The 120241-nt window shown below is 40.1% G+C and overlaps 1 protein-coding gene across 5 annotated transcripts; it reads left to right on the top strand.

Annotated features, from left to right (window-relative positions):
- Nucleotides 1-9249: 9249 nt before the first annotated feature.
- On the top strand, nucleotides 9250-108164 carry wdr64 (WD repeat domain 64). 5 transcript variants are annotated; one of them, XM_062975041.1, is made up of 28 exons: nucleotides 9250-9582; nucleotides 11674-11804; nucleotides 24725-24827; nucleotides 27170-27273; nucleotides 29293-29322; nucleotides 33098-33208; nucleotides 33644-33861; nucleotides 34477-34611; nucleotides 38048-38127; nucleotides 41330-41469; nucleotides 57162-57288; nucleotides 60738-60886; nucleotides 61183-61306; nucleotides 62695-62867; nucleotides 65528-65707; nucleotides 66725-66852; nucleotides 68912-69004; nucleotides 69938-70022; nucleotides 77055-77097; nucleotides 77749-77897; nucleotides 81020-81125; nucleotides 83033-83094; nucleotides 84984-85093; nucleotides 85782-85970; nucleotides 89149-89248; nucleotides 89533-89613; nucleotides 105611-105703; nucleotides 108032-108164. In XM_062975041.1, exons 1-28 carry the CDS (start codon nucleotides 9429-9431, stop codon nucleotides 108122-108124), a joined length of 3291 nt encoding a protein of 1096 aa, XP_062831111.1. In that variant the 5' UTR covers nucleotides 9250-9428; the 3' UTR covers nucleotides 108125-108164. The 5 variants fall into 5 exon arrangements, with proteins under 5 accessions (XP_062831111.1, XP_062831119.1, XP_062831112.1 ...); XM_062975045.1 differs by having other exon boundaries at nucleotides 9418-9556; XM_062975049.1 differs by lacking the exon at nucleotides 65528-65707.
- The last annotated feature ends 12077 nt before the right edge of the window (nucleotides 108165-120241 follow it).

The following is a 120241-nucleotide window of genomic DNA, read 5'->3' as shown; positions in this document are numbered from 1 at the left end:
CTCACTACATTAGTTTAGAAGTGTAAATGTCTCACATTTTGGCTAAACACAGACACCATAATTCTGAATTAAGTGTTTACTTTACTTTTAACTACTTATTTCCATGACCCATTTACTAGTGCATCTACACTACAAAATTAATGCAGTTTAATACCATTTTAACTGCCATGGAATCAAGGAGTTATAGTTGGGAGAGATACCAGAACTCTTTGTCAGCAAAGGCTAAAGACAGATGTTTTGGACTTCAATGCCCACAATTCCTAACAGCCAGTAGGTATTGTGGGAGTTGAAGTCCAAAGCACCTGGAGGGACAAAGTTTGAAACCACACTTGTATCAATATGGATTTATTCAATTTCATTTTCTTTATGTTGTTGTTTTGCATCCTGACACAGACAGCTGCACTTTTAGTTTCAGTTAGTATTCATACTACAGTAACATCCACAGGGCACAAAAATAGTCTAATAATGACCCATTCCAATATTCTGGAATGAATATACTGTATTTCCTTTCACTTCGACAAAAGGCTTCAAGCACAGTAGGGTGATATGTTTCATTTTCACTTCTGGTTGATCCTGCCTTTTAAAACTGTTGGAATGAGTTTCTCTGGTTACATTTGTAATCATGCATGCAGAACAGAAGAGTGAGTTTGGATACTAATGTTGTAGAAGTAATCTGTCATTGTATCATACTCTATTTATGAAGCTACCTGGCATCCTACTGGGAAGGCAGTGTAGCTTGACTTCTGCTATCCCCATCATGAGGCTATCTTTCCAGCAGAATATCAAATAGGCAGTTAAGTGTGTTCAACTGCTGGTTTCAGTGGGCTCAAGAATGCGGAACTCTTCCTTGAAATGTGGCCAGCGTTTATTTGTTCACAGAATCTAATTTTACAAGTGAGGACTTTTATGCAATTAGTTTTACTTCTATGAACCTTTCATATTCATTGTCTTTATGACTGATTTTTGGAGCAGAATCAGTGAGAAAGAAACATCTTTGTGTCTGATAGAAATAAATTGAGTGGATCCTTTGTTGCCTTGTTTAGAGAATGATATGAAGTGCACTCCTTGTTTCATAATTCATGTGAAATAACTTTGGCTGAATAATCAGAGCAGCACACCAAGGCAGAATTTGCTGAAAGAGGCTTACAGTTATGAATTTTCCTGAAAATATGATTTCTTAAGGGAGTAAACACATAAATATAAATTTGTATCAACTCATCATCACAGTGAAGCTTGCTTTAGGGCTTCTGCATTCAACCAATATTCAGAGGTCATTATCTCAAGGTTATCATCCCAGACCAAATTTTGAAGTACTGTAAGCTTGCTTATTATACCAGCGCATTGAAAGTAAACCCAAGCAACAATAAGGCCACACAGTTTACAGAAAACTTACACACACTGATAGGTACCTACATAAAAACTCCAACCATCACCCAAATCAAAATAGAAGCACAATTAAAGCCCTGGCAGACTGTGAAAAATAATCTGCAAACCCTATCTCCTCCAAGCAGGGCCGTAGCCAGAAAAAATGGGATTTTTTAAAAAAATTCAGGGGGAGGGGGTTTGAACCCCTAACACACACACACACACCCGCTACAGACCTGTCAATATCTGCTTGAGATAGTGCCTGGAGGGACTCTTAATTTTTTGCATCTCATAGACTCAGCATGGGGATTTGGTCAACCATTTAAAATTCATGAGTACACCAGGTTTTTTTTAACCTGAAAAATGGGGGGGGGGGGTTGAACCCCTAACACCACCACCCCACCCCCCTGGCTACAGGCCTGCCTCCAAGGGGAACTGAACCACCTCAACTGAACCCTATAGGCCAATGGATACTCCAACATGGACATCTGAAGAACTGCAAGGCCAAGAACAAGACAAGAGAGTAAAGACAAAGATCCACTCAGAGGAAAAGTGTTATAACCATACATCAAGGGAACCACTGACAGCATAGGGAAGCTGATGAAGAAACAAAACCTACAAACTATCTACAGACCCACTAAGAAAATCCAGCAAATGCTATGTTCAGCAAAGGACAAGAGGGATCCTCTCACCTCTGCAGGAGTCTACCGTATATACCATGCAGCTGTGGACAAGTCTACATAGGGACCACCAAAGGCAGCAGCATTGCACAAACACGAACCAAGGAACATGAAAGGCACTGCAGACTAACTCAACCAGAGAAGTCAGCCATAGTAGAGCATTTCATAAACCAACCTGGACACAGCATATTATTTGAAACACAGAAAAGCAGAACAACTCTAACAACTACCATGTCAGACTACACAGAAAAGCAATTGAAATTCACAAGCATGTGGATAATTTCAACAGAAAGGAGGAAACCATGAAAATGAACAAAATCCAGTTATGAGTATTAAAAAACTCTAACATCAGGACAGCAAATAAAGAGCAACACTCAGAAAACAGGGTAATTCTAGACAGGAAACAGGGCCAGCTAACACCTCTCAACAAAGGATTCCCCTAAGGAATCAGCCAAGCCTTGAAGCAGCAAGGCCATTAAATGCTAATCAAGTTAATTAATTGCAACATTCACACTTTCCTCCATCAGACAAGAGTTCTTTCTCCCACCCTGGACTTTCCACAGATATATAAACCTCACTAGCCTAGTTTCCAACAGAACTCACAACATCTGAGGATGCCTATCACAGATGTGGGCGAAACGTCAAAAGAGAATGCTTCTGGAACATGTCCACACAACCCAGAAAATTCACAGCAACTCATTGAAAGTTGTTTCAATTGAAGGTTAAGAGCTTTGAATGCCATAGAATTGCTCTAGAGGACCCAGAAAGGCAACTCTGTGCTCAATACCTGTCAGAAGCTGACCATAAAATCACACAACTCAGCATGTATAATAAAAAAGAATCCCTGATTTTTTTTTTAAATGTTGTCACGATTCCTCCAATATTGGAGTCCTTTAAACTTTTGCTTAAATTCTACTAAAATACAGAAGCATTTTTTTCCTGACGTTGCTACGTAAATTGTTTGATGTATTGTATTTTCAAGTCATTGCCAATTGATGGAAACCTTATGACAAACCTATTGTAGAGTTTTCTTGGCAAGATTTATTTATCTTTGCTGCCCCCTGAAGTGAAGCAAAAGTCACTTGCCCAAGGTTACCCAGTGAGTTTCCGTGGCTAAGTGAAGATTTGAACCATGGTCTCCCCAAGTCCTAGAATAACACTCAAACTACTATGTTACACTGACTAATCCAAAGTTCCCTTTTTACTGTGTTACTGTTAGTTTTGCTACTATCTTCACTAAGAACTATAATCAGGACCGGCCCGAGGAAATTTTCGGGGGTACGCAAAAAAAAATTGTGCCCCCCCCGCCGCGCCGTGGGAGGCGTGGTCAAATCTGGCCCCACCTCCCACGCTGCAGGTGGGCACCCTGACCCCGCCCCCCACAGCGGGGGGCGGCGCGGGGGGCGTGGCCAGACCTGGCCCCGCCTCCCACACTGTGCGCAGGTGCCCTGACCCCGCCCTCCATGGAGCTAGCCAGAGCTAGCCATGCCTCCCACCCTGCGCACCCTGTCCCAGGCAGGCTGCGGCAGGAATCCGATCCTTCCAGGCCGCAGTGAAAATCCAGCCACGGCCTGGAAGGACTGGACTCCCGCCACAGTCTGGCTGGGACAGGGTGCCCGCCGCGGGAAGCAGGGCTGGCCACGCCTCCCACTGCAGGCACCCTGTCCCAGCCAAGCTGCGGGAGGCAGGGCCAGGGTGCCAGAGGATGGGCCACACTTGGCCCCGCCTCCCAGGGGCTCGATAGCGCCCCTGGGAACATGGCGCCCAACGCAGGGGCGTGGCTAGCGTCCCGTGTTGGGCCAGGCCTGACTATAATCAATACTTCTATCCACTTATCCAGTTAAAAAAACTCTGTCTTCAGATACTGTTTGTCCCCCTCCCCCCTGAACTATTAATTTTATTCAAAACTCCATTTTAAAAACCATTTCATACTGCACAGCTTCTATCACATTCTACCATTTGTTCCATCAAAGGCTCAAGAAAGAAATTTAACTACAGATTGTTTTCACAGCTCTGATAGGAACCAAATCTAGAGAGTTGCCCCCTCTTTCAGTGGCATGATTTTTGCAAATTCATGATCTGTTGTGACCCTCATTCGAGATATCTATTTTGTAATGCATGAAATGCTCCTGAAAAGCTTACCTCTGGCTTTTACAATTAACAGTTTGCTTTTCTCTCTATTACTTTTTTCTTTCCTTGAGGGAAGATAGAGATCAGTGCTGATGCATTGACCCTATCTATCCAGGAAGGATACATGAAATATTTTGTGTGTTTTTTGTTTGGGAAATAGCAATCTTCCAAGCCTTTCACTATTTGTTTGTTAATGTATGTATATATTATTATATATAACCTGTATTCTATGTGCATGTTGATTTGCCAGTTTGACTTACCTCTTTGGTCTGGGAGGGATTGTAGACATGTGATTGTACTGAGCATGTTTAGACTCAGAACTCCATTTTGTATTCAGTATGTGCCTGGACCTCAGTGGAGGTGGATAAAAGTTGCTGTTTGAAATTCAATATAGAAGTATGCTTATGTACTTCAGTGAGTACAGGTATTCTTAAAGACTATGGACTATCGATTAAGAGTGATACCCTGTATATTCGACACAGAGAGAGAAGCTACATCCTATCTATAACTAAACTTCAGTAAGAAGTGTGCCTGTATGGTGAATTAATACAAAATGTTTGTGAGTAAACAAAATACGTTATTTTTCAAAGAAGACTTTGTTTTTTTATTTCTGAGTGCATATTTTAAACAAAGAGGTCTTAAGGGAGTGTATGTCTTTTGGGAAATTACAACTGAAAAGAAACAAACATCCTCTGCTAGCCAAATGTATTTTTGTAATGGCATGTCTTTGTCCTTGGCAGTTCAAAGACATGGTTCTTCAGTTTAACAGCTGAGTTACCTGTGTGCCATTACATGAATACTTGTGAATATCATTTGTCCAAAGAGTTGATTTCTAACAAGATCATGCTTTTCTTGACTAGTGGTTTTCAAAAGGCGGTCTCCACATGTTCATGGAGATTCCTATTTGCCAAAAGGATATGTGCCCAGGTACTGGGTGCAATTATTTTCCAATAGGTTATGGTATTTCCAGTATTTTGTAGCTCAGAACTACATCTTTGTTCCATAAATTGCTCCTGTTGTATATATACAGTATTTGAGAAAATAATTTTGCAGAAATATACAACTAGTTTCTAATACTGAACTCTACTGCTGAATGTGGGAGTTAAGAATAACAAATGGTACCAAGAATGCAGATACCACTTGAAATCAGATACTAGTGGACAATAGTTTTTGGTGGAACTAAGTCCCCTTCTACACTGCAATATAAAATCTAGATTATCTGCTTTGAACTGGATTATATGGCAGTGTAGAAGAAGCCTTAATATCTTTGGGGTACTTTTGAACCATCAATTGGCTTAGGAGTTGTGTTGTCGAAGGCTTTCATGGCCAGGATCACAGGGTTGTTGTGTGTCTTTCGGGCTGTGTGGCCATGTTCCAGAAGCATTCTCTCCTGACGTTTCGCCCACATCTATGGCAGGCATCCTCAGAGGTTGTGAGGTATGGAGAAAACTAAGCAAAGAGGTAAATATATATCTGTGGAAAGTCTAGGGTGAGAGAGGTCAGTGTGAATGTGTGTAGTTAATCACTTTAATTAGCATTGAAAAGCTTATCTGCTGTCTTCTTCCTGCCTCTGGGGCATCCTTTGTTTAGAGTCGTTAACTGCCCTAGGTTGATTCATGTCTGAAAATCCTCTGTTTTTAGAGTATTGCTTTTTATTTACTGTTCTGATTCTTGAGTTTTTTTAATACTGGTAGCCAGATTTTGTTCATTTTCATGGTTTCTTCCTTTCTGTTGAAGTTGTCCACATGCTTGTGGATTTCAATGGCTTCTCTGTGTAGTCTGACATGATAGTTGTTAGAATGGTCCAGCATTTTTGTGTTCTCAAATAGTATTCTGTGTCCAGGCTGGTTCATCAAATGCTCTGCTATGGCTGATTTCTCTGGTTGAATTAGTCTGCAGTGCCTTTCATGTTCTTTGACTCTTGTTTGGGCGCTGCGTTTGGTGGTCCCTATGTAGACTTGTCCACAGCTGCATGGTATCCGGTAGACTCCTGCAGAAGAGAGAGGATCCCTCTTGTCCTTCGCTGACCGTAGCATTTGTTGGATTTTCTTCGTGGGTCTGTAGATAGTTTGTAGGTTGTGCTTCTTCATCAGCTTCCCTATGCGGTCAGTAGTTCCCTTGATGTATGGTAAGAACACCTTTCCTCTGGGTGGATCTTTGTCTTGACTCTCATGGCTTGTTCTTGGCCTTGCAGCTCTTCTGATGTCTGTGGTGGAGTATCCATTGGCCTGTAGAGCCCAGTTTAGGTGATTGAGTTCACCTTGGAGGAGGTGAGGTTCGCAGATTCTTTGTGCACGGTCTGTCAGGGCTTTGATTGTGCTCCTTTTTTGACTTGGGTGATGGTTGGAGTTTTTATGAAGGTATCCTCTCTCTTCTGCAGGAGTCTACCGGATACCAACATAGGGACCACCAAACGCAGCGCCCAAACAAGAGTCAAAGAACATGAAAGGCACTGCAGACTAATTCAACCAGAGAAATCAGCCATAGCAGAGCATTTGATGAACCAGCCTGGACACAGAATACTATTTGAGAACACAAAAATGCTGGACCATTCTAACAACTATCATGTCAGACTACACAGAGAAGCCATTGAAATCCACAAGCATGTGGACAACTTCAACAGAAAGGAAGAAACCATGAAAATGAACAAAATCTGGCTACCAGTATTAAAAAAACTCAAGAATCAGAACAGTAAATAAAAAGCAATACTCTAAAAACAGAGGATTTTCAGACATGAATCAACCTAGGGCAGTTAACGACTCTAAACAAAGGATGCCCCAGAGGCAGGAAGAAGACAGCAGATAAGCTTTTCAATGCTAATTAAAGTGATTAACTACACACATTCACACTGACCTCTCTCACCCTAGACTTTCCACAGATATATATTTACCTCTTTGCTTAGTTTTCTCCATACCTCACAACCTCTGAGGATGCCTGCCATAGATGTGGGCGAAACGTCAGGAGAGAATGCTTCTGGAACATGGCCACACAGCCCGAAAGACACACAACAACCCGGCTTAGGAGTTGTTGGAATCTTGAGTCTCGTGTTACAATTTTGTGTCAAAGTCTGTTACAGATATTAAATTTATGTTAAACAGATATCTCATGCTGCATTATGAACTACATTAATTATTTTGCATTTGCAATCTAAATGTCGATACACTGAAGAACTGGAGCTGAATTTTTAAGGCTTTATCTGTCGGGTACTAACACAAAAGGAAACAATACGAGAGTTATTATTATTATTATTATTATTATTATTATTATTATTATTATTATTATCATTATCATTATCATTATTTACATCATTTCTATCCCGCTCTTCTCACCCCGTAGGGGACTCAGAGTGGTGTACAACATATATTTAGGAAAAAATTCAATGCCACATTATACAAAGCAAATAAAACATAACAAAAAAATCAATAGAAACAATCAACATATAAATACAATTTAAAACCATTAACATTAAGATATTAAGAGCCTCATCAATTCAGTGAAAAAGAAACAGAAGCTAGGAAGTGCCCCACACAACCCAGGGCCTTCTTCCCTTTAGCAGGTTAGCTCATCATGCGCTGCATTCAAGACCTTCACAGGAAGAAGTCAGCTGAGAACACTGGAACGAAATGCAGCTATGAAAGTGATTGTAGCCAGGAGTTTCAGCATTATGCAACTGTATAGGGATGCTGGCAATTTGTGTGAAACAACACATTCCTTAGCAGTTGCTATGTACATGAAGCAAGAATGGTGTTCCAACCCTATATCTTTAGACTGAGGGTTCTTTGCCACCTCATCTTTATCAGTTTGGAGATCCCTGTTGTCGTGATCCATTCTCCAACTTGTGAAATACAGTAAAGCCCAACAGGCAGAGTTTGCATCAACACTTCACAAGACTTCAAGAACAAGACTTCAGACCAAGAGTATTTCCCTTTCAATATCTTTCCATGTAGGCAAGCCTGCCTATATAGAGGTCCTTGCTTACTTACTTAGGCAATCCCTCGTAGGTCGAGGACGATGGTTCTCCATTTGTGGGGTCTTGGGAGTGGGTCCATAGATGGCTGAAGAGACCTATTCTTGATCCGCATGTTCTCCCGCAGTGAGGACATTGGTTTCCAGGTGGAAGGCAGTCCCGGTCAGGGTTGGATTGACGCTCCTTCCTCTTGGCACATTTCTCCCTTAAGCCCTCCATTCATGCCTCTTTGAACTCCGCAGCACTGCTGTTCACAGCTGACTTCCAGTTGGAGCGCTCAAGGGCCAGGGCTTCCCAGTTCTCAGTGTCTATACCACAGTTTTTAAGGTTGGCTTTCAGCCCATCTTTAAATCTCCTTTCCTGCTCACCAACATTATGTTTTCCATTCTTGAGTTGGGAGTAGAGTAACTGAGGTCCATGACACATGGGAAAGTACACTCTGATTGCTGTTATCCTGGGGATGATTGATCACTTCTTGCTTCATTCAGGATATTGTTCATATCATCATGGGCTCCACCTCTTAAGTGTTAAGAGCCATTCTTTCCTTTTCCTGGCTCTGTGTGGCATGTTATCTATATATATAAAAGGGTAATGAAATTTCAGCCTAGGGCAAAACAACAAAACTACACATCCCAGAAACACTAAACTTGGCAGCACAACCCCTCATCGATGCCTCTACATTCATACAACAAAAAGCTCCAGCTACTCCAGGCTTTGAGACTGCAAGGCTATTCACTGCTATTCCACCTGGCCAACAAAGGATTCCCATAAGCCACAGCAACGTGTGGCCGGGCAAAGCTAGTTAAACTATAATATTCTATGCAGTTTGCTTCTTTTCTTCACTTTTCCTTCACTTTGCAGTTGTTTGTAATTGCATCCCACTTCAAGGATGAAGGCAGGGATAGAATGAGGGAAGAATTTTATTCTTATGCACATTTAGTGGATTGAATTAAGAGAGTTGAAGGGCATTCTGTATGTTATGCATCTGAGACAAGTGCACATTTGAATCTCATTACAGCATTTTGTGATTGTTTTGTACTGAACTCAGTTTCAGCAGTTTGCTAGTTAAGATGGTTTGTGAGCTCAAATGACCTAATGACCAATGAGACTCAATGAGATGTTGTGACATCAGGGCATTGGCCTGCCCCAGTGATGCATATGAAACAGACCAACAGTCATTTCCCATTCACCCAACCAACACATAAGATCTTACAGCTGACATTTCCTCCAATGCTAACATCAAAGATAACACCTAAGGAAAACAAGCCCTGAACACACCAACTACAATGTCCAGAAGAAAAATTCATGAAGACGATCTTCCAGTTGAGCTTCCGGATGGAGTCCAATTTAAAAATGCCTTGAAGCAGTTTGAAAGATTAGTGGAAAGAACAGTGACTCAGAAGCGGGATGAAAGGTTAGGCTTGTATGTAAAAGATGCTGGTAAGGAACACCATGTGTCTTACATAAAACAGTAATTTTTGACAAATTTGTTTTGTATAATATATGCCTTTTGAAATCAAGTGCACTCAAAGCAGCAAAGAACATACAAATACAGATTGTGCATCTCTTATCTCGAATGCCAAATCTGAAATGTACCAAAACCCAAAATTATCCAAAATAATGTGGCCAAAATAATGGCATCTTTGTTTTTTGGTGATTCAATGCATACAGCATTGTTTTTAAGCCACAACATTATTTAAAATATTGTATATTACCACCTTCAGGCTATGTGCATAAGTTGTCTATGAAGGATAAATAAATGTTGTGATTCAACTTGAGTCCCATCACTAGAATATCTGATTACCCTTTATACACTCAAATTTAAGTTCATACGTTTTAGTTAAACATCAACCTGCAAAACCTGAGTCTACTTATCCATGGATCAAGTGTGATTACCTGACCACTTAACTCTTTTTTTAAAAGAGCTATTCCCCTCTCTGAGAAGAATTGTGAAAGGCAAGAGCTTTGTCCATTCCTGGGAAACCTAAAAGAAATAATAATAATAATAATAATAATAATAATAATAATAATAATAATAATAATAATACTTTATTTATAACCCGTCTTACCTCCCCCAAAAACTCTGACCCCTTCTATTTCTTCCACTACTTTGCTGCTTATGGCCTTCTTGAATGCCTGGATGGGGAATTTGTGGCAGTGGCCAGGGGCCACCCGCTCCCTGACTTGACATTGGTGCTTTCCCCTCGCTGCAAAATTACTCTAGACTTATCCACAGGTCATATTAAAATCTACTATTTTGGACTAAAAATCTGCCCTCAACATATACTTGAGATCAACATACATAAGCACGTGGTATGTATATATGTATGTACGACAACAGATATTCTATCATTTTAAAAAAAAATCTAAAACGCGTCTTGTATTTTGAAAAAGGGATACTAAACCTATATAAAAATACATTGTTATAATATTATAATTAAATGGCTAATACCTCATTTAAATATAGATCTGGCCAAATAAATGAGTTTTCAAAGCTTTTAATGGGATCAGTCCAAGCCCCTTGGGGAGGAATTTCCTGTAGATGGGTGAAAATACAGATAAGAGTCTATCTTTAGTGCCTGCCACTTTAACTTATTTTTATGGCAGGCTTGTGAAACTCATCTTAAAGCACAGGCACCAAGTGTTGGTAAGAAACAATATTTCTCATTGGATGAACAAAATAAATTTTGCATAGTAGTCTCCACTTCGGCTGCATTTACTTTGCTTTACAGAGCAACCCTATTTAGGCAGGCATGGGCAAGCTTCGGCTCTCCAGGTGTTTTGGACTTCAGCTCCCACAATTCCTAACAGCCTACCAGCTATTAGGAATTATGGGAGTTCAAGTCCAAAACACCTGGAGGGCTTAAGTTTGCCCATGCCTGTATTTAGGTCTACCCAGAGGTAAGTGCTGGTAAATTCATTGGGATTAGTGATCTCTTCACACGGGCTGCCAGAATGGCCACCCATGGTGGCGAATCTGGCAACTGCCATTGGCAGGATGGGGAACCTATTGCCCCATGCCCTGCATTGCTCAGCTTACCAGGAAGCTGATCCCATGGGGGAAAGTGTTGATTGCGTGGCTTTCCCCCATTGCTCCCATGTTGCTGCAGTGACGGCTTACACCAGTTCTGTGCTATTTGACCCATGGAGCCTCGCCAGAAGTTCCTCTGCATTGTGAGATGGGAACCAATAGGCTTTCTGGGTTAACTAGCACAGAACTGGTGTATGTAATGGAAGTAAGCCTCGTCTGATGAGGCCATCAACGCCAGTACTCAGGTATAGCATTGCAGCTGTAATCTTTTCAAAATATGTGGAGTTAGGAAGTGATTTTTTTCAGAAACAGCAAGATTTCTTATCACAGGAAATGCCAGCAAGCTTTCCAAATTAAAATGAGCTCAAAAATGGAATTTCAGGAACCAATGGTGCATTTCAGTATGAGTAAAATGAGGGGATGGAACAAGGTATTAAAAATGGCAACATCAATTTGTTAGTTTTTGTGTTGATCTTCTATGGGGGCTTTTTTCCCTGCAGAGGAAATTAATTATGAAAAATTCTATGCTGAAGTCCAGGAACTTTTTGGTACAGATGTAAAAGCTCAAGATGTTAAAACTTTCTATAGGAAGATTAATAACAACCCAGATGGGCGGACAGAATGGTGTGAGGTAGGTTTGTTTGTTTTTTAAAGAATAGAAACACAGATACATCAGAGTGACAGCTAATGTCAAACCAACTAATCTACATTCTGACATGGGGAGTATTAGGAACTATTTAAATTAAACATGATTTCAGTCTTACTATTATCTATCTGCCAATATTTCACCAATAAAAACTTGAGCACATATAATCTAGCAACATCAAAGTATGGTCAAGATGGTAAACTTTATCAACAAGGAAGAGTACAGAGCCTGGGTGAGACTTCAGCAGTTTGCTTTGCCAGAGACTACTGGGAAGGGGGCAAGATTCTGCTCTCCTCTCCTCTGCATTAACTACCTTAGCACCTTGAACTCAGTTTGCAGCAACTGAAGTAAGCTGAGAAGGATAAAGTGGGAGGAGAGAGAGAGAGAAACTAAAGCATTTTGAAAACAATTGAAAAATTGTTATTTCATTGTTGGGTTGTTTTTTTGTTTTTGTTTTTTTGCACTACAAATAAGACATGTGCAGTGTGCATAGGAATTCATTTGTATTTTTTTTTCAAATGATAATTCAGCCCCTCAACAGTTTGAAAGTTTGAGGACCCTGGCATGAGGAGTGTAATATGAAGTAAACTGATAACTTCATCACATGGGATATGTAAAGCATTTTGGGATAGTTGGTTTTCCCTTAAGTTTCATAAAGCCCCATTTGGAAATTAAATTGATGATTTACCCACCCCATCACACCCTTCTCCTTCACTTTCTTTAGGATCTAGCTGTTTGATTTGCCATCACACAGTAAAGGCTTGTTTTGTCCTCTACTGTCCCCGTTTTTTCTATTTTTTTTAAACCTTCTGTCTTTGTAATGTTGGGAGTTCAACTTACAGCCCAAAAAACTTACAACAACATATATTGAGGGATTATTCTTATGTCCTTCTCTGCTAGCCTTTTGACATGCAAAACAAAAATTTAACAGCACAGCAGGAGTTTCAGAGAGGCAATTGAGAAAATAGTAGGTAAGAGTTCAAAAGGTCTTTTATGAGAAGGGTGATAACAGAGAAAGGGGGGGAATGTTGAAGCAGGGAACTCAGAGACAAGCACAGGAATTGCATGCTTTGTTTTTTCTTCTTCTCCCGAATGTTTTTAATATCTTTGAATGTTTGCTATATCTCCTCAGTCCCAAAATGGTAATGGCAGAAGAAAAGAATCAACAATGCCCATATAGGCATTCTCATCAAAGGTGTAATTGGGCATTTTTACATATCTCTAAATGGGGAATTGAAGAATAAGTCGCTTTCCAACCAGATTAAGAATCATCAGGAAAACCCACACTTTAGAAATGGCAAGATACCTCTACTTCACTTTTGAAGCTTGTGTTGTGAAGGGGACCATCGGTTGCAGTTTCTTAAATGTGTAGAAATACTGATTTTATTGTATGTGATGAAGTTCTGACTCTCAATCTAATGAAGGGAAATGAAGAATGAACCCATCCTCATCAGAAAAGCTTTACTAAATGTGGGGGGAAGGATGAGAAGCGATTAGTTTGATGATTAGCATGCTAGAGATTGTCATAGTACAGTGAATTGCAAATGTTTGACCTTGCAATGCCTTTTCCTCACATTTTCCATACCTTGCCAAGAATGGAACATAAATGCTCCATATGAATGGAACTCCCTAATATAGGGATGCAAAGTAAGTTTTAAGTTGCATACAATTAATTAATTGAGCAATGTGCCCAAAGTAGATCTTGTCTGTGATAATCATAATGCCTAGATAAGTAAGCCATCATCTAATGACACAGATCAGGGTAAGGCTTTATCGAGATCAAGGAGAACAATATATTAGGACCAGAAATCCAGACTACAAAAGGGGGAAAGCATATCTTATTTCTCCATCATTCTTCTGGGGAGGCCTAAGCTTTCAATTATCTTCTGTATGCCTGTACTGTGTGATCATGGAAAGCTCATCACAGATGTTAATATTTGATTAAACAGAGTTTAGGATTATTCTGAGTGCAGTTGCATATGCCCATGCATGCAGAGAGGAGGAAGTAAATGCTCACCCATGCTCCAGCACTGTATCTCTTGCATCATTATGACTGGCATTTTTTTCCTCAGTGTTAGCAGACTGATCTGAGTTTCTTGAAAATGTTATCTAGGCTGCAATACAAGGCCTAATGCCAGATAGTTATTCGCATCAGCTGACCCAAGCAACCAAAGTTTGTGCATCTCCTCTTGTGGTATAATCTTTTTAGTCTCAAGCAGAGAAAGCTCATTGAGCCAGCTGGAACTTTGTAAGTCAATACTTAATCAGTTAATTAATTCAATGGGTCTACTGTAATTGGAACAAAGAAATGGATTTAGGCTTGTGTACTGGGTCAGCCTGTGCCTCAAGCCACTAGTGATGAGTCAGGGGGTGTGTTGCCTCTGGAGATTTTCCAGAGCCATGAGCAGGAGGAAATTCAAGACCTAAGTCTGGATATAGATTTAGCCCCAGAGGCACCAGAGGAGGATGGAAATGTGGCAATACCTCAGTCTGTAGAAGTAGAGAGGAACTGTCGAAGTGAAGTCAGGATCCAGCCCAAAGTTTGCTGGTTTACTATAAAGCAGCAGTAAAAGCTAGAAGCCAGTTGTGGGAGCAACTTGCATTTGTGATGTATCCATTGGTTGTATTCATTGAGATTTCTGGACCTTAACTCCTGCTTTGGATTATCATTGACCTGTTTGCTCTAGCTTTGACTTATGCATTTGAACTTTGGACTACTATTTCTCTGGATTATCCTTGGACTTGGCATAGTGATTTTGGTGAATATTATTCCCAGTTGTGTTCTTGTACATTGCTGTGGCTGTAATTTAACTATTGAGACATCTGGTATCTGGGGTTAGCCAGCACATCCTGTTACCTTTATAGATATTTTTCATTGCTAAGGACTCCATCACATGAAAGTGCGGAAAGGTGGAGGGAACTGTCTTATTTTTTCCCTACCATCAAAGTACTGTGCCTTTCTATCTTCAGGGATGGCAGCCATCTCATGTGCTTTTCCCACTTCTATCTGGCTTCTCTCTGCCTACTGTTGGTTGGATTCAGGTAGCTCCTGACTCCTGGAAACATAGTCCTCCCTCAAATATGTGTGACTTACTGGGCCAGTCTATGTGTCTCATTTTCCAACATTTAGAGACGTTGAATAAGAAATTAGACCTTTTGTTTACGGGACTATCTTTAATTGCGGCTGACCCAATGAATAAATTTTATACGTATAGGGAGAAGGAGGGAGAACCCTCATATCTCCCTACGGAAGATCAGTCACCTAATGGAGAGGAAAAGATCTTGGATTTGGGGGTACAACATGGGTGTGAGAAGGGAGGGGAAAATAATATTTTGGGAGAATGGGGTTTTGATAGGAAGGTAAGGATATGTTCTAGAACACACACACAAACCCTCTAGGGGAGCTAGCTGGCATCTAAATAGTCATCAAGAAATTGAAACACAACATAGAACTTTGCAACCCAATAAATTAGTATTTGATATTCTAGAAACCCACTTAAATTGGGATAGATGGAATACTTTTAAATCTGTTAAGCTATTCCTAGCCCAAATTCTCCGGAGGCATTTTACAGAAATTAAAATTGACTCAACCATATGGCTCCATAGATACTACAATTCCTTTGGTTATTAGTTGTCTTTGATGACATCACGACAACAAGAGAGGTATATTCGCTTAGAAAAAATTTATTGGGATAGGGAATCCAAGTAACAAGGGTTTTTAAAGACCTGGACATCCATCCATTATTGGATGGACTGAGGAGAGCTTCTCACCGAGTTGAGATCCCGGAGTTCAAGCAGAGATCTCCCAATGTGATACATCAGGTTCGCAACAGAGACTTAGAGGGTTATTTGGGGGGTTTCCACTCTTCCAAAGTTCAGTCAGGATCTGTGCCAATTACTGTCCCTTGACTGGCCCTCTTTGATACTAAAGGATCACCTTAGAGAGGATACAGCTCAAATGATCCCACCCCTTAAAAAGGAAACCCTCCCCCCGGAAATCGAGGAAAGTTGACTATTCACCCAACCCTTATCTCCCCTGCGGAGTCTTCCTACAACATCACTGGGGAGGAGATGTCCCAGGAGCCGGGAGTCCACCATTGGGGTCATGGTCGGGAGGCGGAGATGTGATTGCACATGCCATTTCAGGGAGAAGCGCAACAGAGTAATTTGACCCTTAGGCAAGATAGGCTGGAGAGCCATTATTACAGACCCCCTGGGCTCAAAGTCCTGCTGCTAAACGCCAGGTCTGTAAACGGTAAAACAACTGCCATCCAGGACTTGATCCTGGATGAACATGCAGACCTGGCTTGCATCACCGAGACTTAGTTGGATGAGTTTGGGGGGTAAACCTTACCATGCTGTGTCCACCGGGTTTCGGGGTGCATCAGCAGGCCAGACCTAGGGGGCAGGGAGGAGGGGTTGCAGTGGTCTATCGAGATTCCATCTCCCTGATCAGGTACCCCGTTCGTCAAATCTTTGGGTCCGAGAGTGTCCTGCTGATGGTGAGGAACCAGGACAGTTTGGGGATTCTGCTTGTGTACTGACCACCCCGCGACACAGCAGTCTCCCTACCTGAGCTAGCGGGGGTGATTTACGACCTGGCGTTTGAGTCCCAACGGCTAATAGTGCTGGGGGACTTCAACATCCACATAGAATCCACCCTTTCTGGAGCAGCTCGGGATTTCATGGCTGCCATGACAACCATGGGACTGTCCAAACTGATATCTGGGCCCACTCATGTAACAGGACACACGCTGGACTTAGTCTTTAATGTGGATGGGGGAGATGTTGGTGTAGAAGAGCACATTATTCTTCCATTGTCATGGACTGACCATTATCTGATTAGTTTTAGACTCATTGTAGCCTCTGACCTCCGCAGGGGTGGTGGACCCATTAAGATGGTCCACCCCAGGAGACTTATCCAGAAGGATTCCTGATGTCTCTTGGGGAATTTCCTGTCATGCTGGCTGATGATCCTGTCGATGTCCTGGTTGATCTCTATAATTTGGAGGTGGCCAGGGCAGTAGACACGATCACTCCTGAATGTCCCCTCACCGCACAGAACCAGTTCAGCTCCCTGGTTTACTGGGGAGCTGGTGGTGATGAAGCAGGTGAGAAGGAGACTAGAGCGCTACTGGAGGAAGACTCGAAGCACATCCGACCAAACATGGGCTAGAGTCTCTTATGGCCTACTCCACGACAATGAAGGCAGCCAGAAAGGTTTTCTCGACTGCTCGCATTGCGGCTGCAACTAATAGACTGGCTGAGTTGTTTCAAGTGGACACGGAACTCCCCCATCCCCATGAGGAGGAGGAGAATGCTGACCATCGGCAGCTCGATGTGGCGAATTCGCCCATCATTTTGCAGATAAAGTCACTTGGATACATTCTGATGCCAGTCTTAGCACAGTACCACAGGATGTAACCGAGGTAACTGTCTGTCCGACTTTGTTGGCTTCATTTTGACCTGTTATCCCTGATGACGTTGACAGGGCTCTTGGGGCTGTGACGTCGACCACTTGTGCTCTAGACCCTTGCCCATCCTGGCTAATTAAACTTGCCAGGGAGGGGATGGCCAAATGGTTTATGAGAATGATAAATGCTTCTCTATAACAAGGATATTTACCATCCTGTCTTTAAAACGCATTAGTAAGACCTAGCTTGAAGAAAGCGTCTTTAGATTCTTCAATATTAAACAACTTTTGGCCAATTTCTAACCTCCCCTTCTTGGGCAAGGTTCTAGAGCGGGTGGTGGCATCGCATCTTCAGGAGTTCCTGGATGAGACCGAGTATCTAGACCCAGCTCAATCTGGTTTTAGGCCTGGCCACAGAACGGAGACGGCTTTGGTTGCCTTGTTGGATGACCTCCGCAGAGAGCTAGGACCTTTGCACAGTTAAAACTAGTGTGCCAGCTGCGACCATACTTCAAGAAGCCTGATTTGGCCGTGGTAGTCCATGCCTTGGTTACATTTAGACTGGGTTACTGTAATGCACTCTACATGGGACTCCCCTTGAAGATGGCCCGGAAACTCCAGCTAGTTCAAAGAGCCAGACTCCTCACAGGAGATAGTTATAGGGACCGAACAAGTCCCTTGCTGAAACAGCTCCACTGCTTGCCAAGCAGCTGCCAGGCCCAATTCAAGATGCAGGTCATGACCTATAAAGCCCTAAATGGTTCGGGCCCCACCTATCTTTGCAATCGCATCTCCCCCTATGCCCCAGCGCGGACCTTTAGATCTTCTAGTGAGGCACTTGTCTCAATCCTGCCGCCATCCCAGATACGGCTGGTGGAGACGAGAGAGAGGGCATTTTTGGTAGTGGCCCCCCACCTCTAGAACACCCTACCCAAAGAACGAAGATTAGCACCATCAATAACATCTTTTCTTAGGGATTTGAAAACTTGGTGGTTCCAACAGGTTTTTGGAAATGGTTAACCTGAAGCCTTAGGTGCCATTTTAGCCATTAAATGAAAAATGGGATTGAAATTGACTTTTGGAAGTGCTTACTCTGCAATTCTAGACACCACACTTGATTATTGCATGACACTTGTCCTGTACTTTACCTGTTTTGATCTTGTTATGGTGTTTATTCTATTAGTCCTACCTGATAGCTATACAGTAGGCTGAAGTGTGGAATTTTGGCCTAGGTTCCTTGCTATCAGTCACACTTTGCCTTGGCTTTATGCTATTTTTACCATATGAGTCCTATTCCAGCCATACTGCCATCTTGCCTGTTTTATATATTTTATATATTACTCCCATTTGTTGTAGAACCACTCAATGGAGTGATCTGCAATTGCTTTTAGTAGGTATTATATTGTTTTAAAATGTTGGAATTTTAAACATTTTTGTTAATTGCTGCTATATTGGTTTCTTGTATTTTGTATTATGTATATGTATTGATTGTTTTTATGATGTGTAAACCGCTCTGAGTCCTTATTGGAGATAGAGCGATATATAAATAAAGTTTTGTTGTTGTTGTTCTTGTTGTTGTTGTCTTGTTTCCCTGTACTGCCACATGGGCAATCGCTGGAAGTGACCTTGCATGGTGTGATGGCCTTCACGGGACTCAGTTTTGGCAGTGCAAATAGATAGGGAGAAGACAGAGGAAAGACAGCGTGGGATGAAGTCCTTAGCATGCTTCAGCTGTGATGGAAAGCATACTGCCAATTCCTCCTTTGATTGCTTATTTGGGGATTTCATCATTGCCTTTTATGGCCCAACTATGTGATTTTGGTCCCTAGGAAACCATCCATGCTCTGCCTAAATTTAAGCCCCCTCTTCTGATAAAAATGAGCTTGTATATCCTGAAGTTTTCTATTCATCAGCTCTCATTTGAAATGTTACCTCTGAATTTCATGATTATACTACTGTAGTAGTGCACATCATGAGCACTTAGAAGTGGTAAGACTGGCATTTAAAGCCATATAGCTCTCTTCAAATGAATGTGCTACTGATTACAGAGTCCTTTCCACCAGCCAGCTCACTAGACCATAGCTAAGTGTTTCATATGTTACATCATTAACCTTTCGATAGCTGCATTTAAATCATTCTTCTCCTATCTCTAAATCATTCTTGTCATTAAAAGAACATTTTCTTTTGGCATCCTTGTAAATGGGAATCAAGTTTTTTCCGGAGGTGGTTGGGCTGCAAATATCATCAACTCTGGCCAGTAAAGCTAGAGGAAAGTGCTATCTAATATTTAGGACTTCATCACACCAGGCTACAGGATTCCCACCCACAATGTAAAGTTCTATAAGAATATGCAAAATATATAGGATTTGGAGATGTATATTTCTTTTTTCCTACTCTTTTTCTTCAGAGAGTGCAGATATTAGGTGTTCATCAAGAAAAGAAGGCTGTAACTGCTGGTATTGATCCCTCACATTCATTACTGATGTTACAACAGTTTAGGTTATACAGGTATTTTTCAGTTTACAGAGTAGATGGGTTCCCAAGCCTTACATTCTTAACAGAAAATTTGACACCAGAGGCAGAGATAATACAAAAAAAAGGGATAGATTTCTTAAACCACAGGGAAAAAATAGGGAAATGGGAAACAGAAGTAATTGTGGTCTTACCAACTGTTTATTTGCTTTTGCAGAATATCAAAGTATCAGAAGTGAAGGCCTGTAAATGCTGCTGGATGCGGTTGCCAGAACTCCTGGTCGTAGCTGTGTTGGCTAAAGCTAAAATGTTAATGGGAGGGGAAGGGAGTTGTGACAGTAAACAAAGCTTGGATTTAATTATACTTCATATGGGGAAATGGGAGAAGTGTTAACTAGAATTAAGTTTTAGGGGGCTAAGTGGGTTAAATTGTTAGGGGGATTTTGATAATATGTAATATAGATGGTTGTATTGGGCAAAAAGGAGGAGGTTGCAAAGAGACAGACGAAGCACAACTCTGAAGAGATATCTGGACAATGATGCTACTCAGCTGTTCCTCCCACAGGATGGGGGAGGGAAAAGGAAGCCAGATGGGGAGGGAACAGATATAAGAAGGAATAACGTAAAGAATATGATCAGGAAGAGTTTACTAAATAATTATATTTACACTGATGTTTGATTTAAATATTATTTCAGTCAACATTAATGGTTTATGCTCTTCAGTTAAGAGAAATATGCTGTGCAAATGTTAAAGGACAATCAGGTGGACATAGCAGACACAAGAAAAGAAGGATAAATCCAAATTACTGCGCATCAATAACTGGGAAAAATAGCTAGAATCTAGAGGCAGAAATAAATCCTGAGAGGTATCTATATTAATAAAGTATAGTCTGAGTTTAGAAATAGACAAAGTAATAAAGGATACTAAAGGGAGATTTGTAATGATAAGAGGGCAAATAATATCCAGGTATCAATAATTAGCATCTATGTCCCTAATCAGAATCAAGTAAGGTTTATCAACAAAACACTCAAAAGAATAGAAAAGCAGGCTGAGGGGGACATAATTATTGGGGAAGATATTAATTTAGAGCTATTTAAAAAATAAAAAGAAGAACAGGAATTTTGGATTGGAATGTAAAAATAAGTCTTAAAAATGGAACTTATCAGAAGTTAATAACAAGTTAGGAGAAAGGGTTGACCCCCTACACATTACTCTCCCAGATACAAAAATATTCCCTACAATAGATTATTTTTTGGTAGGGAACAATAATTTATTACCTATTAAAAACTTAATGGTTGGTAATCATTGGCCAGGGGATCATGCACCCTTATTTCTAAAACTGGGATATAACACTCCAAAAACTAAAAAAAGTGGAGATTTAACCCTTTGGTTTCTCTTAAATAAGAAAATAGACAAGAATTGAAGGAAGAAATCAATCAATACTTTAGACTAAACAGAACACCTGAAATAAGGGAAGATATAATATCAGGTGCCTTCAAGGCAGTCAGGGGCAAAATGTATATCAGTGAAAAAAGGGGAAAATGTATACTAATGGGAAAAGGTATCAAGAAAATAAAATAAAGGAAGATGGAGGGGGGTAAAAACACAATTAGAAGATTTAGAGAAAATCAAAGTTACAAAAAATACTTGTCAAAAACAACTTCTTGATTAACTCTATTAACAACATAAAGATACTGGCAAGCTACTTTTAAAAAAAGAGGCGCATTCCTGACGCTTCCAGCCCTCCAGTGTTCCAGAGCTATCATAAATCATCATGGACCAGGCTGGAAGAAACTCTGATGTTCCTAAGAAGGTAGTGCTGACCGACGACCCTAATGAGTGAAACAAATTCATTGATTAAAAGTGTAACATCCACATTTGTAGAGATTAAGACAACTTTCAGAAATTAAACAGCATGCAGATAATAATGAATCAAGAATTGAGCAGCTAGAAAAAGAGATGAAGATTTTGAGAACTAAATTAATTGATTCTGAGAACAGGCATTGCTGTAGAAATATTCAACTGAAAGGGGTGCCAGAACATATTAAGGACTTAAGCCAGTTTGTGATAGAACTGTGTACTAATTATGGCATAAGCATCTCAGAAAATGAAATTGAGAGAGCCCCTTCAAGAATTCTCAGGGATTCTTGAAGAGACACAATTGTGGATTTCTCCAGAGAGAAAATTAGAGACCTCATTTTCAAAAAACAGAGGAATATCTGGAACCTACAATACATGGATTACAAAATATTTATATACCCAGGTCTGGCAAAGGAAACACGGAAAGACTGGGAGGCTCTATGACAATAACTAGAGGTCTAAACGAGGCTGGGATCAGATTTATTTGGAGTTTCCCTGACACAATACTATTTTACAAAGATTAAAAAACACAGTTTAAACTTTGGGAGAAGGTATCGAATTGCTCAAACAGTTGGATCTTTAGAATCATAGAATCATAGAGTTGGAAGAGACTTCATGGGCCATCCAGTCCAACCCCCTTCCAAGAAGCAGCAAACCCACATTCAAAGAACCCCTGATAGATCGCTGTCTAGTTTCTGCTTAAAAGCCTCCAAAGAAGGAGTCTCCACCAAAGTCTGGAGCAGAGAGTTCCACTGCTGAACAGCTCTCACAGTTAAAAAGTTCTTCCAAATGTTCTAGTGGAATCTTATTTCCTGTAGTTTCCTGTAGTTTACCAAGACATGGCCAGAGATAAGACATTTGAGAGAGGGCCAGAAGATGGATGTCAGGGGTTGAAGGAGACCCCATGAGTGGGGAGAGGAGGAGAAGAGTCATGGAGTTAAAAAAAGACCAAAAAAATGGAAGGAAAGGTCATCAACCATGCATAATAGTAATAATAACAACACATGCCAACTAGAAGCATGGACACAGCTATAATTAACCTTTAAGTCTAAGGGGGCAGGAGAATTATGTGACCCAGTAATAATTGTTTAATATGAACAATGTGAATAATCATAAGTAATAATCTACAATTAGGGGAGACGTTTGGATCTTTGTATGCTTTATAAGTGTTTAAGGAAAGGTGACTGCCTCTTAGTCAAGGGGAGTTAAAAGATAGGAGGACATTGTCCTTGAGCTGGGATAAAGGATCAGAAGCGTTGTACTAAAACAATTAAGGCGGGAAGGGTAGGGAAGACACCGGTACTGAGTAATCTGGAAGATGGCAAGAAGTAGCTTCTTTGCCATTCCTCTCATGGGTAGCAGCGAGGAATCAAAATTCAGATGGGGAAGGGAGGGGGGGAAGGGAATGGAAGGGAAGGGAAGAGAACTATGATATAAAGTTAATCAGAACTATGATATAAAGTTAATCAATTAAAGGTTGATGGGTGATTTAAAGATTATGTCAGTGAATATTAACAGTCTGAAGTCAGTAGTTAAAGAAACATAAACTAAGTAAACTCTTAAATGAAAATCAGATAAGTGTGGCTTTTTTGCAAAAGACCCACCAAAAAAGGGAGATCAAAATGGTTAAACTTTACTAATTGGGATGCTCAATTTGAATGTAGGAGCACAAGCAAACCTCAGGAGAGGTAGCCATTATCATAAAAAAATTACCTACATTTTGAAACAGGGAAAACAATTACTCATGGGGACGAGAGGTTTGTAATCATATGTGGGAAAATAAATGATTACAAAATTTCATTAATAAGTGTTTATGGCCGCAACCAAAGGCAAATAAGATTGGGTTGTTGTGAGTTTTCTGGACTGTATGGCCATGTTCCAGAAGCATTCTCTCCTGACATTTTGCCCACATCTATGGCAGGCATCATCAGAGGTTGAGAGGTCGGTTGAAAACTAAGTAAGTGAGTGGGAGATAAATGTGGAATCGGCAATGTTAAGAACAACATACTGTATGTATTTTGAAATGGTGACTGATTTTAATATTATTCTACTTGTGTTTACAATAAAAACATTAATTTTTAAAAAGTCTCATGTTGTGCTTTTCACCTTATAATTAAGTAAATACAGTGGAGCATCCCAACTTAAGAGCGTTTTGAGTTAAGAGCTGTCACTTGGCCTGGGTTTCCCTTTGGCATGTCTCGTGCCTCGTGCTCTGTGCACTTTTGGAGATTTCTGTCCGTTTTGTTCTTGTCTGCTTTGAGGACCTTAGTTGATTTGGTGTGGTTTTTATTCCATGTATGTTTGGCTTCATGAAAAGAGGAAAGGAGGAAGGTAGAGGAATAGAGGGAGGGAGGCTGGAATTAGTACAGTATGAAGAAAATGATGCTTCTGTGTTTTCGCTTTGTGCTTCTACCATTGTGCCACAACTTTGTGCTTCTACCATGTTAAAGCTGATCTTTCTTTTTTATTGTTCCATTGTCAATGTGCATGTATGCATTATTTTTTATTTATAAAGTACTTTTTCTTATTTAAAAACATGTAACAAAAACAATGGGGGAAAGTTTTAGGAGGCCGGAATGGATTAATAGGATTTCAATGCATTTCAATGGGAAAATTAGTTTTAAGATAAGAGTGATTTGATTAGAGCTCAGTCACTGAATGAATTAAACTTTAACTCAAGGTATCAATGTATATAGATTCATGAGTACAGAGCCCTAAATTTGCATATAAGAAATGACCAAACATCATTAAATTACTTATCCTCTGATCCAAGCATAAGAGTTTCCACAAGGGATCAGAAATTCCAAAAGAGCTCTCTTTTCCAAGAATTTGCTGGATTCTCCAGAGTGACTTTAGGGTAACTTCCAGGTAAAAACATACTATAGAAACACCTGGAAGACCTAGAAAATTAATGGAAATTTTTTTTCCCTCTATGCAGTTAAGTGAAACCATGGATACAGGTTCCACGTTTATTGGGGCTATCCTGTATCTGATGTCAGAAACTGTTACATATTAGGTACAAAGAGATAGAGAAAGAAGGGAAGAGGGGAAAGGGGTTTGTATATATGACTATCTGTCTCTCCATATTTATGCTTATTTCCACATATCGTTCAGACATTGTATCCTTTTTTGCATTGCCTCTTCCATCTTTGACTTTAGATCTTTGGGTACTACATACTGGAGGGTGATGCTCTCGCTGCTCAACTTGATGAAGAAAATATGGTTTTCCTAGTATCCAAAAAGCAGCGAATTACAAAAGCAGGTGAGGTTTTTAGTTTTATTTATTAAGATTTATTTATGAAACAAAGAATCCCAGTAAAGGGAGCAATTCACAAATCATCAATATGGCCATAAGAAAATTTTCACACTGTTATGTGCTTCATAATTTGTATTTTCTTTATTCCTACCTTCTTATCACTATCCTTTTATTTTGAGTGGCATACTTCTTGGGCTTCCTTACCTGATACTTACCAAATCTCATATTGATTTATTTAACATTCTTACCGCCTTGAACATATATTTTACTTAAACAGTTTTGTTGTAAATTTTAATCAGTTATTAAATTATTCCAACTTGGAGTTATTTTTTTCTTCTGAAATCAGCTCTAGCTAAATTCCATTTCTAGGTATTACTATCCACTTTCTAATATATTACAAGATTTTAAAAACCCAAAGGGAACAAGAAAGAAGAAAAGGTAGGAAGAAAAGAACATTCTTGTTAAATAAGAAAAAATAAACTACATTTAACTTCCCATTTTCCTGATGATTATACATAATATATAAAGTAATCTCCAGTTATGATCACCACTCATATGCTGCTACTGCTTTACCAAATTTACTAATTATCAAAGCCAATAGTTAACATGTTATTCTTTTTTCTTTGCAAAAAGCAAATTAAATGTTTCCAATCTCTCAAATATGCTATCAATGACTTCCCTCTGACCAGAATGATTTTGTCCATATCAGTTAAGTCATTTTCAGCAGTCAGTCCTCGCTTATTGGTATTCATTTATTTTTTCACTGCTGGACATACATAATATTGCTCCAGTGGTTATGAGTCATAATAATTTTCCATATGTCTCCATCTGATCATCCACCAAATACAGAAAAACAGTCTCAGTAGCTCCATGTTGAATTTAATAGCCCATTCAAGAAATAATCTGAAATTTTCAAAGGCAGTATATGAAACTGAGCACCTGATAGGAAGGTCCAAATCCATGCAAAGCATGCTATCGAATGAGAATTCCAGTAGCTTGAAGTCAGCTGAGTGGATCAGGAAAAGGCAAAATGCACTTTGCCAGTTCAGTGCCAGAACTCATCTCTCCAAACCACTTTAACTGCATCATCAATTAAGAGGTATACCAAACAGAACACAGTTCAACCAGAATGGCATCATTCACCACCTCTCCTTTGGGGTAAGATAAGTGGTAAATAACCCTATATTCACTTTATGTTTTGGGGAAAACAACATCTAAAGGGGGAACCCTTAAATTGGGATCAGGAGGTGAGGGGCAAGGTCTGACCACCCTTCTCTCAGCAACCTCTTTCCCAATCTTTTCTTAAGCAATGTTTTTAAATTGCAGGAAAAAAAATTCCATCTAAACATTAGGAAGAACTTCCTGATGGTAAAAGCTGTTCATTGCTGGAGAAGGACACTCCATCATGCCTCGGAGCATGATGGAGTATCCTTCTCTGGAGGTTTTTAAGCAGAGAGTGGATGACTACTTGCCAGGAGTGCTTTGATTACAGTAGAGTCTCACTTATCCAACACTCGCTTATCCAACGTTCTGGATTATCCAACGCATTTTTGTAGTCAATGTTTTCAAAACATTGTGATATTTTGGTGCTAAATTCGTAAATACAGTAATTACTACATAGCATTACTGCGTATTGAACTACTTCTTCTGTCAAATTTGTTGTATAACATGATGTTTTGGTGCTTAATTTGTAAAATCATAACCTAATTTGATGTTTAATAGGCTTTTCCTTAATGCCTCCTTATTATCCAACATATTCGCTTATCCAACATTCTGCCGGCCCGTTTATGTTAGATAAGTGAGACTCTACTGTATGTATTCCTGCATGGCAGGAGGTGGGACTAGATGGCCCTTGTGGGCTCTTCCAACTCTAGGATTCTGTGATTCTAAATGTTCTTCATCAATTACAAACTACAAGTTCCAAGCTATAAATGAGTTGCAATTCCCTTGAAATGGGATCCTAAATTCACATTTGAAATCCTCTCTTAAACAATGCTATCTGAACTGGATGGAGGAGATCCATACTTGGAGCCGCTCCAGCTTAATTGGATCAGTAAAAAATAGATAATCAACTAGCAACTTTTTAAAGAGATGAACTCAACCACTACATGTTTTCCTTTGAATCCTATTGGTATTCACAACTAAAGTAGGCCCATTGAATCAATGGGAATTGCAGAGTGTTTACTCATAATCAACAATTAATTAAGGGGGCTATTTTAGTTGGGACTCTGGTAGGATTTAGAATTCAGTTTGTGTGCAAAACCCTAAATTAGACTCTTCCCACCTTGTTTTTTTGTTTTGTGCATTATCTAATTCCTTAAACCTGTAAATGTTTTTACCTTTGGCAGGAGTCAAGAGACGTGATGTAATAAAATGCATAGTAAAGATAACACAGCTGGATTTTATACTAACAGCATCTCAAAAAGGAATGTTGTCCATTTTTAATAGCCAGGTAAGCCTGATGTAAATCTTGTGTGGTCAAGATACAAGCGTCCTGTTAAAATGTGTGAAATGCTATTATCTTTCAAAGCAGCACTAACAATCTCCAGGGATCTAATTTAATTAGGCACAGTACATGATAAGGCACATATAATGGCTATGGCTGTGGCTATTGGAAACTATTGTGTAAAAGCCTATTCATCTGTCCTGCATAGTACGCATCTTATACGTCAAAGGTTGTCTGTGTTATATGAAGCACTGTTCCCCCTAAAAACCCTCACCTGAATGTAATTCATAGCTGCCTCAGACTTTTTCATTTTAGCAGTGTGACTCAAAATTCCCATGCAGCACTTTGAAAAATGTGAGCTGAAAAACATTTTGGGTTCTGATGTCGACTGTGACATCAGTACCCAAAATGTTTTTCAGCTCACTTTTTCAAAGTGCTGCATGGGAATTTTGAGTCACACTACTAAAATGCTATCTAGTGTTTTAAAAATGATTAGGGCAAGGTAGTACAGATTTTTTAGTAGCTCATTCTTATGCATGCAGATTAAAGATAAAACTTGATAATGCTACTTTTTGAATTAACGTATTCATATTGTCCTATTGGGAAATTCTGGGAATTATAGCCCAAAGATGTACTTTTCCAAGCTCATTGTGGTGGGAAAGGATTTCTGATGGAAATTTCTATTTTTGGTGGATGGAAAAGTGATATTTGCACTTCACTTGAAATGAAGTGAGATGCCCACATGTGCAAACTCTCTTATTTTTCTTCTAGAGAAGAAATCTCTTTTGATATGTTTTCACAAGGGTAAGTATGGTTTGAGGACAAGTTGTACAACAGGTGGAATATCATCTAATTCGCTATTTGCTCTTTGTTGGAGCCTTTGTGGGAATTCACTTTAGCCTAATTCAGTGGTGTCTCCCTAAGTTTTTAAATCAATACAAGGAAGGGGTTTAAGAAAATAATGTGGGTGTCTCAGTGTTGCATACCATCAGTGACCACTGGTGTCACATGAGATAATGCACTTTTAGTTTTTGTTGGAATTGAAAAAGACCACAGATCCATTGCTTAGCTAAGTTTTTGCCCATCATGAGGCAGGACCCAAGCCATCTGCCTGCCAAATGATAAAGGTCACTTTACTTAGCTCACCGGCTGGACTAACAAGGATTGCTGGCTTGCCAATGCATCCTACAATGGCACATCTGAGTGAAGCCAATCAGAAGCCATAACTGGGACAAGTTCAAGAGTAGGTGTTTTTTTCCTTGGGACTTTCTCAAGAGGCCGATTGTTGACAAGCCACTAGTTGAACTGCAATATTGAATGGAAGAAAGGCACAACTGTCAACTGACAAATGCCAAACCTCACGGAAGATGGAACAGTAGCTGGTTAGAAATAGAAGCCAGGTCCCATCTCCTTCATGATAAAAATGCCAGAGCAATAGCCAGATATGTTGTAGAAACCCATTCAGAAGGAAGTGTGTTCAATTGATTTGTAGTACAGTATCTGGTAGGTGCAGGCTAAGCTGAATTCCCATAAAGGCTCCATCAAGGAGCAAATATATGATACCCCGACAAGTCATTACTTGCTGAGTTTTCAGTGTCTGAGATATACTCTTATGTATATTTGGTTGATAATGTATATTGTAAAAGTCTTACTTTTACCCAATGAAAAATATTTTGTTGATTGTGAAAGTGACCTAGATTATCTATAACAATTGCCTTCAATAAAAAACAGATTTATTGAGCTGAAAAGGACTGAGAATCTTTTACAATCATTTTATAACTCCAATACAATCTCTATATCCACAGGGGTATATTCCAACACATGCAACTGGTGGATACTTGGTGGATAATAGCAAACTCTATATTTAGGTTATACTTGGGCTGGAAGAATTTGGAAAAACCCATAAACATTTCTGGGAGAGGGGGGCTATCTTTTGGAGTGTGGGTAAGTGAAACCATTGATATTGAATCTATGAACAAGGAGCTCATACCGTATTTACTTCCATTTTTGTTCTTCCTTTTCCAGATGAGGATGCTGGCAAGCACAAGTATTCCAGTAAGTTTACTTTTTTGTCCAACCAATACAATTAAAAAGTAAGTTACTGAAGAACAAAATGCAGGCAGTCCCCAAGTTACAAACATCCAACTTATAAATGTCTCATAGTTACAAATGGGTGAGACAACAGAAAGTGAGAGAAATCTACCCCTAGGGAGGGAAATTCACTCTTGAAAAAGTCATCATGTGGAAAAAGTGTCTCCACTGAAGCTTTCTTGCCAATCCCTGTTTCCACAACAAGCCATTTTTTTTCAAAAACCAATTATCACAGGGACAGGCAGTGAGGTGAAATCTTCTGAACACAGGCACAGACAGCAAAACAAACACCACAGGGGTGTTAACCCTTTCTTATGCTATCTAAAGCTAAGAACAATATATATTTGGCTGGAATTAAACGTAAAATGTACCTGTTCTGACTTACATACAAATTCAACTTAAGAATAAAGCTACAGAACATATCTTGTTTGTAACTTGGGGACTGCCTGTAATGCAGAAGCTCCTCTTTGAACTTCCTGTATAATTTTGTGAAGTGTGTTGTGTAGTGCAGTTATATGACACATTCTTAAGTCTGAAGATATGCTGTATATGAAAGATGAAATATTATTTGAGTTTTGATAAGTGGCATTTTAAATGACTTCAGTAGTTTTTGGGGGGCCCTGGTGGCACAGTGTGTTAAAGTGCTGAGCTGCTGAACTTGCAGACCAAAAGGTACCAGGTTCAAATCTCGTGAGCGGAATGAGCACCTGCTGTTAGCCCCAGCTCTGGCCAATCTAGCAGTTTGAAAACATGCAAATGTGAGTAGATCAATAGGTACCGCTCTGGCGGGAAGGTAACGGCGATCCATGCAGTCATGCTGGCCACATGACCTTGGAGGTGTCTACGGACAATGCCAGCTCTTCGGCTTAGAAATGGAGATGAGCACCAAACCCCAGAGTCGGTCACGACTGGACTTAACATCAGGGGAAAATCTTTACCTTTTTACCTAGTTCTTTTTAAAATGTTAAATATGTTTATAGAGTCAACTATATCAGAAAAAAACCCAGATGAGACGATCTAAAATGAAGTACCATCACAAAAGGCATGGTCCCTACCAACCTTCTGAGGATGAGGGCAACATCATCAGGGTCTAGAAGAAGTTTAACAAGTGGGAAACAAACTTGATACACTAAAAATACCTCTAAGGATCTAGGTACTAAAATATACCTAGGTTGAGAGGTGAACCAAAGCTTCTGGTGGCCAAGCTATCTCTTTGGGATTCCTCAAGGGCAAGACCCTTGACTGGTGATTTCCTGATTTGTGTATGTTTTCTCACATGTTAAAAGACTGAAAGTTTTCTCATGTGATGTAATCACTGGCAATAAGAGCTTGAAGATAAAGTATTGTAGTGCTTGAAGAAGATAATGATGATGGGGAAATTGGAAGGAAAAAGGAAGAGAGCCCAACCAAGGGCAAGATGGATGGATGTTATCCTTGAAGTGACTGGTTTGACCTTGAAGGAGCTGGGGATGGCGAAGGCCGACAGGGAGCTCTGGCGTGGGCTGGTCCATGAGGTCACAAAGAGTCGGAAGTGACTGAATTACTAAACAACAAAAGTGCTTTTCATCCCAACCTTTTGCATTTGAACCTGCCAACCAGTGGAATGCCATTTCAAAAGAAACTTCTCTGACTGATTTTTAGATAGTGAGGTGAACCTGTGTTCACAGATGCCTTTAAGCCCATACTAACAATGCTACTTTGAATCTAATTGTTTACAGCTGATACGCCTTCTTTCTCCTTTTTTCTTGGTTCTAACATGGTCAGATATAACTGAGAAATTCACTATAATCCTTGATGTCTGCCATATGCTATCAAGACCACATTTCTGTTGAAAGCTTGTGTCGCTATTAATTAGCCATAGCTACAGTATTCTTTCCCATGGCTAAAATGAAGTTCATCATACCACAGATCACAAAAGATCCTGGCTTGGGGGAAAATGTCAAAACCATCAGAAATTATCAGTGCTATGCTCCTAATCCTTTTAGAGATTATTGGTTATGTGTGAGGAAAGGTTCTTGTTGAGATGCCGCTATAGATTTTAAAATAATCTTCCTGGGGACTGAATCTATTTTGAGCAGGTCTTCCTTTCTAGTTAAAGGTTATTTTATTTAATGCCTAACAGCGGCTGCTGGTATACCAGTGGGTAATGAATCCATTAATTAGTATAGCTTCCCTGTCCGACTCTTGAAATCTGAAAGCACCATCTTTTCTTTACATTATATTTTCCTGTGATCAAATTACTTGCACTTTCTTCTTATTAAGAACATTTTCCCATTACATGCTTGCATGTTCCTCACTACATTCATTTGCTTGAGTTAGATAATGTCATTGCAAATATTTCCTTTTTAACATGGTTAGACCTTGTTACTGTCATAACTTTGCAAACAGAATTTCTGATTCATGACAGAAATGCAGCCTGCTATTGTTTTAGCCTCCAAAATTTGATTTACAAATGTATTAACTTTTCTCCGCACAAATCACAAAGCACTGTGTAGTTTTCTATTTATATAGTACAAAACCCATGGTTGTGAAATTATTTTTTGAATTTATTGAAACAGGAACATTGATGTAAGGTTCAGTTCTGAAACAGAGTCATGAATAATGACAATCCCCATAACTGTCTGCAAAAGGAGTTAAAAAATGGAAGCAGGAATGTTGATCTATATCACCAAACCAGTTCTTGCAAGTTTATCTCATCAGAAATATAAGACTTCCTGTTAAGCCAATGAGTCTTATTTCCCATTCTAAAGTAAGCCACCCCCATACTGTGTATAATAATAGAGAACCCAAAACAGTATATTTTTGGCTTGAAAAATCTCAATTTCAAGCCCGAATTACTATAAAAATTGTTACTTCTAACCATAATTTCCCACAAATTGATAATGTAAGTGCTTCCCAAGCTTTTAATTTTCTTCAACCCAGAAAATTATTGAACTTCATTGACTCTAAATATTTTTTTCAGGATGAACAGATTAATAATGTTTAAGATTAAGAGAATGTTTCACAGCTGATTGCTTTGTATTGATTTTGTTCTTGATTTCACCAGCAAACAAACACCACCTTGCCCTGATATCTAGAAGTCAATGTACTGTGGCAATTATTGTTTTTTGGAACTATCCATGTTATTGAAACTCCAATAAAGCAAGGAGGGAGGAAGAAGAGAAAAGTGTGAGGGACATGAATTGTTCTCCTATCCTTTGCCTATCTTTTCCCACCAGTCAAACTCATTTTTAGTACTGTAGGTCAACTGAGGAACCTGCATGTATACTGGGTGGGAGGAAAGAAGACCTTGGAGTTTGTTTTGAGAAAATTTTTGTACCTTCCAAAATTGTCCCGACACCTGTTTTATGCATGGTTGTGTTAGCATTAGATTTAAGAAATAGTTGTGTCTGGTTTGACTCTAAAACCATCTTGACGAACATGCTGAAATGCTAAGCAATTTACTCTGAATTTTTGGGAGGAAATCAGGGTACACACAGAATAAATTATAATTAAAATACCTTCACATATATATGCCTAAAACATATTATTTCCAATCCTCTAAACATGAGCTTACCGCAAAAATCAAAAAATAAATTCAAGCAAGATTTTATAGCAAATGTTGAAACTTTGTTCACAATAATTTCTCCAGTTCTTCATAGTAATCAACCTCATAAGAAAACAGACATCAGTTATAGATAATGGTTGTTTCCTGCAAATAATAGTGTGGTTGATTCTGTTGACAATAATCTTTCCTTAGGACAGTTCCTGGATCTCTGGATGTGATTTCCTGAGTCAGCTCAAGCGTGTGGTTGCGATAACGGAAAGAAGCCTCATCATATGGGATTATAAAACACAAGGAACAGCCATGGTATGGTACTGTCATAGTCATGATATTTTTTCCAAACAAAGCAAAACTTACAATCAATATGTTCTGGTATTTTATGCTGCAGTTTCATATTCTCATATTAAATTGCATTTTTATTATTAAAAATTCAGCAGGAAAAGAAGTAATGATGCTTTATTCATCTGAAAGCACCATAGGTTTTTCCAAATTAGACTTTAAATGTATCTTAGTGCCTTGCTTCATTCATATAGGGGCTCCTAGAAACTGGAATCTTCCATTCGTAATCTCCCCTGAGTTTTCCCAATGTCTTTTTTTCCCTATCCCTGAAAAGCCATACTTATGTTTACGGGCACTTGAAAGTCCCTGCCTTGACATTCTTCATGCATGTGTATTTTATTACATTTTCTTTGGAAGACTAAATATCAATGCACCTAACAACCTCTTTCTTTTATTTGCTAGGATAACTGTTTTATTATCAAACCTATGGAGCATTGTCTCCTCTCTGTCTGTTCCGTTCAACGACCAGCAGAATTGCTTGTGAAGGATGACATCTTAATGGGAGATGATGCAGGATTCGTCAACTTGTTTTCTATGACCAGTGATGATTTTGGTCTAAAACAATCCAAATCCAAAAAGAAATCACAAATAATGGTGATAGATTCTAAGAAATTCAAAAAGTAAGTAGAGCCTCATTGAGTATTCGCATTAATCAGACTTAAAATTTAGTGTTTAAATGGATCTTATGATGGAAAGCAAACAAAGTAAGACCATGGTTAAGAAAAAATTGTTGTTTCAAATATGTTTGTTAAAATACAGTGAACACTGTTTGATAAATGGATCCTGTAATAAAAGTTTAAATTGCTGTTTTTCTCTTGAAGGTTCCAGCCAGACAAAATTTTTAGGATGGATGAAACTCCATTCCATCTCTTTCATCATTTTCTCTAAAATATCAGCCAGCTTGTTAGGCTTCACTAAACTATTTTAGGAAGTTCCCTTCAAAGGCTTTTCCCCCCTGAACATTTTTTATTCCTACAAAATGTGCCAATTCCCAAGTCTCTATCTTCTGCACAGATTATGTTGGTTTGGCAACACTTAGGGTATTTAATATGCAATTCATATGCATGGTGCATCCTCCACCCAATCTAATATTTCATTTTTTTTTTGCATGAGTTTAGGCATGCTCAACCTGTAATGATTTTACCAAAGATCATTTTCCAATTGTAAAAATCCTGCCAGGACGTCAAGGAAATTTAACATTTTTTAACATCTGCAAATATGCTTTTTCTCTTTAGTATTAAACGCAAGCTGCATAATGACTGGGTGGTGAAAGTAAAATACATTCCAAGCTTGAATTGTTTTGGATCATGCTCTTTGGACAGCGTTCATTCTTTGGTACTGGATGACCTCAGAAGGCTAGAAGATAACATGTAAGTCACTATGGAAAATGTGTCTATCATACAAATAATCATGGGATTTACTTCTCATCTTTAAAATAGAGGTTAGCTTAATCTCTCAAAATGAATTAACTGAAGGTCTGCCTGCCAAAATGATTCTTCATGCAACTGATCCAACTCACAAAGCACCTTTTAAAGGAAGCTCTATAACCAACATTGCCAAGTTCTTTTGTGTAAGTTTTTAATAAACAAATCTAAATATGTGCTATATAATTACCCCACAATTTCATGTGTTCAATCTCATTTGAAAATTAAACATCATCTCTATTAGCTTTGGTAGCTGACTGACATTATAATAACCTAACCAATTTTATGGTGGATTAGGTCATTTGCTGATCTTGATAATGTAACAATAACACTATGTAACGCGACTTTTGTTCCTGGGTTATAAATGTCATTTCCCAATTGGTTCTATCAGAAAAACATGGGAAAAGTGTATTAAACTGCAAAAAACCTTTATTTTTGTGGGACATCCTGCAGCACATTTTACTAGAGTTTTTCAATTAATATCTCATAGAGTCTCAACCAATTCAGTATAGTTTGTAGCCACAAAAACAAAGTTTCTGGTGTATAACAACTACTTTTAAAGTAAATACCACACAATTAAAGAGGAAATAACACTTTCAAATCAGGAACAGATAATGTTTCAAATTTTGTTATATAATGTAATCAATATGGTGTTGTGGATAAAGTGCTAGATCTGGAATTGAAGACCCAGGTTCATGCTTAAAACTTACTCAATGATCTTGGCAACTTCACATATCTCACATGGTTGTTGTTAGAATACAAATTGAGGATTCCTGTATAATTCTCTGAAATACTAGAAGAAAGGGTGTATAGTGTCATTCTCAATGACAATAAAAGCAATGGAAAGTTTGCAAACCTATCTGCAGTAACTACTTGAACTTTAAATAATATCTGATCTCTGAAATCCAGTCACTGACAAGAGACAACAGTAGAAATGCAAGCGTAGATAGTGAACCTCACAAAACCAAGGTTCTCCATCCCTGTTGAAGATCACGAGGGCTCAGCATTCTTCCACTTCTTTTTAGAAGGGAAAATAGGTGAAATTTCCCAGTTGTACAGACTACTCTCTTAGGAAGAGCAGGACCAGTCTGCTAATATCTTGAGAATTAAAACAGATGGGGAGACTACCTTTAGAAAACAAGTAGGACTATGGGTCTTTCTATCAACTAAAATAGAATGCAAATTGTATAGATTTAACTGTTTATATCAGGCATATTAGTTCTTTGGTGAGGATAGGTGGGACACAGATGTATGACTGGGCACATTTTGCTTCCCCATTATTGTAACTGGAAGACAGAATAGTCAATGGAGTAAAGTTCTTCCAACTCTACAGACAGCTTTAGTGCACAATGATAGGATATCATTGTAGGATATCAGAAACCCTAAAGCAAAAGAAAACTCACCCATTTACTCTTTTTTCTATCTACTGGCATATCTACATGGAGCAAGTTATTCTGGGGCATTTGTATCCCAGAATGTTTCTGATCTAGCACATATACCTCCTGAATCTGGGGCCATGTGTTCATATTGTCCACCCCATTTCCTTGCTGACCTGTCCTTACGTTATCATCACCAACACTCCTTGCCAGACAATAAGTTCCCTGCAAGAGCCTAGTCATCATGGTCATTTCTGGATGTGGACAATGAATCAGGCTGAATAGAAGCCAACTAGAGTCTGCTCACACAGTTGCAAACTCTGAGTACACTCTAGAGCAGAATTTCCCAAACTGTGCTCCTCCAGAAGTTTTGGACTTAAGCTCCCACAACTCCTAACAGCTGGTAAGATGGCTGGGATTTCTGGGAGCTGAAGTCCAAAACACCTGGTGGAGTAGAGTTTAAGAAACGTTGCTCTAGAGTCTCCGATCTTGCATACTGTGGAAGAAGGTTGGGTCAAGAGCTAAAAGTTCTGGATTCTTGCCATAAGTCATAGTACATTATGAAGACTGCCAACACTGATTTTGGGGTGAACACAGGTGGGGGTTTTTTTCTTTCTGTTTGTTCCTCACATTATTTTTGTGTCAAAGAAGGCTAATGTTCAAGTACTGAACTATATGCCTCGTGCACATTGTTGCTCCAGATAGACCTGTCTTCCTTAATCTGGGTGATATAAGAATACATGACTTTTATCATTACCACTAACACTATGTGGGCATGATGAAGGGTGACTAGGAACCTCATCTTATGAGGTCTGGGGTCTGTTCAGGACGGAGCCCGACAGAGCCCATCACATGATGCAGGGTGTTAGGGATTCCTCTTCTTTAGAAGAGGAAGGGGAGAAGGAAAGTGTTCATGGATCAGAGGGGAGTTGGAATCTGAGGAGATTTTGTAAGTACCTACATTTCAGAAAAGGCAAAAGGAAACAGAGCAGAGACGTCACTCAGCTAGAATAGCTGCCAGAAATGCAGCTGAGTAATTGGAAACCGCCATAGCAGCTGTGGGGGAACTCAGGGCTATAAATCAAAAGCAGGTGCAGTCATCTTTTGCTGGTAACAAATTGACTCTAATGCCTAAGCCTTCGCTCCCCTTGTGTCTGCTTCGAGTCTGCATCTGGGAAACTGCTCCTAAGGATTCATTGCTGTTTCTTTGTCTGAAGTAAGACTGCTAGTTGATTTGGGAATTTATCAGAGACTTAAGAACTGTGTTTGCCCTAAGACTTCTTTGCTTTCTTTTGCATTATACCACTGAGTGTGCTGTTCTTTATGTTTTGTTGAAGTAAAGCAGTTTTCATTTACTTACCACATTGTTTTAGGGCTGTTCTTGAAAGACAAAACAGGACACAGGGTTTATTTATTTATTTACAGTATTTATATTCTGCTCTTCTTACTTTAAAGGGGACTCAAGGCGGATCACATTATATACATATAGGGCAAACATTTGATGCCCATATACACATAGATCCAGGTTCCTAGGGTGGAGCCCTGAAAACACAGGAGGCTTCTTGTGTTCTCATTAGGTAAACCGGGAAAAGTGTGGGGAGAAACTGGGCAGCAACAATTTTCCCTGTAGGATGGGAGAGTGGTCAATGCAGGGTAATGTGAGGTGTGGGGCATTGGTTTTCCCTACTGCCCACCAAATATGCCCCACTGCCCCATGGATGCCCTCACTTTTCCCCACTTGAGGACCTCAATGTAATGAGATCCTCATCTGCAAAGCAACAACAAGAAGAGAGGAATGCAAGTTTGAATTTTCTATGACATAAAGCTCTAACATTTTGATTAAAACACCTTTGAAATAATCTGAAGCTCTAGTTCAAAGCTTTCCACTGCAGACCTATGGCCTTAAAAAGTTTGCTATGTTTCTTGACATAAAATGATGAATAAAAATGAATAATTAAAATTTCTTTTTATTCTCTACTTGATCAAATATACTATTGTGATTCCAGAGCTGTCAGGGAATTTTCTATACCAAGGGGAGTGAATGCCTTCACATATTGTACAAAAGCCAATATTGTCGTTACTGGAGGTAAGCGAAATGAATTCAATTTAACATATTTAAATCTTTATAATCACTTTCAAAATGGCTTGGCTACAGAAATTTTATCCTTACTGTTTGTAATCATGCCTGTGTGCAAAAGTATAAAAATTAATGTATTGTAATATACATGAAACCAAATATAATTGGAAGGTGGAGCACCAAAGCTTTGCTATAATATGAAGTTTTGTGAATTTCTGGTTTGTACAATGTGTACTACTGCTTTCCTTGAACAGCAGCAAGCACATAACATAATTCACAATGACTTATTGGAAGGTTAAGGTGTAACACTTCCACAACTCAAGTTCTACTGTAGTACAGGTGTGAATGTTATGTGTTTAAGGTACTAATCTGGTTTTAATTTTTGAGTTGTTTATTTTTTTTAATGTACAGTACCTTGTAAATTCCAATGATGTGCTTTTTAATTTGTTGTAAGCCTGAATTGGGAAAAAGGCAGGGGATAAACAAATATAACAACAAACAACTCTAGTTCAGTTTGCAAGGAAAAAATTAAAATGCCTATTATTAAAAGATTAGGGATAAAAATTCCTCAGGAAAAAATTAACCCATTAGTTTTAATTTAAAATCAAAGCATGTAAATCTTCTGAACGCATTGATCAAGAAAAACTCAATACTCATTTAAAAATGGAATTGTTACAATTAACTATTTGTTGAAATGATGCATTTCTCCCAAAATATTGTCAGATTCTGTTGGCTATAGAAATGCATTCTACAATGGGCTTTTGTCATTAAAAATATCTTTTTGAAAGCCATGTCTTTTCCACTTCAACAAATATTTTGTTTACTGAAGAAAACATGCTTAAAATGTCATTTAATTCCATTGCCTGGGAGAGGGAGGGAAACAGGGATTGTGTCTTTTCTTGCTCATCAGCCTGTTGACAGAATTCATCAAGTGAATGTTTCAGAGATCCTGACCTACTGTGAAGCCTTTCTGTTCTCAGACATCAATAACCAGCCCAAGTTCTGACTACCACTTTGACTTCTCTGAACTAGTTCCACAACAAACACTGTTTCTTGACACATGCCAGGAACTATGCAGTCACTTCTAAACTTATCTACCCACATGCCAGATCTTTTTTGTATTTGATGGGCAACTGTTTCTATGTGTCATCAGAAAAAAAGCACTGGAGTTGACATAGATGGAAAATGCATCTTTACTTTTAGAGTGCAGAGATAACATTTTAAAGGGAAATATTTGTGCTTGCACCCTGAGTATAATTGTATATCTGGAACTAATGGCACACATTGAGCAGATTGTTCTTTAAAAACTGTTCCTTTGTAGCAAGGCGAGAGACACTACGATTATCAGGAGGAGCTAGTACTGTGCTCAGACCATCTCTTTTTTTTCTCCTCTAAATTTATTTATTTATTTATTTATTTATTTAAAAAGCAAACGTCTAGGATTGGGAAGAAGAAAAGATTAACAGCAGAAAGCTGCACCGCATGTCTTTACTTTTCAACCCTGTGTGCTGTAATTGACTTTGCAAACAAATGACCACACAATGCAACATACTCGCCTCATCTAGTCCTCCCTGAATGATTGACAGAGGCAAATTGCTCAAGCCAGTCTTTGAAGTGCCAAAAAAAAAAAAAAACAACCAGCCTCAGAAATTGTTATCCTGAAAAGGTCATCTACCCTTCCATCTTCCTTCGTAACTAAAAATCACAAAATATTACTCTGAGCAAGCTGTTATTTGTTGCTAGGTGTTTTGTCCATTTGTTCAGCACAAGATCAATAGATTCTGGTGGAAAAAGCTGACATTGATTTAGGAGTAAAAAAAACAGAGCAGAGTTACTCAAGATATTTAGTTGCTGTAGTTACAACACGCAGATGTAATACAGGAAAACAAGACTCACTCCTTATCAAGAAAGGCAGGCCCATTGAAGAAATATAACATGTGAAGATCTCCTTGAGTTATAAGATGACTTGTCATATGGCCGCATCAGATGGCCAATTCCCCCTCCCCCCATTTCACTGTCAGCTACCATAAAATAATGGGGATTAATGGCTGCCACAGAAAGAAATCGTGAAATTAGCCCAAAAAAAAATAGCATGAAGGACTCTGTTTTGTCTCAAAATGGCATGGGATGGGATCTGTGACAGTTTCCATCCTGTTTCAGTGCTTGGCATGGTGAAAAGGCACATTCCAAAGGGCTGTCATTAGAACAGCAAGCTGTTGTCTCTCATTATTGAAATGCATTGTTACTTCTTCCCATGCAAATTGATTTTAAACTGGAGTACTGCCACCTGCATCATATGGGGTTTAGGACCAAACAATGTTATCCCATGGAAAGAAATAGTTTAAAACTGAAACACTGTCTCTTGTATCATATGAGGTTTGGGGCAGAACAATTTTATCCTGTCTGGATATTATAGAAATTTTAAGATGTGGCTCATTAGCAAAAAAATAATAAAATACTTTTCTAAAAACAAAACAAAAAAAACACATAGGGGGGGCAGAAACTTCTTGGTTTTGTATGATGGGGAAGATATCTGGTGCCTATGGGGAAGCACTCCAAAGTTTGATACGTTTGCGTTGCTGTGAGTCTTCCAGTCTGTAGATATGTCTACAGCCCAATACGTCTCATGACAGAAAAAGTCACAAAAGGGGGCGACTGAATTATACTATCTGTTCACAATAACTAACTTACAAAACAAGCCCCCCCACCCCACCCCACTGCCATCTGATAACATTCTTTATAACCACACCAGTTATATGGCTATACTGTTTCAAGCAGTTGCGTCTATAATGAAGATGTATAATACAGTATATAGCTATCAGAGCAGAATAAGAAGATGTTATCAAAAGTCTCTCAGTTTCACTATTTGGTTAGAAATTCCCAAATGCCACTATGGATATCAATACAACAAATGGATATACATCCAACATACTCACTTCTTGCAGACAGTCTTTCCTGGCTCTAAGATGGAGACATTAATATGAGAACACTTTGCTTCTATAAGAAAATACTAATTCTCATACAAGTTTAAGTTTTCTTTCATCACATACAAATTAATAGGAGAGCAGATAGTAGTAAAAATAGTAGCACTGGATGACTAGGCAGTCCAAATATTACTTTCTAAAATGTCATTTCTCCCAGAATTATCCAGTTGCTAACTTTCTACAAACATGATGCAGAAATTAACCCAGGAGTTAATTTCTTTCCATAGGAGATGATAAAATTCTTCGCTTGTGGCATCCTAACATCAACACAAAGCCAGTGGGGAAGCTGATGGGGCATTTATTTAGCGTTATGGAGATTGTCACCAATGAAAAAGATCAGCACATCATTAGCCTTTCTACTGCAAAGGTAAACTCATTTTTTTCTTTAGTTAAATTGTGTAAGATGTCACTATACATGCTATATATTTTGTTATTAATTTTATAGAAAAAACTTAACTTTTATTCATTGATTACAAAGATTACAAAGATGAAAGAAATAGAAAAGAACATGTAATTTTTTTCCCATCCACTTAAAAGCATGTGTAAGATTACTCTCTACCATACTATTTGTTATTGTGAGATTAGAGATGCACTTATACTATAGAATAATACAGTTTTGCACCTGCAGTAATAGGGTAAAAACTGATTTAAAAGGGTGGGTTTTTTAAAAGTAAACTATGTGCATCATTTTTAGGATAAATTAATGAGACGCAAAGGCTTCTATAAAAACAAATTTTGACTTGGCATCGATATGTCATGAGTGTTGGCACCAGTTGGGTCTCCAGGGGAGAGCATTCCACAACTGGGGTGCCATAGATGAGAAGGCACTGTCTCATGTCCCAACATGGAGTATTGATCTCAATGGTGGGACATCCCTCTTAATCTTCAGGCAGGCATATATGGAGAGAGATTTGCCTTCAAGTAATAAAGTACCAAGCCAATTTAGTGTTCTGTTGATTTCATTATGTTTATTAGTTATGAGCTTCTTAAACTCATTATTTTGTCTGTATTTGCATTTAAATTCAATTGAATTGATATTTACTGTTCACTGCCTTGAGTCCCTATGTCTGGAGAAAGGCAGGATAAAAATAAAGTAAGTAAATAAAATAGACCTATGAAATTAATGGAACAGGTAAGTATTAACTTAACAAAGATTCTATTGATTCAGTGGATCTATTCCAGTTGGGTCTTTGGCCATGGTTCATTGAGATGTTGTGTCAGTGGGATTTATTTATATTCTTTATATATTCAGTATAGTATCCATGTATAGCTAAGGGAGATCCAGTATTATGTTTCTTTAGCAATCTTCCTCACTGCTAGCACATTCCAGGAATGTTGGACTACAGCTATGAGCATCACCGGGCAGCTGGACTGCTAGCTAGGAATAATAAGAATAGGATTCTAATGCAATTGAAGCAAGTAATGTCTGGAAAGGTGTTAGCATTGGCATTTCTATTTTCCTATCTGACTCATTACCTGTATTAGTACTTTAGAAGCATATCGTTCATCAGTTCTATTGTTTTTACGAAGAACAAGGTAAAAATCCTCTATAAACTGTTACAGGGGCTTAAGGAGATGAGTCAGTTTGTGATTATGCAGGCACAGTCTTGAAGTGGGAATAGTGTTCCAAAATATGCTTCCTTAGTAACATTTCATTCATTCTTCACTATGACTCTCATCTCCTGTAGTGGAAAAACAGCATCACTCCTCATCAGATTATTGCTGTGAATATTTGGCAGTAATAAAGCTGATAGAAATGTAATGAATTACTTTAATTAATTACAAATTTTATACAGAACAAACCAGAAAAAACGTGAAGCTGGCCATGATTCAAAGGTCTAGCTTGCGATGAGAGCAAAGACAGATCTGATGGAATTTTTGTTCTTGTATGCCATGAGCAACACATTCTCTTTCTCTTAAAAAGAAGTTTGCTGTGTGGTATGGAGGTACTATGGCTCTATTAAAATCAACCGAACCCTTCTTGGCTGTGCAAAAATATATGTTTGGTTCCTTGGTTACTAGCCATAATTTCAAAATACATGTTAGAGAAATATACTTTGCTCTTAACGTTAGATTTCTTATGATTTCAATGCCCAATTGATTGTTCTCCACCATTATTTTTAAGGACTACATTTGAGTAAACTGACTGTGGACTGTGCTGCAAATCCAAATAAATGGAACAGTGTTTGGCTTGATCTGTTGATTTCAGCAGACTAGCAAAAGACTGTTCTTTTCCTTTTCAGAATAGGGAATGGGAAAAGATAGGGGTTATACCACGTCCAGATTTTAGTGGGTTGATCTAGAGACAGTAGTGGCAGCTAGAGCTGTGCGAAATGGCTGATATCCGATTAGTAATTTGTAGAGGAGATTCTGATGGCCCTTACTTCAATTCATGAAGATTTGAGGGGTCCCATTCCAATTTGTAATCCGAATCTCCAAAGCTTTGTAATTCCTTTATTAAGATTTGTTCCATTAGTGACACTGGGGAAAAATTTGAAGCTTGCTTCTCCATCAGGGTGAAACTTGACATACTTGTAAGCAACATTTACAACTTTAAGCTTCCAAGTTTCAGAATGTTTTGGGCTTCCATTGATTTTAAGGAAATTTGTAATGTTTTACAAATATATATTTTTTAAAATTACAAGTGATATTTAGGAATTTTAAATGGTTTTTTCAATTAATTTTTTAAAAAACTACAAGAGACATCCCCTTAAATTGTGGCACAGTGAGACAACATGAGCAGAGTGGCAAGCCTGCCAAGTTTCAGCACAATCAGTCTACTCACTGATTTTAAAGATTTTTTTCAATGTAAGCACATGTGATTAACCTACAGTGGGGCTTTAATGTGGGCAGCCCTGTTCTGCTGACATGAGCAAATTTCTGGGAAATGTAGTTTACAATGGAGCCATTTGAATACTCTGCTACAGAAGTCCTTGCCTTTCCAAATTACATTTCCCAGAATTCTGCTTACGCCAGAAGAATGGGGCTGCATTCTAGGATTGGATAGTTTCAAAAGATGAAGGTTATAGATTGGATATGAAGTGATAGAAACAAACAGAATTATCAAAAACGCTACTATAAATTTAAGTTTTGAGAAACACACAGAAACAGAACAGACCTCTAAACACACATCTTTATCTCTCTCTTTTTTATAATTTTTATTAAGTTTTCAAAAAGTGTACATAATTAAAAGAGAAAAAAGGGGAGGGTCATTTAGGGACATAAGAGTAAGTGAGGAAAGATAGGGAAAAGATAGAGAAAGAGAATAGTAAAGAGGGATTGGGGCGAGGAAAGAAGGGGGAAGGGAAAAGAGAAAAAGATAGGAAAGGTGTTACACCCCAAGGCAGTGTGAGCACTGGAAACCAGACAGAGACCAATAATCATATAATATCTTTATTAAAACAATTATAAATTCAGGAATGAATAGGTGGAAAGGTTGAGCATATAATAGTCCTTTAAGAGAAGGTATGAATTAGTCCAAAGATTTGAAGGGAAATGTCCAATATTATTATCCAAAGTCCAGAAACCGAAACACACTCAAAACTGTTGGAAAGTTCTTGAGCGGGGGAAAACAAGGAAGCAAGACTGAAATAACAAGGTCCAAAGTCACTAGGAAGTCTTTGATATCCAGGCAGGAACGTGATGAAACTGAAGCAAAACTTGGTTCAGGAACAAGGTAAGGAAGTAGACTTAATCCGGGTCTACTCAGGAGCTGCGGCTTGGCTTGGCCGCCAGGATCTGGGAAAACTTGGCTTGGAAGAAGCAGGAGCTAGAGTCGGTGAACCTTTCTCAGGAAATTGCAACATTGACACCGCAAAGCGTCCATGGTGTAAAACACTTTTATGGAACCCAAATTGATCTCAAACAAGGGAAGCCAAACTCCCTAAAGGTTCTCAAGGGAAAACCTATCCATTATCCCCTCGAGATGCCAAGCGGTTACTCCTGCAGAGTCCTGGTTTTTCAGATCTCTGGTGATGCAAAAACTCCCTTCTGTTGAAGGACACATTCTCTGGGGAACTAAGAACATATGTAATCTTGCAGTTAATATAGAGCTGTCTTTATCTTAGAAGAGATACAAAGGTTCCTTATCAGTAGTCAACAGCAATTAGACCATCTTTATAATGGTAAGGCTGGAGATAAATGGTAGATGTTAGATAGTGGATCATTTTCTTTTTAAAATTAGAGTTATTGAAATAAAGACATTGCAGGTTTCACCCATTTGCATTACAATGCCTTTATTAAAATATAACTGAGAGGACTGAGGTTTTTTTGTACTTCCCTATTATTGCGTTGCGTCTTGATCCAGAGAGAAAAGCGGAGTAATCCTCCTCCTCTTCTGACAAAAGCAAAGCATTGCAGTCCCTCTTAGCATGTATTCTTTCTCAGTAGTAGCTTTGGCCATCTTGTCCATAATCTGGTATTGCTTGGGTACCCTGGTCTTGGGTTTTAGCTGCAAAGTGTTAGAGAGTATGCCCACAAGTGGCACCCAAGAAGTTGCCAAAAAAAAAAGACCCTTAGATTGTAATGTTTTTAAAACATACTGTTATTATCTCCAGGTCTGTTAAAAGTAAGTCTAAGAAGAAACATTTTTCTACCTTCTGTCTCCAGGATTTTGCATGTAACCTAGCAGTCTCTTAGCAAGCATGCTGAATTCTACATCGTGGCATCATGAGTCAGTCTCTTCTTTACCAGAACTTGAATAGTGCTCTTGATATTACTAGGCTTTGAAACTAAAATAGCACTTTTGATATTAATAGGCATCCCAGTTTGAAACTAGTCATTTCCAAATGCTCCAAGGAAAGATTTCTCAGCTGTTGTTTGTCCCTAAAGTTCATGTAAGAATGTGTGCTGGCATTGTTAAGATACATAGTGGTGTCACCAAGCTTTTCAGAAGCAGTACTTTCAGCAAACTGTGTCCAAATTATTCATATTTGAAACCGTTGTATGAATAATCAATGTAGCCCTTGGCCAAAGAGTGAGGAAGGAAACCATGGTGAAAGATAGACCTGTTTATTTACATTGTTTAGAGACTGTCACCTACACAATGCACATGCTGCTCTGGGTGACATAGGAACTGTATGGGCAGCATAAATCAAAAAGCCATCACGAAGTCTTTACTTCACATCCACTTTCAATAATGTGGTAAGAATGAAAAACATGCCTTTAATGGAATATTATATAAGATATTTTTTTGTTATGTTAGCATTTCCAGTAATTTCATGAAAAGACTTGGATTTAAAAATCTATTCCTATAGGATATTTTTGTATAGTTCTGCTGATAGGATACATATAAAATGTTATTGAATTCTGTTTTAGAAAGGCTAAAGTGAAATCTTTAGACTTGTTATATGAGATGCAATACTGATTTTTTTTTTTTAGAAAAAGCAAAACCACCACGAGAAAAAGGTGTTATTTTATAATTCCACAGCATTGAGCCACATGAAAGTAGTATCAAATTGCATTAATTTTACTATGTATATGCACCCTTAGTGTCTGATTTAGGGTTGTGCATGGATTTTGTTTTCCCCGTTTCATCTGTTTCCTTCGGTATCTTCAGTACTTCAGGAGCATGTAACAGGAAGGGCCCTCCCGGTACATAAACCTGCCTGACACGAAAGCAAGCGGGAGCTGATCGCGGCTCCTACTCCCCTGTTCAGCATCACAGTTGAATCTTTTAGATTTTCCTTTATTTTCCTGATTCTTTTTATTTAGTGGGACTGAATGGGAGTTAGGGACATGAGGGAGGGTGTGTGGGGTGCACGCACCTGCATTTGGGGACTTGGAGATGGAGAGTCACCCTTTTACCTTCTTTTTCTCCTTCTCTTCCTTTCCTTCAGAAAATACTCCTAAAAGATCATAATAATTATTAATAATAGTTATCCCATCAAAAAAAAGAGAAGCCTACCTCTCCTCTAGAGTAGAAATAGAAATAGCTTTAAGGAAGCAAAACTGGCACGCAGAAAAGAGATGGCAGGCACTGAAAACAGGGAATTTTTAAGGTAGTCCAGGGAGAATAGCTCTACTGAGCTACAGACTATAGCTCTTCCTTCCCTGGGCCTCCTTAAAATGCCTCTTGGAAAGCTGCTAGGTGTGCTAGTGCTCTTGAGAGAAAGCATGCAGGCCTGCCTCCTGCAGCTGAGCACCTCTCCTCTAGAGTAGAAAAACAGCTTTAAGAACAAGAAGCCCTATTAAAGCACCTCTCCTCTGGAGTAGAAACGGGTAAGAAGCCTCCTTAAAGCACACGCGCCTGCCTGCGGCAGAGAGTCTCTCCTTTAGGGTAGAAACAAACAGCTTAAATGCCTGAAACAACAAGAAGGGTAGCCTGGGGAGCCCACCCCATAATGGGCTAATAGAAAAAAAATCTTTTGGCACTCCCAGAGCAAAAACAGATACCTGCCCTCCCATAGTCGGGAGGCTCCCAAAAAACGGATCGGGGCCCCCACTGAAAGTCGGGACATGAAACGGCTCATGGTTTACCCAGATTGCACAACTCTAGTCTGAATTACACCTGACTAGGCATTTCTGGGAATAGTATACTGTATCTCATTAAAATCTGTAAGTCTAATTTCCAAATAAACTTTCAAGGGAGAAACTATATGGAGAAACTTCATGGCATTTTCAAAACTGATACAAATAAATCTTTTTACTCTGATATTATTTACAAGCATTACTACAATAATTTCAAGCAAAGTAGAAAAATAAATAATGTTCTATCCCATTTATCTTCAAATTTCAGATTTAAAAAGAAGTATCTAACCATTGCTGTTGTTGCTTTGGGAGCCTTCAGACTTTTCCATTTTATAGCAACCATAAGATGAATATATCATGGAGTTTTCTTGGCAAAATTTCTTTAGAGAGGATTTGCCTTTGATGTCCTCTGAATGATATAATGACATGCCCAAGATCATCCAGTGGGCTGCCATGACTAAGTGGAGATTTGAACTCCGGTCTTGTCCAATATCCAAACACCATACTAGTTCACAGCAGTCTATATTAACAGATCCACAGGACACTATGAACCTCATCACATTTATGAGGTCTCGTGGGATGATTTGCCAGCCTCCACAGTAAATCATTGGGGCAGAGGAGCAGTCCCAGCACCCGGTGCCCTGCCTCACCCACAGAGACACTTCCCCATCACATGTGGGGAGACATCAGCACATGGCTTCCCCCCACACTAGCCCAGTTGTTTGGGTCTCCTAAAAGCCTTCAGAAGTGGTGATTTATTTAGAAAAAATAAGTTGCAGAGGCCTCCTTGCACATTAAAAAGGCCAGGTTTTCAAAACTTAGGGTGAACTTCTGGTCTAGGCTATTGTCAGTCTGCAGTGTTTCAGGAGTCACAAGGAGTGCAGATAGGCCCCAGACCCTCTGCACTTGTCCATCCCCATATTAATGGCTTGATAAAGGCAAAGTAATATATCACCCTTCAGACAGAAGTAGTCTTTCATTGTCTGATGGGGCTAGTAGACTCTTGCCTGTGTTCATTTCCAATTAATACATTTCATGTGATTCCTATTTAAAACTATTTTCAAGCATTAGATGCAGAATAAAAATGACTGGTAGTTTTCCTTTCCTAAACTTCTCCCTCCATTCCCACTTTTTTGCACAGTCAAAATTTAATGTTGATTGCATGTTGATTTTTATGACTGTTTTTACTGATGATGATGTTTTTATTGGGTTAATTGTGTTATTGCTCTGTTATTGTTATTGACTGTTGTATCGGGCAAGGCCCCATGTAAGCCGCCTCGAGTCCCTTCGGGGAGATAGGGCGGGGTATAAAAATAAAATTATTATGATGATGATGATGATGATGATGATGATTATTATTATTATTATTATTATTATTGCTAGTTTTCCCCTTATGAAATTAGCAGATTCCCCCCCTTTCTGGTTTACCTATTGGTGCTGGAGGAAGATTTTAAAAAGCAATTGCATTTACAAGTCACTGCCTTTAATCAAAGTTTAATCTGCACTCTCCTGACAAATTGTAGGAGTTTCTAGGTCAATTGCATCCTGAAGGTGATTTGCTTGAATTGCACATAAAAGAATGTTTTAGGGCACAGCTGATGTAATACAAGTATTTAGTTTTTCATTGCCCAGTTTATTATCAGTCTTGATTGGATAAGCTAACATGAAATTATATAGCTACACCGGAAGAACCAAGAAATCAATTAACTTTCTGGTTGAACTCATAAAATGTACTTGTTGCAAATATGCCAATTCCTAGACACTAAAACAATGAATGAAAAATATGATTTGAACTTAATTATATATATGTATGTGTGTGTGTGTGTGTGTGTGTATATATATATATATATACATATATTATACATAGAAGCTATGATCCAATTTGAGATAATGGAGGAAATACTTATGGAATGTAGGAATGAGTGAGCAATATAGCAAACAGCAGCATTCCTCTTGAGCACATGGATCCATGCCTATTCAACATCCCAGGATAACTGGCAAGGCAGGCTTATCTGTTTTCACCTTTTCATTCTGTTTTGCTGTTCTTGCATATTCAATAACAGATTCTGTAGACAGCTGCTGTTTAGCTTCCCCAATCTTGAACTTCATTACACTGTTTACTGCTGGCAAGTTGCTGCAACCCCTATCCCCAAAGTCTTTTTCTCTAGTTCACTTTCACATCCTACTAATGCTCACCAATGTTAAGAAAACAAACAAAACAAAACTTCAACTGTAGAAGCATTTTTATTCTGCTCCATCAGTTGGAAATAATTTCACTGTTTATCCCACCCCTAAGTTCTCCCATTAGATGCAGCACTTTACCCACCTATCTCACCCATTAGGTTTACAATATACACTCCTCACACTTTGGCCCAGTTCACTCTCATTTAATCTATGTTCGTTTTTAAAATTATGTTCTACTATGCCTTTTTTTAACTATTTAACTTTTTTTTTACTATGCCATTCTGTATAAATGTGTTTTTATTCTGTTTTGATTTTTACTTGTCGATAATGTGTGTTGTTTATGTATTTTATTTTGTTTTACTGTGATTGCCTGGGCTTGGCCCTATGTTAGCCACCCCGAGTCACTTCGGGGAGATGGAGGCAGGGTATAAACATAAAGTTATTATTATTATTATTATTATTATTATTATTATTATTATTATTATTATTATTATTGTCATCATCATCATCATCAAAATGGGAGGGATAGCTAACACTCCAGAAGACAGGAGCAGAATTCAAAACGATCTTGACAGACTAGAGAGATGGGCCGAAACTAACAAAATGAAGTTCAACAGGGACAAATGCAAGATACTTCACTTCGGCAGAAAAAATGGAATGCAAAGATACAGAATGGGGGATGCCTGGCTTGACAGCAGTATGTGTGAAAAAGACATTGGAGTCCTCATGGACAACAAGTTAAACATGAGCCAACAATGTGATGCGGCAGCTAAAAAAGCCAACGGGATTCTGGCCTGCATAAATAGGAGTATAGCATCTAGATCCAGGGAAGTCATGCTCCCCCTCTACTCTGCCTTGGTCAGACCACACCTGGAATACTGTGTCCAATTTTGGGCACCGCAGTTGAAGGGAGGTGTTGACAAGCTGGAAAGCGTCCAGAGGACGGCGACTAAAATGATTAAGGGTCTGGAGAACAAGCCCTATGAGGAGAGGCTTAAAGAACTGGGCATGTTTAGCCTGCAAAAGAGAAGGCTGAGAGGAGACATGATATCCATGTATAAATATGTGAGGGGAAGTCATAGGGAGGAGGGAGCCAGCTTGTTTTCTGCTGCCTTGCAGTCTAGGACGCGGAACAATGGCTTCAGGAAACTACAGGAAAGGAGATTCCACCTGAACATCAGGAAGAACTTCCTCACTGTGAGGGCTGTTCGGCAGTGGAACTCTCTCCCCCGGACTGTGGTGGAGGCTCCTTCTTTGGAGGATTGGACTAGATGGTCCATGAGGTCTCTTCCAACTCTACTATTCTATGATTCTGTGAGCTGGCAGTAAAAAGCTGCTGTTACATAGAAACAGCCCAGATGGAAATACATGCAATGAGTGACTTGGACATTTTTTTAAAAGACCACAACTTTATTAATGTTACAGCTGTATAGATTTCGATTAAGCAGCTCACAAGATATTTGGCCCCCAACTATATCTACCAGGAGTTCCTACACTTTATCCCTGTCCTTTCTCCTACAGGTTTAGCGTTTTAAACTGACATTGCTCTTTTACTGCTAATTTATTATTGACCCTTGCATTTTTGTCCACCAGCCTGGTTCTGAAATTCTATTGCATAATTCCCTTCCCCCCGAATTTCAATTCTCATTACTGCTCAGACTATTGGCTATTGATGATGCTTTTTTATGTTATTGTCTTCTTGTAATGTTGTTAATTTTATTGAGATATGTTCTATGTTTGGTTTTAATCTTTGTTGGATCAGGCTTGTACCCATGTTAGCCGCCTCGAGTCCCTTCTGTGGAGGCGGGATATAAAAATAAAGTTGTTGTTGTTGTTAGATTGGATTGGCATGAGGTGTAGACACAGTGAAACAGATTGATTAGCTGAATTATCCAATTGCAATGCAGTTGAGCCATGTCTACTCACCCAAATCGCTAGGAAACCACCATGGCATGGCAGCTGAGGAAGTCCCTGGCACACTGCCATGTTGTTGTTTTTTGTTACCTAGATTACACAGACCCAGACCCCAAAGCTGCTCCTACAAACTCAAAGTTCCTTAAGGGGACACATAATCAGCATGCCAATGTAGATGATACCACTGGCAACGCCCTGACAATGACTAGAAAAAGCCATTGAAACAAGTAGGACTTCCTCCCCAAAATAGCCTTTTGTCACTAATTTTGGTGACATGATTTGCTGTTGATTAATATTAAGTAGTGGGTTGGGGAGGAGTGCCATAAAAATGTGGTCATTGCGGGAATGTTGTTTCATACCACTAAAATTACCTTTAAGTATATGAAGAGCCAGAGCATATGTTGCACACTTCTATATAAGAGAGAGATCCAAATCCAAAGTTTCAAAAAGCAACTGTGCCATATGCATTTGTAGATGTCCAAATCTTTAATCCTATCCATAGTTCAAGCATCCTGTGGATACCAATGTGATTGACATACATGAAAGCATGTTCAGGAAAGCAGCTCTAGCCAAAACCATTTAATTTCATATTACTTCCTCACGTCCTCTTTTGCAATGTCTGGTCTAGCCATCAATGTTTTAAGTCTATAACCAATCCGTCATATTTGTCAACTGGCCAATATAGCCTGGAACTAACTAATAGAGTTTCATTCAAAAATGTTGATGACTCTCCTATATTAGTGGAGGTATCTGTGTGTTGCCAAGTTGACTCTGATTTAAGGTGACTCTAATATAGGACTTTCTTGATAAGATTGATTTTGTGGAAGTTTGCCTTGCTTCTGGTCTGAAAGACTGTGATTTCCTCACCCTGGAGACTTGAGCATTTCCATGGACGAGCAGGAGTTTGCACCCTTTTCCGTCCCGTAAGACTCCCGTATACTGCCCCTATATCAGAGAACAAAATGTATTATCAAACTATTGAGTTTCTCACTGCCTGCAAATAGTACCTCAGGCAGGGTCAAAACGGATCAGAGAAATTAGAGGAGTGATGATATCATACCAAGCATTTTATATCATTGATCATTACTGAAGAGAAAGGAAGGAACAAACTGTTGCTCTTTTGGATTACAACTGTGCGTCATCTCTAATGTCTAGCTTTGACTTCATAAATATAATCTATATACTCACGTATAAGTCTAAAACTTTTTTTAACCAAAAAACCAAATCAACTTATCTGTGGATCAGCAGAAGAACTGTACCTTAACTCTTATTAAAAAGGAGCCATCCCTTGTCTGAGTCAAGTGGCAAAAAGCAACTGTTTAGTCCATCCTGGGAGAACCTAAAATCAGCACTAATACCCTCTCCTCTCTTCACTATGACTCTGCTTCTGGCCTTTTTGAATCCCTAGGCAGGGAAATGGTGGGTCAGCAATGGTGCTTTCCACTCTCTGCAGAATGACTCTTGACATATCAATGGGTCATATGAAAATCCATAGTTTTGCCCCCACACCTCTCCTTGACTTATACATGAGGTTGACTTATACATGACTACATATGGTAGCTTGCAATTTGCCTTATCGGAACTATCCTCTTGTGACTGCAAAGTCTTACTAAGGACCCCAATGCATAGTGAACACACATCAGAAATAAAACAGGTAGTTTGTGACAGATGTGTTAATATAAAGATATTAGGCAGCCATCTGGCTCTCAGGATGAGCCCAAACGTTAATCGGATTAACTCTATTTCTGGCAAACAGAATATGTAATTTAATAAATTGCATATTAAACAAATGTTCTTTGCTTTGAAATGTCTCTTGAAACACCACATAGAATTTTAAAACAATGGGTAGTTTGATGCCATGAATTGCTGTGATGTTATGCCCAAAAACTGAAAAATAGGACTTTGAAGAATTGCAGTTTTCAGAATTTTCCAAGCAGCCTGGCCAATGGCCACACTGGCCAGGGGGTTCTTTGACTTACATTCCCAAAAGTAAAGTTTTTCAAGTACTGATAGAAAATTTGTGGAGTATTTATCTACAACACAAATATTTAAGAAACCACAGAACTTGAGGTTGCTTCACTTACCTTGCAATAATATGATCCTTGCAACTCTTTATTACCTAGGAACATGCTTATGTTTCAACTTAGATATTAATTTTAATTCCATTAATTAGTTGCATATTATTAATTAATTTGTAGCTGGTGAGCATAGTATCCAGCTGTCAATCAAACCTTGAACTGAATAGTGCTAACAGTGTAATTAGGCCAACATAACTCTTATGATGGTACAATTCTTTTGACGCAGTCATTATAACCTTTGTTTCCCCCCCTTTTCTTGAAGTCAAATTGCAAAATACGTATCATTGAAATACATGATTAGAGCTGAACTGGTTTTCTGTTAGTCCTCTGTCAAACAAAAGGAATCAACATTGCTGGGCAAATTATTGTGGTGCCAAGTGATGTTAGTTGTTTTAAAGTCAAAATGCCTACACTGCCATTTATGAAATGATTGAAAGTAATATTGATTTTAACCCAGTTATTGCTGCTTTGTTTGTTTGTTTAATTAGGATGTCGCCTTTCCCCCAGAGTGAGATAGAAGACAGTTCCAAATCACAACAAATTTACAGTAACATTTTAAACCAATTAAATCGGTTCATTTAAAAATCTATTTTAAAATATATAAAAGTTTTGAAAGATAAATAAAACATCTCAATAAAATAAATCTCCTCATACATTAAAAGGCTACTTGAACAGGAAAGTCTGTCTGCTAGAAAAAGGAGAACATCCTAACCTCCAAAGGAAGGGAAATCCAGAGAATGGGAGCAGCTACTGAGAAGTTGTCTCATATCCTCACCAATCATGGCAGGACTGAGAGAAAGCCCTCCTCTGATGATCATAGAGTTCTGGCAGGTTCATGTCAGAAGATATAGTCTTTCATCAAATCTACTGGAATTGATAAAACTGAAAGCATTATTTTACATTCATTTAGTTTATTCTGACACCTGGTGAAAGGGGGTCTGGCTTCAGTCAAACACACTGCAGTCTTATCCACATGATGGTACTGTAGTGCTCCTTGTGCAGAGTAGCCTTTAATAACAGTGCTGAAACATAGCCATTAGGAACCTTGAGGTGGCTAAGTATATGCATTACGCTATACCAATATGGTGTTAGTTGCATTGGCTATCTACTGATTTCCAAGCTTGATTTAAAATGCTGTTAAAGACCTCCGTGGTTTGAACCCAGGTCACCTGAAGGACCATCTACATCTGTGACCTAGGGCTACATGAAGCTCTCCTGTTTGTGTCTCACACTAACCCTCTCATCACATTTCTCCCTGACAGTTTCATTGAAAGCATCTTTCCCTGGTGCCACTAACAGTGCAGAAAGTCAAGAACGGTGTGGGTAGGTGGGCAGAGAAGGGTTTTTATTGCATTTTAGAACACTTCCTCTGTGAATCTTTGTTGGAATAGGGTCCCATAGATGTGGGAGTATCCCTGAAAAAGTTCCTTCTCCTCATGCCGACCAACCAAAATAATTGCCTGGATAACCACTTGAGAAAAGACTGCAAAGATGATTTCAAAGCATGTGCAGATTGGTACACATGGAGGTCCTTCAAGTAATCTGCTTCCTTTTATTTAGAACCTTCAAGTTCAAAACAAAACGTGCACTTTGAATTAAGTCCAGATATGTCCTAGCAACCAGTGTGGCCAGTGCTTGGCTAGCCCTGGTCTATGATTTGTGCAGTACCACACCTCTGTCAAAAATAGGGTCTGGTGGCTAAATAGCTTCCATGTAGCCAAGAGTAGCTACAGGAGAAGCAGTATTAAAATTAAGAATGGTTAAATCATGCTGACAATACAGGACCTACCAGCAACATCTGCCTGGAGTAGTACTGATTTCACATGTTCTGACCCTCCTGGCTCTCTGAATATGTGAGGGGCTGCATTTTGTGAAGTTTCTGAACCATCTGCAAAGAAAACCCACGTTACAAAAATCTAATTGGATGCCATTAGGACATGGGTAGCAGCGACAAGTATTTTCTTTCTAAATATGGATGCAGTTCATATTCTAGATTGAGATATAAAATGTACAGCTGTTATATGATCCAAGATAGCTACCTGTGCTTTATTGGTAATACCAAGTCTAGGAGAATGCAAAACTGTGGTTTAGTCTCTTCAATAAAGCTCAATCTCATCCACAACCAGCTACACACTTCAAAGTAGACTACCCGGTTTTCCTCCACAGTTCCTCCACTTTTTTGATATTATGTTATGTATTGGCATAAAAGTTCAGGCCTGTCTTCATTAAACTAGCAGTGAAAATGTTTTAAACATAGCATCAGTGTAGTCTACTGAGTTACATATATAGTGAGCCCTTGTTATCCAGTGAGGTTTGCTTCCAGGAAACACACACACACACACACACACACACCCTGGCGCCACCGCCACCCCATAAACACCAAATGCCATCTCAGCCAATCACAGGCTAGTTTTTCCCTCCACCAAATAATAAAATTAACATTTACTTTTGAGAATTTTTCCCATCTGTATTTTCGCACATTTTATTTGCTTGCAATATAATGTGACATGGTCTAAACAGCTTCTGTTTTTTCTTTGAAACTAAGAAAAGGAAACATTTACACAAAAGGCATTGCTATCTCCAGTTAAATGGTATCGTATATACATGTATAAATTGACCTCATGTATAAGTCAAGGACTGCTTTCACTACCATTTTTCCTCCCAGCCATTCAAAAAAGCCAGAAAGAGTGCTGCTGCAGCATCCACACCTGCCTCCAAAAGACAAGAGTTCTTTCTCCCACCCTGGACCTTACACAGATATATAAACCTCCCTTGCCTAGTTTCCAACAGACCTCACAATGTTTGATGTGGGTGAAACGTCAGGAGAGAAAGCTTCTGAAACATGGCCATATAGCCCGAAAGACAATAACCAAATGGTTCCTTTTTCGATAGTTACAGTACTGACATTAACTCATGGAACTCTGATGGGTTTTTCTGAGTTGATATTTTGACTAAAATTTCTAGACTTATATGTGTGTATGTAGAGCAGTTGTATTTTATTTTTTGTATTACTGGTGCTACATAAGATGTCTGAACCATGTAAATAGATTGTGCAATAGATTCGCTCACATAAAGTCAATCCCTGCCTCTTTTGGTCATGGTGCACTTTACACAAAAAGGCTGCAACCCCCCCCCCCCCCCCCCGGAACACTAAGGGACAGACTAGCATCACAGTATCATGTGACTTTTCACAGTGGAATAAGGTTGTAAGAAATAAAGTGCAACACAGATGTATCTTCCATCACATCTCTGATGTATAGCAGAAGAAGCAGTGTAATGGAAAAGTATCTTATCAATCCATTTCATTTTGTACGTAATTGTCAAAGCTTTGTAGAATGGAAGGCAATTTACATACATTTCCTGTCTGCCCACTGAATTTTTGTGTATCAAGATGACGTATCTCCCTTTTTTTCAGATTTTTAGAGTATGGGATATCCAGACCCTTTCACTAATGCAGGTCTTCCATGACAGTCAAGCAGGGCCCAGAGAGGCGCAGATCTTTGCCATGCTATTTGACAATAACCACGGTACACTGATTACAGGTATATTTTACTGATTGCTTTGTGAATGCTAGATAAACCGGTATGCTTGTACCTGATGAAAAAAACATATTAGTATCTTCGAGTGATATTGTTTGTGGATGGCAAGATGTCACAACTGTTTTTTCTCAAACTGCAATTGAGGACAGTAAATTTAAGAGCTATATATACTAAAATGTGGGTGTTGAACTGCAACTCCCATCAGCCATAGCAAGTATAGTCAATTATCAGGAATGTTGGGAAATACAATCCAACATCAGCTAAAGGACAGCATTTTGTCATCCTCTGCACCAATGGTTTGAACATATATCTGCTTGGTCTCCATAAGGTATTGGGTAGATGCACCTATATTTAGTGCATGCGAACAATGGTCAGGTGTTATCACAGCTCCCTGCAGCATGTTTTTATCTTGGCATAAATGCATTTTGCACATATTAAGGAAAGTGGACATTCACAGATAATATCTAACGTTTGTCCCCTTTTGTTGCAAAATTGATGGACTTTGATTCAGCATAAGGCAAATGTCATTTGTTGTATCCTCTCTGTTTTTATGGAAGGGGAATATTTAGAATCTATTTCTCAGCAGTGATTCATCAGCAGTAATGTTCACAGATTGCTACACAGCTATGATGTGTATTACCAAAATCTGGTTTATGATGCATATTGCTATTTCTGGTGGCCTTTTTTTCGTGTAAGGAGTGACTTGAGAAACTGCAAGTCGCTTCTGGTGTGAAAGAATTGGCGGTCTGCAAGGACATAGCCCAGGGGATGCCCAAATGTTTTGATGTTTTTATCATCCTTGTGGGAGGCTTCTCACATGTCCCCGCATGGAGCTGGAGCTGATAGAGGAAACTCATTCGTGTTCTAACTGGATTGGATTCAAACCGGCAACCTTCAGGTCAGCAACCCAACCTTCAAGTCATAAATCCTGCCAGCACAAGGGTTTGACCCACTGCACCACCAAGGGCTCCAGAAACCACAATCTGAATCCAGGGTTTATTGCTGGATTATGAACTCTTATTAAACTGTGGCTTGCCATAAATGTTCAAAGCTGGATCAATGGCTGGTACCTAGTTTGCTTTCCCCACTTCCCCCTGACTAAAAAAAAAAAAAAACCTTGATAAACAGGTCAAAAGAGAAACACATTTTAAAACACATTTGCAGATCTATCTCTTCTAGCAGGCCTACCCAGCCAGTTTAAATCACACATTTTAAACTTGCATCTTATGTTTAATTTTTGTTCTGTGTATTTTAACATATATTTTGTAGAAATATGTTTTAGTTTGTGTATTTTATAGAATGTTTTTAGATGATTATGTATTTTTAGCAATGTTGTAACCCGCTGTGAGCCACAAGGAGAGGTGAATAAGAAATAAAATTGTTGTTGTTAAACAAACCATAAATGGAGTAAATAAGCCATGATTTGGTTATCTGTCATGCAATCTATGGTTTAAGTGAAAATGCAACACAACCATTACAACTGTGACACGCAGATGTGCCCATAATATGTTATTTGAATTAACTACAACCCACAGCCTTACAATCTGGCAGAGATACATTGGTATATATTAATATTAATGTGCCAGCATTAAATGGCAGATTGTTGGCTAGTGTTACAGCAGTAGCTGCATGTTCCCATATTTTTATTTTATTTATTTGAATTGTGTCCTAAAGATATATGGATACATAAATGTATATGTGTGTGTGTGTGCATGCATACACATATAAGAGAAAGAATATATGCATGTAAAAGACAATATCAGTTGCAAGATTGTGTTAATCTTACTTGAAAATGTAAGAAAACAATATAAATGTTTACATCTCTCTTTTTAAACTTCCTGTATTTAATTTGATTTGTTAACATATTTAAAAAGAGATGAGTACTTCAGATAAGTGCATAAGACAAAGAAAACCAGTTACATTGGGCACAGTAGTGCTCCATAGTGTGCCAGTCACAACAATAGTGTTTATCCTGTGATCAGCTAGTTGTAATTGGAAACTGCAGCTACTACATCATGTATGAGTCCTAAATGGACTAACTCAGCCAGGTAACTCTGAAATGCTTTGATGGGAAGTCCCTTTGAATTGAATTAGCTTAGATGCTGGTTTGATCTTCAGCATTCCAAAGAAGCTCTGCTTATTTTAGATCAGCGCTTCTCAAACTGGGGGTTGGGACCCCTGGGGGGTTGCGAGGAGAGTGTCAGAGGGGTTGCCAAATACCATCAGAAAACACATATTTCTGATGGTCTTAGGAACCCCTTTGGCAGAAAAGGTTGAAGATTTCTCTGCCTGTCCTCTCCTTCCTTTTTGGAAACAGATGGCAAATGCTCCCACCAAAAGCTCCCCTCCTGCTGTGATTGACTGGCCTCTCAGCTAGCCTCTCCACCAAGGGGAGGGCTATTTCTAAGACTCCAAGCAGGGAGGGGAGAGCATGTGTGCTCAGTGCATGGCAGCGTGGCACACATGCGCGGGAGAGCATGCAAGGATGGAGGGAGGCTCGCACCAGCAAGTCCCTTCAAGACATTGGGGAAAGCACCCTCGCAATGTGGGACTGAGAGTGGTCCAGCAGCATCAGGAGGAGCAGCAGCAGCAGCAAAAGTACCTTAGGTAATTTGTAATGCTATTTATTAGAAAAAGTCAGTATTTCTTGTTTTTTATTAATGCTCCCATTAGAAAATGCATAAGGATATGGGTAAACTACAAATCCCAAAATTGTGGGTCAATCCTCCCTAAATCCCACCACTATTCACAGTTGGCCATGCTGGGTCTGTGTGCCAAGTTTGGTCCGAATCCATCATTGTTTGAGTCCACAGTGCTCTCTGGATATACAGCTCCAAAACTCAAGGTCAATGCCCAGCAAACCCTTCCAGTATTTTCTGTTGGTCATGGGAGTTCTGTGTGCCAAGATTGGTTCAATTCCATTGTTGGTGGAGTTCAGAATGATATTTGATTGTAGGTTAACTATAAATCCCAGCAACTATAACTCCCAAATGACAAAATCAGTCCCTCAACCCCACCAGTATTGAAATTTGGGCGTATCAGATATTTGTGCCAAATTTGGTCCAGTGAATGAAAATATATCCTGCATATCAGATATTTACATTAGGGTTCATAGCAGTAGCAAAATTACAGTGATGAAGTAGCAACTAAAATAATTTTATGGTTGGGAGTCACCACAACATGAAGAACTATATTAAGGGGTCGCAGCATTAGGAAGATTGAGAACCACTGTTTTAGAGGTAACAGTGGTACCTTATATCCGCATCACTAAAACAAATCTTATACTATTAATATAAATTGATGAAATATACAATGTTTTTTAGCACCTTTCAGTGTTGGTCTTAAAGCAATCTATACTTAATATTATGATTTGGTTTGCATGTTTTCCAGGATGGCTGATGGAGTGTATGTTGATAAACAATAAACAACTGTGTGTATTGTACAATTCACAGGGTCAGCTGTCATTGATATCTATCCTCTGACCCGGATGATACAAGACACCAAACAGGTCCCCCAGACACATGAGCGGAACATCAATGTACTAGTTTACAACAAAGCTTTTCACCAAGTCCTTACTATCTGTTCTGAGTCTGTAGTAAGGGTGAGTACATAACTAGTAGCCTTTCAAATCACAGTCAATTTATTTTGTATAACTATATATTTTATTTGTTAAAGCATATATATCCCTCCCTATATCCAAAGATCTCATGGCGGCTTACAATAAAATAACTTTAAAAGGGAGAGTGAAACCAAAACAAAAGGTTAAGAATTTGATTCTGGGGGGGGGGGGGGTTGATAGTCCCCCTTTTACTTCAGTATTTAGTTTGGGTACAGAAAGTGACAGATATAGATATAGAATTTAGGTTGATCTGAATATATAATGTGCTTTATTTTTAGGTATGGGAATTGGAAACAGGGCAATTAATATACCAGATTGAGAATGCTCATGGGTCTAATGTTGAAGTTACATGTGCAGCAGTTGATAACAATGGGTTTCACCTTGCCACAGGAGCATGCGATGGTAAATAATGAAATATAATTTGTATGTAACAATGTCTAGGTTTAAAAGAATTAATTTTTGTGACGAGAACTGTGATGTTACAAATAAATGCATGAATAAATAATTAAATTTACCTTCACAATTATGACTTTACAATTAAGGCTAGTTGATGCCTGTTTTGTATGTATAAGATTACTGGTTGCTCTCAAAAACTGGTTTTTATGAAACCAGATTAAACATTTTACATCCTTTATCCCATTGCTCAGTCATGGAAAGTACTTATGCCAAAACCGATAGCTCACAATATTGTCAGCACTGAATGAAGATGTTTCATACAAGAGGTGGTGGTGGATAATGATGGAGCCTGCTTTATGTAGGGCATAACTGTATCAGATACATTTCTCTAATAATGTCAAACAGTTGTGGTAGTGCTAGCAAACTTGAGCGCTATTGTCTCTTCTTATAGTGGGAAGTGGGTTTCTGAAATCAAGGGATATCAGTTAGGAGGATAGGTTGATCACATCCACTCTGATGTAATATCAGAATAATGTTTGTGTAACGGCTGATTTCCCACAAACGTATCCCATGTGAAACTCAGATTTGATCTTCACAGAAAAATAAACAAGTGGGTAAACTCTCTGGTTTCTTCCATTTTATTTCACACCATTAAACATTCATACTTCAACATCCTTGCACAGCAATAGTATCAGGGGAAAACTTTCAAAACTCTCTCGTTTCTGATGGACAGAATAAAGAAGATAGGAGTCCATGAGACCAAATCAAATCTCCAAGTATTTCATTGATGTCATTTTAAAATACTTCCAATTTGATTTATGGATTTACTATTATGCTAGGCTTACTTTGAAAGACATATTATGGAAAATACTTCTTATAGATACATTATAAATAAAACTCTCACAGGGTAAATCGAACTGGTAGTGAGTAAAGTGGCTCAATGCTTTTTCTCCTAGACTCCCAACCAAATCTAAACTGCTGCACAGATCAGCTATTGTGTTTGCCCTGCTGGAAAAAGCTTTTTTGAGACTTGCCTCCCCCATCTCAGCCTTTTTTTTTTTTTTTGTATCTTTTGGGGTACTGCTTGGATATTGGTACTTTTTTTTGCTCTGAAGTTGATTTCATTTAAAACATTTAATAGGATTTTATAGTAACAACAGCCTACAATTTTAAAAGACAAATAAATTTCAAAATAATTAACCTGTGCATCCATTCCAGGCATGATCCCAAGGCATTGATACATAATGCATTCCTAAAATTATCTCACCTGAGATATTTGAATGATTGTGGTTACCATGAAAATGACAGCCTTCTTTTTTCTTCCTTTTTTTCTTTCTCTCTTTCCTCCTCTTGTTCTTTCTCACTCTACTCCCCCTGCCTTTTGTTTGTTTTAGGGACTGTCAAAACATGGGATTTTGGAAGTGGACAGGAACTTAAAGTTTTGCCTCTAGGCAAGGAAATAAATGATAATGAACATTGGCTGTTGCAGTTGGTTTACCTGAATGCTAGTGAGAATAGACATGTAATCCTGGCCTTGGAGTACAGCGGGATTATCAAAATTATTCAGGTTTTGTTAATAGTTCTTTTAAAATATATGGTAGTTTATGTTAAATATGCCATTTTCAGTTCTGAAAACCAGTTTTATAAGAGGCTAGACTTGCCAGTGGTAAAGATATGGAAATATTTCTATTTATTTAGCTCTACAGCTGACTTCTCAGTATCATAAATGTACAGTACAATTTTATGCATGTTCATTTACAAATAAATACCATTGTATTCAATGAGATTTACTATGAAAGAAGTGTGCTTAATGCTTACAGTTAGGACCTTACTATATCAGCACTTGTAATGGCTAGTCAGCAACTGTATTGTCCGTTTGTCAAAGGTTTATAGCCTTTTCTGTTGCAACTAGAATTGAAACTAGAATATTCCCAATCTATGTACATAAAAATGTAATGTGCCGTTTTACTATGGAGTAAACAGCAAAACCACTGAACCAAATCACACCAAATTTGGCCACAAAAGACACAGTCACCCAGTCTATGTCTTTCAAACAAAAAAACCTAGAAAAATAAAGCCCAAATTAGAGGATGAGCAAGAGCTGTTTTCCCCCCTTTAGAAACAGCTCAGAAAGGTAGGCCCTGCCCCCTTTAGGCCCCACCCACTTCATATCCTAGCAATTCCCTCCGCCAAAATGGCATCCAGGGCACAGGCAGAGTGCACCTAGGCCTCATCTACACTGCCTATAAAAAACAGATTATCTGATTTGGATTATATGGCAGTGTAGACTCAGGTACCTCCCATACAGCAATATAACCCAGAATGCCAAGGTACATAATCCACAGTATCTGCTTTGAACTGGATTATCTTGAGTCCACACTGCCATATAACCCAGTTCAGTGTGGATTTTATACAGCTGTGTAGAAGGGGCCTCATATAATCCAGTTCTAAGCAGATAATATAAGATTATAAATATAATATATAATATTTACTGTGGTATAATAATACAGAACAATATCTCTAAAATCAGGACAGTAAATAAAGAACAACACTCTGAAAACAGGGAAATTTCAGACAGGAAACAATCAGGGACAGCTAACACCTCCCAACAAAGGATACCCCCAGGCAGGAAGTATTCAAGCTTTGAAGACTATTAATTGCTATTCAATCTGGGCAACCAATGGTTCTACAAGGTAGAAAGCAGCCAGGCTTTTAAGCTGCAAGACTGTTCAAGCTGACCCAACAATGATTCCCCTACAAAGGAAGCAGCCAGGCTTCAAAGTGGGTATTTGATTGAGGGTGCTACTCCAGCTCACCAAACAAGGATTCCCCTAGCTAAAACACAACCAGGCATTGAAGCTGCAAGGCTATTCAGTGCAATTCAACCAGACCAACAAAAGATTAACATTGGTAGAAGGCAGCCAGGCTTTGAAGCAGTGAGGCTATTCATTGCTATTCTAGCAGCCCAAAAAACCATTCCCCTAGAATGCAGGTACCCAGACTTCCAAGCAGCAAGCCTATTCCATTGTATTCCAGCTCACCAAACAAGGATTCCCATAAGAAGAAAATGGCCAGGCTTTGAGGCTGCAAGGCTATTCACTACTATTTCACCTGGCCAACAAATGATTCCTATAAGCTACAGCAACGCGTGGCCGGGCACAGCTAATATGTATACATCAATTCATAGGGCTGCTAAAGGTAGGGTGGGCAAGGTATAGGTCTCCTAGACACTTTAACCAGTGCTGGAAATGATGAGGAATGCAGAGAGCTGCAATACAACATCTGTACAAGAGATTCCCAAGTTTATTTAGCCTATTGCTCCCTTTTCAGAAAAAAAACTTACTTCTTTAAGTGAACAAACAGAAAGATGCAGCTGACAACCTTGCATGCTTTTATGTATCTATATTTCTACAACATTGTAAAGAAAGTTGTGATGGCACACCCAAGCCTTAGGGAAAACTGTGGTGTCTGGCTTTACTCAGGGGCTATCTGAATATCTTCTATCAAGATCAAGACCCTGAGCATACAGAGGCAGTTTAGGCAAGGTGAAGGTTAACTAAAACGAGTTTACCGAAAACAGGTAGAACAAAGGGCTAATTCTACCCGAGACTAGTGTATGATAACTTAAAACAATACATTACAAAAGGAGATTTAGCTGGTTGCAGTAATCTCTCTGTGATCCTCGAAAGTCTTTTGCCTCTGATGTAAAGCGATGGATTATAAACTGGTGCTTATAAGCTCTCTTGGTCTTCTACTTTGTGAAAATGGGGCTGACAGCTTCTGTTGTCTCTGGGACTGCTGGTATATGAATACTGCTAAATGCAGTAGTTTACTAAGGCTAAGGATGCCTGTTTTGGATTGCTAGGCCTAGGATTTCCAAACAAAAATCAAGCCTGTAGTCTCTATAGCCTCTATAGCTCTACTGCAGAAAAGGGAGGAGTCCAGCGAAGGAGCTCGATACAGGCAAAAGGAACAGACCAACTAAGGCTGGCCTCTAGGGAGATTTTATGCTCCATTCCAAAACTAATACAAATTAGTACACTATTGGAAAAACCTTTGAACAGGGGGAACTAAAGCAAAGGAGAGAAAAGGCAGAGACAAGACTTCACAAAAGTGATGTCCCCAGTAAACCCAGAATGAATACCTAGAATGAGTAAACAGTTGGAAAGCAGAGATGCTCCTTCCATAAAAAATACATTCTTCAAATCTTTTTTTTTTTTTTGGTAGGCTAATGAAAGCGAGGCTTACTTGTCGATTACCTGGAGTCTTCCTGATGCTGTTTCAGTTGCACTACAAGGCAATTCATTGATTTCCCTCAAACTGAGTCCCAATGCCAAGAAAACTAATGGATTTTTCCCAGATATTGAACTGCTGCCTGATAAGGCTTCTGAACAAACAAATACAGAGGTTAGAAGCCATACCAATTCCAGAGTTTTAAACATCCTCAACATTCAACCTTTGGCAATTCTGAGTTCTGATAAGTGTCTTAGAATCTGTCATTGGATCCCCAATTGAAAACTAATGATGCCAAAAACACTCATCTAAAGAGGAAACATGTTAAGAAGCTCCCCAGTTTTAAAAAAAAGGAAGAAGAAGAAAACGTGGGGTTTGTAGAATCTCTGGCTGTTCTTCACTGGTGATAAAGAAGCTGTATTTCATGAAAGCTCAAGATATCACAAATGCATTAAGTCCTTAAGATTTCACCAGACTCCATACTGTTTAAACCATTCATGGTTTCTGCTCTTCCTTCTTCCAACCGTCTAGAGCAGTAGTTCTCAACCTGTGGGTTCCCAGATGTTCGGCCTTCAACTCCCAGAAATCCTAACAGCTGGTAAACTGTCTGGGATATCTAGGAGTTGTGGGACAAAACACCTGGAGACCCACAGGTTAAGAACCACTGGTCTAGAGATTATTGACTGCTATGGAGTGATAAGATAAAAGATACTGAGAAGCACATATTTTATTTACTACATCTAGACAATCATCCAAAGGTTATCTCTGCCTCCAAGGATCTGGCTAATAGGTATAATATGTAGCCAGGCTCTTTTATAAATAAAAATACATTTTAAATAAACAAAAGAAAAATCTATTTCAGTCTGGTTTAATCTGATTACACCTTTGTTTCTTCATAGGTTATATCAGTGCTTGAAACTATCATAATTATATAGTTCTGTGTTTGCACTGTTTAAAATAATTTAAGAAACCAAGGAGGATAATTTCTGCATCTTAAATTGGGAGTCTGTGAGAAGACTGTACTTTTCAGAATTAAGTTCTTTTCACATTAATAATTATATAGCAGTAATATATTGTGTAATTATATACTATATAATTAATAAGATTGGTAGTAGCAATCCTGGACGCTACACATTTTATCTACTGCCTTTTCATGAATTACTCTCGATCCTCTTTTATATATCTTTTCAGATACCTCAGGGGACAGAAGTCAAGTGCTTTGATTTGCTGAGAGTAGAAGGTTATAATTTGTTAGCTACTGCAAGTCCAAATGGTACTATCATCATGTGGGATTTTGAAGCTGCCACTGCCAAACACATGTAAGTAAAAAACTATAGGAATGGGCGGAAGCCCATTTTCCCCTCCTCTTAAGAAAAAACACTGTCTGTTAGTGCCATTCTACTGGACTCTTATTGCCAAAGGGAACGGGATTGGAATGAGCATTTCAAGACCAAGGGTGCAGATCGGGTCCTTAAAAGTACCTTACTACACATTGTCCCCGATTCTCTTGCAGGCTGAGTAAGTGCCAGGCAAAGGAGTCCTCAGCTTCTTTCTTCCCAGTGTAATCAACAACAGATTCTAGCATCAAAGTTCTGTTCTTTCTACACCTCACCTTCTCAGAATGTATATAAACTGAGATACAAACAAAATGAGCTCCTGTCATATGGGAGGGATGGTGGTTAAAGAACTCCTCGTTGACATCTGGGCTGCCATCAAGTACATCATTGAGCAGAACCAATGTATTCTCCTTTTTTGCCTTTATGTCAAAATTTAGAAAATACTAATATGAGCTGCCTGCCATTATACCAACTACATCTTTCAGTACTCTGCTGCCAGTACATTTTACCACAGCAGGAGAAACAGGCAAGAGTCTTTAGCTGGTGTTGTAGCATGAAACATGAAATGTCTTTCACTTTGGCAGCCTAGCTCCAAAGTTCAGAGGGATAATTCCCCAGGGGATATCTCAGGATTTTGCACTTCAAGCAGAAGGCACGACTTTTCCCTACTTGTACCCTATCTAATTTCATATTGAGCTGGTTTTCCACGGCACACACACACCACAGTATACGTGTGTGTGCGCGCGCGCACGCACACACACACACACACACAGCATTTACTGCCTCATTGCCTTCTTCTTCAAATGCAAATAATTCCAAAGAGAGGGTTGATGGCATTATTTCTCTTCCACTCTGTTTTTAATTTTATTCAAGTTAAAGTATAATCACTTTCTTATTCACTGCATGTACTGTTTGGTTGGAAAAGTACAAATCACAAGAGGCAGACTAATGGGCTCAGCAAGGAAACATCCTCTTTAAAAGTAATTTATTTTCACTTTTTGGTAGAGAAACATCAATTTTATATTCTAGCAGTCGGGCCATGAAACAGCACCTCCCACATAAATGAGGAGGGTATCGGCAGGCTTGAAGGAACCTCAAGGTGTGCAGAAAACAAAACAAAAAATCATTTAGAAATAAATAGCAGTAGGATATAACTAAGTATTCCACAATCTTGTTCAACAACCATGAAATATTAACTAACTGTTGTGAGGGGGGAACCAAAAAACTAGGGGAGAGTAGAGAGGAATTAGAGCTTCTGAACAGGAGCAGTCTGCATAGCAACATTGGTGTCCACAAGATACTCTCCGGGAATAACATACTAGCTAGTCATTGTGCCTATCAGATTTCAGAACCTCTTAGCATTAGGAAATGAGTGATCAGTCTTTAAGAACCTGAAGTACTATTAGTGTTATAAAATCTGAATTCAATTGGAAAAATTATTCATTCCCCAGCCTTTTCCCCAGAACCATTCTAAAGAGGTTTCCAAAAATAATTTCAAATGGACCTATCCCTATACCTCCAAATCCACAGCAATAGAAATCACATTGAGCAGGCAAGTAAAAATTGAAAAGGATTCCCCCAAGAAGAAATGTTGAAACTCTCTTTTATAAGACCAGTTGTATGTTGACATAGACTTCACTAATGGTAAAAGGAATTGCATGGAGTAGGGTGACTATAGAAGGTTTCAATGAGCTCATTGAAGAGCTACCGTATAAGGAATGCACTACATGTTGTGGAGACTGAATTGTTGGAAAGCATTATATCATTTAGATGTAATCAATAAATTGCATTTTTATTTTCAAAAATATGTGTGCAGTCTTCTACCATGAGTTAATCCTAAGGTAGCATCATGACAACATGCAGCCCTTTAGTGAGATCTACAGGAACACTTGCACATTTACAAGCTTCATGCACTTATGATCACCAGCATCTTTATGATATGATATATCTACTTCTTATCATTGTTTAACTTGGTCCATGAAATATGCACTGAGTGAAGTAAATTAAGGCAAATGTATAAAATTGCTTCTTTTATTTCTAGATTCAAAACTAGCAATGCCATTGAAGGAGAGGAACCTGAATTACGTGGAATCAATAAATTACAGTTCCTCTATCGAAGTACCATATCTGATAGGTAAGCGTCTATACAATATCTATTGAATCTAAACCTAATGTAAATTCCAACCATTATTGCTGATTTATTTTTATATTTGAAATATTATAAAGAGATGTCACTCTGATATTAAAACATTCTGTTATTGGGGAGATATTGAAAAATGATGAGGCCTACAAACTCTGAAGTATGCTTCTGGCACATTGGTTCAGTATTATCTGGAATTCCAAAATCGTTAAGATGGCTTTCTGATGTTTCTATGTAAATAAATATTGTACACACAATTATTAAAAAATATTGCATAAATTACCTTCAAGCTATTTGTATAAAAAGTATATAAAACCTAATGTATGAGTCCCATCTGCAAGATCACATCTATACTCACTAATTGGCTCAGTGTAGGGCCAGATCAGCTCGATGGTGGCCAAAGACTGCATAGAAATTATCCAGGTTAACGTGAGGTAAGGCTCCCTTAACACAGCCTTGTCCCACATTACCTAATGTCTGAGGAAAGTCTGAATTCTGGCCCAGAATTCAGACTATCTCCCATCTTTGGGACTGTCAGAACAGCTGGACTGGCTCCAGAATGGAACCAGCCGCAACTGTTTCTACTGCCAACCTATGTTTCCCAGGCTTGGGTGGCCTGTGGACAAGGAATACCTCCTGCCCTCCACCTCCACCCTCCACCCTCCACCCTCCAACAGTGACACTGATTTTACTTGTCAGCCATTACCCACACTGGTGTTGGCCAGGGTGACTGGAAGAAGATGGGGGACTCCAAAATATATCCTTATGTACATATAGGCAAATGCAATTATTCTAAAATCTGGAGAAAAGCCAAAACCCAAAGCACTTCAAATCCTGGGATTTTGGACAAGCAATGTTCAACTCATATTAATGTTCAATTCATATTTGTTAATACTTTGGACTGTCTGGATTTTGTCTTCCATGCAGGGAGCTTAGTCAATCCACCCTCAGTTCAGATCATCAAAGTGATGACAGTCGTACCCAAGAAGGAGAAGGCAGTACTGTCAAGCTGGTATGCTTCCTTTCCTTTCCTTTCCTTTCCAACATCAAACAATCTACACTAGATTAATACTGTAGCCAGGCAATCTTGGATGACACACCCTTCCTTGACCCATTTCAAACCAGCCTGAGAGCAGGATACACTGACAAGAGGTTTGTGTCCTGTTGGTGCTTCTAGATCTCTTAACACCTTTCGATACCATTTACCATGGTATTCTTCTGGAATACGTGTGTGTGTGTGGGGGGGGGGGGGGTTGGGAATTGGAGGAATTGGTTCCTGTCTTACCTCTCAGGCAGGTTCCAGATGGTGATGCTTGGGGATAGTGGCTTCTCAAAAAAGGAGCTGTTATGTGACAATCCACAAGGAGCCATTTCATTCCCTTTTTAACATTTATATGAAACCTCTGTGAGAGATCATTCAGAGGCATGGGTCAGGCTGCTATCAGTACCCTGATGATACCCAAATATATTTTTCCATGCCTTCAAAAACAGCTTCAGCTAAGGATAGTGTGTCTCCTCTGAATGAATACCTGGAGGAGGTAATGAGCTGGATGTGGAAAAACAAATTGAAACTGAATCCAGACAAAATCCAGGTACTTGCCATCAAGAGTCCTGTCACGACCCAGGCTGCAGAGCACCAATAACCATACACAGAGGCCAAAATCTATCTAATATCTTTATTGAGGAAATATATAAAGTTAATAAAAGCAAGTGTAGGAAATAGTTCAGAAGTAGATCTTTCAGGAAAGGTCAAAATTAGTCCAGAGAAACAATGTCCAATATGAGATATTAAGGTCCAAAGTTGTAATCCAATAACCGAAACACTCACTTTGCCAAGCAAAGTGAGGGGAGAAGACAAGGTCCTTTAGTCCATGAAACTTAGGCAAGGCAAGGAAATAACTTGATTCTTGGATACAAGGCTTAATTCAAGGCAACAAAGAACAAGGAGCAAAAACAGGATCCGTGGTAAATTCGTGGCGAGGTCAAGGAAGGCAAGGCTGGGTCCGTGAAGCAAAACAAGGTCCTGGGAAGCAAGCAAGGCTGGAAACGGGAGCGTAGTCCACACACAACCTACTCCCGTAGTTGACGAATTGACTCCGCAAGATTCCTACGAGGGCAAAACACCTAAGTAGGGTCTCGGTTTCCCGCCAAGAGCAGATTCTCTGGGGAACCAGAAGCGAAAGCCATTCTCTGGGTCCAGATGCATGACTCCTTAAAGATTCTCATGGGAAGCAGGCTAATCAACCATTTGTTTGGCCGCGATTCTCAGGCTTCTGCGATTAGCCTGTTGAGCTCCTCTCTGTTGTTGACAATACTCACGGCGAGAAAAAGGGGGAGATTTTGGCTCAGGGCTTGTTTGGCAAACTTCTGGAAGGCAAACCTCCTGCAGGTGCAAGGGTTCCAGTTCTGGCTGAGAAAGTTCCAATTCTGACTGAAACGGAGGAAAACCTAAGTTTTCCTCTTCATCTGTCACAACAGCGCTAGGAACGGGACTACATGGCCCATGAGTCATCACAAGTCCGAACCTTAGAATGGAAGTGTGTCAACCAGTTCTGGATGGGGTTAGACTCCCCCTGAAAGACTGTGTTTGCAGCTTGGGAGTGATCCTGGGTCTGTCTCTCCTAATGTCAGCCTAGGTAGATGCGACGGTCAGGAGTGCTTACTTCCAGCTTTGGCAGATATGTCAGCTGTATTCCTTCCTAAATTTGGAGGACCTAAAGATGGTAATGCATGCGCTGGTAACCTCAAGGTTGGACTTCAATCTGCTTTACATTGGCCTACCATTGTACCAAGTTCAGAAACTCCAGTTAGTTCAAATCACGACAGCAAGACTAGTGGAACATCCGAGAGTGAACATATAATATCCATACTAAAGTCACTCCACTGGCTGGCAATTAATTTCCGGACCACGTAAAAAGTGTTGGTTTCAACCTTTAAAGCCCCACGTGGTTTGGGTCCAGATTACCTACAGGCTCACCTTCTCCCATACAATTTGCCCCTTAGGACACTTAGGTCCTCTGGGGGCATCTACTCCAGCCTGCCAGAACCTGATTGGCGACTGTCACCCAAATGAACTTTTCATTGGCTGCCCCAAGTCTGTGGAATGACCTACCAAAAGAGTGGGTAAGTCAGCTGTCGAAATTTAAAACACCTGGCTCTTCCAGCAGGCCTACACAATCAGCTTTAACTAAGAATTTTAAACTTACGTCTTGTGTTCACTATATTTTAATCTTTGTTCTGTGTATTTCAATATATCTATTTTTAGAAGGACTTTTTAATATGTACATTTTATATAATGTTTATGATGATTATGTGTTTTAGCTATGTTGTAACTTTCCTTAAGCCACAAGAAGAGGTGGGTAAGAAATAGAATTGTTTTGCTGTTGTTCAATGTGTTGTTGAAGGCTTTCATGGCCGGAATCACAGGGTTGTTGTGTGTTTTCTGGGCTGTATGGCCATGTTCCAGAAGCATTATCTTCTGATGTTTCAGCCACATCTATGGCAAGCATCCTCAGAGGTTGTGAGGTATCCACTATATCCAGAGGCGATCCACTGGCGAGGCCAATTAGGCGGTTGCTTGTGGCGCATTGTTCCCGGGGGCGCCATTGAGACGCCCCCGCAGTGGCAGCAGAAGCGCTGGGGATGGTGGCGGTGGCAGCAGCCCCCTGGAGAGTACCACCCGTCTGCATGGTTGATTGGAAGGCCTGAGCATGCGCACAGGCCCATCACCCAAAATGGTTGATGACCCTGTGTGCGTGCGCAGGCCTTCCAATCGACCGCGCGGACGGGTGGCGCTCTCCAGGGGGCTGCCGCCGCCACTGCATGTATTTTTTAGCAATTTGTTTAGTGGGTGGGGGTGTCAAAATACGGGGGGAGAGTCAAATTTCTGGTCACCTATTCCCGAAAATTACCTTGAGACAGCTCTGACTATACCTCACAACCTCTGAGGATGCCTGCCACAGATGTGGCCGAAACATCAGGAGAGAAAGCTTCTGGAACATGGCCATACATCCCGAAAGACAAACAGCAACCCAGTGATTCCGGCCATGAAAGCCTTCGACAATACATTAAAGTTTGATATTTTCATCAAAAGATCAAACTTGCCACTAACAGTTCAGTGCCACACAACATTACTAGAGACTCAGTAGGGCTTGTTAACTCTAGACCAGGGGTCCCCAAACTAAGGCCCGGGGGCCGGATGCGGCCCTCCAATGTCATTTACCTGGCCCCCACCCTCAGTTTTATAATATAATATTTTTATATCAGTTTTAATAATATAATATATTGTATATACATATAATATTGATAATAATCTTATGTTATACAATATAATACTAATAATAATACCATATAATAATAATATTAATTATATGTTATATATTACATATTATATAATAGTATAGTGGTATAGTTCAATATAGTAATATATAATGCTAATATTGTGTTATGCTAATAATATAATATATTGCATGTACATAAAGCTGCTCTGAGTCCCCTTCGGGGTGAGAAGGGTGGGATATAAATGTAGTAAATAAATGCAGTAAATAAATAATTAATTTTAGACTTAGGCTTGGCCAAAATCTGACATGACTTGAAGGCACACAACAACAACAACAACAACAATCCTAATTAACTTGACTATCTCATTGGCCAGTAGCAGGCCCACACTTTCCATTGAAATCCTAATAGGTTTATGTTGGTTAAAATTGTTTTCATTTTTAAATATTGTATTGTTCTTTCGTTATTGTTGTTGCACTACAAATAAGACATGTGTGCAGTATGCATAGGAATTTGTTTGTATTTTTTTCAAATGATAATTCGGCCCCTCAACAGTCTTAAGGATTGTGGACCGGCCCTCTGCTTAAAAAGTTTGGGGACCCCTGCTCTAGACCTTAAGAATGTACTGCAAACTTTCCTGAGAATAAGCTGTATTCATCTACTAACAAGACATTTGAATGAAGATGTGTTGCGTTGTGGTTTCAATTCAGCTCAGTATTTTTTCTAGAGTCAGTCTAGTTCAACATTAATGTACTGGATGTAGATAGTTTATGGTCCACATTTAATACCTCATCATATATCACAGATTACTAGCGATAAGATTAATGTGATCTTAAACTAGTCATACCAGAAGATTCATATTAAGGAGTGGAAACCAGTGTATAAGGAATTCCAGCGAAAAATCAGGAGAGAATGCTTCTGGAATATGGCCATACAGTCTGGAAAACAAAAAACCCTTTGTTGTTGTTGTTGTTGTTGTTGTTGTTGTTGTAACCACAATTCCTAACCTTTTGTGAATAAATTAGAAGCAGTCCCAATGTGAATTTGGGGAAGGCAAATGTATGTCCATGAATATGATATCAGTGTGGGGCATTACAAGTATGTGTGGTGCAAAGAAAACTGGGGAGGAAGGATCTGGGACAGCTCTAGGGGAGAATACTCTGAAATGCCTTTAATTAAATGAAGACTTTCTGGATTTTTTATTTATTTGCTTAGTTGTTTGCTTGGACTAGGAAAAGGAAACTACGTCAGTGCATCCACATTTTTAAAAACTTAGCTAGCACCACATACACTTGTAGGATCACAAGACTGATTTGCCTGGATATTTAAAATGTATTAAGAAGAATAAACCTCTTACTATTGTTTATCTTGGTGCATGAACTTATAGAATGGTAGATCCCTATTTTGCTGTCTTTTTAAAAATATTGGTACGAACAGCTATTGGGCAAAAATGAGTATTATATACATTTGTATAATTTTAATGTATTTATCACAGTCTTTTTCTAGAAAAATAAACTGAATGGTGAAAAATGGTGAGGAAGGAGAAATTTCCCTTTCACACATGTTGGTAGTTGTGATGAGTTTGTGCTTGAATGCTAGAACAATATAAGCAAATAGACCAATAAGCTGGATCAGTAAATTGATACTGCTTTTTCCTCAATAATGTGTTTTTAAATTTAAATTTAATTATTTTACGCACCATACTTTTATTATAATCCTTGATTTTTGTATTGTTTGGTTTAACATATTTTTAGTTTAAATATATTTTATAACTTATAATTAAATGCTACTGCAAGGTGCCTCAATTTGGCTTTTTGACAGCAAAGCAGGATATCTTATAAATAAATATATTGACAGCATTCGTGACAAATGCATTCAAAATAGTCAACAATGTGAACATTTTTTCCTGTTCTTTCCACAAGTTTTTATTTTTTCACACAAAAAGAAAAGAAAACCAAAAAAGAGGATGAGGATAGTGGAGTTCTAGTTAGTATATTAGAACTATACAAATGTCTACTATGTTGCTGAGGAAGAAGAAGGAGGGGGGGCGGGGAGAGAAGCCTTGCATTGTAAAAGATCTCAATATATCCTTTATAACAAAAAAAAACCTCTCAAAAATTGGAGAGAATGAAGGAAGGAAGGAAGGGAGGAAGGGAGGGAGGGAGGGAGGGAGGGAGGGAGGGAGGAAGGGAGGGCAAGTGGGGGAGTGAGAGAGGGACAGGAGGACATAAAAACAAGCTCACAACAAAGAAATGTTTGCTACAACAGACAAACTCTTGTCATTTGACGTTAAAACTGGTAGTCATGTCTTATGTTGTCTCATGTTCTTCCTGTCTTCTCTTCTAAACCTTTACATTAAAACTTTGTAAACTTATTCTTATCAGATTATTTATTTAATGTCTTTTATATAATTTTGACTATTGCCATATCAATCTAAAAAATAATTCCATTTGTTAGTAAATTAATATTGTGTAGATAAGTTTACTGTGTTATATTGTCATCTTTTCTTCTTGTTTTTTTAAACACTACACCAATTTTGTGTGTGTATGTGTATATGTGTGTGTGTGTATTCTAAACAACAAAGCTTGCAAACATTTCTATTCTAATCAAAAGGGTACTAACAGATTAATTAACTAAAGTCTCTTGAACGTAAAGCATATAAATAATACAAATTTGTCCATATACTATTAATATTGTTTTAGTCAACAAATCCTGCTGTGGTCATCTTCATAGAATCATAGAATCATAAGAGTTGGAAGAGACCTCGTGGCCATCCAGTCCAAACCCCTGCCAAGAAGCAGGAAGATGACATTCAAAGCATCCCCAAGAGATGGCCATCCAGCCTCTGCTTAAAAGCCTCCAAAGAAAGAGCCTCAACCACACTCCAGGGCAGAGAGTTCCAGTGCTGAACAGCTCTCACAGTGAGGAAATTCTTCCTAATGTTCAGGTGGAATCTCCTTTCCTGTATTTAAAGCCATTGTTCCGCGTCCTAGTCTCCAGGGCAGCAGAAAACAAGCTTGCTCCCTCCTTCCTATGACTTCCCCTCACATATTTATACATGGCTATCATGTCTCCTCTCGGCCTTCTCTTCTGCAGCCTAAACATGCCCAGCTCTTTAAGCTGCTCCGTATAGGGCTTGTTATCCAGACCTTTCATCATTTTAGTCACCCTTCTCTGGACACTTTCCAGCTTGTCAACATCTCCCTTCAATTGCGTTGCCCAGAATTGGACACAGTATTCCAGGTGTGGTCTGACCAAGGCGGAATTGAGGGGAAGCATTACTTCCCTGGATCTAGACACTAGACTCCTATTTATGCAGGCCAAAATCCCATTGGCTTTTTTTGCCGCTGCATCACATTGTAGGCTCATGTTTAACTTGTTGTCCACAAGGACTCCAAGATCTTTTTCACATGTACCGCTGTCGAGCCAGGTGTCACCCATTCTGTATCTTTGCATTTCATTTTTTTCTACCTAAGTGCAATATCTTGCATTTGTCCCTGTTGAACTTCATTTTGTTAGTTTCGGCCCATCTCTCTAATCTGTTAAGATCATTTTGGATTCTACTCCTGTCTTCCTCTGGTTCTTTATAAATTCCGTAAAAGGTTTCCATTCTTCTTGAAGTTTCTGTGTATTTGTTTGTTGTAAAGTTAAAGTTAATTTGTCAATTTTGGCCATGACAAATGCATTCAAAATGATCAACAGTGTGAGCACTTTTTCCTCCTGAGTGTAAGTAAGCTATTATCTAAATGTTATTATTTGCTTTCAGGAAAGTGACAAAAGCGAATCTGGTGGTGTAGCTACTTCTTCAGGTATGAACTGAAATATGGTAAACTATTTTATAAAATTGGCTATAGTTTGAGGACCATGTTTTTTTTTAAGCAACTGTTTGTCAGAAATATTAGAAAAGAGTGGTTGGGTCAAATTATCAACTTCAATTTAAATTAATATCGGACAAGTCTGAAATTGTGCACATTTAAAAAAAACAGGACTTCAATTCTTAGTTTGGCTTTTATGATGATGAGAATCAAAGTGCTTAGAGATTGTTAAAATCCAGATGAGAAACCAGAACTAACACATTTTCTTCCTATAAACACAGTATGTTACTCACAAAAAATTACTTACCAAATCTGATTCTTTCATGGCCACCATGACTTTAAAATGATAATAATGTTGAATTACCCAAAGATTAAACAGAATGTAGATTGACGTAGATATATTATTCAGATATTCTTTTCTTCACTATCCTTCCTACCTAATTCTGGAAGCAAAGTGAAAATGAACTAGATTAGGTAATAGAATCCTGGTACAGTTGATCATCTGGATAAGGTAGGAGGAGTTTCATTTCAGCTTTGGGCTGGAAGAAGATATCTTCAACTGGACAATTCTCTTAATGTTGTGATGCGACATAGTCCAAAAGAGAAAAATTGTGAACATTATTGGTCAGTTGTGTTTTATTGCAGAACCAAAACTTCCATCTTCTCTTATTGTGGAGAACAAAGAAGTTACATCCAGTTTATTGAGTACTGGAGCTGAAAAATTAGAACGTTTGAACATACCTGTACTTGCCTCAGCTCATGAAGATGGTTATATCTACCTCTGGACTACAATGGTAGGTTCTCAACTGGCTTGATCACTAAACAACCTTCCAATTCTGCTGTCAACCAAGGGACTTGTGAAATGAGAAGATCCTTCTTCCTTACATTTTTGTGTGTTTTCTTTTATTCTTCATTTTTCTAGAAACACAAAGAACTGCTTCTTCAACAAAGTAAAGACAACATTTACAAAAGGAAAATCATTTTCTTAAATTATAGCTCAGAAATCCCATTATCTTTGATGATATGGGTGTTGGTAATAATATAAAAAGAGCCATACTGTATCAAATCAGAGGTCCCTTTAATCCAACATTCAATTCATGCAGTGGATAGTAGCTTGTATTCAGGACCATCCCTATAATACTAAAGGAAATAAACAACCATCATGACCCAGGACTGTTGACCTTAGCTATTTCAGTGACTTTGTTTGGACTTGGCTTCTATGCAAGGCCTCTGTTTATGACACCATCCTTACCACTACTTTAGCATAGGTGATAGCCCTACATTGTGGAAGCACCTTCTAAATACTGCTTAGAAAAAATATATAACAAGTGTATCTATGAACTATTAGTTTAACCCAGGGTTTGGGCAGTTGGGACCAAGACTGAATAAAAGGTTTAGACCAGAAGTCAGAATTTGAACCAGATTATTAATGGTTCAAACAGATTAACTGGTTAAAATCCCTAACTGATGAAGTAGTCGTTGTAGATTCTTCTTCAGTCTCTTTCTGAATCTCTACCTCTTTCTATTGCATATTCTGTATGTCATTTGAGTAAGAATGCACAGGGTCAAGCCATTAAACTCAGTGAAATTGTATGGCTGCAGAAGTATATGAACACTTTTGTGCTTCTCTTTATTACTCTTTGCATTTTATTTATGATTTGTTTACACATTTAATTTTCCTGGTACTGATCCTAGAAGATAATTTCTTTTAGAACTGATCCAGGATCCAAGCAACTTTATTCCAGTTTGTAATAGAATGCAGAAGTTATACAGTTTAAGAGTGATGCTTATGCTCCTGAAATAACTGAACTATCTGGGACATTCTATGCACAATGAAGTGGTAGAGTTGTTTGTTTGTGAAAGATCCTAGGATTCATTCTCTAGCCTCGCCTTAAAAAAATGAATGCATGCAGCAGGCTTGGGAACAATACCCAAGTCCCAGGAGAGGTACTGCAAGGTAAAGGAGGCTGCACAATAATATTTTTGTACCTACTAAAGGTGACTGCGGGAACACTCTTTGAAATCTGTTCATAGATTCAAATTTTTGGATTATATGTTGCCTGCTGATGGGAGCTGTACCAAGCTCAGCATGTATCTATCCATACCTGAACTGTGTGATTCTATCTATCTCTTCCATTTTTACTTACAGTATAGGTTGAGCATTTGAAATGCTTGCGACCAGAAGTGTTTTGGGTTTTAGAATTATTATTTTTTTGGATTTTGGAATACTTGTGTATTTATCATATACATAATTTGATATCTTGGATATCTCCACTTCCCATCATTTGACAAATCCTAATATCTCCTTCAGCTTAATGTCTCCCTCATTTCCTACTTGTATTGTGTATGGAACATGAGGCTAGAGAGAAATCAGCATAGTGCTTGACAGAAATCCCCACCACTCCCTATTTTACAGATTGTTGCTTGTCTCTCACTTTCTCTAGCCTTGCATCTCTCTCTAGCCTCCCTTGTCAATTCAGGAAGTCCACCAGCTGCTCATTTTCATCTTGAGAACAAATGAGTGGGAGTGTTGCAACAACCACCTCGAAGGTGGAAACAGATGGCAGGCGGCACAAAGTTTCAGATTTTGGAGGACCTCATATTTGGGGTTTCTATATAAAGGAGGCTCAAACTGTACTGCTGTTATCTTAATCTTGATGTAATTTTACAGCTGGGCCTTTTGTGTTTATAAACAGTATGTGCTCTGAAGACATGGAAATAATAAAATTGTGCAGCTCAGAAAATAATGAGATCTAACAAATGGTGAAATACTTTAAATATCAATTAGAAGCAGTAGTCATACCTAGGCCTACTCAGAATTACATCAGTGAATGAAATGGGAATTCTGTAGCCATCTGGGATCCTATTTTTGCCATAGGCTGAAGCAACCCAACAAAACAAAGCCAGAAATGGCCAGAAGTCAGTTTCAAGGAAAAGATAAACATCTGGTGTGGTTGAAAAGGCCCAGGGCTTACAAAAATGGAATCATGTGATTCTCTGTCATGCTTTATAAAGCTCATTAATTATAACTCCCAAAAAATCATGTTACAGCATGTTTGTAGAATTGTATGCATGCTTGCCTCACAGTAAACCCTACTAAATACAATGAGAATTCTTTCTAAATAAATCTGGAGAAAATTACGTAAGTCAAGGTTCAAACTGATAGGCTTTTTATCGTGTCAGGAGTGACTTGAGAAACTGCAAGTCGCTTCTGGTGTGAAAGAATTGGCCATCTGCAAGGATCTTGCCCAGGGGAGCCTGGATGTTTGATGTTTTACCATCCTTGTGGGAGGCTTCTCTCATGTCCCCGCATGGAGCTGGAGCTGACAAAGGGAGCTCATCCACGCTCTCGAACCGGCAACCTTCAAGTCAGCAACTCAACCTTCAAGTCAGCAGTCCTGTCGGCACAAGGGTTTAGCCCATTGCACCACCGGGTGCTCCTAATTGATAGGCTGAAAGTGTTAAAATCAAGATGGTAGCTGAAAACGTGGTACAGTAGAGTCTCACTTATCCAACATAAACGGGCCGGCAGAATGTTGGATAAGCGAATATGTTGGATAATTAGAAGAGATTAAGGAGAAGCCTATTAAACACCAAATTAGGTTATGATTTTACAAATTAAGCACCAAAACATGTTATACAACAAATTTGACAGAAAAGGTAGTTCAATACGCAGTAATGCTATGTAGTAATTACTGTATTTACGAATTTAGCACCAAAATATCATGATGTACTGAAAACATTGACTACAAAAATGCGTTGGATAATCCAGAACGTTGTATAAGTGAATGTTGGATAAGTGAAACTCTACTGTATAACGAAGTAGATCAATGTGACTCAAGCAGCCTTCCAAACTTCAAATGTCAGAAAATTATTCTTTGTTAATAGAAAATGTAATTATTTTTTCTTTATAAAGGGAGATCTACTGAGAGAAATTTTGCCTTTCACAAAAAATCCTCCAATTCCTTTGACAGCACTGTGCACTGACATCGCTTGTAAAATGCTTTTTGCTGCAAATAAAGGTAAGCAATGATTTCTCCTTCAAGGCTTTTGAGACAATTGATCAGCTGAATAAATTCAACATTGGGAACATGTTAAAAACACAATCATGTGGTTTTCTGTTCAGATGAATGTATTATTTCAACAAAATAGTCTTCAGAAAGGGGATGTACAAATGCAGGTGAAATGCGTTACTTTTATGACAAGATTGAGGGTTTATATTTGAATCTGTTTGAAGATTGTGATGGCACGAATTATAAACAGTGTAAAATAGGTTAAGAAACATGGTTCTAGTGGAGACTTCGGGTATGTAGTCCATATTGTGAGTTTCCACAAAAGGCAATTGTGTATTTCTTTGTCGAATTGATTTGTAACCCATCATTTCATAGATTCTCTCTGTTCAAAGACTGCTAACTAAATAGGTTTACCTCTAATAAAAGTGAGCTACCGGATTTGCCAATGATATAGCTCCTTGGTCTATCATGTCTCCCTCCTTTCTGAGTAAAATCAGGAAAATGAATAAGCTAATTAAAGTTCAGGCAAGATAATGTATCAGCTTGATACTGTGTAGCTTCACCAATTTTACTCAGAAGTAATTTGGTGTACATTTTCCAAGCATAACTGCATCTAATTGCAACCTTATTTAAGACAAAAGTTTCAGATTATGGTTTTTAAAATATTTTATTTTTATTTTTATTTTTTTGCAGTACAGCTCCCAGAAGCCCTTAGGCATCCCTGCACAGTTACTGTTGGGGATGAAATATCATATATAGAATAGGGTACAAAAAAGGGCAGAGCTCCTGCACTTTTAATAAATGATTAGAGGATGAATGAAGAATTGTACTTACTGAAATTTCCTCTTGAAATTTTCCTTAGTTTAAACTTGGAAAAGCAAACTTTTCTTTTTGGATCACAATTTCCAGAAGTCTGTAGACATCCTGCACAATTACTGTTGGGAATGAGATAGGATACATAGGACTGGATACATAATAGGACAGGGCTCTTGTATCTTTAATAGGTGGCTAGAAAAGGTATGCCTGCTGAAATGTCCTCTTTTACACTGCCAAGAAGTTCATCAGCACCATCAGAAGAGCAGAGACTTGTTTCAATGTTTCACTATTGAAAGTTTAAGAAAAACACACTTGATGATTCTATTTTGATGTGATCATAATTTCAAAAAACTGAACAATGCAGTGCATAATGAAAAATACATCAGATGCTACTTCTTGGAAATGAACTAAAATGGTACTGCTACATTCAGAGCCATGTTTATTACCCCTGAGTATAATTTTCAATGTACTGTCAATACAATTTCAGTAAACACAAACTTAACTAGTACCTTGGACACAGGTTTTTCATCATTTGATTATTTTAAATGAGAATACTGGCGTTTATCTCATTTGAAAGCAGTGGAAAATTTTCTATTCAAATGTAAAAGATCCACTTACAGCTAAGAGCTTATATTTTAGCAATTTGGGTCTAGAGGGGAAAATAAGTACATTGCCATTTGTGAAATGCCACATTACTCCTTTTAGCCCAATATTCTTGCATAGGGAATGTGCTCCAACTTACATATCCCTGAGGCATGGTAAAATAGTGATGCTATTTATGTATGATTATATACAGTGGTGGATGGTGGCCCATATATTTGGGGATGTGGGTCCATTCCAGGTTTAAATCTGACTTTTCAAGGAAATACCTAAGATACTAAGGTAATTTAGGGGATGAAATTCGGGATATTGGATAAATATTTTCTAGTCAGAACAATCTGCTGCTTAACCATCAAGATTTGATTTCAGTTCATAAAATTTGAATGTTGTCCCATCACCTGTTCTGGTCTTGCAAAAAACATGAAATTTGCATTGTGCTGGTCCTGGTCCAGTTTTATAGTATGGAAAAATGCTGTTCTGATTGGGCATTTGTCTTACAGAGGGGCATGTTATCCGGTGGAATGTGGGCTCATTTTTAGAAGAACCACGAGATGTCAAAAAGGTGAGGAATCTAGAAAGTATAATTTTATTTTAAAATACGTAGCATCTGTTTAGGAGCCAGCACAGTGGTTTGGATATGACTCTAGAGAACAGGATTTCAGATTTCCACTTGTCCATTGAAACCCACTGGATGACACTCTGTCACTCTCTGCCAGTCTCAAACAAAGGTATATTCCCATCTGAACAAATCTCGACAAGAAATCCCTGTGATAAATTTCCCATCAGAGTTGGGAAGTTCAAATGCCAAGAATTGACTAAATGAAATAGTAGTTGTCTGGAAGGGCAAGTAGGAAGAGACCAACTAGGCCCCTTTGGTACAGTTTCACAGTTCAGTGAAATAGCCCCTCTTGCATTCCCATGAAGCATGCGCCAAGAGAAGGGCCAGACTAAAAATCTTTAAAACCCAGGTGTACTCCTAAGAAAGAATATGGTGTTTCAGATTCCCTTGGCCCAAATTTTATATAGTTTTATAGGTTATAATCAGTACTTTCAATTGTCTCCAGATATATGTTAATAGCCGAATGGATTTGTGGTCACAAGGAAGCCAATTATTCCCTATAACAAGCCCGTCAATAGCCAAGTGTCAATTTTGTTCAAAGACATCATGCACCAGCCTGAAAAGGGATTGAAAGTGTTACCTTAAGTATTAGACCGAGTGCAGGGTTTAGAAGCAGAGATTTAACCTTTCACCTTGCACACAAGCATTCCAGAGATAAGATGGTTCCCACTAACAGCAACTTTCTCTTCTCCACTCTCAAAACATGGGAGAGATGAGGGATTGCCATGTTTAACAAACTGCAACTTTGCGACACCACTCAATTTCCTGCCCACAATAAGGAAGGGCTCATTTACTTGGACAACCTTGGGGCTACTAGATCATTTGTTGTATATTGGAACCCCCAGAAACAATGGAATGGTGTGGTCAGTTTTCTTATGTTCATAGTGTTTAATAAAACCTTTTACATCACTGATTGCTCTAGCCTCAATATTTCACATCTGATTAATGAGTGCAACAGGCCTACCATAAGATAAATGTAGAAGAGTAAAATGGACTTTTATTTCCATTTTCAAACTACAATAGGGCCTCCGTATCCCCAGGAGACATTGAAAAATACTCCATGGATACCTGCAACCATGGATAATAGTGACCCTAGTATTTTCACTACACTTGACCCAAAAGCATACCATAGAATCAGAGTGCAGAACTTAAAGAAACCCATAGCAGCTTCTGGGAGGGATTTTTTTTTGATGCAGTACTTTCCCAGAAATAGTGGATATTGACTATATGGATAAGGGGCTTGTACTGTAAATTACATCGGCCAGTTCCCAGACTTGGGTTTCAACGGGGAAAAAATTAGTTCCACCCTAAATGAATGGACCAGCCTTTGTTTTATTTAAAGTATTTCTGTACAGTGCTTTGGTTCAAATTTCAAGTGCAATTTTCAAGAGTTTTGCTGGAAATATTTCATTATTTTGACTGGATGGTTTATTTGTATCAGGATAAGTTATATACATAAATGAGGCTTAGAATAATAGAATCAGAGTTGGAAGAGACCTCATGAGCCATCTAGTCCAATCCCTTGCCAAGAAGCAGGAAATCATATTCAAAGCACCCCCAACAGATGGCCATCCAGCCTCTGCTCAAAAGCCTCCAAAGGAGCCTCCACCACACTCTGGGGCAGAGAGTTCCACTGCTGAACAGCTCTCACAGTGAGGAAGTTCTTCCTAATGTTCAGATGGAATATCCTTTCCTGTAGGCTTAGCCTGGTACATTTATTCATACCATCTACTTTCGATGTCAACCCTGGATTTCAGAGTTTCTCAATATCTGTAAGATGCCGAAACCTGATGACATGTATTTGACTGATTCTTCCCTCCCTGTCTTCCTAGCGTATAAGGCAACAAATTTGCTGGCGAGCTCATTCCACCAAAATAGTTGACCTCTTCTACAATGAAGAAAGAAACCTGGTGGTGACTGCTTCTGTAGACTGTTCTGTGAGGTTAGTCATTGATAGCTGTAAGCATTGACTTGAAATTGGATCTGTTGAATATAACATGCCAGTGATCCTTTTTCTGCCCGACTGAACTCAATTTCAGTTTTGCATAAAGGCATGAATCACCTCAATGTGATAGTATGGAAAATCACAAACATGGCCAGCTCCAGAGGTGAGGATGAACTTGGCACAGCACTATCCAAATGCTCCTTCCTACAATGGGTTCTTGGGAAACTTTAATTGGTTATATTATATGGTCTTGACTGCTGCGTCCATTGCTTTCAATGTATCCAAGCTATAGAATTGAATTTCCAGACAATGAACAGGACAGCTATATCTGCTACAGTCATCAGACCACTGTGCAGAATGCTGGAAACAATTTTTTAAAATTTGCCTGCCATAGATGTGGGCGAAACGTCAGAAGAGAATGCTTCTGGAACATGGCCATACAGCCCGGAAAACTCACAACAACCCTGTGATTCTGGCCATGAAAGCCTTCGACAACACAAATTTTAAAAATGTTTTTGAAGATGGCCTAAGGAAAGCCTGTGCTACTGCTGCACAAAATTGGTAGCAGTTCTGACTGTTGCTTCTAAACATGACAAATATGATAACATAATTAGAATCCCCAACCTTCCTTCTGTTTGAACTTGATAATTTAAAAGTTTATTTCTGTGACTCTTTTCACCCAAAGGCTTTGGCATTCTCCCGATGGACATTACTTTGGTTATTTTGGTCAGCGCAGATTGTTCGACATTTCTCAACCTACTGATATAATTTTGCCCTGTGATATAAATGAACATCCCTTCACAATAAGAGATGGCAGCAAATATATGGAGAAAAAGCAGAAGTATGAATATCCCCTAGTCCTTGACAGGCAGAGGTAAGATTTCACACCTGCTCTTCTTCTACATTAGATTGTAAATCTATAGTTTCTTTGGAAATTGATCTCTGAGGACATATCCCCAGCATGGAAGGTTGCTGTTAATCTGACATTTACTTACAGATTTCACAAAATTCTCTGGATGATATTTGTACAAAGAAGCAGAGCAACACAACCAATCAGTATTAGAAGTCAGCACTTACCTTTCAGTGTAATAATAATAATAATTATTATTATTATTATTATTATTATTATTATTTTATTTTTATACCCCGCCTCCATCTCCCCAGGGGAACTTGGGGCAGCTTACAAATACAAAACGAACATCCAATAATATCAAATACCGAAAAAACGTGCAAATGAAAATTAAAAAGACATAAAATAAAGTCACAATCATTAGTAAAACACAAGTTAAAACACAGCAATGAAATCATAAAATGAACTGGGCAAAAGTGCGCTAAGTGAGACTTGTAAACATGAAGGAAGTTAAAAGTGCTATAAGATCATGGGGGAGAACCTTAAAATGGGGGTGAACCCTGAGGCTATATCAAAAAATTAACCCTTAATTACTGTTATTGAAAATTGCATGGACACAATTTGGCTAAAATCTTTTGGGGATGAATTAGTGAGGTTTGTGAAGAAGACCTTCTTTATTTCTCCTCATAGCTGGAATACTGTAAAGTTTTGTCCTTTGTTACTTTTGTTTGTTTGTTTTGTTTAACTCCCTGCTCTCCTCCTCCTTTGCATTCTTTTCCTCCTTGGTTTAATAATATAAGACCCAAATGCCTTTATATTGCTACCTACGGCCATTGTTAAAGGGAAAGTTGGAACCTTATGGAACTTAGGGCCTTATCACAAAGGCCAGGCCAAGTGTCCTGCTTCACCTGGCATCATGGCGAAAAAAGAGGGGCAGTGGGGCAAATCTATCGTCCTTCACGCAGCTTCCTCTCAGTGATGCTTTCCCCATCACACAGGGGAAGCATCACCCTTAAAGGGAGGACCCGTGCTGGCTCCATTGGACACTTTCACACCAGTTGGAGGCGGGCCTATGCCGGAAGTCACACAATGTTATGTGATGGCCAGCGTGGGGCTCCATTCATGAGATGGGGTGAACGCATCCTAGGATGCAAAATTCACCCATCTGATGAGATCCTTAAATAATCATAAATACGCCATATTGTTAGTTGGTAGAAATGCCAAAGAGCAGACAGACCAAGAGGCCATATTCTGTTCCTAAAGTCTAACTCCTAAACTGCTTACAGGAAGCCTTTTTTCCATTAAAAAAATAGAAAACTGATTATCCCTGTAATAAAGACAGTTCCAGATGATATGGTTTGCATTATGAAATACTAATTCATCTAAAATTTCACAAAGATCCATTACCACCCATTAAATGCTAAAAATATTACCATGTGCGAAAAACAGTGTCAACCACATGGTACTGCAAAACAAATTTTGTAGCTGATTTGCCAGTTCATTGGCGGGTTTATAAATATTACAAGGTATATCCAGTAGAGGTTGCAACACATCTAGTAATTTCTGCTTTTCTTATATACACATTAAAAAGCTCAATTTGGTTGCAGTTGGTTGAACTACTGCTTCCACCATCCATCTTCTCAGTTACTGTACCAACTTCCACAATTGGATCACAATTTGAAGGTGACATTGCCATTGTTTTCCTCTACTCATCTTAATTTCACCTGCTGTTATAAGCAACAAAAATGGTTGTCCTCTTCTGATGACTCAGCATGGCAATGTCTGAGTCTACTGATGAAATATTTTCATGATAAGAGTCTCAAGGTTGTCCTGCAGTTCCTTTTTGTGAGCAATGCCGTGTTAGATTGATTTGGGATGGATGGATGCACTTGTGTCCTTGTGAAAACTGAAGAAGGATATGCATGTAGAAAAAGCATGCAGGTTATTGCTTTGACAGTATTGAACAAAAGTGAAGTGATGGTATATGACAAATGTTCCAAATCCAGTCAACTTTATTTATGAGAGATAATGTGTTTCAATAATGGTGTGGGTTATGCTGGCTTGTAAATCCTATCCTATGGAACACAAGAAAGCTGCTGTTATTTTTAAGATATATAACTGCTGGTATTCCTACAGTCCTTCAATTTAGTGACAAAAGAGATAAAATGACAATACTCCTCCCGCATGAATTGTAGATGGCCAGGGTGCCTTTATTGCATTCGCCTTCACTTTCTTCTCTTTGGAGAAAATACTCCCTTCTGTTATTTTTTAAAAACTGTATTTTTTTGTGTCAGGCGCAACCAGAGCTGCTATTAAACTGCATTTAATAGATAATAATATTATTCAAAACAATGGTGTATTTTTCTCATTTCGATTACCCTATATACTCATATATGGCTAGAAATTTTAGTTAGTAAATCAACCCCTCCCCCCCCCCCCCCAAAAAAAACCTGGCTTTGACTTTTCCATGTGTCACCATGAGTACTGTACCTTAACTTTTATCAAAAGGAACCATTTTCTTCTTTGACTAGAATGACAAAAAACAAGAGCTTAGTACATCCCAGGAGAAATTAAAGAAGTACTTACCACCTCCTTCTTCCACTGTAGTGCCTCTTCTGTCCTTTTTGAATGTTTGGGTGAGGAAATGGCAGTGGAAGCATTCATGATTTTCCCTCTCTGTAGAATGACCCTCAACCTATCCATGGGTCATTTTAAAATCTATAATTTTGCTGCCCCCCCCCCCCAAAAAAAGCTTACCCTCAAAGTGAGATTTACTTGAATAGGTAAAGGTAAAGGTTTTTCCCTGACATTAAGTCTAGTCGTATCTGACTCCGGGGGGGGGGGGGGTGTTTGTGTTCATCTCAGTTTCTAAGCCAAAGAGCCAGCATTGTCCATAGACACCTCCAAGGTCATGTGGCCAGCATGACTGCATGGAGCGCCGTTACCTTCCTGCTGGAGCGGTACCTATTGATCTACTGACATTTGTATGTTTTTGATCTAGTAGGTTGGCAGAAGCTGGGACTAACAGCGGGAGCTCACCCCGCTCTCTGGATTCGAACCACCAGCCTTTCAGTTAGCAAGTTCAGCAGCTCAGCAGTTTAACCCACTGCGCCTCCAGGGGCTTCTTGAATATCGATGTTAATTATGTCACTGAAGATTTCACTTGCTTTTGTCACTTGACCCATGTTTCCTTTTTTATCAGGTGGAAGACTCTAACCAGAAGTTCTTTATCCTTGAAAAAGCCTAGCCCATCAGAAATTGAATATGATTTCAAATTTTTCAAAGCCTTATCATCTCCAAAGGTACTAAGAATCGCTTGCTACTTTAGATCTCTTGTATTTCAAACTGCTAAAATACTTGTGTATTTTTGGGAAAACATTACAGGTCAACTGGATAGGATAAAAAAAAATCATGAAATTTCTCCCCATTTATCAGTGGACGTTTATGCTCATATAGCCACAAGAGGATTGCTCAGAAATGTTAAATTGAGAGCTAAATTAATAGCCTAAGCACTGTACAACCGGGAGGGGCTGCTAGTTCCTTTTCTGGGACAGAAAATATCTTGACTATTATTTTTGTTTCACAGATTAACAAACAGCCTCTGGAGAGTTTCAAATCTGGAAACAAAGATGCTGGTATTGTATTTGGCTCTATACCTATATATAGGGTGAGTTCAAAGTTACCTGATACACTGGAAGTTTTATAAAGAAGGAAGCATTAAAATTAAGCAATTAAAAAGCTAAATTGTGAATTACTACCATGTACTCAATTTTAATTTAATCTAATTTAACTTTTAAAGAAAATACACCGGAATTCCTTATACGCTGGTTTCCACTCCTTAATATGAATCTTCTGGTATGACTAATTTAAGATCACATTAATCTTATAGCTAGTAATCTGTGATTTATGATGAGGTATTAAATGTGGACCATAAACTATCTACATCCAGTACATTAATGTCAAACTAGGCTGACTCTAGAAAAAATACTGAGCTGAATTGAAACCACAACGCAACACATCTTCATTCAAATGTCTTGTTAGTAGATGAAGACAGCTTATTCTCAGGAAAGTTTGCAACACATCCTTAAGGTCTAGAGTTAACAAGCCCTACTGAGTCTCTAGTAATGTTGTGTGGCACTGAACTGTTAGTGGCAAGTTTGATCTTTTGATGAAAATATCAAACTTTAATGTATTGTTGAAGGCTTTCATGGCCGGAATCACTGGGTTGCTGTTTGTCTTTCGGGATGTATGGCAATGTTCCAGAGGCTTTCTATCTTGACGTTTCAGCCACATCTGTGGCAGGCATCCTCCGAGGTTGTGAGGTATGTTGGAAATTATGCAAGGAAGGTTTATATATCTGTGTAAGGCCCAGGGTGGGAGAAAGAATGCTTGTCTTTTGGAGGCAGGTCTGGATGTTATAATTAATCACCTTGATTAGCATTTGATGGCCCTGTGGCCTCAAGGCCTGGCTTCTTCCTGTCTGGGAGAATCCTTTGTTTGGAGGTGTTAGCTGTCCAACAAATAAAGAAAATCCAACAAATGCTACATTCAGCGAAGGACAAGAGGAATCCTCTCACCTCTGCAGGAGTCTACCATATACCATGCAGTTGTGGATAAATCTACATAGAGACCACCAAACGCAGTGCCCAAAGACGAATTAAGGAACATGAAAGGCACTGCAGACTACTTCAACCTGAAAAGTCAGCCATAGCAGAACACTTAATGAACAAACCTGGACACAGCATATTATTTGAGAACACAGAAATGCTGGACCACTCGAACAACTACCACATCAGGCTACACAGAGAAGCCATTGAAATCCACAAGCATGTGGCCAATTTCAACAGAAAGGAGGAAACCATGAAAATGAACAAAATCTGGCTACCAGTATTGAAAAACTCTAAAATCAGAACAGTAAATAAAGAAAAACACTCTGAAAACAGAGGAATTCCAGACATGAATCAATCAGGGACAGCTAACACCTCCAAACAAAGGATTATCCCAGACAGGAAGAAGCCAGGCCTTGAGGCCACAAGACCATCTAATGCTAATCAAGGTGATTAATTACAACATCCACACTGGCCTCCAACAGACAAGAGTTCTTTCTCCCACCCTGGGCCTTACACAGATATATAAACCTCCCTTGCCTAGTTTCCAACATAACTCACAACCTCTGAGGATGCCTGCCATAGATGTGGGCGAAACGTCAGGAGAGAAAAATTCTGGAACATGGGCATACAGCCCGAAAGACACACAGCAACCCATATCAAACTTTAGTTTATCTTACCTGAAGTGAACTAGTCCCCCCTTATATTTGTGTTGCTTTCCCCACCCATGCCTCCAGGAGACATTTCTGCATTGTGGCATCTCCTTGTTGTATGTTTGGAGATTTGGCTGTAAATAAGGGACTCCCTCCTTCCAACTTCACCTTAGCAAATGCCTCAATACTTCAGCTGCAGCCTTCAATCTGAAACATGAGAACAAGAAGACTACCAGGTGAACACAAGAAACTGCAGCTCAAAAAGGTCTTCGAGTCATGAAAAGGGGAGGAAGAGGAGGAGGCAATACCTGCCACATTATTCTGGAGAGTTTTTCAGTCTTCTAAAGCAGATTTCCAGGGAGTGTCAAGAAAGACTTAGAGCAGAGCTTTCCTAACATTTCATGTTGGTGATACAATTTTGAGATATGCATCATTTTGCAACACAGTAATCCAGTTTTACTAGCAACCCGGAGATTAAGCCAACTCCTTATAAGAGATACAGATCCATACATAAATTGGAATAACAAAATATACAGGGATACAACATGTCTCATAAAAACCTTTCATTTCTATTTTTAAAATCATCCACTTATTCTAAGCCAAAATGATGCTGGCAAAGGTGTCTTCGTTGCTTTCCTGCCATTTCCTACCAGGGAGCCCTCCTGTGCCTCAAACAAAACCCAGAAAGAAGCTCAGGCCACCCACAGCAGCCACACAATTAGAGGGTTCATTCCATCCCTGAGCACTCTAGCCCTCAAACAACACGTGTCAAAGAGGGCCATGACACCTAGCCGCAACTAATCCTCTTATTTCCCTGCCCACCCCTTCAGCTTTGCCCCTGAATGGGTGCTTTGTTCTTTCTTTCCCTTGGCTCTAGTTTCAAAAGGGGTCAGTTTTGTAGTTGTAAGCCTGCAATTATTTGAAGTTGGATAATGAAGTGTATGTGTGCCAAGTTTGAGCCAGATCCTTCAAGCCTTTGTGGTACAAATCAGCCAACATACATACATACTTTGGCATTTACGGTATATACATATAGATAGAATTTCCATTATCAGAACACATCTGAATAGCACTTTCTGGAAACAACAGTAGGACAGCAGAGTTGCACTAATGTAGTTTGTGAGCTTCCTAGTGTGGGAACAAAAAGCTAGACTAAATAGTCCTTTTATCTGACCCAGCATGGTTCTTATGGGTCTTTCATATGCTATTTTCCCATTGTCTGTGCTATATCCACAGTATACAGTGTTCCCTCGCTACTTTGCGGCTCACTTTTCGCTCCCTCGCTGTTTAGCGGGTTTTCAATTAATATTAATGTACACATTTATCGTGGTATTTTTGCGGTGTGCAAAGGGTTTTGGAAGGGGGGAAGGGAGAAATAAATGGAGGGGAGAGGGTAGGGAAGGCTTGGAAATAAAAAAGGGTTATTTAGCTTCCATTCTTCATCTCTGTCGGTGTACTGTATATTGTAACTGCTAAAATAAAGTACAGACTGCATTGTAGTAAGTGGTCTGTGGTTTGCTCTCCTCCACACATAGAATAAATATAGTGTCCCTACTTCACAGATTTTCACTTATTGCGGGTGGTCCTGGAACGTAACCCCCGTGATAAGTGAGGGAACACTGTAGGTAAAGGTCTAGGTAATGTGACCTACACTGCTGTCACATGTTGGAGTCATATACAAGTATCTGAGTTTTTTTTTCTTGTGTAATGGAGGATGCACTGTGTTTGTCACCTTTGAATTCATTCTTCAATTGCATGCAATCCTAAATGGATTGTAAGTATGTTTAAAAAAACAAAGCAATACATTTTCTCTACACAATTTATAGCATCTGACATTCTTTCCATTTCTAGTTTATTGGTTCAAGAAAATTGAGTTACACTTTCCATCAAAGAAACTATACAAGCTTCAAGGTTTTTGCTTCTATTATTCCCCACTGTATCCTTTGACATCACCAATATCTCAGTTAATGTCGGGGAAAGCTTTAAATGAGTGTAAATAGAGACAGCATCACGTATCAGCTATTTAGGTATCAAAATGGGTACGTTCTGTTCTATTATAACCTGCTTTTTGATTATATAAACCTCATAACCTTAAGATGTTTCTGAATTTAAAATACATTGATGTGTTAGGTACCATTATGTTCACCTCCATTCTGTGAGGAGTGGCTATCAAGGTTTGGTTTCCTTTGGAAGGAAGACTCTATAAGGCTTTATGGTGCTTCATAGTGGTTCAAACAAAAAGGCCATTTTAACAGCATTATAGGCTCCCAAGCAAAGCAGTACACTTGGCCCTACACAACCTCTCACATGATATAATGATAAATAAAACAAACTTATTGGTACCTCCAACAAAATCAGTATTTTGACATTTTAAAAAGATCCTGTGCAACAAAGATTAATCAATGCAAACATTGGAACAATATAATGTCAACTTCGAACAATTGTTGTCCCCGGACATTAATTGCCTCTCATGAATCCATACAATATTCTGCTTCCAAAACACTGTGAGCAATAAAAAGGGTAAAGTTTCTCTCGCAAATGCAAACATGCCAACTCTCGCATTACAAGTCGTAATGTTTTGCCTCCTATCGAGTTAGCAAGTGATATGAATGTTGATCAGAAATACTGGTCTATGTATAGATTAGCATGGGGAATTTGCTTGTGGGGTCCCCAGGCCAATAGCTAGCATGCCCCTGTTTTAAGATGGCACTGCAAACAGACAGGTTGAACATAAGAGATGCTGATCACACTTATAAGTGCTGCCTTAATATTTGTGCTTGTACTATTGCCACTGGGCCCCTGGTGGCACAGTGTGTTAAAGCACTGAGCTGCTGAACTTGCGGACCAAAAGGTCCCAGTGTGATGACTCATGGGCATTGTAGTCCCATTCCTAGTGCTGTTGTGACTGACGAAGAGGAGAACTTGGGTTTTCCTCCATTTCAGCCAGAAAGGGAACCATTTCAGCCAGAAATTGAGCCTTTGCACCTGCAGGAGGTTTGTTTTCCAGAAATCTCCCAAACAAGCCCGGGGTCGAGTTCTCCCCCTTTTTCGCGCCGTAATTACATTCTCCAGCAAAAGGGAGTGCAACAGGCTAATCGCAGGAGTTTGAGAATAGCAGCAAAGCATTCAGATGATTAAGCCTGTTCCCATGAGAAATTTTAGGGAGTCATACATCTGGACACAGAGACTGACTTTCGGTTCTGGTTCCCCAGAGAAGTGTTCTCTGGTGGGGAAAACAAGGCCTATTTAGGTTCCTTGCTCCTGGAGGGTTCTTGCGGAGTCAATTCGTCAGCAACTGGAGTAGTGTGTGTGGACAGCTACTCCGCTTCCAAGCCTTTGTTCCTGATTCAAGCCTTCGTTTTCCAGCCTTGTTCTTCCACGGATTTTGCCTTGCTTTCCAAGACCCAGCCTTGCCTTGTTTCCCGGATTTTGCCAAGTAAACACCACGGATCTTGTTCTTGTTTCTCGTTCCTTGCTGTCTTGTATTCAAGCCTTGTTTTTCCGAGAGTCAAGTTATTTCCTAGCCTCGTTCAAGTTCTTGGACTAAAGGACCTTGTCATCTCCCCTCACTTTGCCTGGCAAAGTGAGTGTTTCGGTTATTGGATTATAACTTTGGACCTTAATATTTCATATTGGACATTGTTTCTTTGGACTAATTTTGACCTTTCCTGAAAGGTCTAATTCTGGACTATTTTCTACACTTGTTTTTATTAACTTTATATACTCCTTCAATAAAGATATTAGATAGATTCTGGCCTCTGTGTATGGTTATTGGTGCCCTGCAGCCGGGTCGTGACAGTTTGACTCCGCCACCCTAAGCACCAATTAACCTAGGCCAGAATGTCTACCGGAACCGTGCCGGGTGGCCAGCCACTTAGCTACACCATCGACAAGGACGAAGTGGACCGCATCCGTGATAAGCTCAATGCGCAGGAGGGAGAAATAAAGGGATTGAAGGAACGCGGAATCCGACTCCCGGCCCTGGCATTGCCAACCAAGTTTTCTGGAGAAGCTTCTAAGGTTCATGTTTTCCGTCGCCAATGCCAAGCTTATCTAGAGGCCCGCAATGCCGAGTTTCCCCAAGAAGACATCAAAGTGGCGTGGATCTACAGCCTTTTAGACGGGCCAGCGGCCAACTGGGCGACGGCACTGTTCGACCAAGTTTCCCCACACCTAAGATCAGCGCAACACTTCTTGGATCACATTAAGGCGACTTGGGGGATCGAAGACAATTTGGAGGCAGCCGGCCATAAACTCCGGCGCCTCTCTCAGGGGGACAGACCCTTGTCCCAGTACATAGCCGAGTTCCGAGTGCTGGCCCACAGCACCGGATGGAATGATATAGCCCTCAGAGGACAATTTCGGGAGGGTCTCAACATCGAGATGTTGGAAGAAATTTCCAAAGTGGATCCCCCTCACTCTCTTGAAGCACTCATTGATCAATGTTTACGAGCTGAAGTCATGCTTGCCAACAGAAAACAATGGGTCCGAGGCCAGAGCGGTAGAGCTGGGGTGAAATCTCCCGCTCCCACCAGCGTCCAGCCGAGTCCAGTATGGAGACCCCCGCCACCAGCCCCATACCCCAGGGAGAGCAAGGAGGTGCCGATGCAGTTGGGTAATGTACGTCCCAGGTTAGATGCCGCCGAGAAGGCCCGCCGCCAACGCCTAAATCTCTGTTGGTACTGCGGAAACGGGGGCCACTTCGCCAGAGAGTGCCCAGCCAAAGGGAAGCCCCCCGCCCATCTAGCGGCGGCGTCCTCCACGGAGACGAAGACGTCTGAGGCGGCTGGCGCACAGCCGGCGGGGGAAGCCAGCGACCGGGCATAGAGAGGCTCGCCAACCCGGTCAAAAAACCCACTCAAGAGCCGCCAACCGGGGTCCTATTTCTTCTAGTGGTCACCTTGTGGTCAGCAAAAAAGGGGCCAGTCATGGTCCATGCCATGATAGACTCAGGAGCCACAAACAATTTCATTGATAGAGAGTATGCCGACTCTCTGGGATTACAATACCATGACTTCAAGAATGCCCGTGTGGTGCAAGCCATCGATGGCCGCCCCCTCAAGACGGGTCCCGTAAGCCAGTGGTCGGAACCCACCAGAATGTGGATAAGGGAACATATGGAAGAGATTTCCTTCTTTGTTACCGAGGTTCCCCATTTCCCTGTGATTTTGGGAATTCCATGGCTGACACTTCACGACCCAAGCATCTCCTGGTCCAACAGAGAACTGCAGTTTGCTTCAAAATATTGCCAAAACCATTGCCTTGTAGCCAAGATCTGCCATGCCACAGACACTGAACCCATTATCACCTTGCCCAAGAAGTACTCAGAATATTGGGATGTATTCAATGAAAAAGAGGCCGAGAGATTACCCCCACATAGACCTTATGACTGTGCCATTGACTTGGTGGAGGGGGCCCCGATTCCGCGAGGACATCTCTACTCCCTGACTGAACCGGAGCAAGAAGCTCTCAGGGAGTTCATAGAGTCAAACCTTCGCAAGGGATTCATCAGACCCTCTCAATCCCCAGCCGCTTCCCCAGTGATGTTTGTGAAAAAGAAGTCGGGGGAATTACGCTTGGTGGTGGACTATAGAGCATTGAACAATATCACTAAGCGGAACAGCTATCCCCTGCCCTTAATCTCGGACCTACTAGACCGACTTCGAGGAGCCAAGGTCTACACCAAGCTGGATCTTCGGGGAGCGTATAATCTAGTTCGCATCAGAGAAGGAGACGAGTGGAAGACCGCCTTCCAGACTAAATTCGGATTATTCGAGTCCCGAGTTATGAATTATGGATTATGTGGAGCTCCCGCAACGTTCCAGCATTTTGTCAATGACATCTTTCAGGATTATCTAGATCGGTTCTTGATCATCTACCTGGACGATTTTTTGGTGTTTTCTAGATCACAATCAGAACATGAGAACCACGTCAGAATGGTGTTACAACGATTGCGGGATCATGGACTTTATGCCAAGCTGGAAAAATGTGCTTTTGATCTACAAGAGGTAGATTTCCTGGGCTACCGCGTCTCGCCACTAGGGCTCTCCATGGACCCGGCAAAGGTTTCAGCAGTATTGGAATGGCGGGCGCCAACCAACAAGAAAGAGGTGCAACGATTCTTGGGGTTCGCGAACTATTACCGCAAGTTCATTCCAGATTTTGCCCGCTGGTCTGATCCAATCACCAGCTGCATCCGTGGGAAACAGCCCTTCCGCTGGACAGATCAAGCAGAGAAAGGGTTCCAGCAACTAAAGAAATTATTCACGTCCCAGCCAATCCTTCAGCACCCAGATCCTGAAACCCCTTTTGTTGTGCAGGCGGACGCCTCCGATGTGGCAATTGGGGCTGTACTCCTACAACCGGTGGGAGATCATCTTCATCCTTGTGCCTTCTATTCCCGTCAATTGACCGCACCAGAGAGAAACTACACCATTTGGGAAAAGGAACTATTGGCCATAAAGGCAGCCTTTGAAACTTGGAGACATTGGTTAGAAGGGGCCAAATTTCCCATTGAAGTCCATACTGATCATCGGAATCTAGAGCATCTAAGAACTGCCCGCAAGCTAAATCAGAGACAACAACGCTGGGCTTTATTCTTTGAACGTTTTAACTTCCAAATTCATTATGTAACCCCAGCCCAGACCAAGCAAGCAGATGCTCTGTCACGGAAACCGGAATACGCTGCAGGACGCAAGGAGACCGTTGAGTCCCAGCTGCTACAACCCGGGAACTTTGCCATGCTCACAGTGGGGAACACCAAATCCACTCCCATTGAATCAACTCCCTCTACTCCAGGGCCCCTTTGTGCTCAAGAAATCAGGGCTAGTCAGCAAGCAGATGCCTGGGCGCAGGATCAACTTCGCCAAGGACTACATTTCCCCTTTTCACTTAAGGATGGGCTGCTTTGCTATAGAAATCATGTTTACATCCCCCCAGGACCGGGCAGGGAAAAGGCACTTCGTTTGTGTCATGACTGCAAGCCAGCAGGGCATTTCGGGCTATTCAAAACTATGCATTTGATCCTAAGAGATTTCTGGTGGCCCAAGATCCGCAAGGATGTAGAAAAATATGTCAACACCTGCCCAGTATGCCAGCGCTCCAAGACAAGAAGGGAAAAGCCCTCAGGGCTTCTGCATCCCCTTCCTACCCCATCTCGCCCATGGGAAATAATCTCTGCGGATTTTATAACTGATCTACCACCTTCCTGTGGATTCACCACGATCCTAGTGGTGGTGGACCTTTTCACCAAGTTAGCCCATTTTATTCCCTGTGAAGGCCTTCCCACGGCCAAAGAGACTGCAGATCTATTTCTCCAACATGTTTTCAGATTGCATGGATTGCCCAAGAGTTTGGTCACTGACCGTGGGTCCCAATTCACCTCTCGCTTCTGGAAGGCACTACAAAAACTATTGGGCATAGACTCTCGTTTATCTTCGGCTCATCATCCTCAAACAGATGGGCAAACTGAGCGCACCAATGCCACTTTGGAACAGTACCTTCGCTGTTATATAAACTACCAACAGGACAATTGGGCTTCCCTGTTACCACTGTCGGAGTTTGCCTACAATAATGGGGTCCAGGCTTCAATTAAGGAAACCCCGTTCTTTGCAAACTATGGCTTCCATCCACGTTTCTTTCCTCCTGTCATTGAAACCTCAGAAGTTCCCGCAGCAGAGGACTGGCTGCAGGAACTCACAGCAGTGCAGCAACTTTTGCTCCAGCAACTGGACCAAGCCAAGGAGGACTATAAACGCCACGCTGACAAGCATCGCCAGCCGGGCCCCGAAATCAAGGTAGGAGACCGGGTTCTTCTGTCCACTCGCTTTTTGCCCTCCCACCGTCCCTGCCGGAAGCTAGATGCCCGTTTCATTGGTCCCTATCCAGTGGTGGCGCAACTTAACCCCGTGACTTTCAAACTCCAACTTCCGCGCTCTATGCGCATTCATCCAGTGTTCCATCGCTCCCTGCTCCTTCCGGCGGATGGTGTGCGCCCTGATGCAGACCAGCCGGCCCCCGCCCCTGTTTTGGTGGACGGAGAAGAAGAGTTCGAGGTTCAGGACATTTTGGATTCTCGCTTTCACCGCCGCCGCCTACAATATCTCATTGACTGGGTGGGTTTTGGCCCCGAAGAGCGCTCTTGGGAAGACGCTTCCACGGTTCATGCTCCTGATCTAACCCGCCGCTTCCATCAGACCTATCCCGCCAAGCCGCGGCCTCGCGCCTCGGGGAGAGAGTCCCAGTTTGAGAGGGGGCTTGAGGAGGGGGATAGTGTGATGACTCATGGGCATTGTAGTCCCATTCCTAGTGCTGTTGTGACTGACGAAGAGGAGAACTTGGGTTTTCCTCCATTTCAGCCAGAAAGGGAACCATTTCAGCCAGAAATTGAGCCTTTGCACCTGCAGGAGGTTTGTTTTCCAGAAATCTCCCAAACAAGCCCGGGGTCGAGTTCTCCCCCTTTTTCGCGCCGTAATTACATTCTCCAGCAAAAGGGAGTGCAACAGGCTAATCGCAGGAGTTTGAGAATAGCAGCAAAGCATTCAGATGATTAAGCCTGTTCCCATGAGAAATTTTAGGGAGTCATACATCTGGACACAGAGACTGACTTTCGGTTCTGGTTCCCCAGAGAAGTGTTCTCTGGTGGGGAAAACAAGGCCTATTTAGGTTCCTTGCTCCCGGAGGGTTCTTGCGGAGTCAATTCGTCAGCAACTGGAGTAGTGTGTGTGGACAGCTACTCCGCTTCCAAGCCTTTGTTCCTGATTCAAGCCTTCGTTTTCCAGCCTTGTTCTTCCACGGATTTTGCCTTGCTTTCCAAGACCCAGCCTTGCCTTGTTTCCCGGATTTTGCCAAGTAAACACCACGGATCTTGTTCTTGTTTCTCGTTCCTTGCTGTCTTGTATTCAAGCCTTGTTTTTCCGAGAGTCAAGTTATTTCCTAGCCTCGTTCAAGTTCTTGGACTAAAGGACCTTGTCATCTCCCCTCACTTTGCCTGGCAAAGTGAGTGTTTCGGTTATTGGATTATAACTTTGGACCTTAATATTTCATATTGGACATTGTTTCTTTGGACTAATTTTGACCTTTCCTGAAAGGTCTAATTCTGGACTATTTTCTACACTTGTTTTTATTAACTTTATATACTCCTTCAATAAAGATATTAGATAGATTCTGGCCTCTGTGTATGGTTATTGGTGCCCTGCAGCCGGGTCGTGACACCCAGGTTCAAATCCTGGGAGCGGAGTGAGCGCCCGCTGTTAGCCTCACCTTCTGCCAACCTAGCAGTTCGAAAACATGCAAATGTGAGTAGATCAATAGGTACCGCTCTGGTGGAAAGGTAACGGCGCTCCATGCAGTCATGCCGGCCACATGACCTTGGAACTGTCTACTGACAACGCCAGCTCTTTGGCTTAGAAATGGAGATGAGCATCAGCCCCCAGAGCCGGTCACAACTGGACTTAACGTCAGGGGAAAACCTTCACCTTTACCTTACTATTGCCAACCATTTTGTTGAAGTCCAGTGTTAATGATGCAATTGTGACTGTCAGTTCTCCGTACATCTAAATTCACTCTAACAACATTGCACCTCCATCCCAGTATTCTGGATATATTCCTGAATTTTAAAGGATGCTCCAAGCATTTGAGGAAGTAAACTGTTGTCCATGAAAGCTCTTGCTATAACACTGGCCAACACCCATTTTGGTGCCTCAAATGTTAGCCCTGTTTCTGGGTAACTCTACCTGCTGGTTCCAAAATTATCACCAGCTTTCCCCTATCAGTGCTAGTATTTGAGATACAGAACATATGCCATCTACCATTCACCATCTGTTCACCCATAGATAATAATGACAACCATATCTAAGGAACATTTTTGGTTAGGCTGTGTTATCAATCTGTTGGCCTTAAAAGTGCCATTCAGCTATCTGATATTTTACTGCAAAACATTATAGATACCAACACTGTAGAGAATAAGAGAATTATTAAAATAATAGCAACAAAGAGAAATTTAACATGAGCAAATATGATTTTAAGGAAAAGAGAATCGAGGTCACACATACATGATGTCGGATAATTGGTTTGGACAGCTACCCTCTTGAGGAAGATTTAGATAGCATGAATAGCTGAAGATGAGTCACAATGTCCATGTGGTTACACAACATTTAGTTCAAAATAACATCACTTCCAGTCCCTCAGAAATAATCCTCTCTCTCTCTCTCTCTCTCTCTCTCTCTCTCTCTCTCTCTCTCTCTCTCTCTCTCTCTCTCTTCAACATGGTCAAGGTTTCATTTGGAATAGGATTTTTGCTTCAACATGTTATTCTATGTGCAAAAGTTAAATTCTTCATAGAGACACTCGAGGCAAAAGCAGTGTAGCCTATAGAAAAGAACCTGAAATCTGAAGCACAGTCAGAATTAGGGATGGAGAAAATGTATTTGATTCACATTATAATATACAGTTATCCTTCAATTTTCAAACTGTGATTCGGTTCTCCAATTAAAATGCAAATAGAAAAATGACATATAAAAATGCATACATACAAAAATGTATGCAAAAGGTATATATTGAGGGAGTGCTGGTCAAAAATATAAATCAACTTGAATGTATACAAGAATGCATATTTTGTGCAGTATTTAAAATGTGTAAATTTTTCTTAACAAACTGTGAAACTGATGTAGAAATAACACATAGCAAACAAGCAAATATGAACATAAGACATAGGTTCATTATTTTATAATTAAAATCTTATAAGACATATTAGTTCAGAAGAGACTCTAAATTCAGTGTTGCTTATTCCCAGGTAAGAGGGTATAATTGCAGGAGGGAAATCTTACTATAAACATGTCTCTCAGAAGTCCAACTCCAAGATACGCATTTTGGAAAAAGTTCCAAAATTAGAATTGCCTTTAAGTAAAAAAAATAAATTAAAAAAAAGCATACGAATTTGAGTTGAAAAGTAATGCCTATTCAGAAACAAGAAAAAGAGAAAAGGAATGAACGGCTACATATCCAACCCTACAATGACAATAGCACAAGAATGGGCAACTGCAGAAGGATGCACTTAACCCAAAATTAGCTGCTGCCCCATATTGTATTGAGCAAAAGTGGAAACTACTTTCAATTTGTCCTAATTGATTGGTAAAGAAGAGATGGCGCATAAATAATAGGTAATAATTAGCAGCCCAGAAATCAAGAAGTCAAGGAGTCACAGTAGCCAGAAAAACCAAGACTGGCAGAGGGATGTGCAAAAGAGTAATCATCAAGATCTAGTTGTAAGTGTACAGAAACCAGGCTGTGGTTTCTGGGCTGCAATGGGCGATAGACATTTCTTCCAGCATCTGAGGAGGATTTGCTGCTTCCTTTACATAGACAGGCTGAGTGTAAAGTGAGAACAGCTAGGGCAGCATCAACTGAGCTGCATGTGTGCCAAGTCCCATTACAAATACTCTTGCACTGCTGCTACTCCAAAAGGAGGCACAACAGTTTCAGTTTTCAGCCATTTTGCTATAAGATGTGTATATAAGAGAGGTCGGCTCCCACAGTACAGTAGTACAATAACTGTCTCTAAAGAAAATTGAAACAAATTATGGTAAACTGTATGCTGTAGAAATGCCTTATGTATGGGAGTAACGAAATGTTTCATGAACCAAAATAATCACCTCCTACAAAATTATTCAATCAGAAAAACTCATCTGCTTCTGGTAATGATAAATAGTTTTTAGATTGTTTTAGAATAATAATTGGAAATGCTTTTTATTGTGCATTGCTAGAGTGAGCAGAAAAAACACAACACAAACAAATAAAAAGGAGTGGATAATATAGTAATCTGATACTAATAGGGTAAGGTTTGTGAATAGCTACATAGCTGGTTACTCGAAGAAGTTATTCCTTTTCACATTCCTTCTTCTATACAGCCTGATGATTAGAAAAGCTATTTATAAACAGGACCCAAACAAGTTCATGTATGGGTTTTCCAATGGTGAAACAATCCATTCTGCATAACTGAGTCGAATATCAACTGATGGTTTCAAAGTTAGACCTGCTCAGATTGTCCATTATCATTGCTTTCCCCTGCAATGTAAGAAGCCATTGAAAGTACCCATTGATGCAAACAACAGAGCCACAGTTCCCTTGTGAGTGACAGGACAATGAGCAAAGAAAATACAATCTTGCTTGTTAAAATACTATAATACAGTCATGTTGTGTGGTGTAATATCAGAAAATATCAGGGAAGCAGCAGAAAATTTCTGCAAACAATGATCACCATTAGTGTTGCAGCATGTCAATGTGGAGGGACTATGTGTTGTTGAAGGCTTTCCTCACAACCTTGAGGATGCCTGCCGTAGATGTGGGTGAAACGTCAGGAGAGAATACTTCTGGAACATGGCCATACAGCCCAGGAAACACACAACAACCATGGAGTGACTACTTGATTAATAGCCATTGATCTTAGATCTGAAATGTAATCCTACAGAGGGGAAATACCATAGTTAGCCTGCATGACCATTCAGAAGCACTCAGAGCTATGAAGTCCGAAACATGGTAAAATCCACTGTGCTATTTGAGCATGGTAAAGTATCTTCAACCTGATCCTTCTGTGATAGGAGGGACACAGTCTTGTTGTTTAGGCCATGCAAATTCCACTGTCTTATTTGACCATGCTAAAATACACTGTCCCATTTGAACATGATAAAGTATCTTCAACCTCTTATGGAGGGCTGCACTACCTTTGTAGAACTATTCAACTTCCACACTTTGAATGTACTGTTACTATCAAAATTACACAAGAAACACACTTTGATTTGGCTAAGAAACACAGTGAGATATCCAGGAGACTTGTGCTCCTTACAGCCTACTAGGTGACCGTTTTAATGGAATATCATGAATTTGAATTTACACAGAAATAGTATATATAAAGAATCACTGGATTTGAGGCAGCAATTCTATTGGCTGTGAGGATGGAGTTAGACATGAAGTACTACATGTTGTCCATGCCTACTTTAGGGAAAACACAAATAACTAAAAATAGATTTGAGAGGACAGGCTGCAGTAAAATATTTGTTGTCTAGTAGCTTTTGTAGATGTATTTTCAAGGCTGGTCTGAGTCCCTTGGACAAATTTATTCAACACATGTCCATGGTTAATAGGAATATATTTTCATAGCCTGTTAAGATTATGATTCCAATATGGCTAAATATTTGTGCAGAGCAGTAAAAACGCAGAAGACTAGGGGTTTATGTGAGCAGAGGTAAAAAGAAATTAAACAGTAAGACAAAATATCCAGCCTCCCTTTCCCTTTAAAAGGTCATGCGCATAAAATAAGCATCAGAGACATCAAATAAAATAGCAAAAATATGTTTACTCACAATCTTGTATGATGATGGTCATACAGGCAAAAACATCTTAGTTCCAAAGAAAAACAGTTCAGGAAACTACATATCTCTTAACAGACAGGAACATCAGCATGGCATGGTCAGGAGCGAAGAGGAAAAGACAGGAAGAGGCATCTGTACATCACTTCCTGTGTGTCCCCAGAAAGGATACACCCATTTCCCATTTCATATGCAAAACCCTTAAATGGTGTCATCAACTCTGGAATGTAGCTTGGCTCAGGTTACTAAGCAACAGACATAACTAACTACATAAACCATCCCACATTGAAAATGCATGCATGATTGCTTAGATAACCCAACAATGGTGTCAATTTTATGTTTCTTTCTAATTTTTTTATATTCTGTAAACAGAAGTTAAAGATATTCCGTTAAATATGGTGGATAGTAAATATATATCAGTTGAAATCCAATTTCAGCTGTTTCATTTTCTAGCTTCAACTGTTCCAACTGCAACTACATAGATAAATGCACTAACCTTCCTTTTGGACATTCTCAAAGATGTAGGGTTATGACCCAGTATGTACAAACATTTAGGATCTGAAGTACCAATGTAAATCTTTTCTAGCCATACATTCATTATGTTTCCTTAGCAACGTACTTATCTTGGCCTCAGTTGCGCATATGTAAAACGGCTATTATGTACCTTCAAGTCATTTTTTATTTATGGAGATACTAAGGTGACTCTATCATGGTGCTTATTGTCTCTGTCTTCCTCTGGGGTTAAGGGAATGAGATTTGCCCAAGATCACCGAGTGTGTTTCTACTCTTGAGTAGGGATTTTGACCTGGGTGTCCAGAGTTAAAACCTGACACTCAAACCACTAAACCATGTTGATCTACCACTAAGTACTGCTATGTAGTTATGAATAATACAAACTTTTTTAAAACCAACAAACTTTACATATTAAGAATGTTTTTTGAGAATAATTTTATAAAATCAGATATTCTTTAGTCTGGAATTTTAAAAAAGGTATTGTACTTATCTACATAATTTGTGATTTTTTTACTTGCTTATAAAAGGTTATCAGTCCCTCAAGTATGAAAAATACTCCTGCAGGAAAAAATGAATCTGTCGAGAGTATCATCAAGCGAAACAGAATAATGTTTAGTACAGTAAGTCTATTCATCATTTCCTCATATGGGATGTGCATTAAGCCTAAGAATATGGGCCAGATAAAGAACATTTCAGTATGTGTTTCAGCCAAGAGAAGCAAACACATATTGTGAACTGATAGAGAACTGAGATAAATTTTAGTTGAAGGGTGGCCCAAGTGCACCCCTTTCTGATGTGCTTTCCATGAGTCCCAGCATAGTCAGTGGTGAATAATTCTGGGATTTGTAGTTCAACAGCTGGAGGGCTGCGTGGTTACCACCACTGGTTAAATCAATTGGCTAAATGACAAATTCTCTTAGGTTATTTCTTAAATTTATTTACACTTTGGAATGAGTAAGAAAATTTTAAAAAATCTGATACACAAAATGTTTGCAGCATTCAATGAAATTTCCAAATTCCAAAAATACTTTTTCTAGGTATTTTCACTTTGGGGTTATTGTAATAATTGTTGTACTATGTACTATTACAACATTTCAGAAATTTTATCCCAAAAGAGGTTTTAATGTGTAAGAAAGTTGGCCTAGAGTAATAATTCTATTCTTCTTGAGAGCAGAAATAGAATGATTTTATTCTTATTCTATTGCTGCTCTCCTTAATTGCCAAAAACTGTGGAAAGTTGCAATAGATACAGCTTAACTTCAGGCTATCTAAAGAACTGTTTTCTTCTGTTATAAGCCTCCTGGGCTGTACAATCTTGTGCTATTTGCTGAAGTTTTGTTTTGTTTTTTGGTTTTTTAATGGGTTTTTAACAGTTTAATTATATGGGTAGTTTTAATTCCATTTTAATGTTGACATTCTGCTGTTTTACTGTTATAAATGTTTTAACAGTTTTACAGAATTTCTTCAATTCTAAGATGCACCTTTTCCCTATATAGACATCTCTACAAATTGAGTGTGTCATAGAATCACACGTATACCTTCCATATATCATAATGTAGGGTTGTTGTATGTCTTTCGGGCTGTGTGGCCATGTTCCAGAAGTATTCTTCTGGAACATGGCCACACAGCCCGAAAGACATACAACAACCCTGTGATCCCGGCCATGAAAGCCTTCGACAACATATCATAATGTATTTTTGTCGGTGGAGGAAGTACACCTTACAGTCAATGGTGTCTTACAATTGAAGAAATGTGGTAACATTTGTAAGCTGCCTAGTATTGAGAAAAGGGTGGAATATAGATATATATTAACAATAATAGAAACAGCAATAATATATAGTATGACCTCATTCTTATAGGGGATACATTCCCAAACTTTGCATGCATGTGTGAAATTACAATAGTGAACCTCAATGAAACGCCTCTGATCCAAGAACACCATAAAATAATACAGGGGGAACTAGAAACTCCCTAGTGAAGACATATTTTGAAGAACACAAGTAAATGGAACCAAAAATACCAGTCCAGTGAATATGGGGGGATCGTACTGTATTTATTTATTTTAAATGATACAGAAAGAGGAAAGGAAGCCTATAGGCTGGAGGTTTAAATAGTACAGTGATGAAGAGACTACCATCTTCTGGGACAATCTGTTCCAGTACTACTCAAAGTGTTGGTACCAGTCTGTGAGCCATAATCTGCTGGTTCATGGGAAGTTTCCAGGAAAGTTAAAAACACTGGCCGCCAATGAATACAAATAGGGTATTAGTCCCTACTACACTGGGAGGGGGGAATCCTGATGCCCCACATTAAATAGCTTAAGCAGCACTAGTCTGTTCCACTGTCAGAAGAGCTCTCACCATTAAGAAATCCTACCTCATGTTTAGTCTCAATCTCCTTCTTGCAATTTGAATCCACACTGTTTCAACTGTATCTACTGGAGTTCACTTGATCAGAGATCCTAAAGTAAAATGAACAAAGACAGCAAGGTTTGCCTTGGCCTTAGATATTTATGAGGTATAACGTACTCGGAAATTGCTCACAGTTACTGAAGGGAGTCAGCTGGACCTTGGCAACATCCTATGCTTGTAATTATTATGTTTCTTCCTACATAGATTTCCCTCAAAAATAGCCTTAAATTGGACACCAGTCTTTAATGTTATATATATATTTAACTAAATCTGAAAGAAAAGTAAGGCAAATTTAGAGGGTTATGCAAAAATTGCATATAGTAACTGTATAAATGGATTGAAAAGTAAGCATATATGTCAATGTATAGTGTGAACTTTTCTAGAGAAACCGTAATACGCTCATATTATTTGCTGAATTGTTTTTGGACATTTAGGATCTCTTGCAGAAATAAGTAAAAGTTGCACATGGAAAACAAACTGATGATTACTTGGCATTTTAAACACAATAAATCAGCATATGACATCTTTTTTTTGCAGCCATCACGATTCACGATCAGAAGGGATGGAAATGTTAGCCAGACACCATTCTCCTCCCCATCACAAAAGTCCATGAAACAGAACATGTTGTGATGGAACATTACAGAAATAAAACCTAAACAACAAAGCAAAATCAGTGATCTGAATTTCTGTACTGAAATTAAATTAAATTTCAATATTTCATTACCAGGACATCTAAAGGTCGAACTTCAAAGTTTCTTTACCTGCTAGTGAAACGAATGCCTGTCAGGTCATTAACAACATGGAACATAAGCAACTACATATATGTGTAAAGTAACTCTTTATAACATATTATTCAAAATAGTGTTCACCAAGTGAGGTGGTCACTACTTTGTATTTACATTTGCTCCACCTTTGAACCCACTCATCAAACTGACTTTGGGAAAATTCTCTGAAGTATTCCCTCATACAGTAACTGATAGTGCCTTCTACTTCAGCTACATCATTTAAACTCCATCTGACTGAACAAGTGAAAGTTGTGACAGATCAGGTGTTGCACCCCAAGGCAGCTTGAGCAGTGGAAACCAAACAGAGACCAATAATCATATAATATCTTTATTAAAACAATAATAAATTCAGGAAAGAATAAGTGGAAAGGATGAGTGAGCAATAGTCTTTTAAGGAATGGTATGAATTAGTCCAAAGCGTTGAAGAGATATGTCCAATATTATTGTCCAAAGTCCAGAAACTGAAACACGCTCAAAACTGATGAAAAGTTCTTGAGCGGGGAAACAACAAGAAGGCAGGAGTAAATAACAAAGTCCAAAGTCACTAGAAAGTCTTGGATTTCAAGGCAGGCAAAAGACGAAGCTAAAAGCAATCTGGATTCAGGAACAAGGCAAGGACATGAATTCACTCCAGATTTAAAACGGGAGTCTCGGCTCGGCTTGGCCACCAGAAAGCAGGAGACTCGGCTTGAAAATCAGGGAACTGGAAACGGTGAAGTCGCTACGTTGACACCACAACTGACTCACAGTGCAAGACACTTTTATAGAAGTTAGATCTAATAACAGCGAAGGGAACCCAACTCCCCAAAGGTTCCCAAAGCAATCTGCTATCCAGTATCCCCTCTAGATGCCAATCGTTGACTCCTGCGAAGCTGCTGTGTCTGGGATCTTTGTTGCTGCAAAAACTGTCTTCTGTTAAAGGATACATTCACTGGGGAGCTTGGAACATCTGGTTCTTCTACTAGAGTAATGTTATCAGTATCTCTCCCAATTAAGGAAGCCTCAGAGCTATCCACAGCTGGGGTCTGTAATTGGAAGGAACTCGGACGAGAACTGGGTGAAAAGTCAGAGTAAGCTTCATCCTGGTCAAAGTTCATTTCTGAACCAGGTTCAGAACCCAAAGGCGGCTGGGATATAACATCAGGGATGTAGGATAAATGTGGCATCACCAACCAAACTATTTGTACAAGAATCTATGATGTTGCCCCAGAAGTGTGGGGTTATGCATTATTTTGGTGTAATTTGATTGCATTTAGCTGTTTTTGTAATCTTTTCTTCAATGTCTTGTCAAAGTTTCTGGAGTGATGCAATGTAAAGGGAGACCAAAACAAATTCGGACTAGGGAACTAATTCGGCCCAAAGCAAGATTTTTGGTAGAATTAAAACAGTCTCCTGATACGATAAAGTTGGATGCCCAAGTCGGCGGATCCTCTGGATTAAGGGTGGTGCTGCTGAATGCCAGGTCTATCAACGGAAAATCGGCTATTATCCAGGATTTGATGCTGGATGAAAAAGCAGACCTGGCGTGCATAACGGAGACCTGGTTGGATGAAGCAGGGGGGGGGGGGGGGGTTAATCTCACCCAGCTCTGTCCTCCCGGGTACTCCGTGCAGCACCAGCCAAGATCTGGAGGACGGGGAGGCAGGGTCGCAGTGGTCTATAAGGAGTCCATCCCCCTGACCAGGTGCCCTATCCCACAGTCAACCTCGTTCGAATGTCTCTACCTGAGAGTGGGTGACCGGGACAGGTTAGGGATTTTGTTAGTGTACCGTCCACCCCGCTGCACTACAGTCTCCCTGCCTGAGCTAGCGGGGGTGGTCTCGGGCCTGGCGTTGGAGTCCCAGCGCCTTTTGGTGCTGGGTGACTTCAATGTCCATGCGGAGGCCACCCTTTCAGGAGCGGCTCAGGACTTCATGGCCACCATGGCAGCCATGGGGCTGTCCCAAGTGGTATCTGGCCCCACACACAGTGCGTGTGATGACTCATGGGCCTTGTAGTCCTGTTCCTAGTACTATTGTGCCAGATGAAGACGAAAACATGGGGTTTTCGCCGGTTCAACAAGAACTGGAGTCTCTTCACCTGCAGGATGTTGATGTTTGCCCTCAAGAATTCAGTAAACCAGCCCTTGGGCAGTACTCCCCTCCATTTCCCAGGAAGGAATTTTATTCTAAAGACGGGAGTCAGGGAAGCTAATCGGAGAAGTCTAAGAATCGCTGCCAAACAAATGGCTGATTAGGTCTGCTTCCCTTGGGAAATTCTAAGGAGTCATGCATCTGGACAGAGTTGGGTTTCGCTTCTCGTTCTCTTGGGAAAGAGTTCTGTTGGCGGGAAAACGAGACCCAATATAGGTGTTTGGCGCGAGGGATTCTTTGCGGAGTCAATTGATCAGCTTGAGGAGAGAGATTGTGTGTGGACTTCGTAATCCCAGTTCCTTGCTTCCCGGATCAAGCTTCAAGCCTTGCCCTGTCTCACGGTTTTACCACGGACTCTGCTTCATGCTTCATGTTTTGTCTTGTCTCCAGTCACGGATCTAGCCAAGAATCAAGTTTATTTCCAGCCTTGTTGTCAAGCCTCATTGGACTCTAAGACTCTGTTATTTCCCCACACTATTGCTTGGCAAAGTGTGTGTTTCGGTCAAGTGGATTAAAACTTTGAACTCTAATATCATTTATTGGACAATACATTTTTGGACTATATTTGACCTCATTTGAAAGGTCTGCTTCTGAACTATATTCTTCACTTGTTTTTATTGATTTTATATATTTCTTTAATAAAGATATTAGATAGAGACTGGCCTCTGTGTATGGTTATTGGTGCCCAGCCGCCAGGGTCCTGACAGTGCAGGACATACCTTGGACTTGGTTTTCTGTCAGGGATGGGAAGATGATGGAGGTGTGGAGGAGCTGACCATCGCTCCCTTGCCATGGACCGACCATTACCTGCTCTGGTTTAGACTGGCTGCGCCCCCCAACCTCTGCGGGGGTGGAGGACCTACTAAAATGGTCCGCCCCAGGAGACTTATGGATCCTGATGGACTCCTGACGGCTCTTGGGGAGTTTCCCGCCACTTCGGCTGGCGATTCTGCCGATGCCCTGGTTTCTCTCTGGAATAGGGAGTTAACCAGGGCAATTGACATGATCGCTTCAGAACGCCCCCTCTCAAGTAGCGGAGCTCAACCATCTCCTTGGTTCACTGAGGAGTTGGCAGCGATGAAGCGAAAGAAGAGGGGTCTAGAGCGCGTGTGGCGTTTGAAGTGGAACGAATCAGACCGAACACGGCTGCGCCTCTTTCTGAAGGCGTATGCCGCGGCAATAGATGCTGCAAAGAACGCTTTCTTTGCAGCTAATATTGCGTCCGCAAAGAACCGTCTGGCGGAGCTGTTTCGAGTTGTCAGAGGTTTGTTAAATCCCACCACTCAAGATGGGATCCCTGACAGCTCGGCAGGTCGCTGTGAAGCATTTGCTCAGTTCTTCGCGGATAAAGTCGCTCTGATCCGCTCTGGCTTCGACGCCATATTAACGGCAGTCTCCGGGCATTTTAATTTTTGTATACTTTTTATCATGTTTTTATCATGTTTTATCATGTTTTAATTGTTTTGTTTTATAGTATATTTGTTGCTGGCCCTCGTGGCAGAATGTAAGCCGCTCTGAGTTCCCTCGGGGAGAAGGGCGGGGTATAAATGCGTGTAATAAATAAATAAATAATAAATAATTCCTGCTGCTGCTGTTCAATTGCATAGTCGTTTCCAACTTTTCGTGACCTCATGGACCAGTCCATGCCAAAGCTCCCTGTCGGCCATCGCTGCCCCCAGTTCCTTCAAGGTCAAGCCAATCACTTCCAAGGATACCGTCCATCCATCTTGCCCTTGGTCGGCCTCTCTTCCTTTTTCCTTCCATTTTCCCCAGCATTGTGATCTTTTCCAAGCTTTCCTCTCTTCTCATGATGTGGCCAAAATACTTCAACTTTGCCTCTAATACCCTTCCCTCCAGTGAGCAGCCGGGCATTATTTCCTGGATGATGGACTGGTTGAATCTTCTTGCGGTACAAGGCACTCTCAGGATTTTCCTCCAGCACCAAAGTTCAAAAGCATTTATCTTCCTTCGCTCAGCCTTCCTTATGGTCCAGCTCTCACATCCATAGGTTACTATGGGGAATACCATTGCTTTGACTATACGGACCTTCGTTGCCAGTGTGATGTCTCTGCTATTCACTATTTTATCAAGATTGGCCATTGGTCTCCTCCCAAGAAGTAAACGTCTTCTGATTTTCTGGCTGCAGTCTGCATCTGCAGTGATCTTCACGCTTAGAAATATAAAGTCTGTCACTGCCTCCACGTTTTCTTCTTCTATTTGCCAGTTATCAATAGGTGTAGTTGCCATGATCTTGGTTTTCTTGATGTTTAACTGCAACCCAGCTTTTGCACTTTCTTCTTTCACACTCAATTCCACACTCAAGGAAATCAAGTAAGGAAATCACCCCCTTGTCACCCCAAAAGACAATAACCATAATCTCCCATTATTCCACAGCATTGACCTATAGCAGTTAAAATGGTGTCAAACTGCACTTATTCTGAAGAGTGGATGCACTCTTGGGTAACTTGAAACTAGCAGAACAGTGAGATATGATCCTTTATAAAGAGGCATGACTTTTTGCCCCCATTCTGACTAGGACCTCAAGGATCTGAAGTCCAAAATGTCTGAAGAGATAAAAACGGCAGTGCATCAGTTTGGAATCTGGAAAATGCAGGAATAGTCACTATTATTGCTGCTTTGAAATTCTGAACCAAAACATTTTCAGGTCATATAACTGAACACAGCACTATTTGTTTTTGTTTGGAAAAATGGTCTGGCCTGGAGTGCCCTGTGTGACCTCAGCACTAATCGGATGCTCACAGTGAAGGGCACATTTTGATTTGACTTTGCCTATACTTGTGAAGGCTACAAAATTAAGTACATTAAAGCTGTGTTCAACAATCTATTTCTACTTATTTCATAGAGGTATTTCTGCTCTGCTTCCACCGTGATCATTATATTGACTATTCCTCAATATGATAGAGGAAATTGTCTATCTGGTACTATATACAAAAAGCATGGAGGAAGAAGGGAAGAAGGAGGCTGCTTAATATAAGCAAATACACATTCTTTGAAATGTATAAAGCCAGCAGATAACACTGAGAGAAATATATTAACATTTCTAGAAAATTAGCAATTCTAGAAAATTAGCAATGCTGTCAATAGAAAGACAAAAGCTGCACATCACAAGTGTTGAATCTGATTCAGCACCTAGAAGATGGGTTTGAAAGGCAGCAGATTGCAGGAGCTGTCTTCATAGACCTGTCAGCAGCTTATGACACTGTAAACCATTGCCCTCTCCTGAGAAAAACTTATAATATCACAAAGGACTACCACTTCACCTGCTTCATAGGAAATCTGCTACAAAACATGAGCTTTTTTGTTGAATTCCAGGGTCAGAGAAGCAGATGGCGAAAACAGAAGAACGGCTCCCTCAGGGGAGTGTGCTTGCTCCACAAATGTTTAATATTTACACAAATGACCAGCTGCTGCGAGAAGAGACAGAGAGTTTCATCCATGCTGATGATCGTGCCATCATCGTCCAAGCAGGGAGCTTTGAAATGGTTGAACAGAAGCTCTCCGTAGATTTAGGTGCTCTTACTGTCTATTACAGGGAAAATCAGCTGATCCCTAATCCATCTAAGACACAGACGTGTGCTTTCCACCTTAAGAACAGACAAACATCTTGAGCTCTGAGGATTACCTGGGAAGGAATCCCACTGGAACATTGTAGCACACCAAAATACTTGGGAGTTACCCTGGACCGTGCTCTGACTTACAAGAAGCACTGCTTTACTATCAAGCAAAAAGTGGGCGCTAGAAATAACATTGTATAAAAGCTGACTGGCACAACCTGGGGATCACAACTTGACACAGTGAAGACATCTGCCCTTGTGCTTTATTACTCTGCTGCTGAATAAGCATGCCCAGTGTGGAATACATCTCATCACGTTAAAACAGTAGATGTGGCTCTTAATGAGACATGCCGCATTATCACAGGATGTCTACATCCTACACCACTGGAGAAACTATACTGCTTAGCCGGCATTGCACCACCTGACATCCGCCGGGAAGTAGCAGCTGTCACGACCCAGGCTGCAGAGCACCAATAACCATACACAGAGGCCAGAATCTATCTAATATCTTTATTAAGGAAATATATAAAGTTAATAAAAGCAAGTGTAGAAAATAGTTCAGGAGTAGACCTTTCAGGAAAGGTCAAAATTAGTCCAAAGAAACAATGTCCAATATGAAATATTAAGGTCCAAAGTTGTAATCCAATAACCGAAACACTCACTTTGCCAAGCAAAGTGAGGGGAGATGACAAGGTCCTTTAGTCCATGAAACTTAGGCAAGGCAAGGAAATAGCTTGATTCTTGGTACACAAAGCTTGATTCAAGGCAACAAGGAACGAGGAACAGGGACAAGATCCGTGGTAAATACTTGGCAAGGTCCGGGAAGCAAGGCAAGGTCCTGGAAAGCAAGGCTGAGTCCTAGGTAGCAAGGCAAGGTCCGTGAAGCAAAACAAGGCTGGAAACAGGAACGAAGGCTTGGAAACGGGAGTAGCGCTGTCCACACACAACCTACTCCGGTAGCTGACGAATTGACTCCGCAAGATTCCTACGGGGCAAGGAACCTAAATAGGGTCTCGTTTTCCCACCAAAGAACACTTCTCTGGGGAACCAGAACCGAAAGTCAATCTCTGTGTCCAGATGCATGACTCCCTAAAGGTTCTCATGAAAGCAGTCTTAATCAGCTGAATGCCTGGCTGCGGTTCTCAGGCTTCAGCGATTAGCCTGTTGAACTCCTTTTTGTTGTTGATAATAACTACGGCGAGAAAATGGGGGAGATTCTGACTCAGGGCTTGTTTGGCAGATTTCTGGAAGGCAAACCTCCTGCAGGTGCAAGGGCTCCAATTCTGGCTGGGAAAGTTCCAATTCTGGCTGAAACGGTGTAAAACCCAAGTTTTCCTCTTCGTCTGTCTCAACAGCGCTAGGAACGGGACTACATGGCCCATGAGTCATCACACTATCCCCCTCCTCAAGCCCCCTCTCAAATTGGGACTCTCTCCCCGAGGCGCGAGGCCGCGGCTTGGCGGGATAGGTCTGATGGAAGCGGCGGGTTAAATCGGGGGCATGGACTGTGGAAGCGTCTTCCCAAGAGCGTTCCTCGGGACCAAAACCCACCCAGTCAATGAGATATTGCAGGCGGCGGTGGTGAAAGCGAGAATCCAAAATGTCCTGAACCTCGAACTCCTCCTCTCCGTCCACCAAAACAGGGGCGGGGGCCGGCCGGTCTACATCAGGGTGCACACCATCCGCCGGAAGGAGCAGAGAGCGATGAAACACTGGATGAATGCGCATAGAGCGCGGGAGTTGAAGTTTGAAAGTCACGGGGTTAAGTTGCGCCACCACTGGATAGGGGCCAATGAAACGGGCATCTAACTTCCGGCAAGGGCGATGGGAGGGCAAAAAAACGAGTGGACAGAAGAACCCGGTCTCCTACCTTGATTTCGGGGCCCGGCTGGCGATGATTGTCAGCGTGGCGTTTATAGTCCTCCTTGGCTTGGTCTAGTTGCTGGAGTAAAAGTTGTTGCACCGCTGTGAGTTCCTGCAGCCAGTCCTCTGCTGCGGGAACTTCTGAGGTTTCAATGACAGAAGAAAAGAAACGTGGATGGAAGCCGTAGTTTGCAAAGAACGGGGTTTCTTTAGTTGAAGCCTGGACACCATTGTTATAGGCAAACTCCGACAGCGGTAACAGGGAAGCCCAATTGTCCTGCTGGTAGTTCACATAACAGCGAAGGTATTGTTCCAAAGTGGCATTGGTGCGCTCAGTTTGCCCATCCGTTTGGGGATGGTGAGCCGAAGATAAACGAGAGTCTATGCCCAATAGTTTTTGTAGTGCTTTCCAGAAACGAGAGGTGAATTGGGACCCACGGTCTGTGACCAAACTCTTGGGCAACCCATGCAATCTGAAAACATGTTGAAGGAATAAATCTGCAGTCTCTTTGGCCGTGGTGAGGCCATCGCAGGGAATGAAATGGGCTAACTTGGTAAAAAGGTCCACCACCACTAGGATCGTGGTGAATCCACAGGAAGGTGGTAGATCAGTGATAAAATCTGCAGAGATTATTTCCCACGGGCGAGATGGGGTAGGAAGGGGATGCAGAAGCCCTGAGGGCTTTTCCCTTCTTGTCTTGGAGCGCTGGCATACTGGGCAGGTATTGACATATTTTTCCACATCCTTGCGGATCTTGGGCCACCAGAAATCTCTTAGGATCAAATGCATGGTTTTAAATAGTCCGAAATGCCCTGCTGGCTTGCAGTCATGACACAGACAAAGTGCTTTTTCCCTGCCCGGTCCTGGAGGGATGTAGACATGATTTCTATAGCAAAGTAACCCATCCTTAAGCGAAAAGGGGAAATGTAGTCCTTGGCGAAGTTGGTCCTGAGCCCAGGCATCTGCTTGCTGACTAGCCCTGATTTCCTGAGCACAAAGGGGTCCTGGAGTAGAGGGAGTTGATTCAATTGGAGTGGATTTGGTGTTTCCCACTGTGAGCGTGGCAAAGTTCTCGGGCTGCAGCAGTTGGGACTCAAAGGTCTCTTTGCGCCCTGCAGCATATTCCGGTTTCCGTGACAGAGCATCTGCTTGCTTGGTCTGGGCTGGGGTTACATAATGGATTTGGAAGTTAAAACGTTCAAAGAATAAAGCCCAGCATTGTTGTCTCTGATTTAGCTTGCGGGCAGTTCTTAGATGCTCTAGATTCCGATGATCAGTATGGACCTCAATGGGAAATTTGGCCCCTTCTAACCAATGTCTCCAAGTTTCAAAGGCTGCCTTTATGGCCAAAAGTTCCTTTTCCCAAATAGTGTAATTTCTCTCTGGTGCGGTCAGTTGACGGGAGTAGAAGGCACAAGGGTGAAGGTGATCTCCCACTGGTTGTAGGAGTACAGCCCCAATCGCCACATCTGAGGCGTCCGCCTGCACGACAAAAGGGGTTTCAGGATCTGGGTGCTGAAGGATTGGCTGGGACGTGAATAATTTCTTTAGTTGCTGGAACCCTTTCTCTGCTTGCTCTGTCCAGCGGAAAGGCTGTTTCCCACGGATGCAGCTGGTGATTGGATCAGACCAGCGGGCAAAGTCTGGAATGAACTTGCGGTAGTAGTTCGCGAACCCCAAGAAACGTTGCACCTCTTTCTTGTTGGTTGGCGCCCGCCATTCCAATACTGCTGAAACCTTCGCCGGGTCCATGGTGAGCCCTAGTGGCGAGACACGGTATCCCAGGAAGTCTACCTCTTGTAGATCAAAAGCGCATTTTTCCAGCTTGGCATAAAGTCCGTGATCCCGCAATCGTTGTAACACCATTCTGACGTGGTTCTCATGTTCTGATTGTGATCTAGAAAACACCAAAAAATCGTCCAAGTAGATAATCAAGAACCGGTCTAGATAATCCTGAAAGATGTCATTGACAAAATGCTGGAACGTTGTGGGAGCTCCACATAAACCGTAATTCATGACCCGGGACTCGAATAAACCGAATTTAGTCTGAAAGGCGGTCTTCCACTCGTCCCCTTCCCTGATGCGAACTAGATTGTAAGCTCCTCGAAGATCCAGTTTGGTATAAACCTTGGCCCCTCGAAGCCGGTCTAAGAGATCCAAGATCAAAGGCAGGGGATATCGGTTTCACTTAGTGATATTGTTCAATGCCCTATAGTTGTCACGACCCAGGTTGCAAAGGCACCAATAACCAAACACAGAGGCCAGAATCTAACTAATATCTTTATTGAAGGAATATATAAAGTTAATAAAAGCAAGTATATGAAATAGTCCAAAAGCAGACCTTTCAGGAAAGGTCTAAATTAGTCCCAAAAAGCGATGTCCAATATGAAATATTAAGGTCCAAAGTTGTAATCCAATAACCGAAACACTCACTTTACCAGGCAAAGTGAGGGGAGTTGACAAGGTCCTTTAGTCCATAGCTTGAGCAAGGCTAGGAAATAACTTGATACTTGAAACAAGGCTTAAAACGTGGAACAAGGTAACTAGGAACAAGAACAAGGTCCGTGGAATAACTTGGTAAAATCCGTGATACAAGGCAAGGATTGGTCCTGGGCAACAAGGCGAAGTCCGTTGGTAAACAAGGCTGGGAAGCAAGGCGAAGGCTGGAAAGCAGGGCAAGGCTTGAGCAGGAGCGAGGCTTGAATCGGAGCGCGCTGTCCAGACACAACTCGCTCCGTAGGCTGACGAATTGACTCCGCGAAGTTACTACGCGGGTAAAACACCTAAATAGAGTCTAACTTTCCCGCCGAAGCAGTTCTCTGGGAATCAGAACCGAAAGCTAAACTCTGAGACCAGATGTGAGACTCCCCAAAGATTCTCACGAGAAGCAGTCTTAATTGGCCACATTCTTAGCTGCAATCCTCGCACTCCTGCGCGAAGCTGATTCCAAACTTCTCTGTTGTTTACAAAACTCCCGGCGCAAGAACACGGGAGAAGTAGGCTCTGGGGTTGTTTGACATACTTCTGGGAGACAACTTTCTTGCAGGTGCAAGGTTCCCAGATCTGCCTGGGAAAGATCTGGCTGAGGGGAATCCAGTTCTGACTGGGAAGGTAAAAAACCCAAGTTTTCCTCCTCATCAGGAATTACAATGTCCTGAGCAGGACTACAAGGCCCATGGGTCATCACACTATCCCCCTCCTCAAGGCCCCTCCCAAACTGGGGCCCTCTCCCCGAAGCGCGAGGCCGCGGCTTGGCGGGATAGGTCTGATGAAAGCGGCGGGTTAGATCAGGAGCATGGACTGTGGAGGCGTCTTCCCAAGAGCGTTCCTCAGGGCCAAAACCCACCCAGTCAATGAGATATTGTAGGCGGCGGCGATGAAAACGAGAATCCAAAATGTCCTCAACCTCGAACTCCTCCTCCCCATTCATCAAAACAGGAGGGGGGGCCGGTTGGTCTGTATCAGGACGCACACCATCCGCCGGAAGGAGCAGGGAACGGTGAAACACTGGGTGAATGCGCATTGAACGCGGAAGTTGGAGTTTGAAAGTCACGGGGTTTAATTGCGCCACCACTGGATAGGGCCCAATGAAACGGGCATCTAACTTCCGGCAAGGGCGGTGGGAGGGCAGAAAGCGAGTGGACAGAAAAACCCGTTCTCCTACCTTGATTTCAGGGCCCGGCTGGCGGTGTTTGTCAGCGTGGCGTTTATAGTCCTCCTTGGCTTGGTCCAGTTGCTGGAGCAAAAGTTGTTGCACCGCTGTGAGTTCCTGCAGCCAATCCTCTGCTGCGGGAACTTCTGAAGTTTCAATGACAGGGGGAAAGAAACGTGGATGGAAGCCGTAGTTTGCAAAGAACGGCGTTTCTTTTGTAGAAGCTTGAACTCCATTGTTGTAGGCAAACTCTGACAGTGGTAACAGAGAAGCCCAATTGTCCTGTTGGTAATTTACATAACAGCGAAGATACTGCTCTAAAGTGGCATTGGTGCGCTCCGTTTGCCCATCTGTTTGGGGATGATGAGCTGAAGATAAGCGAGAGTCTATGCCCAATAGTTTTTGTAGTGCCTTCCAAAAACGAGAGGTGAATTGAGATCCACGGTCTGTGACTAAACTCTTGGGCAATCCATGTAGTCTGAAAACATGTTGAAGGAATAGATCCGCAGTCTCTTTGGCTGTGGGAAGGCCTTCGCAGGGAATGAAATGGGCTAACTTGGTGAAAAGGTCCACCACCACTAAGATCGTGGTGAATCCACAGGAAGGTGGTAGGTCAGTGATGAAATCCGCAGAAATTATTTCCCATGGGCGAGATGGGGTAGGAAGGGGGTGTAAAAGCCCTGAGGGCTTCTCCCTTCTTATCTTGGAGCGCTGACATACTGGGCAGGTATTGACATAT

This window comes from Anolis carolinensis, chromosome 1 (genome assembly GCF_035594765.1).
Source record: "Anolis carolinensis isolate JA03-04 chromosome 1, rAnoCar3.1.pri, whole genome shotgun sequence".
Taxonomy (NCBI): domain Eukaryota; kingdom Metazoa; phylum Chordata; class Lepidosauria; order Squamata; family Dactyloidae; genus Anolis; species Anolis carolinensis.
This window is presented reverse-complemented; position numbering and strand designations above follow the sequence as displayed.

What these genes read in the sequence shown, in the direction of transcription:
- wdr64 (XM_062975041.1), top strand. Translation starts at nt 9,429, where the DNA reads ATGTCCAGAAGAAAAATTCATGAAGACGATCTTCCAGTTGAGCTTCCG. An exon ending in GCAGCGAATTACAAAAGCAG is followed by an intron (nt 24,828 to 27,169) that starts GTGAGGTTTTTA and finishes TACCTTTGGCAG; the next exon opens with GAGTCAAGAGACGTGATGTA. An exon ending in ACAGAATAATGTTTAGTACA is followed by an intron (nt 105,704 to 108,031) that starts GTAAGTCTATTC and finishes TTTTTTTTGCAG; the next exon opens with CCATCACGATTCACGATCAG.